Source organism: Aythya ferina, assembly GCF_964211825.1.
Source record: "Aythya ferina genome assembly, chromosome: Z".
Lineage (NCBI taxonomy): Eukaryota > Metazoa > Chordata > Aves > Anseriformes > Anatidae > Aythya > Aythya ferina.
In genome coordinates, this window is record NC_140299.1 from 50436819 (window position 1) to 50580997 (window position 144179).

Genomic DNA, 144179 nt, shown 5'->3' on the forward strand with positions numbered 1-144179 from the left:
CAAGATTATCAGGTCCAACCATTAGCCTCACCTAGAGTCCCATGATGAGACCATGTCCTTTGGGCCACAACCACTTATCACTTAAATACCTCGAGAGATGGGGATTGCACCTCATCCCTGGGCAGCCGTTGCAGTGCTGAAGCACTGCAGTGCTGAAGCACTGCAATGGCTTGCTCAGAGAAGCTGTGGATTCCCCTTCGCTGGAAGTGGTCAAGACCACAGTGGACGGAGGTTTGGGCCTCCTCAATTAACGGCAGGTGTTCGTGGCCATGACGGGGCATGGTGGGAGGGGTAGTGTGACTGGGTGGTCGTGAGGGACCCTTCCAACCCAACCAGCGGCAAACATGACCTGTGCCCCTGATCCTTCAACCAGTCGACCTGAAGTCCCTTTCGATTGCTCTTGGACTTCTCCTTGCTACGTTGTCATTCCAGCCTTAAAAATCCATTAGCGGGTAGTAGTCAGAGGGCTGCAGCAGGCGAGTGACTTTCCTGGCAATGTCTCTTACCCGAGCCCCAGGGGGGCAACAGACTTCTGGGTGGGTTGGGTCCAGGCGGCAAATCTCTGTCCCTTTCGGCAGGGAGTCCCCCATGGTGATAACCATTCCGTCTTTCTAGACAGGAGATGGAGTGATGCGGGGGGGAGGCTGCCTTGTCTTTGGCACCCCCTCCAACCGGGATGGGCTTTCATCTCCATCGTTGTTTTGACTGTCAAGTTCTATGAGCCTCATACCTGTTACAGAAGGGTGGTCGGGAAGGTGAGGTGGGCAGGGAGAGGGCTCACCTACCATGCCGAGCAGAACCCAGCTTCCGTTGCCCTCCTTGACCTAGGTCCCCTCCTACTGCCTGGCGCGATGGGGGAAGCTGTGTCTTTTGGGTAGTGGCTGCCTGGTGGGACGGGGGACTCCTTGTTTCTTGTGTGGCGGCTGGCTCCTGTGTCTGTCTCCGGGTGGCTGGAGGATGCTTCCAGCAGCCAGTTGCCCTCTCTGACTCCCTGATGCTCCTCAGCATCACATCCTCGCAAAGCTCTGCCACCAGGCTGAGCAATTCTTCAGCCTGGGCACACCTCCCACAGGCATACCCAGCGCTGCTGCTGTCAGACACTGACAGAAGACTCGGGCACAGCCTGCAGCCCAAGAGCGGGACGGCCGCGTGTTTCCCCGACACCTCCGTCTGGGTCGCCACGTCGCTAGCTGTGGCTGGAGAGGCCGCGAGAGCTGCGGAGGCCATGGCTTTCTGCGGGGTGGATACCATGGCTGGGCTCTTCCCACGCAGCGGACAAGCACGGATGGCAAAGACCGTTGCGACAGACCGTTAGCAAAGACCGCTAGATGGGGATCCCACCACTTCCCTGGGCAGCCCGTCCCGAGGCTGGAGAAGCCTCTCCAGGAAGAAACTCTTCCTAACAGGCAAGCCTGCTGCAGCTGGAGCTGCACCCTGCGCATTGCACGCTGGCTCCGCTTTGGCCACCAGCGGGTCCCTTGTGGGGGAGCCAGCTCCATCCCGCTTCTGGCAGAAGCCGTCCCTGCAGCTCCCCTTCATGGCCTTGCCACGTCAGCCCAACGCACTTCCCCGCTCAGCATTGCTCTGCCCAGTGCCGGTTGGTTGCTGAGGGGATCATTTGTTTCCTTTGTTTTGGAGGGGAAAAGTCTTTACAAGGGAAGGTAGTGACAGGAGAAGGGGTGACGCTTCTATACTTCAAGAGGGTAGACGTAGATCAGACTTGAGGCAGACGTTCTTTGCTCAGAGAGTGCTGAGGCACTGCAACGGCTTGCTCGGAGAAGCTGTGGATTCCCCTTTGCTGGAAGCAGTCAAGACCACAGTGGACGGAGGTTTGGGCCTCCTCAATTAACGGCAGGTGTTCGTGGCCATGACGGGGCATGGTGGGAGGGGTAGTGTGACTGGGTGGTCGCGAGGGACCCTTCCAACCCAAACCATTCTGCGATCCTGTGGTTCCAAGGTGGTGTCCAGCAGGACCCCAGCTCCTTCCCAGCAAAGCCCTTCTCCCCAGCTGGACAGCTCCCAGCGAGTGCTGCTTCCTGGGGCCGTTCTTGCTCAGCTGCAGGACTTTGCCCTTCACCTCGTTGAGCTTCTTGGGGTTCCTGCCTTGTCTGGACACCGGGCAGCTGCAGACGTGCAGGCCTGGAAATGGGCAGCATGCGTTTTTTGGGGGAGCAGCTCAGTAGTGCCTTGTTCGTGGGGAAAAATCACACCAACACCGACACCCCAGCTGGCCCTGTGAAGGCTGCATCGACGTATCCTTCTGCCACCTGTCTGAAGCCACTGGCCTTCAGGCCCAGCGGACACACGAGGAAGTGGTGGGAATATCAGGAGGCAAAGGGGGAGGAAGCAGCGAGGGTAGGGACAGAGACACCAGCTGTGTTGTCACAAATACTGAGACATTTTCTGCAGTTTTCATGGCTTTATTTGCTGTCTAAAAGCCTTAGACTGCTGTGAGCCTCCCTGTTCCCCCCGGTTGCCGGCAGTGCCCCATCTGCTGGCCCAGCCCCAGCTAGGCCAGCTCCTGGGGCACTGCGCTAGTGTCGCCGGCGGGGTGGCCTCTTTGTGGGTGGGGCAGAGTCCTGGGAAGTGGGGGCCCTCCTCTTTGCAGCTCGCCGGGGCCCCCTGCGTCTTTGGTCCCTGCCCTGGCCGGCAGTGGAGGGACCGGCCGCGGCCTCCTCTGGCTCCTCCGCTGGCGCTTGTTGGTTTCCAGGCGCAGGAACCGGGGTGGATGGACGGCGGCTGGGTCCCCGGCAGAGGGCAGCGGATGAGGTGCCAGGGAGCTCCTGTGCGTTGCTTCCCTCGGAGCTCTCTGGGCCGGCTGCTGGTGTCCCCAGCGATGCGGCGGCGTGGCTGGGGACTGCTGCAGGGCTGCCCTCCTGTCCTCCGGCAGCTGGGGAGGCCCCCAGGCCCAGGATGTTTCGGGCCTCCCCGCTGCAGCGCTGCACGGCAGCGGCAAGGAGCCGCTGCACGAAGCCGGCCGTCTGCCTTCCCAGGGAGGTCCTGAGCAGCAGGGCGAGGGCCCCCTCGTCCAGGCCAAAGAAGCGCAGCCCTGAGATGACGTTGCGCTGCGCTTCTGAGGCTGCCCTGCCGTCATCCCCGAGGAGCTGCCCCAGCTCGTGGCGCAGCCAGGGCAGCAGGGGCTGGAGCACAGCAGGGTAGACGCGGAAGAGGGACGCCCAGACGAAGGGGTGGAGGCCGCCCACAGAGGCTGTGGGCACTGGTCCTGCAGCCTCTGGTCGGGCAGCTGGCTGGGCAGGAGCTGCGTCTGCATCTGCCTGCTGGGCGCTGACCGGTGCCTCCGCAGGTGGTGGGATGACGAGCTCCTTGAAGCTGTTGTCCGCCCGCACCGAGTGCACGATGGAGCTCACCCTGCGCTTGCAGAGGGGGCACTCGGGCTTGCTCTCAGCCCACCGCTGGATGCAGGCGAAGCAGAAGCGGTGGAGGCACGGCAGCACGTAGCTGGGGTTCACCCAGCTGTCCAGACAGATGGGACAGCGGGTGTCCAGCTCCGTGGCCATGCTCTCCACCTGCTGAGGTGAGCTGGGGAGAAGTGGCGATGACGAGCCGCTCCCTCTCACCGGCGCTGCAGCAGCAGGAGTCACGCTGCAAAAGGCAGACAAGAGGCCATGGTCATGGGCTGAGCCGGGGGCGGCTGCAAGAGTTGTGCAGCTCCCTCCAGGAGGAAACCCTTCCAGCTGCCCAGGGCCCAGGGCGGGGAAGGTGTCCCCACCGCGCTCACCTCTGCTGCTCTGAGCGCTCGTCCCGGGTCTCCCGACGGCCCGAACGACGCAGGGCCGCGGAAGAAGCTCCGATGGCTCTGGGAAGGGCACTGAGAGCTACTGCAGCAACTCCCAGGGCACGACACCAGCACCAAGGCCAACCTCGCTCCTCACTCCAGACCTCACGGAACCGCTCAGCCGGAGTGCGGGCACTAGCCGGCGCGGTGGGACTCTGCGCCCGCATATGAGCAGCGAGGGCCACGCAGTCACAATGCGTCGCTCACGGCTCTCACAGGGCATCGCTCGGAGCCATCACAATGGGCCGTCCTGCCCCGCAGCGCTCGCTCTGGCAGGGCTCTGGCCCCGGCACCTGCGTCTGTGCCTAGCACAATGTCATTACCACTCTGCCCCACAAAGTGGTTGTCTTCTTCTGGGCATCAGTGTTCTCCACCAGTCTCTGCAGCCTTGGCCGTGTCTCCCCAGGGCACCATCAGCTCACCCTGACCACGGCAGACATCTCCAAGTCCATTCGACGGCAGTGTCCAGTCAATAAAACCTCACGCCTGCCTTTGAGGCAGCACCACACAGTCCCACAAGCTCTCCCCACCCTCCAGCTCTGCTGGCCAGTTCTCTGAGTTGCCCTGCTTCTTCCCACGCCAAGCCAAAGGCAGCCCTTGACTTGTTCTCAGTGTTTTTCTCCCTTCTTTTTTTCTGGGGTCATCTAGAACATCTAGAGCAGATGACCCCAGAGAGCGGTCAGCACTTGTCATCCTTTGGGGGTCCTGGGTGGGAGAGACATCAGCAAGCCAGAGGGGTTCAGGAGAGGCCACTGATGCGGTGGGGCTGGAGCACTTGCCCTGTGAGGAGGGTGCGTGGAGCTGGGGCTGGCTCAGCATGGACCAGAGGAGGCTTAGGGACACCTGACAGCACTGCCTGGTGCCTGGGAGAAGGGATGACAGGGATGGGGACAGGCTCTTCCCAGCGGTGCCTGGCAACAGGAGCAGAGAAAAGCAGCATCAGCTGGGACTGGGGAGGTTCAGGCTGGAGATCAGGAAATACCAAAAGTTCTGTGAGGCTCACAAAACACCTGAACGGTTTGTCCAGCAAGTTGTTGGCATCCCAGAGCTTGGAGGTTTTTGAAACCTGCGTGGGCCCAACCCAGGGCACAAGTGTCACAAGCCCGTGTAGGGAGGGACTCCTGTGGAAGTCCAGGAAGATACAGCATTGCCAGTGTGAAATCCAGCAAACATTTCCAAATATGCAAGAAATTCCAGAAATAACTGTTTCAGAGGGTCCATTGGCTGCAGAGCTTCACCCAGCTCAGCTTTTCCCCAGGTTCCTGCTGTGTGTCTGCAGGGTCCGATGTGGCTCTGCCATTGGGACCTGGCTCTCACTGGAGGACCCTCCAGCAACTCTTGGTGCTCCAAAGCAGCAGTGACTCCAAGGTGGAGTCCAGCAGGACCCCAGCTCCTTCCCTGCAAAGCCCTTCTCCCCAGCTGGACAGCTCCCAGCGAGTGCTGCTTCCTGGGGCCGTTCTTGCTCAGCTGCAGGACTTTGCCCTTCACCTCGTTGAAGATCTTCCCCGCTGTAGCTGGGAGGAAGAGCGGAGGCAGATCTGGGCCTGGACAAGTCCAGGCTGGTGATAGGGAAAACCAGAGAAGTCTTCTCAGGGTTATGAAGAACAGTCAGGAAGCCCTGTCAGGCTTAGGAGTGGGTTTTCTAGCAAGTTGGGGTCACCCCTGAGCATGGGGGTTTTCAAGAGCTGAGCAGACCCAGCCCAGAGCACAAAGGAGGCCACAAACCTGTGGAGGGACACACGGGGAAGTCCCGGGAGGGAAAGCGTCGCCCGTGTGAAATGGAGACAGGGTTCCCAAATGAGCTCACTGCAGCCCAGGCAAGGCACAGAGGCTCTACCGATGCAGAAGGCCCAGCTCCATGGGGCGCTCTCTCCTCAGGGCGCAGAGCCCCTGCGAGAGCACACGTCCCCTCTCTGTGGAGCTCCGAGCAGGGCTTTCAAGCCCTGTAGGAGCAGAGGGCCAGGTGCCATGGTGCTTGATTTAGGGAAAGGGCACCATAAAAGGCCCTGGTACCAGCAGTGGTGGGACATGACATGAGTGAGCGGAAAGAGGTCCAGCAGGAGCAAGCAACCCAGCTCAGAGGTGCTCAGCTCAGCACCAAGAAGCTGACTCATCTATAGCACCAGGCCCCACGGTGCTCAAGGAAGGGAAAAGGTCCCCTGCAAGAGTAGAGGGCTCAGCTCCTTCTGCTCTGGAGCAACAGGCACCCAGAGAGCTCAGCTCCAGGCCCCACGAGGGACAAATGGTGGCAAAGAGGCTGTGCAAGAGCAGCCAGAGCAGCCCCCCAGCGCTCTGCTGACGACAAAGAGGCTCTGCAAGAGCAGTGGGCAAGGACAGCTGACCCAAACTGCCAAAAGGGATATCCCATACCAAACTGGGATACCAATACAGACGATACCAAACTGGGTGGAGCTGTTGACTCCAGCGAGGGTGCTGAGGCCCTGAAGAGAGACCTAGACAGGTTGGAGAGCTGGGCAATCACCAACAATCTGAAGTTTAACAAGAACAAGTGCCCGATTCTGCACCTGGGAAGGGGCAGCCCTGGCTATATGTACTGCCTGGGGGTGAGATGCTGGAGATCAGCCCTGCGGAGAGTGATCGCGGGTTCTGGTCAGCGGCGAGCTGAACACGAGCCGGCAGTGTGCCTGGGCAGCCAGGAGGGCCATCCGTATCCTGGGGTGTATCAGGCACCCAGCCAGTCGAGGCGTAGTGGGTTTACGTGGCAAGGGTTTTGTAGCAGAGGGCTGCAGTGGTGCCCTCTGTGAGAAGAGCCCAGCAGCCGCCCTGTGTTAGATGAGGGCTGATTTCAGCCAGATCCAAAGGGACCCGCTGCTGCCCAGAGCCGAGCCAGTAAGCGATGTCTTTTGCACCTCTGTGAGAGCAGATTTAGGAAAACTGTGGAAAAAAATAAAAAATAAAAAAGGAAAAATAAAAAAGAATAAAAAAAAACACCACCACCAACAAACAACTGCTGTGCAACAGCAGCTGGGAGAGAAGAGTGAGAAATGAGAGAGCTATATCCCTGCAGCCCCCAGGTGAGTGCCGCAGGAGGGCAGGAGGTGCTGCAGGCAGGCAGCAGCAGTTCCCCTGCGGGCTGTGCAGGGAGAGGCCCCTGGTGGAGCAGGCTGTCCCCCTGCAGCCCATGGGTCCCACATGGAGCAGATCTCCACGCTGCAGCCCCCCCATGGGTGGAGGAGCCCCCGGTGGAGCAGGTGGATGTGGCCTGGAGGAGGCTGCGGCCCATGGAGAGCCCCCGCAGGAGCAGGCCCCGGGCCGGAGCTGCAGCCCGTGGAGAGGAGCCCCCGCAGGAGCAGGGGGTCTGGGGGGAGCTGCCGCCCACCCATGGGGACCTGTGCTGGGTGATCCAGATTCAGCTTGAGACTGGTCTCCGATGATGTTCCCCAGGGGTCAGTGTTGGGCCCATCCTCTTAGATATCTTTATTGATGATTTGGATGAGGGAATTGAGTGCTCCCTCAGAAAGTTTGCAGATGACAGCAAACTGGGGCAAAAGTGTTGATCAGACACACTGTCTGATTTTCTTTCGCATCCCTGTGTGAAACCAGGAGTTGGATTCAAAGATCTTTGCTGGTATCTTGCAATTTAGGATGTTCTATAATTCTGTGGATTTTAATTACATATAATATGTTTGAAATGAGGGGTAATTTCATTCAGCTCCATATTCTGATCAGATTCTGAATAGGGGTACAAATCATTTGGCACCATATCATTTAAGTGACTGTAATGTAGGGTTTCAAAGATATTTTTGTTGCATCAAATGAACCTTATACATGTATTCTGCATTTTTTAAATTAATTAACCAAAAAGAAAGTCAATTAGCGATTACAAAGAAAATGCTGATAAATCAGTGATGTTATATATGCTTTTGTGTGCAGAATGGATTTTCTTCTTTTAAAATAGAAATGACATTTTAAGGCCCTCTTTGGAGACTGTAGAGGTAGCTAAAAGAAGCGTATAAGGAGGAGAAGCAGTCAAAGTGGTGACTCACATACTCTATTCTTCAAACTAGTAACTCACTAATATGTTTTATTTTCGTTTTTGTTTGGTTCATTTTTGTTTTGCCCAGTGTGAAAAGCACAATAGTGCTGTGTCTTGTCATTTCAGGAGCTAATGTTGCAGCTCTTACCCATCCTCAGTCACAGTCAACAATGTCATAGACAAAAGGGGAAAAGAGTAGGAAGATACTAAGAGGCAGTAGAAAACGAAGTGCAGGTTTTCCTTTTTATTTTGAAGAAAATAATAAAGTGCTTTTCTAGACCACATCTGGTAATACCTTACTTTCCAAATTTTTTTTGCAACATACTTTTTTGTTATTCAAAGAATAAGTAGAAGCAGGTTTTAACCATAATGGTACACAGAAATTGTTTGCATTCTTCAGACAAATGTAGCAGAGCTTCTGCATTGCCATCCATTATTGCTGATTGTGTCACGGATTCATGACGGTAAGAATCTGATTGATGGAACACTCTTCGTCTTCATGTGCCATACAGAGCATACAGTAACCATGCTAGGTTCCATGGTGATAAAATAAACCAATGGCTAGAAAAAGCTCGTATCCAGTCTTTTCTTTGTCTTGCTGCTGTTTTCAAAGCGTTATCTTTTCCACTTCCCTATTTTAAAATTATGTTTATGTGGAACAAAATCCTACACACCATTACCACTGCCATGATAGGGATTTAGGGGAAGATTAAAGTGAATGGAAATCAAATTTTCCTTATATTATCTCTGATAATTATCTCTGAAGAGAAGGGATGAGCTGGAGGGTGTAGTGAGGTGGGACACTTGTTCAAAGGCAAGTAATCGGTTTGAAAAACTACTTTTCAACTGCTGCTGAGGTTATACTTTGGCTGATTGCAGTGTAAAGTCTCATCACAAATTTAAGGTGTTAATGAGGTAATTTAACCCATGCAAATATTATCAGATCCTGTCGTTTTTGGAAAACATGCACATATGTTTGAGGCATTTCATTTATTGTTGGCTATCCTGTTGAAGGCAGTCCACTCAGTGTTTTCGATGGTCTTGGGAGAACTAGAGAGTCTTTACTTTCTATTGGTGGTTAGAACCCTAGAAGTAATCTGTATAACCCACACAATCACTCACAAATCTGAGGCATGATCTTCAGTGTAGGTGTCACGGTAACTAACTACTACTTGTTTGCTTAAGGCGAAACATAATTGAACTAGTCCTTAAGAATCTTCTGTGGGATGTAACGCTTTCCTGTTAGTATCTAATGCTAAATCCCTCATCCTTGAGCAAACAGTGATAGCAATGAACAATTTCCCACACCACATACCTGTAGCCACTGCTTTTAGGTTCATATAGAGAGTCAAAGTTAAAAATCAAAAAGAACAGCATCTCATTTTACCCGATGTTTTTACATGGTTTGGTTTTTACTTTGGCTTTGGTCAGTCAAATGTTATTGTCCTACAAAAAAGGAAAATCACCTTGCTTTTGGCAGTTCAGTTCCACATCTTTTTCAAGGGCAAAGCTTTATGCATTCAAGAGACAGGTTTGAAAGAGTCACCCGCTTCAGAGAACTGATTCCTGCGTGATCTGACAGTAATAAAAGTTCAGCAGTTTAGAATCCCAAATCAGCCTTGCTATTCTGCAAAGCATCTCAGAAACTACTGGCTTTTTATAAGAGGGAAAATAAAATACATTACTTGTTGGTCCAGCAATGATAACATTATTTATATTTCCCATTCAATTTAATATTCATCGTAAGGAGCCTAAGGGGGAGGGGGAAGGAGAAATAAATTCAACCATTTCCCATCTTTCATTAGAAACTTTATTATGTTAACCTACAAGTATGTGAAGTGAAATAAATGGTAGTGAAGGGCAAAATGATGAACATCAGTCATCTTTGGAAAATAGATATATTTTAACAATGAAACAGGTTTTTGTTTTTGTTTTGTTACAGCTACGAAAAAAAAAAAAAAGGAAAAAAAAAAAAAAAAGAATCCAGACATACTTGATAGGTTTTCTTTAAAAATATATTACAATTCAGTCTTATCAAAGTGAAGTCTTGTGGGCTAAAAAAATGAAAATATAAGAGTTAGGTTCAGTGCTCTAGCACTAGTGTAAGTGTACCAAAAATGGAAAGATTTTCTATACAGTAATTAATAAACACACACACAATTGTTTTCAGTCATTTAAACTACTATATATGCAATCTTTAATATAAAGCATTTTTGTCAAAATTAGCTCTGTATTCTTCAGTCTGGATTATAGAGCTTCAGTGTAAGGATCACTATTTGGAAACATCTAATTAAAATATCCAGTTGTAGTCACAGTACTTTGAAAATTCAACGTATGTTAAATGATGCATTTTCTGCTTCTGAATTTTTATTCTAATTTCAGTATTAACTTGACTTTGCAGATTGTCTTAGCAGAAAGTACGATTACAACAAAATCTTCATTCTCCTCTAATCTGCACGTGCATTTACAATTAAAATTGATGGGAGTTCTCTGAGTAGATCAAGATAAGGACAAAATTTATGCATAACAGTGTGTTTAAAATATTAAAAATATTTGATAAAATAAAAAGCCCTTGGGGTTTATTATGCTTCTAAGTGACCAGAATTAATAAGCCTGTACTATTTAAACTTAAAGTTTATACTTACCACATGCTTTAAAATCAGCTATTCACTTTGTGCGGAATTTTGCACTTTATTAAACTGCTAAACAACTTGCTAGGGGATAGCTATCTCAATTTTTCAGTGCTATATTGCTCACTCTTATCATGTGAACATGCAGAAACAAGCATTTCTTTCCAATCCTATCTGTGGTGAAGCCAATTCTCTGTGTAGCTGGTGTTTGGTAAAACTATTGCATCAACTTACTCATTAAGTTCCCACCAGCATATGGAATGGATGTTCAAAAGCATTTTAGTTCTTTAAGAGCGGACTATGATCTGCAAAAAGGATTGTTACAGTCATGAGAGTTGAGTTTTGAATCTGTTAAATTGACAACAGATGTACTCCAGAGCTAGCCTCCCTAACAGCTGTGCAGGAGATGGAAGGATTGCAAACAGAAGTCCCAGGTGCTTTTTTCCTCTCAAATGAATGATATAAAGGTTCCATTCAAGAGGAATGTATTACCCCTACAGGCAACCCATTTTGTGAGTGTCTACCAACAACCATCCGCTGAAGTGAATTCACAAGTCATTTACTTGACCTAGATGTACTGCAAATACAGCTCAGACATATCTAGACATTGCTTACGCTGACTACACAGCAGGATTTTTACTCACAGAAAGGCTGGCTATGTATACATGGCTATGTATATACTTAGAACATAAACAATGGCAAAAGTATCAGAAATTCATTTGTTCTCACAAATATCTGGCTGAATATATCACTAGAGGAAGTTTTCAAACCAATTAAAAATCATGTATTGAGCTCTTCATTGCTTCATATTAAAAAAAGAACTGTTTCTGTGATGAGGATTTATTTATCTAGAGGTCTCCACATTTTATACAGAGTAAGAAAATAAATTTTTGTGAGCTTACAATTGCCAAATACAGCATTTTCTATTCACGGCTTCAGAGAAAGGTTTTATTTTAAAGTCTGTTTCACGCAGTACAAACACATGTATATACCATTAGCACTACACGTTCCTATATGCACACAAATTTGTTTTATGGAGGGATTAAATGGTGATTGGCTTTTAAAACCGGGTATTTAATTGCTATGCTGACAATGACCAAAGCTGATCAAGTTTATTCCAAGGAAGTGCAAAGGTCAGTGCTTACAACCAGCAAGAGCCAGGACCATTAAGGGGTGCTGCAAACAGGCATATGCTTTCCCCGAGGTTAAGCACACCTGCTACAAAGTCTCTGATGCAGAACTCTCATTTATCACCACTTCAATGACAACAAATAAAAGCACATGCTATTTCCATTTCAATCCAGGGGTTTGTTTTCAAAAACATTTCCAAAAGTGTGTGTTTGTTTGTTTTTCCATTTGATACCCTGTTGCATTTAGTATTTCAATGGCAACTGGTTATGATTTTCACAGGAGTGCATCTATTCCACCATGATAGATAATTCATTGTCTCAGGCTCTGCTGCACTCCAGGCTTAAAACTGTCACAGCGGTCCCTGTGCTGAGCTGGCACACATACCAGACTACTGACCTATCAGCTCCACTTCACATCATATAGTGAGTGTATCACAGGTCTCATGTGCCAAAATGTGACTCCAGTGCAGAAAAGAAGAGACTAGTAGGACTTTATGCTTCCCATTGTATGCCATAGTATGCAAGCACCTATATCCCTAAACTCCTCATAACAAGCTACAGAGTTGGTACTAGGGCAGGGTGAAGACTGCTGCGATTGTGTCACAAGCACATCAGCAGATGGCATCACCGTACAAGCAGCTGGAAGTAATATTGCAACAGCTGAGAATATCTTTTTTAGGTTTCTAAAGGTATCTTTTTCAGACCGTTTCAAACAGAGAAAAGATCCTTTTGGAAGGATGGTCTCCATCCATGTAGTCAACAGAATGAGCTACACTTCAAAGAGGCAGTCTGTTCTTTTTTTTTTTTTTTTTTTTTTTTTTTAATACTTTTTTTGCATTGTTATTATCCCCAACAAAAAAACCTTGATATTTTATTTTTCCAATGAATTCATTAGAATTCAAGTTAAACTATTATGTAATTGCTCACCACCTCTTATAGTATCACTATGACATTATCCTTACTTTAATCCTCTTCCTCCACCCAGAGGTCTCTTTAACCAGACAAAGTAAAGGCCAGTTGGCAAAAATGCAAAAAAAAAAAAAAAAAAAAAAGAAAAAAAAAAAAGAAAAAAAGACACACAGTAGAATATTTTTTGCAATTACAAGCTAGATCACTAGGAACACAGATGTACACCTTAAAAATTGAGACAGAAGTTAATGAAGAATGGGAGTACATGTGTCACGTTATTAGCAATGCAAAAGACCAGCTTAAGCATGTTTTTCCCTACATCAACTATAAAAAAGAAAAGGTGCCTTTAGCAAGTATGCACAGAGATTGCTTAGTTATTTCTAAGAAAAAAATCACAACATTTAACTGTTTTTACCCTATATTACAGTAATTATTACTACCTGTTTATAAAATGTAAACCTTTCATTGCAAGTCAGGTTTACATAATTCATCACCTTTTTCCACTCCTTACACACTCAGTCCATGCTGACAAAAATAATCTGATTTAATTTACATATTTTATGAAGTAATTACTGATATGTTGTGGATTATTAGTTGTGTATGGAAGAAATAGTGGTCAGAACTGCAGCATATGGAGTTGAAATGTAGCAAAAGATTTGTTGAGGACTGGTGCTGGGTTTGGAGTACCCAGAGATCTTGAGGCATCGTATAATATTGATGTATGCAATGCTTTTGTCATCTTCAAAACTATTCAAGCAAAGTATTCCCACCATCAGTAAGGGACAAAAAATGCCTGATGATGGAATTCCCAAACAATTGCAGCATTGTGCTTACTCACAACCCATCTGATCTTGTTTCTTAGTATGTCTTGACTAAAGATCAGAATGGAAGGTAAAATTTGGCAAGGCAGTTTTTCTTCTACATAACTAATCACCTGTATAAAGTGGCATTTGGCAAGTTGCACTGTCCTGGGAGTATTTTCTACTTTGAAACATGACAAATATCAAGTCCACATATAAAGTAGCTGAAGTGGGATCTGTTAGCAAAACTGCAAACTAAGATTTTTAAGCCAGTATATTACAGTATAAATGTGTTGTATACCTGTTTCTATAAAATTAACTGCCATGAAAAAAAAAAAAAAAGAACAATCAAGGTCTCCCAAGTGTGGCATTTGTCCATCCGTCACTTGTATACACAATACAAACTTCATGTAGAGATTCCTGTTTTATGTACAGCAATCGCCTGCTGGACAGATTAGGAGCCATAGGATGGTAAACTAGAGGAAGGAGCCATGCCACTTGTCCCCTTGAGAGTCCCACTGTGCTACACTTCAGCTTTTGGGGTCATTCACTGCCAACCTCCTTTGTAGAGGATGTGGGGCTGTCTCGAACTGGTAGCAAGTCATAGTGACATGGAATGTGGCTGTTTTTCGGAAGATCATAAGGATCCTGGCTGAAACGTCCACTGCTGCTGAATGCTCCCTGGACAACGCTCACTGTTGGTTCTGCAATAAAAGAGAGCACATATGTTCAGCACAAGAAATGGCAAAGAGAAAACACTGTATTTCGTTGCAGTTTGCATAACAAAATATTCTATCTGCTCCAAGGCAAAGATTCCTTGTCATGCTGAGTCCTGAAATGAAGGTGTGTTGGTGAGTTGATGCTAAGGCATTCGAGCTTTACACCAAATAGTGCCTCTAAGCTTGCATCGGGGCCCTACCATGAGTATATTTAATGACAAAACCAAGCGGATCAGCATACATGTATGTTCTCTCTATATGGACAAATAAAAAAAATAAAGATTAATTTTTTTAAAAATGGGGGATTTTAATCAAGATCTTATAAAAATCCTTAAAAAATACAACACAGATACTGATGGATTTCAGAAGAATAGCTAACTGGGAACAGTAATGGAAAATGGTGTCCTGTAATGTGTGACACACACATTATTCTGGTCTTGAGACCATTAGGGAAATAATATGCTACAAGACCCTAATGTTTTCTGTAACTACAGTAATGCAGCAACCGTATAGGACTCCTATCATTAAAATATCACTTCTGTGGGTGAAAATGCACTTTTCTGCTCAAGGAGAGGAAACAGACCTTTTCTATCCCTCCTATATACACTTGTTCCACCTGTGTTCAGTACTTAACAGATCTGAATTATATTGCAGTTAAAAACTGAGCATATCTTCTGCAGTTGTTTACAGAAAGACTTTCAAACTAAGGAAATCCAGAGGTAGCTGTGGATTATGGAACATAGAGCTCAAGGCATTTTTAAATGGTGCTCTTGTGAATTACACCACTTATCTGAAAATAATGAGTTTGTTTTTACAGTTTTTGAACAAAAAATAGAATTTGAAAGGATCATAATTTTTTTCAGTAGGTATTTTTTCATGTGTTTTCATTAAATTGATTCAAAGGAAAAGAATTTTGTGCTTCCTCTTATTAACCTTCAAAATCTCGAAGCAGAATTTCTACTTACCAACTTCATAAACATTCTTATTGGCTGAAGCAGAGCTGGCAATCTCAGCGTATGGGGAGTCCCTGCGAGCTGGTGACTTCATTTCAACATAGCCACATTCTGAACTCTTTGGTACAAGAGCTGGTGGGTCTTTTATAGTAGCGTATGGGTTTTCAGAGCTACTCAATGAGCAATTGCTTAAATTGTATTCTGAGTTCTTCACTAGATCTGAAAAAAGAAAAACATACTCTTTCAAGTACACGATGTAATTTGGATGTTGATACTAAACAGAGCAAAATGCATTTCCACTTTTACACAACTCTGAAATTACACAGACTTTCTTTAACCTTGAGTTTTAAAAGTCACTCATACATGGGTATTTATATTGAAACTAGTCATAACATTTCCAAATTGTTATACAGCAATTAACCCCTACTGGTCTGCTCTTTTAAGGGATTGATCTTGCCATCAGCAAAACATCCGAGTAACTTCACTTCTGATTAAGATAGAAGCTAGCATTAAATACAGACAATGTGTAGAATCAGATTTTTATACGGTCTTCAGAATACTTTTGCCTTTGCAAGTGCTGAACTAAGGACATGATTAAAATAAGTGATCTAACAGACTATTTCTGATAGCAACGGCAAGGTGGCTTCTAGAGATGGCCTATTTGGTGCAAAGTTTGAACATGCAGCCACACCAAAAGAGTTTCTCAGAAGTTTCTCTTAAGAGATTTTGCAGTGTCTGTGTTACTTTATTCTCTGTGTTGCTCTGTGGTATGTTGTATTATTTAAACTTCAGAGCTGTGACTTTCTCAACTGGTTCCTGAGTAAAGATTCAGCTTGAGAATGACTTTGGTAAGCCTGACAGTGGGTATGTGCTCATAAACTTGTGTCTCCTTTAAGATATGTTGCATTAAGATCCTTCTAGTCCAGCAAAACCAGGGAATCTCAAGTAGCAATATATAGCAAATTACTTCTCCAGCTTAAATTGTCCAGTATTATAAATAAGGTGACAAACCAGCTGTTCTTGTCAACATATTTAACTTATTTAGCTACACTTTTTTCATTGTTTGTATATCCAGACATTCCGATCACCCTTGCTATACCTCAGTCATAAAACAAAAACACAAGTATGGTCCAGCATCAAGTCTTATGAGTAAACTGGATAATTCAAAATATCACAATACCATAATTACCGTGAATGTCCCAAGCTTTTTATTCTTCTCTATGCATTCATACTTTGATAAACATTCCAAAGTCCTGCAGTGAGCATGTTGAAGCATTGCAGGCTTGTTTGTGATTATGTAGTCCTGCACTGTCCATGCCATTTGCAAGAGGAATTGGTTCTCTTTTAAAGCCTTTCATCTGAGGCAGCATGCATCCTTACCTAACTCACTAAGCTGAAATTCTTCTTCACCTGGCTAGAATAAGAGCCTTTTTGTGCCTTGTGCATTACAGAAACATTTGTTGTATGGGACACATAATGGACTTAGAAAGCCTTGAGGTTTTTTGTTTTTTTTGTTTGTGGTTCATTTTGTTTTTAAGAAACCTACCCTCACAAAACAAAACAAAAAAATACACAAACAAAAATTCATGCATTTATGGCATTGATTCAATTACACAGTAATTTAGTCCAAAATTATATTATATTCTCTTTGCAGAAATCAAATATAATTTATAAGAGTAAACTGAATATTGATGTCATTTCATCTAGATGCAAGAGAAAAAAACTCACCTTTCAGGGATTTTCCCAAATATCCCCTATCAAGTCCAAAAGCACCTGAGAAAAATAATATCAAAACCAGAGAAGTTTTAAAATCAAAGAAAACTGATTACATAACAGCTTCTATATTTTTCAAATTACTTTTGGGATTAATTTCTACCTTAGTGGAAGTATTCTCTCATAAGCCCTGTGAGACTGCCCAATATAGGGTTGCAAAAGCATTATTAGTATCTGCAAGCTTTCAGTAGCTCTCTGAACAAGAAAGGTGGGTAAGGTTATAAAGGAGTATGAAATTACCTGTTTGACCTCACACAAGTCACAGGCCATTACATTTTGCCCAGTTACTCTTGAATGAGCCTAATAACTGATGTTTGATTAACACATATCTTCTGTCTGGGTAAACTGTATCTACCAGAAAGGCATCCCATCTTGACCTGAAAACCTCAGAGTATGGAAGTTCACTACAGTTCTTGGTATTTTGCTTTCACAGTTAATCACTCCCACTGTGTTGTCCAAGGTCACTCTGTTACAGCTCTTTGACCTGAGGGAATGGCCTGAACTACTAGTGCCTACGTCTACAACTTTACAATTAGCTGTTAGGAACAAATTTATCTCAATATAAATCTCAGATTCAAGATGATGGGGATTAAAAAAAAAAAAAGATATATGTAACCTCTCATTTATTTAATATGAAATTGTAGTTTTGCCAAACAAAAACACTACTGTAAAACATTCATTGCATTATGACATTAATTAATATGAAAAACTTTTTATAAAAATGAGATCTTTTGCATATCACACCTCCATGGGGCATGAAATGGAGCATCAGATTGATTGACAGTCCCTCATAAGGAGTCACTTTTTCATCTGTATGGGTACTGCCTTAAAGGAAGTACAAACCCATAACCCTGAGCCTCACAGAATCTGACAAACCTGAAATTACAAACAAGGCTTACTAGTGTCACAGAAGAACCATTCTGATACCTTGACTGGAGAACATGTTCTACACAGAAAAAAAAATAATAAAAAAATCTGTTTTCTATTCCTTCTCAGCTACAATAAAAATAACATTGATTTTTTTCTTACCGAGCTCATTGAGGTAACCACCATGTTTCCAGTCAGCAGGCAGTGTTCCAGTGTAGTCCATCATGGTGCCTCGTTTTCCAGGTTCCACATTTTTAAGGTTCACAAACAGCTGATTGTTTTTTGCCTATTTCAAAGAAAGACAGATAATAGAAACTGAAACTGTTAGGGGATTGCTGCATGCCACTAGGAGATAGTCAGGGAAAGCAAAATAAATCCAATGAGAGGGAACACAGTAAAATAAATTGGCAGCTAATCTACACAGAAGAATCTAGATTTTTCAGCTTTACCTTTGCCAGGGTCAGCCTGTCCATGTTGTTGACATGAGGTGGGGTAGTGCACTGTGTTAGAGTGTGATAACTAGGGTTAGAGAAATAGTGACTGTTAGCATTTCCACCATTACTATGAGGGATGGTTTCTGAAAAGGAAAAGAAAAGAAAATGATCAACTTAAAATAACATGCAATTTCTTTCTTAATCTATGTTTTCCACAGTGCTACATTGATTTCAGAATCTAGTCTGGAGTTTCTTGAATAAAAATCTAGAAATCTTGCGTACTTCTAAATGAATAAGAGATACAGTGCAGTAACTGACTAGTTGCATCCCCACTTTTAGCAAAGAGCATTCTCAAGTGTTACTTAATGACTTGCCTTTCTGCTCTGATCCCTTGTTTCATTTTGCATCTGTAACCATGGCATTGTCCAAGTCATAGACACTTTCACCACAGAGTTCACAGCAACATTTTTTGGTGCTTAAACAGCACCACTGTCTTCGCTGGTATATCTTTCTCTGCTCTGACAAATGCTTCTGCTGGCTTCTTTAGCTGCCAGCTTCCTTAATAGCTGTGAGCAAAACAAAGGATTACCTGAATTTTCATGTACGCCTGCATCCCAACTCACATCCATGGATCAAAAACTCCTGTCCTGTTTCAGGAACATTGCTCCTTCCCCTGACCTGTTTCAAACTTGGACCACTCTGCCCCTCTACACAGACTTGCTGCAGCTAGTGTGAAATTCTGATTTCCTCAATCTACAGCAGTCTTTCTGTATACAAGCTATTGGCATTGAATTTGAAGTCTCAGCAGAAACTACATTTTGCCACACTTTCCAAGTCTGTTTAAAACTAGGCACAGAGGAATAGTGAGGTTCATATATCCCCTGGTTAACACAGAAAAATATTTAGGGGTGTAAAATGTTACTGAGTAAAGCAAGATATATGATCACTTGATCCTTTATGTTACAAGCATATACCAGCTTTTTTGTACTAAATGCACAGATGAAATGACTACGATACAGAACAAACTAAACTGTTACAGATGCTGAACCAGCATCCTTCTGAACCATGTTGAACTGTCTCTGGCAGCTGGAAGGTGACACAAGCCTGCCACTGCTCTGGTGTGCTGGTTTACTAGTAAGTAGTGGGGTCCCAGGGGCTGCTCTACTATAAAGTGCCATAGGAAACAGTGAATCTGACTCCTCGTTCCTAAAGACAGAAGAACCCTCACCGTCTCTTTCAAGGGAGGCTTGCAAAGCAGACTTGTAGATGCACTCTCTGGAGACAAATATGCTCCTGCTCAGAGCAGCCTTCACTAATGTAGAAAGGTGAAACACGCACATTCAACCCTGTTATATGAACCCTGTCAGAGCTCGACTGAAAACACAAAGTCAAGAGACAGAGGAAACAATCTGTTCTAAATCTCACTTACCTGAAATGGTGTAATCTGCATTGATGACTCTCATAGCAGGTGTATAGGTCACTGAGGGCATATTTGTTTCTTTCCCTTTCTGCTTTTGTCTGTAAATGATGAACAGCACTAGCAGGAAAAGTACAACCAAGACAAGAATGATAATGCCTGCTATAGCCCCTATCTGGTAAGAATCAGCAGGGATGGCAGTACTGGTACGGCTTAGACTGTTCAAGTTTCCCACTATAATTACACCAGCTGAAATACAAAAAGAAATGAAAATATATTACATAAATTATGAGGCTCACGTGTCAGGAGCAGAAGACAATATTTCACTTCTCAATCTTTCTTTCTGTTAATTTTAACTGTACTTCACAATGCCAAAATAGAACTATGTCAGAAACCAACATAAAAACAACCCTAGCCTGGAGGAAAGTCATTCATATTTTTCACAGAAAGAGGTGAAAAAGTAAGAAAAAAGAAAAGAAATTTTCTAGGCAAAAGTGCAAAGCAGATAAAGTGCACACTCTTATCAGCAGCTTTGGACAGTACAGCACTGTAAAACATTTCATTCAATCAGCACCTGAGTGCTTTGGTCCAATAAACTACTACTGAGGCATCTAATACTCACAAATATACAAAATATATACAATTTAGTAAAAGACAATTTAAACACGTATTAAACACACACAAAATTAATTTAATGGCTGATGCATAGATGACCTCAAATAGGTTGTCAAATAGGTTGACCTCAAATAGTTGAATAGGTTGACTAAGTTTTAGAGAAAGTAATTACAGTAATTTTCAGCATCTACAGTAATTCTGGCACCTTACCTTGATCACACCTGGCCCCCTTCCAGCCCGGGCTGCAGTAACACGTCCCTGTGATGTGGTCACAGGTCGAGTTGTTCAGACAGTCACATATCTGCCGGCATCCGTACCCATAGGTACCTTGAGGACATTCTGCACAGAATTAGATAAAATACGTGTAAATGAAAAGCAGACAGTTACCACTTCTGAAATGGGTACAGATCTGTATGTATTACAGACCTACAGCACTACACCAGCTACCATTTGCTGTCTAACCACGGATGTTTTCCCACATGGCCAGCAGATGGCGATATCTTATTAGTGGTAGAACTGAAAGATTTTATGAAGAGGAACGCTCTACCTACGTGTGTGTGTGCGTGTGAAAAATGGAAAAAGAAATAGATTAGAAAGGCAGAAGACAGCGAAGACTAGGCATGCCTGGTCTCACAGGTTACGCAGATCTAAGTGCTTGAAGAACCCTGTAATCATAGGAGTGATGCCCAGCATCTGGCTGGTGTCGTGTATGGCAGATGTGCTAATGTGGTGACAGGGCAAGAGACTAGGACCACAAGCCTAATATGCACCACCTACTTACATAAAAACTGATCCCAGACTGCTTATAGGATACTTTGATACCATAATGTGTACACTGAGAAACTACAAGGAGTAGAAAAATATTAAATTATGAAAAATAACTTAATTGGAACAGTTTTACATGCATTTGTCTCTCCCAGAATGATTTGTATACAATAAATAATTACCAATCAAAATGTATCCTACATCACATAATTCGCATGACAGAAAATTACCCTACACTGATAAAAATTATTTCTTTCATGTTGACACCTGTGTTACTGTGTGACTTGTTACATTGTTGTAGTACTGATAGTTTGAGGAAGGGTGGTATTTCTCTTTCTGAGACTCAAATTTCTGAACCTCAGGATTTTTAACTACATTATTTTGTCCTTTAAAAAAAAAAATCTAACACATCTTTTATGTATTCCTAGTTTACAATAATTTATGAGATAATATAACACAATAGGTGACAAAGAAACTTCTTTGCAATCTTGATAAATCCAGATGCGCGTGTAATTTCCTGCTTATATACCACCACCTTCTCTTGGTTACATTCCATAAAACAAGATTACAACCAATGAAGTCAATGTCTGTGCAAAAGATACTATTCCAAGATATATTTTGGCATCTTGAAATCTAAACTGGAATGCAAAGTCAATTCTTTAAAACTGAAGTTCCAATTCATAAATATCAGAACACTTAGTTTAATATTGTTGAACCATCATTACCAAATTATAGTATAAAATGTCAAATCTATAAACATCCTAACACAGCTAGATTTGCTAAAGTATTTGAAATAATATTTTGATATGATGACATCAGAAGAGGATCTTAAAAACTTCACCTTTTCCTAAGCATTATTCTCATTTTTAAGTAAAACATCCTGATATCATCAGAGTAGAATAAGAAAATTTAAATAACTAATAATGACATGTTGCAATGTATCATTTTACTGAAATAAACATATTCCCCCAAAATATTTCTATTTCATTGTAACTGTATTTTTCTTAGGAAAAAAAGTACTTTACTGTATTTTCAGTGGTTCTACCCCAGGTGCCCATTAGCCTTACCTACAAAACACCTCCTGCAGCTGGAGCTAGGCCCACTGCTGAGGGAATAAACTGTGTCTGTGGGGATAAAGTTCAGTACATGGTAACCTCCCCTCCCGTCTGTTAGAGTACTGCCAGGTGTGACATGCCATAGATAATATGAAACAACCCCCACATATCAAAAACAAAGACTTATGCGCAGTGCTGACGAAAAACACAAGTTTAAATCTTCAAAATAGCAATTAAGTTAAATTAGGGGTATGTGGGACCTTGTGTGGAATGGATTGCTTCACATTGCACTAATGCATGAATATTGAGAGCACCACTCACACTGTAATGCTTCACTAATAGAGTTCTGTCTTCACGAGCTTTCTGTCTTTATGAGCCTGATTATTCTTTTAATGTTGTACAACATTATACCACCACTGATGTCAGTGGTGCTATTCTTAATTTTCTGGGGTAAAGAATCACATGTAGGAAAATAAAATGACATTTATTATGCTTTTATAATCCATCTGAATTGTAAAGACACGTCACAAATTTTAATTTTATCCACTAGTAATGATGCGATACTACTTATCTATAGTTTTCTAACTAATAATTTTCATTGTGCTTTATGCTAATGATAATTACTCAGACTAATTTGTTACTTTTACGTGTCAGAGCTGTTGTTTTTTAAGCATTATGTCCAAAGCAGCTAGAATGTGGTACAAATGCCTCTGAAATGTAGCTACAAGGTGAAAGAAACAACCACCATCATTATCAGTCCTAATAACTAATTCTGGGGGCATTTATCTGTTTGGAAATAGCCTGGGTCTGACTCCTGAAGCTCTTGCACAGTTAAGATTCTCATTGAAGCCAGGAGGTTGCATCACAGCACTTGCCAAAATAACAGGAGCTTGGCTCAGGATTTGGTGTTAGTTATCAAGCATGGACAACTCCCATTCCTACTTACTCTGCTCACAGTGCTTCCCCATGAATCCTGTGCGGCAGGTACACTGCCCACTGATGTGGTCGCAATCAGCTCCATTCTGACATTGGCATATCAATGCACAATCCTTCCCATAAAACCCAAGGGGACATCCTGCAAAACAAGGAGCGAGAGGAAAAAAGGAGTGAAACAGGTGCTCTAGCAATAAATTCAAATATTCTGATTAAGTACGTCATTGAAAAGCCATTTCAATGTGGCACTGTATAAACACAACAGATTAAGACCTACCTCATTTTAAGGGATTTAGAATATTCATTAGGCAACAAGTACATAAAAATGAGATTGCAAATTTTGGGGACAGCAGATGATCATAAGAAGGCAGCAAGAAGGGCTCCTCAAAGATATATGTTTTAAGGAGAAAGAGGGTACTTTGTGAACCAGAGCAGTGATTCTGATTAGTGATGAATGAACCTTCGGACATATTTTCTACACAGCTGATGTCGAATCATAAAAGAATAAAAATAATAACATATTGAATCTCAGCTCCTCACAAAGATGCCATTTCAGTAGGAAGAAGATATATCACCGCAAAGAGATCATTATTCACCAGCAGGAAGCAAAATAACCATGATAGCTGACAGCTGAACCAAAACAGTGAGTGTTTTCCAGAGCTGCATCCATACGGCACTATAATGTATGTGTTACTTCCTGCCACTATGACATTGTTCAGTTGAAAAAGAGAGTTATGATTTTATGAAAACGTTATTTAAACATGGCATGCAAAACAGTCAGTAGTCTTATTTTTCATTAGTTTGAAGATAACGGATGTGCCCGGATTACAGAAAGTGTGGATACCTGTATTGATAAACCAAACCGAAGCCATTAATTTATAATTTGTAATAAAGATAAGAAAACAACTTGTCAGTATCTAATGTTTCTCTCTCGGACTTCGTATGAATTGTTGCCAAGCACATAATGTGTGCCACATACCTACACAGTTGCTGAACTTTTTGTATTTTTACTTGGATGAAAAGGTCTCAGGAAAAAATCAGTATTCATGTACTAATTACCTAAAATCCAAAACAAATGATAGAATAGCAATTTAGTGAATTTATGTTTCTAAGTTCCAAGTAAAATTGTTTCTACATAGAACTGTGAATTACAGCTACTGACCTACAGCTGCTGTTGCAGTTGCCCCCTGGATGTAACAGCTACAGGTCAGAGATGTAGTCTGACCATTTTGGAATGACAACAGGGACTACACCTCGGTAGATCACAGCCACAGCTAAGCCAGAAGCTATTCTCATGGCTTTTGTCAGCATTGTGTTATGTTATTATCTTGGTTGTTGGTTCTCCACTGCAACAGTATTTCTTAGGGAGGTTTTGGAGAGTGAAAGATTTACATGGTACCATCATCTTGCCTGGTACATATTTAATATTAACCATGCTATGGTCCGCAGCCATAACTGTACAGGTATAGTGGTAGCACCTGAATGCCAGTCATTTGTTCTGCATGTGCACATGACAGCTTTTTCCACTGGGATGTCTGCCTGTGGCCAAAGGTTATCTTCCTCTGAAGGAAGGCTAAAAAGGAGCACAAATGCAATGGCCAGCAAGCCTCCAGTGATTTTACAGGGCCTTCCCCTGCAACCGTAGAGGTTATGCCTTGTATCTTCTGGATGAGAAAGGTTTAGCAGCAGCAGAAGAAATTAACAAAGTGTGAAAATACTGAAGGCAAATTTTGTCACTGATTTGTAGGCATGTTAAGACTATGAATGGACAATAACAGTCACTTACGCTGTGTACAGTAAAGGCCAGTCCATCCTGGGGTACATTTGCACTCTCCATCGTAGGCACTGCAGTAAGCTCCATTATGGCAGTTGCACGTGTGGATGCAGTTTGGTCCCCAGTGAGAAGGTGGGCAAGCTGAAACAACCCAGAGCAAGTAATCAATCACAAATGACAAGTTCTTTGGTACTCATGAATGGAGAGCTGCTTACAAGCACATGAGAGGGCTGTTTGGTTTGGGGTTTGTTGTTTTTCTTTTAAACAAATATTTTGGGCTGCTCCATTTAGAGACAATAGCCACAGACTTTTATAAATTATGGATTCATTTTACTAAAGAAAAAAAGTGCTCAAAAAGACTTAATGTATGAAACCAGTGATACATACTCAATTCTTAGTAACTAGGACACTTTACACCAGCTTTCTTGTGGAGAACAGAGAAGTCTGAAATATATCTTGTAGCCTACACCTGAAGAACAATACTAAGATTACTCCCTGCATTTCCACTGTTAGATGCTACATACACTCTTAGATGCTACATTAAAGGTTGGACCTGGTGTTTAGGGACATGGTTTAGTGGGTAACATTGATTGAAATTTTTACATGCATGCGTTGGAGATTGTGTGGATTTTGGTACCTTATACTATTAGCTATGTGCTTCCTCTGAAAATTTTGCTTCATCTAGTTCTTTCTTGTCAATAGTAATTTGTATGGATCCAGTAAGGCATCTGGAGAATGCCTTATTTAGTAATTATTTAATAAAATAACTTGATCAAATGTAAGAAAACTAGGGCCCAGGCCTACTTTTTATGTCAGTAACAAAGTCTTCACTGATTAGCAGACCATGCACAAATCAAGTGAGGTAGAACAACACTAAGAATGTGCATCTGTGAAACTTCTTTATGAAAGGAAGAAAAAAAACAAAAGTACTTACAAAAAGTCATAGCGAAAGAGATTTCCTAATAAGATGTTAACAAGTTTAAGAACAATGAGCTTGTTCTCACAACCACAGTACAGACTTGCTACTTGAGAAAATCTTGGCTTTGTTCTGAGCCTTGCCTGTAGCTCTCTATGCAATGGTAGTTAAAAAACAAAACTGAACAAAACAAAACAAAAAGGCCACGAATATTCATAAAACTGTCCTGAGGATACAAATCATGGGATGCTTACAACATTTACTGTGAGGAGACTACATAATTGCACATGCTAGCAAATAACAGGTCATGTAGCCTCTGCACAATGCAAATTCACAAATCACAGAATGCTTCAGGTCGGAAGAGACCTTTGGAATCATTTGGTCCAATATTCCACTCCAAGGATCTCCAACAATAAAAATTTCACAACTTCTTCCAGAATGGAGACTTTGGAGCTTTGGAGAAATTTTTTTCTTGCACCCTGTTAGAGTTGCCCTTGATGTAATCTGTGAGCACTGTCTCTTGTCCTTTGGCAGCACACTTCTGAGACAAGCCTGATGCATATTCTCTAAAACTCCTCTTTAGGCAGAGGAAGACTGAAAATGGATTATCCAGTTGTATGCTCCAGCCCACTTACTAGAAAATTCATTGTGTTTATGATAGTGCAAATGAAATGCAGTAAACTTTAGGATCTCTTAATTAAATACCACGAAGTCCTCATTTCTGATTTATACAGTATTTCTTTACCAACAAGGAGAGAATTTATGTAGCTGAACCTTGATTGCTTCAAAAATAAAGGAAAAAAAGCTGATACTTACGCTGAGAGCAGTCACTACCAATCCAACCAGGGTAACACTGGCAGGATCTGTCGATAGGATTACATGTTCCATTATTGGTGCAGGTGCATATTCCAACGCAGTTCTTGCCAAATCTGCCACTGGGACATACTGAGAACAAGTTACCAGTGTTAGAATTCCTTTAGTAATCAGCACAAAATTGTGATTTCTTTATTTCAAGAATAAGAGATTTATATTTGGAACAAGAAAAGTATTTCTTAGTATAATATAGCAGCATGCATTACAAGTTCTGGTAAGCCCATTATACATACTCATTATAAAAATAATATATATAAGCATAAAGTGCTGTTTTGAAGAAAGGTATTTTTCATACCTAAGGATCAAGTGTTCAGAGAGCTTTAAACTGCTTAAGATTCTATATTTGTAAACTGCACATACCACAACAGAAATCACTTTTTGTTTTATACTTTCAGTAGACGGAATGAAAAACAGCGCTTGGTCTCTGCATCCCACAGAGTCTTTACTATAGCTTGTACCTTCATTACAGAGGGCTCCAGTAAATCCAGGTAAGCAGTCACATAATCCAGTAATATGGTGGCAGGGGCCACTGCTGTGTACACACTGTGGACATGTCTGGCTGCAGCGGTGTCCATAAAACCCAGGGGAACAAACTGGAATCAGAAAGAGCAAACTGCCATTGATTCCTGCACTTTATACACAGTTATGAACTGCTCTTTAGTGCAATTGTTTATAACTTCTAATTAGCTCTGCTTTCTAAATATGCAAGGGTTGTAATGGTCATCAATACTAATACAGATTAATGCTTTATACCTGTGTAAGATTTGCTCATCTTCCTATGGGGCTTTCTGTACTATAGTCAGTAACTACTTATCTGACATTATGTAACTTCTCAGGCGATATTTTACTTGTGTTATGTTTGATACGCATATATATTTCATATATTATGCATACTTGCCTATACTTTATAAGCCCTCTACAATGTGAATGTCCTTTAAAGTATATTGGAAGAAAAGTACCTTAAAAAACAGGGTTAGCTTTATCGGTAGATGAATACAGTCACCTTAAACCTTAACTTCTTCTGTTTCCTAACCTGGCAAACAAATTGCCAGCTCTTCACTCAGAAAAATGTACAAATGTTTTCAAGTCATGCATTCATCTAGATACTCATCGTAACTCATTACCTTGTGCAGACAACTACACACCACCTAACTTTTACAGAAGAGATGAAAAATACAAAATGCTCCACTTAATACTTATGCCAAAGGTACTCATTTCTTTGGGGGTTGGGAAGGAGGAGAGAGGAGTTGGAGTTTTGCATAAAATCTCTTTCTTTGTTGCTCTAATTCCTTTTATAAATTTTTCCTTGTAAATTAGAATATTATGTGATACAATCAAGAGAAATACATGTTGCACAGCAGCAATCAGCACTGACACAAACTCTGTTGGAATCTTTCGATATTTCAATTTCATTCAAGATTCAGTCTTTTGGTTATACGCTTAATACAAATTAGGTGGCCACATCTCTCTAAGAAACTAACTTTTCCAAGTGAAACCGTGCCAAAAGGTCTTCCTGTTTACTGAAAAGGCACTTTCTGATCGGGATCCAAATTATTCTTATGACCTTTGTCTTTCGGCCTCCAGACCATGCACCAGAGAGGGGCTCTGAGATGCACTAGCATGGAAGTCACTTGTCCTGATTTTAGGCATAGTTCCAAAACACAAGGGACATTTGTACATGTAGTGTTACATTTACTCTACCTTTGGATTATCTGATTAACTGCAAGTCCTTTAGAGATTAGATAGCGAGGATAATTACTGCACTTAGAAATGCTTAAGGAATACTAATGCTCCACTGATGTGGGATTTAGAAGTACCAGAGGCAATCACATTCTTCAGCTTGAAATCTTGCCCATTCCTGGACTGTTTGTCTTCCTCTGCCTTTTCGTCACTCTACCTTTTGGTAATCATTTCATGTCTCCTTCTTCCTTTTCTGCCACTTCTAGAGGACTGAGTACCATAGCCAGGGCTTTACTCCCCCTGCTTCTTGACCCTGTTCCTGGGAGAGCTATGAAAACACTGTTACCTTCCATTTGCAGAGGACTCACATTTCTCTGCCCTGAGCACCTTTCCCTCAGAGCTTCAACAATGTAAACTGAAGAAAGCTTCATTGCTGGAAAATGGTGATACATTTTCTTGGGTGTGTAGATATCTGTACATTATCTTATTTTTCCCTCCTTATTTCTGGTATGAATTGCCTCAGTTCATCTGTATCTCTCCTCTTGCAACGCTTAAAAGTTTACAAGGACAAGTTTTTTAAATGCAAGCATACACACCTATGCTATCCTGTACTTACTGTGAGGCCTGATCCTATTAGCCATTCTCTGATGCTTCATAATAAATGTTTTAAAAAAAAAAGCAATAGTTAAACTAATGATTCCTACCAGATTCAGTGGGACAGTGGGAAGCTAAGGATTTTAGTTTCTGAAAATCATGGATGTTTTATTTACCCGTCAAGATGTGTACTGAGAAATTCACATTTGTCAATAACATTTGGAAATGTTGGCCTTAGAGCAGAGTCCCCTACTCTATTTGTTTCTCAAAAAGTCATGTGCATAACAATGTCACTGCACACAATGTGAATAAAAGTAATGTTATACAACAAAGAGAAGAGCACTACTAGTTGGAAACATTTACTGAGTTCAGATAACACATTTCTGTGCACTCATACATTTTAACAATTAAAATGTCCGATCAAGGACTGTACTTGACAGCACAATTAACAAAGTACATGTATCTCATGTATTCCAGTTACAGGATGAAGAAGCAGAAGTTTTAAAGCAATTATTTTGTCCTTACTTCTTTGACAAGTGGTGCCTCGGTATCCTGGTGCACACTCACAGATTCCATCATCTGGAGAACAAGATGCCCCATTTTTGCAGTAACAGGACAGCGAGCAATTTGGACCCCACTGTCCCTCAGCACACACACTGTCACAGTGTATGCCTGCAACCACAAAGAAAAAACAAATGGTCAGCTCATAAATAGAAAGCACTGTTATGCATAGCTGTTTTAAACCTTTGGTTCCCAGAGGACTTTTTTTTAAAACACTACTAACAAAAAACTGCTTATGAAAACTTCACCAAAATCAGGAGAATAGAACGAGAAGAACGTAAACCTGTATCTCTGCTCCTGCCTTCCCCAGACCCCCAAACAATGAGTTTCTTTTATATTGCAGCTTGGTGAAATGTACTTAAGGGCTGATCCTGAGCTCCGTAACAGGAAAGCACTTCCGCAGCCAATTCACATGGAACATAAGAGCTCCATGGGATGCTAACTCTAGGCTTCCTTCCCACAAACACTTTAAGACTTACTACAAAGATGAATGCAAATTTCTCGGTATTACGAAGAGCTCCATCATTTTCCAGGACCGTTACACATATATATTATATTAAAAAAAAAAAAAAAAAAGTCTTTTATTCCTCTCACTTTCACCACTGGTATCAATAAAGAGAAATGAAAGTAGAAAGTAATTCAAATGTAGCAAAACAATGTTTTTTTGCTACCTCCATAATGACTGCTTTAAAACAGCAAACGCTTATTTTCAAATTTTCTGTTAGGAAATACTTGATGAAAAGGTATTGCAAGAACTTTTCCCCCTGACTGTAAAAATTCTTTAAGTCTGAGATAACTTTGTCTAATAATGGGGTGCAGGACACAGAATGATTTCTAATTAGTAGTGAGCTGATTACTGCTAAGCCTCATACCAAATGGAAAAATGTAGTGCACACAAAGAGTTTCAAAACACACCATGTGAGCATTCCAAAATGCTTAGCTGCAACAGTGTTAAGGATGCTGGTCAGTCAGTGTTTTGTCTAACCATTTCTAGCATAAAATTGATTAGAAGATCACCACAACCTGAACCCCTATACATGAGCCATAGCACAAACCACTAACTATCATCACCTAATTGCCTTTTTTTCCATTGCAGCACAGAAACGTGAAATATAACATTCCTGTTTCTTTTTCACACTATCTGCTTTTACAAAGTACGCTGCATGTTAAATGCCAGCAGGCATTTCCACTGTGGAACTCAGACCGCATTGTGTCTACAGTACTTTGCATTAACAATTAAGTATTATTGTAGCGCCTCTACTGAATGAAGCCCTTCGCTAAGGGAAAAGTGGACTGAATCCAACCACAAGTATGTCTTGCTTTGTAAGTATTTCCAGCAAAATATGCCACAGGTCCAGTGGCTGCCAGGATCCTAAAAAAGCAAAACAGTTTCACATGTGACAAGAAAAAATCTTTAACTTTGAAGAGCAAACCCCAGTGTTTGTAGCAACACTGAAAAATAATTACAGTGTTTATTCCTAGGCCAGGCACAGAGGTAATTCCCCAACCCCCACAGCATGTGCCGTGTAAAGCTGCCTATATCCAAAGACCAAGTCTCTAATTAAAGGAAAGGTGAAACTCCAGACACTCAAATTGTTTGTTTCTTTGCAAGAAAATCAACAGATTGAATAATCAAATATGTGGTTCAATAGACTGCACCAACTAATGCTGGCAGTAGAGAAAACACTTGATTTTTAGAAGCCAGATAATAACCATCAGCAGACAGTGTATGGGCCACCTAAAAGCCCAATTTGTACAAGATCATTTAGTTAATACTGACCTGAAAAGAATTTATTGCCAAGAATACAGCCAAACAAACAAAAAATGAAAGGTTTCTTCTACCATTACTTTCTTTTTTTTCTTTTTTTTTTTTTTTTTCATTTTTTGCCTGGACGGGCAATGTCATTCTCCTAGCTGCATCCACATTTGAGAGGCAGAGAGCATAAACTGGCTTCTCAGCAGTCTGGGACAACTTTTTTCCTAAAGTGCACTTGTGCATGAACCCAGATAGAAGAGAGCAGTTTGATTCAGAGAGATGATGATGCACATGAGCAGGATGAGATCACTGCATATTTTAGAAACAAGACCACTTATTTCAGACACTTCAGACTTCTCTGCTTGAGGTTCCCAAATCTGAAAACTTGGGTTTATGTCTGTGAAAGCACAAGCTGACACATGCAGGGGTTTTCAGTGCTGAGCCTGACACTCTGTTCACTTGAGTGTTATCTGTCATATCATACAGAGCTTCACTCAGTGAACCCTGCCAGAGAAAAGACATTTTTCACAGAGTCTTAATGGGTTTCAGTGGTGTTCAATATACAATGGTCACTGTTAACAAGTCAGTGGTTGCCAAGAGTTACCACAGTGCATTATCTGAGATTATGTAGACCAGTGACATACAATAACACCAGGCTCAATTATATCGTCTTGATCAGTGCACAGAGGATGCTTTATGACAGTGCAGTGTCAAAGGGTGATACTGGGCATACTGGGACAGAAGAGACAAGGGACCCCATGCTATACAGATCCACAGAACTTAAAAGAGCCAATGAGCACCATTAAAAATGAAAAAGGAGCAAGTTCCTCCAGCACACATCAGGGAAAATTATGCATCAGGGAAAATGAAATTTAGCTTTTGTTCCCCACTTTCACAACCTTTGAGGAGGTAGTCAGAATGCCATCCCTCTACTTCGAAAAGCAACAGTGCATCCTAGGTATCACTGAATAACAGTTGTGACAACATAATGTACTTGAAGAGTGCTGCGTATGGCATCTGTTTCACTATAAAAGGAATTTTATTAAATTCACTACTGATCATAAACAAAATCAATTACACTCCTGTGCCTGATAGTGCCAAGAATGAATGTAACAGGGCAGAAACAAAAATTGATTCAGGGATTTACTGCATCTCTGTCTAGAAAATTGTTGTAAGTCTCACTCACTCACTGGTATTTAGATGAGCCCAAAAGCCATTTAAAACTGGGAAACTGAGTTTAAAATTTTCACAGAATTAATTACGTACATTTTTGAGAAAGAATGTATTGGAAATATTAAAAGAGTTCAGAAAAAGAAAAGAAGAATTTTCCTGAGTCTGATGCTTTATATTTCCATAAAAAGAGCTATGCTTTAAGAGAAAATCTAGACATTAGAGAGGAGAAAATAACATTTTACTAGAAGTTGGAAGCAAGATTAGACTTACCTTTCACAATGGTATCAGCAAGCTTATGACTGATACAGTTTTAAGTGAATATTAACTTCTTATACAACAAAATTGGTTTTGATAAGTTTTCATGTTGATTTTGATAGTGATAAGGATATCTGTGAGGAAATGTTTTTGCCAGAGCAATGGACAAAGAGCTCTTTGATGGCCTTCACAAGTTGCTAGGCAATAGCTGAATGGTCATGATAAACTTCAGCTAAGCTGCTCTGAAGAAATGCTCATGCATTTTATGCCCAGGGCTTTATGCCAGGGGCCCCACATCTAAATCAGCATTCCCCCAGCATTTGTGATTGCATGAATGAAGAAAATAATTATTTAAGGATAGGAATGTTTCTGCCCTTGTTAGCAGAGTGTTTAAATACTCCCTATACTATATTCTGAATATGTCAAGACTCAGTGATCTGTCCAAGTCAGTTCAACATAGAGTTAATGGGTTTTAGCACTTGAACTGGAAAAATATACCAATTATTTCTTATGACCTTCCAAGTTAAAGTTATTATTGGACTAAGCATTACTTCCCAGTTTATTTTGTTTCCTTTAGTCTGATAAAAGTTATCCAAACATTAAAAAGTAAGGTTATTTTTATTTAATTATTGTTGATTATTTGAGAAAAACTGTTAAGCACTAGATCACTGCCATTAAAGGAGTCTGAGACTTCTGATGGGGGAAAACAGAGAATTTCTTCCTTATTTCTCTGTCAAATGGGTGAGAGCCAAAAGGAAGTAACAACACAGGAAAGTGATGGAACATTTCAGAGACGCTGTAGAAGTATCCTCATTGCCCTGAGGGGAAGAGAAGGCCTTGCTCCATAGCTGAAGATAGCCAGAAGACTAAATATAATTGTCTCTTTTAGGGGCTAGGGAAAGGATCAAAGATTTTTCTCCAAATGTTCTTACTGTGGCTTCTTCACTGGTGGCAGTAGAATAGTTTGTACCCAGGAGTTTTGATAGGAAGCCAGATACAAATGCTTCTTTACAAAACCAGTGCTGTATCAGCTTGAAAGCAAACATCAGTATCCGTAATTTTTAGTGGAACAATCACTTTTGAGATAAGCTTGGTGTCTTTCTGAAGGCTGTATTGTTGCTGCATACTGTTGTCTGACCCAGTGATGCTCTTCTTACCGTCTACCACAGGAAAATAACAGAAAAAAATACACTTCTCCTTTTCTTGCCTTCTTGACAGGTATAAAATAAGTGTACTTAATTTATTGATTTAACATTCTTCTTTTAAAATAGTACTATTTCTTTCACATGAAGACCTATTGCAAAGTATAGGCAACAGAGATGCAGACACAATAAAGTCCAGAGGTAGAGTATATGTCTAATACTGAATACTAAAATTTGGAAAGCAAACAGTTTATCATGACACTGCTTCACTTTGTGGTGCACCTATGTTCACAGCTATAGGAACTCCTGCTTCAGAAGCAGAGGCAAAATCAGCTGACATGAAGGAAAAACTACGTCTTGGAAGAGGCTGCCAGCTTGGGTGCATGAAGGCACAAACACTATGCACACTCTCAGCAGCATCTCATTTCTCAGTCTGAATGTGAGAAAGACCTATGACAGTATGCTTTGGTGTCTTTTTCTCCCATGTAGTGGAAAAAAAGAAAAATTGTGTAAGCACTAAAAGCTAAGGAGCATAGGAAAGGTCTAGTTGGTGCTTCCCTGTGGACCTGGTTATTTGCATCAGTGGGATGGGTGTCAGATGACGATCCTCTCTGTTATAATCCAGTAACAAATGTGCCTCTTGAAATAATGTCAGAAGCACATGGAAAGACACAGCACTTCCTCACAGCAACAACACATCTGGTGATGGACAATCTGACTAGCATCAGCAGGTGTCAGAGACAGCAGAAAGTCACCAATATCCTATAAACACTATGCGTGCTGGTAAAATATAGGCTGATATTTCTGCATCTGTCTTTTCCATAAACCAATGCTATTGTTTTGGTTCAGATAGCAGACTACTGGTGTTTCACAATCCCTGGCACCACACAACCTTTAAATTGATTTTAAAAATAACAAGTGTGGTTATTAGTATGACACGACATTTCTTTACAAACAGAAATGTCCAACAGAACTGTATCCAAGAAAACACAGCAGGAATTAATGTGTTACCACTGACACTCATGTTGCAGTGTAATACACAAACTGTCTAGAAGAAAACCTTTGTCTCTTTTACAATGCTTCTGTGAAAAATCTCAGTTTGCAGAAATATGAATTCTCTACTATTTCAGGAAATTTTAAATCTCTGTGTTTTGACAGCTTCTTGCAGGACAGCTAAAATGATGGGATGAAACTAACAGGTACTGTGGTGCTTGATGGATTATGGTTATTGAGATAGGTGGTAGAGGTTAACTTCTTTCACACAAGTTAACTTAAGGTTTTGGTAAAAACTACCAGGAGACTTTATTATCTACTGGAGGTTACATTTTCTGTGTCTTTCCTCTACTTCATGGCTCTGTATATTAACGCTTCTTACTCTTTTTCATTGTCTGACTATTGCACTCCTTCTAAATGAAGAGAAGTTATTTATAAATTCTAGTGAAAATGTCAAGGGATGAGAGTGTTTGGGGCAGACATCATGTTCAGTGTGGGCGGATGTTTCTCATTTGTACCATCATGTCATGTGGCTCCTGGAACGTGATGGAATGGTGAGATTGCCAGGAAAAAAACATCACCCTTAACTCTTGTTTTTCTCAGCAGAATTAAGTTGCTCTATAGTGAGCACTCAGTAAATCTCAGAGAGTAGGATCTCTAACAGGAGTCCTATAAATGAAGTGACTTGTTTAGGATGAAAAATCTGAGTAGGTAAAAGAAACTAAATTAAAATTAAAAGGTCAATAAAAAAAATAAAATTAATTATTTCTAGAGTTTTATAACAGCTATTGACACTGCAGTAGTCAGAAACAACTTACCATTTCATTCATAACTGGAATTTCCAGATAATACATCAAGCGTTTTCAAAAATAAAGAAAAGCTTCTTTAAGAAACTATGCCACATAGGACCTCATTGCTGACATAATGCTCAGCTGCAGCTCTGTCTTGAGACCAAAGGACAGGGTAGCATGTCAGCTAGGCTGCTCTGTGGTACATGACAACAGCACTTGTGCTTGCTTCAGAAGCAGGGAGCTCCCTCACTATCAGAGGGAGTACGCACCCTCCTGGGTCAGTGACCACCACCAGGGCAGTATATTTCCTCTTCCCCAGCACTGTGGCACAACTGTGTCATCCAGCAAGGGAAAAATCTTCCAACCCTGATTTATTTCTGCAAAGTTACATAAACTCTTCCCTCTGATGAAATTCCCTGGAGAACAGAGCAGTAGAAATCTGCCCTGTTCAGAAGGCTGAGAAAAATGTTGCATTTAAAGTAGCTTCTCAGAAGCTTTATATGATTCTGTTGGTATCAAAACATTTGTATTGTCTTGGATTCATCAATTTATTCTTGTTTAAAAAAAAAAAAAGAAAAAAAGAAAAAAAAAGAAAAGAAAAAGAAAAACCTTCATTTGGGTTAGATAAGAATTAGACTGATCCAAAATCATTTTCTCCCTTCCTTTGGGGGGATGAGGGGCGTGGGTGGGGAGTAAATAACACTAACAAATAGAAACTATTAAGTCTGACAGTTACTTTAACAAATCTAATAGAAAAAAATCTAACCTATTCTAATATAATTTGTTGCAGTTCAGTACTTTCGTGTATGTGTGTCTGTGTCTGCCTATGTGTGTGTTTGTGTGTGTGTGTGTAAAAAAATAAATTCTCCATCTGTTTCTTCATGTATTATGCATCCACACATGTATTCAAAAACTTTTCTTAATCCTGTGGACTAATGCTATCCTTGCAAAGTAACATTACAGTACAGCTATTTGAGAACCTGTTTCTAAGATCTTCTTTCCTTTTTTTAATTATTCTAAATATAAGTGTCTACACAAAGAACAGATTCCTCATGGGTACTGCTCTGACATGTGAAGTGTGGGAGTAGGATTTTTCCAGGCACTCAGTATAAAGCAAACTATCCCATTTATGTCATGTTGTGTGTCTAGACATCACCAACATGTTGAAACTAGTCTGATACACACGCTGTTGAGATGACATCATCCAGGGACAGATACTCAATTATATCTATAATCAAGCAAGAAGTCTTTTCCTAGTGAAATCTTATTGCTTTCTAAATATGAAATTGAAACAAGCTTTTACTAAAGGCAAAAATATTTTATCCTTTCCAACACCTGAGTTCAAGCACAGGCAAGATTTCTGCTGTGCCTGAAGTTCTTGTCACATACTTCATTAGCTATTCTGCACTGGTTGGAAATCTTTTGGATCTGTTATAAAAGTTGCCAGATTTTTATTATGGCCTTTCAAAACTACTTCTTTTAATCTGGCTTTATTCATTTACATACTTTTGGTGTCTGATGATTTCTCTCAGTATTAGAAAACTTGCTACATTTCTTTCAGACAGTACCTCTAAAGCTTGTGAACTTATATCTGTCTACACCAAGTTGCTCAAGATCACCAGCTGACCATGTAATTTTTAATGTGGGATATGTCTATTAACTTTTTTAAAAAAATCATACTTTAAACAGTTCAAAAAAATTTGAGGAAGTATGTTCAAACACACACATGCAATTCTGAGACTACCTGACAATGAGAGCATCAAAGGCTGTTAAAGTCATAACATGATTGCCTAAAAGACAAAGCAGCACCTTTAGAAATATTAATCAATGGAATAATAGTTCATATGTTTTTATCTTTTGTTTGTTTGTTTGTTTTGTTTACAATTCACTCAAACCACTTCTATTGTTTTTGCGTTATTGTAGTATTCATTTCCCAGAGGTATAAGTTCCTGACTGCAAGTCACAGTGTAGCTTGTGGGAAAAGAATAAATTCAATCAAATCCTACAACAGTTAGCTGAGTGCTGGAGAGGCTCTGGAAGCCTCTCTCTTTCACACTGAAAGGAGCAACAAGAGAGAGGTACAAGGAGAAAAGCCTCTTCAAAGGACTTGGCAGAATCTTACAAACAAATTGCACAAATAAGGAATGGGTAAGTACTAATCAACCTGAACTGCAGACACAGAGCACTAAGTAGCTTGAACACAATATTTGTGATCCATCTACAGAGCTAAAAAAGAAACATGTGAAACTCAAAGTGGGGAGGGGGAGGGGAAGAGGGGAGAAGGAGATCAGTAGTGATTGCTTCTGAGGACATTAGAAGCTCAAAGAAAATTTTTTGAGCAGAATAATTTGCTAAACTTGTACATTAGATAACTTGTTGCATGTTACTTGCTCATCTCCATCTAGTATGTCTGGAAGTGTCAGAGAAAGAACAATACCGTATTATATTCACAGAATCTGCATAGGACCACCCCAAAATCAGACCAGATGTCTAAGTGTGTTGTCCAAGCACTCTTTGAACTCCGTCAGCCTCGGTGCCGTGACTAGCGCCCTGGGCAGCCCGTGCCAGTGCCCGAGCACCCTCTGGGTGCAGAACCTTTCCCTAGCCCCCAGCCTGACCCTCCCCTGTCCCAGCTCCATGCCGTTCCCTCGGGTCCTGTCGCTGTCCCCAGAGAGCAGAGCTCAGCGCCTGCCCCTCCGCTCCCCTCGTGAGGGAGCTGCAGGCCGCCATGAGGCCTCCCCTCAGCCTGCTCTGCTCAGGGCTGGACAAACCAAGGGACCTCAGCTGCTCCTCATATATCTTGCCCTCCAAACCCTTCACCGTCTTTGCAGCCCTCCTTTGGACACTCTCTAATAGTTTTATGTCCTTTTTAGACTGTACTACCCCAAACTGCACACGGCATTTGAGGTAAGGACACACCAGCCCAGAGCAAAAAGGGACAATCCTTTCCCTCAACTAGCTATCAGCGCTATGCTTGAGGCAGTCCAGAGCACAGTTGGCCTTGCTGGCTATCACAGCACACTGATGACTTATATTCAACTTGCAGTCAAACACAATCACTTTCTGTGGGGCTGTTTTCCAGCCTCTTGTCCCCGACCTGTATGTATAGTCAGGGTTGCCCCTTCCCAGGTGCAGAATCTGTCACTCACTCTTGTTAAACTTCTTATTGTTGGTGATTGCCCTGCTCTCTAATTTGCCTAGATCTCTATTATACCTGAAAGCATAAAAAAAAAATAATCCTTTCTTAAAGCTGCAGAAACAAAACAGTGTGTTTTTCTTCCTGACTTCTCATCCTTAAATGGTATGAGTCCCTCCTTGAAATCAGACCCTTGCAACAGTACAGTATCACAGTGGGACACAAAGTCCTGAGCACTCAAACAGACAAACTTACAGTGTCAATTAGTCGTTACTGATGATGGAACAGCTTTTCTATCACTTAGAGCAGAGATCTATGTGAGAACTAAACCTCCTGAAGTGACTAATTATTTCATGACGTTTCACACTTCTGCATAGTTTCATCATGTTTTCAGAGATTCTGCTTTACACAAACAGGGTGACAACAGTGTGAAACATGAATCTGATAAATTACTAAATACATATATTTCCTAAAGCCACATAGACAATATTGGAGAAACCTAGTAAAAAAGAAAAAAAAAGTGCAACCTTTTACACGATAAAATATATATATACAGAGTTTTGTTTTTTTTTTTTTTTTTTCAAAAGTTTAAGAAACCCATATGGCAACACAGCTTCTGCATGACTTATGATCTTTATGGCTGCCTGATCAAAGTTCCTCAGTTTCTGGATATGATGCTTCTCTAACAAAACTGCCAGCAGAATCTTGATTATCTACAGTTGTTCCCCAATTTCATGAGGAGTCATATTGTGGAGGTGCCCAAGCTGTAAGATTTTGCCTTCTGTTTCCAGTTTTCTGTGGAACCCACACCCAACGAAGTTTCCGTGCCCATGCCTGTGAATCACAGGAAGGGACACAACAGCCACAGAACTGGCCCCTTCTTCTTCCAAGCCCACATATTCCTCCTCTACCCACAAAAAGCCAAGATTGAATACCATCATACTGGAAACTTTCATCATACTTTGCAACAGTCTCTTTTGTACCTGACCATCCTGGTAGACAGCGACAGTAACCGGTGGTAGGATGACAACCATCTGCATGGCTGCAATCACAGCGTTCAGCACAATCCATGCCATATGTGCCGTCCTGTGGCCAGGAAAAAAAATAAATTAAAAAAATGGAGAGATGACGAGAACTGAGAGTTAGAGGAGAACAAGTTCTGGTCAGTCCTGCCCCAGAAAGAAACCTCAGATCTCTGCTAAGTCTGTAATCAGCTTACTTAATATAAAACTCTTCTGGCTTTTGGAAAAGTTTAATGTTGTACATTTTCACTTTTTCATCCATGAGGAGAAGATAAAGAATTAATTAAATTCTCTTGACAAATCACAGACTGAGGGGTCTGGAAACTGTGATTCAGAAAATAGTAGCCTATGTTATCAGTGGTAGCAATGAAAGCTCTATTGTACTGTCCTTCTAACTTCCCTTACAGAGGAGTCCCTACTCTGGGACCCAGGGGTCCTAAAGAGGCAAGTATTTCAGTTTCCTTTCTGTCTCAGACCCTGACATCTCCATATCTGCCAAAAAAAAAAGGATGCCATGTAAAGCCATAATTTCTAAAACAGAGAAGCAAAATGTTATATTAAAATACATGTTCAGAGTGAAGTTTATTGCATAAACAATGCAAACTATACTACTTTCTTTCAATTAACAGTCTTTTCTTCTGCACTACAGTATATACTATGTTATACAATGGTATAAAGAGAAGTTATCTGCCTATGACACGGAACAAAAAATAAAATTACATTTTGGATGTGGAGCATTTTTGAACCCACAAAGAAGGTTATCAAGAGATTAATGTTACAAGCTGAATATCCTCCTCAGTGTGTTCAGCTGTGCCAAAAGAACATTGCCAATTTTCAGGGCACTATATGTGAATGTTTGAATATGACTTTCTCCTTCTTCAGTAGAAGGTTGCACACACTTCTAGGCAATAATTCCATACAAAATTACTCTAAGAACAAAATCTTTGCAAAAACCAATGAAGAATGATCCAAGGAAAAACACAATGTAATTTCACGTAATACTTCTCGGACTATCCACACCAAGGGAAAAAAAAAAAAAAAAAAAAAAGAAAAAAAAAGGAAAAAAGAAACATGCCACGTTTAACCAATCATTTACATTCAAGACTAAAAATTGGTCACAGTCACATTTAAAACTGGAATTAAACCTGTATCAAAATTCATCTGCTGTTCTTTGATGTTTGTGTCTACATTTCTCTTTATTCTCCCACTCGGGAATTTTGAGGTAGAATATGCACTATAGTGTGTAAATGTTTATGGACATTATTTGATGCAGAGAGAAATAAATCAGGGAAAAACAGACAGACTAAGACACTGAGTGTGGAAATGCTGAGTTATTTGAGACAGAAATTCTTTTGAGCATTATTTTGCTATATTTGGAACAGTGGAACAAATGGCATAAAAATACTTTTTGTTTTAATAAGTTACTTTTGGAAGTTATTGATCTTGGGTAATCTTCAAAATTGGACACTAAGCGATAAACAAAACAGCTTTAGAAACAAAAAAAATAGTCTTCTGATGGAGACTATGATGGAGATGCATTTGTTGGAAATACTGCATAAACACACAATGTAGACATTCTAATGAGCTTTCCAGAATATTTGTTTGCCACTTAACTTACTATATCAGAATCAGCATATGCTATACCACAACAGTTCAATAGATCAAATTTTTATTCAAAACAAAGGTGTGCCTTCCAGTCATATGCTGTAGTTCGGGTACTTTTATCATGTTACTGCTAAGCAGAGCTAATCCAAAATGACAGAAGCTGGAATATGACATAGGTGGAGAATTTATATGGTTCATGTAAATTCAAAGGACAGGAAAAGAAGAGCAGAGACAAAATAAAAAGTCTACCAGATTATTTGTTTAAAATCTCCCAGAAAATTGAACCTTGCCATTGGAAAAGATAGAATCTGGAAAGCCACATTTATCCGCAGAAAAAGAGGGTTTATAAGCTTTGGAAAAGTGGGCAGGCCACTAAGGAGGACTTTAAAGAAGTAGCGAGGCTGTGCAGGGACAAAATTAGGAAGGCCAAAGCTCATCTGGAGCTCAATCTGGCTACTGCCGTTAAAGATAACAAAAAACGTTTCTATAAATACATCAACACAAAAAGGAGGACTAAGGAGAATCTCCATCCTTTACTGGATGCGGGGGGAAACTTAGTTACAAGAGATGAGGAAAAGGCGGAGGTGCTCAATGCCTTCTTTGCCTCAGTCTTTAGCGGCAATACCGGATGTTCTCTGGATACTCAGTACCCTGAGCTGGTGGAAGGGGATGGGGAGCAGGATGTGGCCCTCATTATCCATGAAGAACTGGTTGGTGACCTGCTACGGCACTTAGATGTGCACAAGTCGATGGGGCCGGATGGGATCCACCCAAGGGTACTGAGGGAACTGGCAGAGGAGCTGGCCAAGCCACTGTCCATCATTTATCAACAGTCCTGGCTATCGGGGGAGGTCCCAATCGACTGGCGGCTAGCAAACGTGACGCCCATCTACAAGAAGGGCCGGAGGGCAGACCCGGGAAACTACAGGCCTGTCAGTTTGACCTCAGTGCCAGGAAAGCTCATGGAGCAGATCCTCCTGAGAGTCATCATGCAGCACTTGCAGGGGAAGCAGGCGATCAGGCCCAGTCAGCATGGCTTTATGAAAGGCAGGTCATGCCTGACGAACCTGATCTCCTTCTATGACAGAGTGACGCGCTGGGTGGATGAGGGAAAGGCTGTGGATGTGGTCTACCTTGACTTCAGCAAGGCTTTTGACACCGTCTCCCACAGCATTCTCCTCAAGAAACTGGCTGCTCTTGGCTTGGACTGGCGCACGCTTCGTTGGGTTAGAAACTGGCTGGATAGCCGGGCCCAAAGAGTCGTGGTGAATGGAGCCAAGTCCAGTTGGAGGCCAGTCACTAGTGGCGTTCCCCAGGGCTCGGTGCTGGGGCCGGTCCTCTTTAATATCTTCATCGATGATCTGGACGAGGGCATCGAGTGCACCCTCAGTAAGTTCGCAGATGACACCAAGTTAGGTGCGTGTGTCGATCTGCTTGAGGGTAGGAAAGCTCTGCAGGAGGATCTGGATAGGCTGCACCGATGGGCTGAGGTCAACTGCATGAAGTTTAACAAGGCCAAGTGCCGGGTCCTGCACCTGGGGCGCAATAACCCCAAGCAGAGCTACAGGCTGGGAGAGGAATGGTTGGAAAGCTGCCAGGCAGAGAAGGACCTGGGAGTGATGGTGGATAGTCGGCTGGATATGAGCCAGCAGTGTGCTCAGGTGGCCAAGAAGGCCAACGGCATCCTGGCTTGTATCAGGAACAGCGTGACCAGCAGGGCTAGGGAGGTGATCGTCCCCCTGTACTCGGCTCTGGTGAGGCCGCACCTCGAGTACTGTGTTCAGTTTTGGGCCCCTCGCTACAAGAAGGACATCGAGGTGCTTGAGCGGGTGCAGAGAAGGGCGACAAAGCTGGTGAGGGGCCTGGAGAACAAGTCCTACGAGGAGCTGGGCTTGTTCAGCCTGGAGAAGAGGAGGCTCAGGGGTGACCTTATTGCTCTTTTTAGGTACCTCAAGGGAGGCTGTAGCGAGGTGGGGGTTGGCCTGTTCTCCCACGTGCCTGGTGACAGGACGAGGGGGAATGGGCTTAAGTTGAGCCAGGGGAGTTTTAGGTTAGATGTTAGGAAGAACTTCTTCACTGAAAGGGTTGTGAGGCACTGGAACAGGCTGCCCAGGGAAGTGGTGGAGTCACCATCCCTGGAAGTCTTCAAAAGATGCTTAGATGTAGAGCTTAGGGATATGGTTTAGTGGAGGGCTGTTAGCGTTAGGTTGGAGGTTGGACTCGATGACCTTGAGGTCTCTTCCAACCTAGAAAATTCTGTGATTCTGTGATTCTGTGAAAATTTCTTTTTTCTTTTTTTCTTTTTTTTTGTTTATTCTATGAAATGTACTTACAACAAATGATTAGTAAAACAATATGCTTTTGCATTTTCCAATTTTTTGTATTTACAAATTAAATAGTTTTATGGCTTCTCTTGGCTACAGATTGCAATGTGGAACAAAACTGACTAGAAACTTGTCTTCATCTACACAGTGATTTCTAATTGTGCTGTTCTCAAAGTCTGGGAGATGACGGAAGTTTGAGTCCTGATACAAAGGTAAAGATCTATCATGGAATTGGGTGAAAAGAGTGCTTGCTCATGTCTGGTTGAGAAGACAGGAAAGTTTATCACAGGTATAAGATAATTTAATTTAAATTATGTTGTTAGATGTGGAATATGTTTTTGCTACATTTATCTCTCATCATTCTTCCTAGAAATAGTTTAACAGAAGCAGTTTGGATGGCATGTGATGCTGAAAAAGAATAAAAAATTTGGTACTGAGTGTTTCCACACATTCTGTGTGAGTTTGTGAAAAGTCTCAGGTTAAACATTCCAGTATGAAAGCAGAGGAAATGTTCATCTGTGCATCTTCATTGTACGTATTCATTTTTTGGGTGGCTATCTATTCTGTTTGCTTTAGTGTGCTGCATAGTAGGATTCTTCCAGATTTTTTGGTGTGTGTTTCTAATCTTGAACCCAGTAAAATATGGGCTAACAGGTACAGAGATCCTTAGGATTTATACACATAAAGTCAGGAGAATCACAGGAGTGTCCCCTTGCCCAGTATTCCACAGTGCAATATTGAGCACTTGGTATATTTAATAATATTTATTAAACTACCTGGCAAGGAAGTTCACACTTTTCTCCTCTCCAGCCTGGGGCACAGGTACAGGTTCCATCCAGAGCATTGCAAGCCCCTCCATTAAGACACTGGCAAGTCAAGTTACAGCCAAGTCCCCAGGTACCACTGGGACAATTGATTGAGCAGTCTACACCATGCCAACCTGCCAAGAATAAGAATTAAAGTGACAAATGAATCAGGTTTCCCTCCATTCCTCACTAAGGATATGTTTCCCTCCGTGTCCCACTTGGAATCTCTGAGATGCACAGCACCAGTAACATTAACTACAGGACGGTATTAGCTGTTTCAGCTGATTTGTCCGGATTTGAGTAAAGGAGTTGAAGGGCACCTTGTAACATCTGTGCACAGCATATACTTTGCAGATGGGTGCCAACATATGAGAGCTATTGATGGGAGATCTGAAAGGAAAACACAGACACCTTGAAATTTTGCTGAGAAGCACCAAACTATGTTGAAAGTTTTAAAGGATGGCCTGAAAAAAACAGGATTTTTTTCCTTACACTTAAGCTGCTGCTTTCATAACTCTTCCACCATCATTCAATAGACATTTCTGCAGCACAATTTTAACAGAAATCTTAGACTCTTCCCAACCTCCTGCCTCCCTTCCCTGCTACCAACCCCCTCCCCAAAAACAAACAAACAAACAAAAAACACACTATAGAGAAAGCATAAAAGCAAAGTGTAGTTTGGATTTCTTCAAGGATACATAGAAGACATTTTAGATGATTTCTATACTTCTCTCCAAATACAAAATAGATTGCAATGGAAAGTGTTTCTGAAATGCAGCATTCACTGCTGATTATGCCTGATAGCAATGCTTCACAGACTGTGCTCTGGAGAGAAAGAAATGTAAATAGGTTTTCAAAAATGTGATCATCTATTGGATATGACAGAAACCGAGTGAGCCAGTCATATGTTATCATCAGCAATGACAGAGGCCAAGTTGCTAATTTTGTACCTTGTTTACAGTAAGTGAAGGGAAAAATAATTCTGTGCTGAGCCTAATCAATAGACTATGCAAAACACATGTATTGAAATAAAGCTGCCTCATGGCCTAGATTAACTTCAGAGTTTAGGGGTCATTTCAGGAAAATGTTATACTGTAGTAGATAGAAAATTGAGATATTTTCTCTAAGTGTCTTTCAAGCTTTTTAAAGTTTCCTTCTACACTTCCTAAAAGAGCTTCCCATATCATAAGCACTATTAAAAATGGCAATACTATGAGATATAACATCAGGTTTGCAATCGTCTAAGGCAGAGAGGTTATATTTTCCAGCCACGTGCTGACCCATCCACACTAACCTGTTTTTCTCAGAGCTAGAGCTGCCTCATTCCTAACATAATGTCTGAACAGCAATGTGACTATTAGTTCAAAAAGCAGAGGCAGGATTTTCTTAAAGATGGAGTGAAGCAGGGAAGATATTCAGTTATATGCAACATTGAAAACTGGAAGGTATTCTGACTTCACTGAAATCAATGGGATTTTCATCACTGTCTCAGTGGTGTTATACCAACCTCCAAAATGCTGGGCACCTGAGATATTCCATATGTGGGAAATACCTCTAATTATTAGAGACAACATGGAAAGATACATTATGTTATTGCTTTTGACTTGGTGCTTTGATCCAACATCTTTTACATGACGAGTGTTGGGTTTCAGTTTAATAAATCCATTTCACCATTTGCTGTGCTTTTCCAGTGCAGTATGACTAAAATGCACAAGAAGATAGGATGATATATGGCTCAAGTAGCTTCTCTCCTCATAATGCAGCTACTCTGCAGACATGCAACAGAGTCAAATCTGCTCCACTGTCTCTGGACAGAAAACAGAAGAACATAAGCTGGAAACTCTGCACATTCACTGCAGGGCTGATTTAATTGTAACAATCCCCAGTAAGTTGGAACTAGTTGATCTTTAAGGTCACTTCCAACCTGAGCCATTCCATGAAAATTAGCAGCCTACGTTGTCTACGTTTACTCTAACATTTCTTCTCCACTCTCAACCTTTCTGGCATGGGATTTGCTTGGGGGCATTCAACAGCCTGCCCCCTCTCTTCTCAGCAGTTCAGCATCACAGCTAAGAGATGCTTGCCTATAAATCCTTCCTCACAGCAGAAACAAAACAAAACAAAAAAACAACAGGCTATCAATGTGTATTTCAAGAGGGGATCTCTAAGCGGAGTTTAGAATAATATTTTTGGTTAAACCTTGTCGATCTCTGGATCTTAGTATGTGAAAAGATCTCTGCAAAATGCACCTGAGGTTGTCAGGTATCCTTGTTCCTGCCAAAAGCATATGCTGCTGGGAGATGCAGGCAGGCACACATAATTTCTGGAGGAGGTACACTGACCATCAAAGTTACTGTTGGGAGGAGATATGTTCAGCAGAGGGGCTGAAAGGCCTGAGCCCACTCACAGTAATGCTGGTAGATGCAGAAAGTTTTGGAAGCAGGGAGCAGAAGCTAGCACTGTTGATGGTGTCCTGAAGCTAATACATGTAAGGGGGTTAGACAAAGATTTTTCAGAGAACTGCTGAGAAAAAACAGTATTCAAGAAGAAAAACTTGCCAGAAGGTATCCATGTCAGTGCTAAAATGGCAGGAAAGGAGACTGTGCTTCTATGGTTCTGAGATGGGTGAGGATAGCAGATAGAGATGGTATTCATCCAGATGGAGCAGAAATGGGGCTAAGTGTTTTGGTTAGGTAGGCTGACAACACAGAAATTGCATACCAGTACTCATTCTAGCAGCTCATAGCCCTGCCATGAGAGATAAGACACAGCTCATCTCTGAGTAAGTAAGTACCAGTAATTCACCCAGCCACAGTATCCATATCTTTCAGAATGAACACAAAGTACATATTATTCTCTCTGAGCAAATGTCAGGAGAAGCATAAAGTATTGAATATATGGCCTTCTAGGGTGTCTTCTATTAATCAAATGTCCTGCTTCCTCTCTACTTCAGACACTCAACTTGATTTTATGATTATAGAAAGTTAATCTGAAGACATACTTACCTGCTTTGCAGGTACAAGAACCATCTACTGGTGAACAGATGGCTTCGTTTTTACAGTTGCACACAGAAGAACAGTTCACTCCATATGTCCCCGGTAGACAAGGAGTACCACAGTCAGCACCCTGAATTATACAATAAACAGTTTAAAAACTCTTCCAGGAAGATCAAGCAATACAATTGTATCTTTAACAAGTGACTTAGACATGGGATTGACTGTCTGTGATCACTGACTCTGGTGCTACAACAGTCAGAAAACATGCAACTCATGACCGTTCCAGGTTGTCACAAAGTCATTTTAAATTTAGCAAAAGGGAGTCCTTCGAGCTGGGCTCTTCATGGCTTCTAGGTCTACATAAAGCCACTCATTTTCTATTAGTTGCTGCGAGAGCTCATCACACATGGTGAACAGCACATGGTGAGACCAATGCACAGTATTTTCAGTAATAAGGATGCCTTTTGCAAAACCAAAACACACTAAGGTAGTAGTTTAATGGAAAATAATATGGCTTGTAAAATATTTTTAAGAATTAATTTGGTTGAACTATTATTCCTCGAAGAACAGTCATACTGTAAAATGTTTTCTGTGTTAGACTATAAGCATCCAATGCACAAACAGCAAATGTGTAAAAGCTACTGAATCCTAAACTGTAAAAACAAATGTCTTTATATCTAGAGTTTCTCTGAATGGATCATGAGTTGTTGTGGTAGGATGTCTGAAAATTATACTTCCTTTTTTTACACCTCAGGAGCACCTCCTCATTAGTAGCGATGTCTTATAAAGCAATGAACTTTTCTTTGTTAAAATGGTTTCATTTCAGAACTGAGAGCTAATCATAAGGCCTTTCCAGGGCCTTATCCTATAACACAGCTAGTGGTACCCAAATACTCTTCTCTCTCCTTTCCTGTTGTAGAGACACTCTGGCATCTTGAACAATTTCACACTTAACTAAAGGCAGAGGAGTTGAAAATGGACTGTGAAAGTGAAATGTATTTACCTTAAATCCAGGGGCACAGGTGCATTTTCCAGTCACACTGTCACAGTCAGCACCATTTTGGCAGCTGCAAATCTGCTGACAAGACTCACCATAGAACCCCGGGGAACATGTCTCATTGCAGTAGAGTCCAGACCAGCCAGGCTTGCAGGAGCATTCCCCAGACATAGGGTGACAGCTGCCAGGAGGGGATGAAAGGATAAATAATTCAGAGCTAAACATGACACCAATATTTTTTTCCAGAGAACAAAATGCTGTTATAGATAGGTTGCATAAAGGATCTTGCATTCTATGCATAGAGATGGTTTTCCTCCACAAACCACAGAACAGAGAGGACATATAAATGCATGCTAACTAAGATAAAAAGAAGCAGCATTGTACAATAGGCAGACATTTTGGTAGAACATAGAAAGAAAAAAAGATAGATCATTTTTCCATGGCTTGCTGAAAATAAACGTGTCTTAAAAAATAGGTTTTACTATAAAATGCATAACAATAGTTACACATATTAATGTGATGAAAGCATTAAATTACACAAAATATATCACTAGGTTTCCATTGTAGGTAAAATGGGATCCTTTTCATAACTCCACCCACATTCATCCGTGTTTTGTCTGAGAAATACGATGCTTTACAAAAATAATATCACAGCATCTAATGCTAAAATAATAACACAACATCTGAGCAAGCATGCTCTTTTTTGTTAAACCTTTGGTTGAAAAGAGGACAGCTAGCAACTTCAGATATACCATCAGACCTGTGACCTTCTGGAGAGTATCTCCCCTGTGTTGGCCATACCTGGTAGGAGACCAGCTGTCCCTACCTGGAACAGCAGTTCCATTGAAGGGCCAGTCAGACAGCTGTTGCCTCATGACAAATGGACATCATCAGCTGTGGTAAGATGTATGTGCTGGAAAAGTGGACACAATGGGGTGCTCTGTGGCACTCTGGCAGACAAAGCACTTGCTTAATTCTCACCAAAGGAAAGTCTTAATATCCAAATCCAATATATTTACAATGGGAAGACTGTTTAAAGATATTTGTCTCCACTGATTGAAGTAAAGTTCCTTTAAATGTGCTGGAAAAAATGTGCCTTTGTCCAGACACATTAAATGATCCATGACAAGAGCCTGGTTCTGCAAGACATGCTGACATGTTGTGTGGGGGTGTATATTTTTCTAACCATCTGAAAGCTTGAAAAAACACCTACAACACTTTTAGGTGATATAACAAAAGTAATAATAATGTTATTTGAAAAAGTTGCATCACAACAAGGAAAAGCAGTATTGGTTGCAACTGCTCTTGGTCTCAAGGTATATTATTTCAAGCCAGGAATTTTCTGTTGACAAACGCAACCACCTGATAATGTAGTGATGATCACAGAAAGCACGAATCATAAAAGGTATGGGATGATATTATGCCTACGTAATTAATATGGCTCTGTATTAATGCCTACACTATAAAACTCCGATAATTTGGGGATTGTAAAGACATTAAAATCTATTTTTTTTTAAAGTATTAAGCTGGTTTACATGAAGTGAGAGGAAAAGTCTTTTCAACTAAATGATACATGCAGAATTGGTTTAAACTCATGGGATTCACAGTCAACAGTACTGGTTATTTATTCTAAGTACACTTACTATGGAATAAACTGAAACAGAACTATTATCATAGAAAATAAATGTGAGATTATGAAAACACACGATACAGCAGTAGAATCAGACTTGTACCCTAGTCATAACTCCTTCTTGTAGGCACCTAAGTGACATTTTGGATCCGATTGCCCTGTTTCTTACCAGCAGAGGAATACGGAAAGACTGTGCAATCCTGAACAAATAGTCATTAGAATATGAATTAGGATCTATTTAAATTTTAAAGTTAGTGGTACTGTCATTTTAAGACATAAACCCCAGCATTATTTGTTGTTGGCTTTTTTCCCTTCAGTAGAAGGGGAGACTACATGCATGAGCAAGCATTGGGTATGAAGCAGACAGAGGCATTGATATTCTGTGCCCCCCAGTGAGCGTTACTAAGGCATACTTGCACATATATTGATTGACACCAAAATTAGTATTCCATAATTTGTAATTAGATGTAGGAAGCTGGAGCACTTCTGAAGCTTTTTGATGGCTTCTCATGCAGTTAGCTTAATTGGCAATAAGATTTATATGTTAAGATAGGGAAATAAAGATACATTGAGAGATGCTGCCAGTACATTTGCTTTTATTCCTGGTCTTTTGTTCACACTTTCTGGAAATACAACCTTATTTTGTACACAGACAAAAAATATTTGTGGATAATTGATAATATACATTAGGAAGACTTAGATGAAGTTGATCATTTTCTAATGATTTATATACATTCTAAACTGCTACAACAACCTGATACACTGAAATTCTGTATCAATTTATGCAGTACAAAATTTCCATGAAAAGTTCTACATGTATGTACAAGCCCATCAGAAAAATGCAAAATCACAAGATTCCTGAATCTTGATTTTAAAAACACCCCTAGACTATCTGCGTTAAGCATGTATCACATCATAAAATTTCCCTCAACTGTATGTTTCTCAGAAAAGGCATAAGACAACAGAAATGCCATTAGGGCTCATGTCAAGAATAAACCCTAATTCCAGCCTGAACCGTAGGAAATTATTGGTAATCCAGAATGACCCCAGATTATACTACCTACAGTAGTATCTAAGGAGTAGTGGAAGATTACCAGAAAGAGCTTAAAAGAAGAGATCAAATTTAGCTTGTAGATCAAGCTGAAAGGAGTACTCATTCAGTAACACAGGTGTAATGTAAATCTTTGTAAAGCTTCTAGACAAATACACAACTACAGTCTGATCTCTTTACATTTTTCAAACAATCATTGGGTGTTACTTGAGCAAAGCCATGATGAAACCCAGCCTAGCCACGTTTTAGCCTAGAACGCTTCTGTAAAAAATGAAGTAGTCACGTTGACAAAAGCAGATCAGGAAGTCTTTTGTGCTCATTCCAGCAAACTAGATTATCATAAAGACAACTTTTAATAAGTCCCACATGCAGTGGGTGTGGGTGGCAGGCACACATGGGTCTGCTCATACCATCTCACAGCACTGCTCCTGTCAACGAAGAGCGTTTTATGTGGTCATAGTCTCAACCAGCTACCTCTCAATCTAGTTTTATTGTTGACTACCTAGTGAAAAGGTGAAAAATCAACAGTGTCACCTAGTCGCAGAGTTCAGAGGGAGGTCTGTGTCTGATTTGAGCTCTAGCTCAAATCCTTTCATCCACATGACAAGATGCAACAGAGAAGAACCATTTGTAAAAAAATTACTTGACACATGAGGGTTGTTATCCACTGCTGTCCTCTGGGCAACTCAAAAAGAACAAAATATCTCAAGTACATCTATCTCTAACCCTTTATGGAATGCTTCACTGCTGGTATACCCAAGAACAATGATGGGCATGCCTCTCATTCCCAGCAAGTGCTATAAACCAACAGCAGCAGTGAAATCAGTGTAGCTTGTCCTACCCAAAACGCGAATTGACTCAGGTTTTAAAAAAAAACAACAAAGTCTGATTGGCAAAGCTGTTCTGATGAATTTTCCTCAGTCAATGTACAGAAATAGAAATACATATTCTTTAATTATATCATGTATCTGTTCCTTTAAGCATTTGAAGAAAATGGCTAGTTACATTCTTGTATGGTTCGACTTACCTACATATATTTTACAGTTGTTTTTTTGTTTGTTTGTTTGTTTGTTTTTCCTGCTAAGCATTTTTTTAATTAACTTTTAGTTCATTTTCTGAGCATTTTCTTATACAAAAACATCAGCAATAACCTGGGGCTCAAGGCTGACTAACAGCTCCTCTTTGAGAACATCTAAACCAGTGGTCATACCCAGATGAACGGTCACATCAGAATACTAGATATACAGACACACAACGTTTATTCAAAGAAGGAAATATACCCCCTTTTAAGTAACCTGGAATTACTCATTGTTACACTGCTAAATGGTTAATGCCATGAAGATCCTTTGGCTACTACCAGCCTAAATATTACTTGTGGTAAGCAAGTAAGGGATGAGGCTATTCCCTGAATTATTTAGCAAGTTGTCTCCTGAATGACTGATATTTAGTCACAGATGAACCCCCTAAAAAGATTCTCAAAAGCATAAGGGAACATGTCTGCAAGGGAGCTTTCTCTTCCATTCTGTTCCTAAGATACCCTTTGATTTTTCTTATTCGGTGGTCTTAATCATTTCCTGACCTTAGGGGATGAAATGTATATGAAAAATACACTTGTAAAGTCAGGAAAATTTTTGTTTTCCTCACTTTTATTATGTCTTTGCAAATGTGCTTCCAAATCTAAAGTGCTGTTTTGATTTGTCATATGGAGGTAAAAATGTTCAAAAAAAGACCAACCAACCATATGCTATTGTTTACATGTGAACACTTGTGATCCGATTTGACCACAAGCTGTCTTGCAACAGTATAAATGAAGAAACAGCTGTGTTGAACATGAATCAGAAGTAATCCCCGTAATATCAGAAATACTATACACGTCATGCATTCCTGTCAAACAAAGCTTCTACAACAGTCTAGAGACAAATTTTCAGGAACGCAGCTAACCATAATTCATAACACAATAGTATTCAGTCTGCTAGCATAATTTGAGAGCTGGACAGGTCAGCATTATAGTTCCATTTATTCTTGAACGCATTGCCGAGAGAATAAATGGCTTGATTTTATGTTGAAAACTCAGTATTTTTTTTCAAAAGGCTTTTCAAGTAAATGGGATAAACAGAAGTGCAAGCACACAACTGTGAAAGAGTATGAATGGAAAGTAAATTCAGTTTGCTGTCACATGGTTCGCCAGCAAAAGATATGTTGAACAACTCAGGCAATCCACAAAGTAATTTTTCACAGAGGCCTAGCAGGTATTTCCACATAAGTGCTTGAGTGTTTTAACATTACTTTTACATTCTGACTAAAGGTTTTTGTTTCATCTGTGAGGAAAACTGCATCTTGTATACAAAGTACAGCACCATTCTATGCAACAGTCGATTTCTGCAAATTTCTTCCACAGCAGCTTTCAACAGCTGAACCTTACAGTATGCTCACAGAAGTTATGTAAGGTACTGTGATTATTAATACAGTCATGTATATAAACTCATGCACAACAACCAAAGTATTTCATCAAAACAATTGTGTTTTGTTATAAGAAAAGAATTGTTCTATAAATATGTTGGCTTGCTTCAACTGACATTCCTCCTTCACAGCTGAAAGACTGTCTCTGAATAGCTAGTCTATAGATTTTCATCATAATATGTCCAAACAGTGTGGAATCCACGAAGACATACAAAACCCAAAAATAGGACTCATTATCCCTGAATGAGGAGAGATGATAGAAGGTAAGCCAACTGGAAAACTATTTTCATTTGATTTCTAGGGATCAGATTTTAAGCTGTTTCTAGAAAAAAATATTTAAGTGAAACAAACAAAACAGTATTTCTGAAATCTAGAGTTACAATTGCTAGGATTTCAGATATTTTTATTAAAAGAACCTACTCCAATTCTTCTATACATATAGAGGAGGAGTAGGAAGAAAAATGGATTCTCTTCTTATGCTTTATCTCTTAATGTGATATCTCCATTGATTTCAATTCAGTTACTTCTCATTTATAATATGTGAGAATACTGGCTCCATATAGTGAACAATATAAAGATTTATTCATGTGATAAATATAGACAAAGGTCATACTTTGTCTTATTTCATGGATCATTGATTATTCAATGGAGGTTAATATTAAGATCAAATATAGTTGCAAACACCAACATGCAGAAGGTCTGGGTTGGTGTTTTCTTTCTTGACGTGGTTAGAGAATACTAAGCATTCTCAGAAATCTTCAGCTGTTTTTGTTTGCATGAAAGTATATCAGGAAACATTTCTACCTCAGAATATATATAATTTTTCCAGATTATATCCTGATTTCTACATCCTATCCAGAAAAAGAGAACACACTAAATGGTGTAAAGCCTACCTCCAGGTATTAGGCAAGTGGCAGGGACACTTTTTGTCACATTTGAGACCATAAACTCCGTCAGGGCAAAGCCTTGTTTCACAGCGCTCTCCAGTATATCCTGGTTCACAGAGACAAGCACCACTAATATGGTAGCATTTCCCACCATTCATACACTGGCAGGTCTCAGCACACCGTACTCCGTAAGTCCCCACCGGACACTCATCTTGGCATCTGTGAGAAAAACAAACAAAAATTAAGTTTACTTCCCATAAACTATAGTTTTGGGGGATTTAAGGGAGGTAGGATTTATGAGGAATTTCTAATACAGGTCTAAAACTCCTCATAAGTAGAGCAGGAATTTATATAACTTTATATTTTAAAGTGTCTGTCTCTCTGGCTTCCTTTACTGCTTAGTAAGTAAGACGTTAAAACATTGCTTCGGCAGATTTCTCTGGAAAAGTTCTCCCTTCTCTCCAGTAAAGGAGAAAACATGCATATGGAGAACACTGCATTTCTCATTCAAAAAACAGAACAAAAATGAATCCACTTAAATTAGACCTTAGGAATGAAATGGAATAAATTGTTAAGTATTTTGTTTCAAAAGTTGTCTACCTGTAACTTTTTTTTTTTCCCTTTCTTTTTAAGTGTTCTGGATTCTCCACTTAGTAATACTGTGAACAGCCAGCAGACATCTGTGCCCCTGCACTCAGGCTTGGAGGTTCCCTGACAACTGCTATCAGCTGACTGAAGAGAGTATTTTCTAATTATGTTTGCAAACGTGAAGTTTCCAGAATACCCTTATTTTCAGAATTTTACACTAAACATTTTTTTTTTTTTTTAAGTTGTATTTGTCCTTCGAAAATTCATAGAACAACATAGGAAAATCTTCAACATCCCCAAATTCTTTCTTTCATCTGACTTTACTTATGTTCATATGTTAGGAAAAAACCTGGGTTTAACCCATATGGAAGAGTAGTAATATTTTTTGTTTCTTGTTAAGCAGAATGTTTCCTAATAAAGACAGTTCTTCACCAAACCTTTCCCTTTCATTCACAGAGCTTTCAGAAGACAGATGTTTAGTATGTAAAACATTAAAGGAATACAACTTAGCTTAAAGAAATTTAACTTTATCAGACTGTATGTTTAGATGACCAGCCTGACTACTAAAAGACAATTTCCAATACCCCACTTCTATAACTTCCAAATCAATTACTAATGAGCTTCAAAAGTTCATTTGGTTTCAAAAGTTCATAAAGTTCATTTGGTGATTTTAAGAGACACGATGCAAGTTTATTTTTTTCAGCTTTAACTGTCAATAGTTCTACAGCATAACTAAAGTTTCCAGCAATAAGTACACTTAAAATATTTTATATGTGCCTCAGGGTAGACCTCTCAGCTAAACATGTTCATGCCTTGGTGTCAGGGACGACAACTTTTCATAGCTTGCATGACACAGAAAATGCGCCTTATTTATCAATATAAGCATCCTATAAATTATGAATTATGTTTACCATTCCACAGAAACAAAAACAATAAAACAGTTAAATATCAAAGCATCAGATCAGAACATGATGACACTGAAAGTCAGAGGTCTGCAGTCAATTTAGCACAGAATATCACACACAGAACATCTTGGATGCCTGTAAATTATATCAAGTTACTGATTACTTGATAATATGGCACACTGTTAATGCTTTTATCAGATTATAACCTGCTCATTTCCCCAGTCTTATAAAAGAATCTCCATGGTGGTGTCTTTCCATTTTTCTTATGAATTTTCTTATAGCATTTCTTTTTAAATTATTTTTTTCTTTTATGGTTGATTTCAGAAGAATTTCAAAGACTGGTATGATACAAGACACTGCACCATGTAACAATTTAGCAAAGCCCTCTGCCTGAGGTTTAATAGGAAGACCTGTTCAGTTCACACTTCTGCAGTATTTGCCTCAAATTGATATAAATACCTTGAAACTTCTGGACAACACTATCCCTGTTCTGAGTGGAGCCAGCAATAAAATACCTTTTACTTTAGAGCTGAAGCATTACACTAAAGTGGACAGTCCTGTCTAAATATTTCTTAATGTAGTTATACAAATAAAGGTGAGAATGAAATCTCTCCAAAAGACCATCAATGACACCAGGCAAATTAGACAAAATTTAACCTTTCTACTTCTTTTTAATTTCATCTTCTTCAGCCTCAGAAAGTTCTAGTTTAAGTTGCATGCCCCTGTGTTAATATGCCTGAGGAGTTCTCTGTTTCTTGCTATTAGACCAACTTCCAGGAGTCACTACCACACTGAAATCTCAGATAAACACCACTAAGTTACGAACAAAACTGAAAAATAGCTTAGAACCTTTAAATACTGTCCTTTTTTCTGCTGATGCATGCAGCCAATGCCCACACAATTCTTTTAGTACTTCCATCCCTTGCCAATCCATTGACGTGAAATAAGAACCAGCTGTCTACAACCTTGCTTCTGACCCATTCCTGCCCTTAGTGTATCTTGAAAAACAAAACAATTGCAAATACAGCCTGTTTTGCAGGAAAGAGGGAGTTCAGACTTGCAAAATGGATCAAAATACAGAAACCTGTAAGGCATTTCTGATTACAGTCAGATTTAAATTACAAGACATAAAATTTAACTACTTTAAGACACATCAGAGTGTGGTATGTGTATTCTCACATTGATACTCATTTGATTTCCCTGCTGAAATGTTTTTCTTTAAATGCATCTGCCACCTTCTGCACCGTTTCTTCACAGAAGCAAATTTAATTTTTGCAAGCTCTGGACTAATTGTGTCTCTTTTTCATGATTTTGTTTTCCCTTATGCCTGGCATGGCTCTCCCCATGTCCTGTGAACAGTTGCGTGGGAAGTGCATATGATTGTAATACCTACTATTGTTGGCAGAGATCCCCTGGACTGACCCCAGTGATTAAGCTACTGCTGACTTCAGCAAATGAGTTGTGTACTATTTAAAATATATGCAGAAAAGCACTTCTTTTATACCTTTTCAAATATGCCTTCACAAATGATGTCTTGCTATGTTTTCTTTTCTCTGACATCTACTAAAGATGTTTTATCAGCAAAGTCTGAAAATAATGAAGTTTCAGTACTTTGAATGGAATACTTTATGAGACAACTCTCCAGTGTGCTCATTTTGAAGAGGAGCTGGATGAGCTTTCCTTCCTATTACCACTGCCAAACATCTGCACAAAACCAAGAGCTTCCCACCTTACCCCACAGCCCAAACTGCATTATTCTGCACCGCACTCAAATGAAGACACACAGGATACTGGCAACTCATGTGACACAGTAGAAAAATTCTAAAACAGAGCAAATCTTCACAGAAGAGTAATCATGTAGGCTTTTTTAAATTGTGACCCACTGTCAGCTAAGCAACATGGCACACATTTCACAAAACTCTTAATCATATCATGGGCATTCTCATTCATCTTTCTAGCAGCTTCTTAAATTTCTCTGTTGTAGCAGACCCCTTGCAGTTTCAGCAGTCTCACCAAAAAAAACACTTTTACTTACCGTTCCCCTGTGTAACCTGGGCTGCAATGGCATTGGCCTGTCGCTGAGTCACAGGTCCCTCCGTTGTGGCACTGACACTCCTGGGAACAGTTTTTCCCATAACGACCCTCAGGACAAGGCTGACCACAAACCGTGCCCTGTGTATACAGAAAAAAATCTTAACATTAGGTTTGGAATTGCAGGTCAGATGGACAGTGAAGAAAGGTTTGTAATGAAGGAAGATCAAGATCGTGTCACTCATCTAGTGCTGATCTTGGAAATGCCAGACTCCTCTCCAGCTTTAAACACAGGGTACGCTTCAGGAATGTAGGAACGATCTTCTAGGATTTCCATTTTGCAGGCCAAAGCTCAGGGAAAACACTATCTCTAAGCAACAGTGAAAAAACTCAGACATCTAAGTCTAATTGATGTCAGTCTCTTCCCAATTTCTTTATCAGGAGTAGTATACCTCAAGACATCTAGAAATGCCCTCCAATGAATAGTGGCTTACAAATCTGTAATTGCTGTAATGCCCCAATTATACTAGTTTATGGTTTGTTTGTTTGTTTGTTTGTTTTTTCTGACAAAAGGAAAAGCTCCTTTAATTTCATTGAAAGCAGTATATTTTAAAAGCTTAGGTAGGATTTCTGCTTCTTTTCCACAGGTTTTGAATTTCTGCACTGCTAATTACATCACTGGAATTAACCGCACCTAGGTAGTGATAGGAGTATCAGACCTTAAGACTTTTAAGAAGCTAATTCAAGTGAAGCAGATTTACAAGCATCTCAGATGAAAAATACACAGGTATTTTAGCATACGTAAGACACTACAGAGCTTGTACCAGGCTTCTTCATTCCATCATTACATGAAAAGCAAAAAAGATTATGCTGACAAAATTGTTTCACAAAATTGAAAAATCTAAAACTAACAAGTTGTGCTTAAATAACTACAATGGAAAATTAGTCAATGAGATACATAAAAAATGAGTAATTTGTTAAGACACACTGGTATAAAATTTCCATCACTTCTTCATAGGTTATATTGTTTTTCATTAGCTGCATTGAGGATAATAGAGAATGTAAAGAATTTATGCAAATATTTTGAGTATTTGCATTTAAATTTATTTGCATAAATTTATCAGTAATTTCTGTTCTTCTATCATGAAGTGGAATAAAAAGCAAAAATTACCACAATCCAAGCTAGGGAGACAGTAAACAGTGCTACTCAAACACACAAAGAGACATCATCCACTTTCAGAAAAGCTCTCTAGTTGGTGAAAACCCACCACCACAAAAGTCCTCATGTACTGTGAGATAATTAAAAGAAAAACAAATGTGTTTTTTTATCCACCTATTTACCCACCCCACTATCTTAATGTGCTTTAAAAAGTTATTAATAAATACAATTAATAAATATTATCAGCAATTGTATTTTAAGAAAATAGTTGGGCTTTATTACTTCCAACTTTTTGGTCACCTTCCAACTCCTTTTTTTTCTAAATTAGAATTGGCATGGCAGCCTTGTGGTAAGGGGGCCTACAGATAAGCAAGGCATTTCATTTGTAGCTCAGAGGTAGATTCTTCTTTCCCTACCCACTGACAAGAGGGTAGGAAGTCTAAAGATAATGTCCAAGATCTGTTCTATTTCTGTCACCGCCATTTAACCATTTAACATGGTACTTTGGTGTTTTCTTGGAAATGTATGCATACCATACACTTGAGAACAGATAAAAAATCCACCACAACCAATGAATAAATTAAAAAAAAAAATAACCTCTCTCTAGGGAGGTACCTAGGAAGGTTATGATCTCCCTAAAGCACCAAACTATATCTAGAAATGAGCACCTTCTAGACAAAATTTAAAGGATATTGTCTCTTCATAGCGTGATTCATGTCCTTAGCATTCCGGAATCTTACACGGTTAAAAAGGCAGCACAGAACTGGAGGACTTTCAGTAACAGATGGTTTTGCAAGTATTTTATTCCAGTCCCTTGTGTTAAAGTACACTTCTTAGTACTCCTGGCTACAGGGAGACTGTGTTTGCTATACTAATTGGCTATCCATTCCTGATGCTGCCTGAAATCTACAAATATGGAAATTTTATGGGGTCGTGTTGATTTCAGAAAGTGTTTTTACCATCCATCCCGATGGGCAGGCGCACTCCCCGGTCACGTGGTGACAGATGCCTCCGTTCTGGCAGGGGCACCTCTCCTCACACTGTGGCCCATGCTTCCCAGGGGGACAGAGATCCTCGCAGCTGGGGAGTTGGTGCACAACAGACAACTGTTACTTCAGCACGTGCCCCAGTCCCCAGCCACCTCTTCATTTTTAATGCTATTGTTAAATTTTCTGGCCAAAAGTATGCAACAGAAAGCAGTCCAAAATAAAGAGAAGCAAACTGAATATAGCATCCATAAAAACAAAAACAAAAACTAACAAAACCTAGGGAACAGACATAGCAAACTAAGAATTATTTCTTCATAAAGATGTTTTTTTCTGCAGTGGTTGGTGTTCATTCACTTCTGCTGACAAACTCAATATATATTCTGCTAGGACAAAACCAAGTAAGTGTTTCAACGCAGTTTTCCAAACTTGTAGCCAAACAATCCTCATGGTTGTCATAAAGAAGCTCCTGCTGCTACTTTTTGTGGCTTTTACTTAGCAGTGCAGATCAAGACGACTTGAGGACGCAGTGAAATATGGTTTGCACAGCAGCCTCTCAGCCAGCCCTGCTTCTCTGTGTTACACAGCAGAATGAACAACAACTTAGTGGCAGAATTTATTCCAGACTTTATTTCTCCTGTTAGCACTATTTCAATCCTTAACCTTCCCCCAGGTTATAATATTCCCTCTGCTTACAAGGCACTAGTGTATCCAGGAGGACATCTGCACTCTCCAGTCACATGGTCACAGGTGGCTCCGTTTTGACACTGGCATTTTTGATGGCAGTCATTTCCATACGTCCCTTGGTCACAGCGCTCCTCGCAGCGCCAGCCCTTGAACCCCGAGGAACAGTGGCAGGCTCCTGTGATGGGGTTGCACAAGGCTCCGTTTTTGCACTGGCATCGGCTGCTGCAGTGAGGTCCCCAGTGGTCAGGGTCACATGCTGAAAGGGCAGAAGGAACAATTTATAGCACTTTTGTAAATAGCTTGTGGTAGAGCACTGAAGATACTATGAGTCAACCATAAAAATTAAAAAAAAAAAAAAAAAAAAAGTTATGTGGTGCTTCCTCAGCTCCTTAATAGAAATTAACTACTTGGTGTTAAAACATATGGATGTTACAGTTTTGGTTATCTAACGTGTCATCACAATCACTCAAGTGCATCTTTCCTTGTCTGCCCCAATGCAGCCCATTAAGCCCTATAAGCAAACCAGTCAGGATATTTCAGCATCAAAAGAAAAAACACATTGTTTATGAAGAAATTTTTCTTAAGAGAGAAACATAGGAATTCTGTAAATAGCCGGAAGATTAAGGTCACACAGAGTTCAACAGGAATGTGCTAATCATATGGTCAAATGACCTGGTTTTATTTTTATGTTCTGTTGATAACAGCAATGCAACAGAAAAGCCTCAATTGCAGCTACTGGAAGTCTGGGCTCTCCCCTTGGTGACTGACAAGCATTGTTCTCCCCATCTTCTCCTGGGGCAAAAACGCCAGGCAAAGAACAGGCACGTTTTCTGAGAGTAAGACGATGTAATTCAAGACACATCCTCAGGGTAGGAATTATTGAGCTATGGGAGCTGTTCACTTAGGCTACACAAATAAAAAGGGATTAAGGTCTTTTAAAGAATCTTTTCCTTAAGATTTTTTTTTTCCCCAGCAAAGGTCACAAGAATGCACATGCTTAATGGAGATACTGGGAGCATCTAGACGCAAGAAAATGCAGAGCAACCTAAAGCATTATAAGCACCCAGCATTACTTTTCAAACTGACAGAGTGACTGCCCATCTGATTACTGCCATAGTTTCTCCATTTACCTATTTGAAGATGCTTATTTTCTGTTCTTATTTTCTGTTCTGAACTATACACACAACACATGGCTATCTGTGCCACACAGCATGTCACAAGATGCCTTTACCCTTGATAATTCACGTTCATTCACAACTTGTATAAACTTATTTTAAATGTCTGCATGGAGCAGAACATGTAATCTGCTTAATCAGTCCTCAAACTGTCCTCAGCAAACTAGATATTTGGAGATATATTTATATGTAAGGCAGTGGGACTGAGACAGTTGCATGTCTCTGATCCCTATACTTATTTTATTTATTTTTTTTACTTAACACATTAGTCTGGATTCAGATAACAGTCATCCTTCTGTTCCCAAGCAAAATAGATAATTTAAATTTCAGTTATTCCTCATGGAATAATAATTAAAACAAAAAAGAAGGTCCTGAGATGTCTGATAAACAGAAGAATTCAGACTGACCAAGCATGGCTCTTCCAGTGCAGAGCTCATTCAAGGATGAAACTGGCCTGAACCCACCCTAGATATAAAGACATGACAGACAGTGTTTGGTTGAAAAATTCCAGCTTGTGGTCTTCCACGAACAGCTGGAAATGGTGGAGCCCAACACATAGCTGTTTGTAGAACTAGCACAATGAGTCTCAGAGCCATACAGACCAAAACCATCCACCACGCATCTACCATTGCATCAGACACCCAGGCATGGAGATTGCCTTGCTAGAGATTGCCTCACTTGTGAAGCAGAGGATCCTCGTAGCCCCCTTGCTCTTTTTACAGCCCCATCCCCAGTCTGCCTCCCTGAACGCATCCTGCTGACACCTGCAGATTTACTGATGTTCGAGGTGAACGTGCTGTGTCTGTGAACTTGAACCTCTCTAGACTATTTTACTGCAAGAGCATGTACTGCACAGTACATAATAATTTATTAGTTTCCTGACGTGATCTTCACATTATGCTTGCAGGAAATCATTAAAATAAAAAGCATGGTATGGCTGCTAATAGGATTTCCAGTCTCATGACCATTCTCCTGGCAATGGCCAGGTGGGTAACAAATATTGACTATGTAATTTTTCACTACATCACAACAGTGAAGCATCCCACCAGGATCATGATGGCCATACCATAGCATGGCTGCACAACAGTCCATTATGCAAGTTCTGTCACCAGTGTAGTACCTAACTGTGAGTTATGGGCAGAGCCATGGAGAAATTTGCAGGATTAATGGGAAAAAGCAGTATTTTTGAATGAGACAGATAAATCATGTATTTTACCTCTATGTCCATTGACTGCTAATCAATAATGGTCCCCATAGGAAATTAAAGTGATTTGTCAGAAACTGATACACAGTTTACTATTAAAACAGAAAAGGGCAAAGGGTAGAAATGTTTTCTGTGGTGAGTTCTGTTTATTTTTAATTGCTTTTTGGAAGCTAAATTTACCAGCTACAATACCAGACTATTTCTGCTGCTTCCTATTATTCAGAAACTGAGAAAGCTGGACTGGAAGTTGCACAGCTGCTAATCTGGTGGAATGGATAGTGTTTGTGCTAATGACTATTGTCAGGTTACAGACTGTCAGCTGGAGTTTAATCAGAATAGCTGCTCCACTGTCCTGACTGCACCAAGGTCACAGATGCGCATATGCTAACACTACATGCACACACGCACCAAAGTGCCAGCTCCTGGCTTCTGAACAGAGCTGAGGTTGTACATCATCTGTCAGCAGAGGGTATGCATGAAATAGAAGCAAAGCAGAGAGAGAGGAGTCCTCTGTTCGGAATGGTCTCAACATAAAGACAATGCATCTTAGCCCCACTGACTCCTGAAAACAGTCTCAATACTGCAGAAATGCAAGACCCAATCTGTAAACCAGGGTTAATTTTCTGTATTTCTCATATACAGCTTGCCTGATACTGCTGTTTCATGCAGAGCACCATTCTTAGAAAGGTCACTCTCCTTCCCCTTTTCACATATGTTGCATTCACCCCCTTTTTTTCTGATTTAAACAGACAAGATAGTTAGCTGTAATGCTCACTACCAGTTTTTGTAGGAGATTCTCAGGATCCTCACTACCTTCATCTTACACCGCTGGGAAAAAAAGCATCAAAGGAAATGTTTAACAACACTGTGGTATTGATGCCACACCTTGCTGCTGTTTTTACACATTCTGTTCATCTGGGAGCATCTTTTTAGTCTCCATGGTGCATGCAGTGCACGTCATACAGTGCTACAAATACCATACAAAGAACTTTTCCTTCAAAAGGATGCTCAGTGAAAGTGAAAGTATGCCTTTGGCAATAGGGACAAAAACCCTCATGTAAAATAAGCAAGAATGGTTTGAAAATATAAGATAATAGTCTGCAGACATAAAAAAAATGCTCTCTGAAACTGAGTGCCAAATTATGATTTTAGGAACAAGGAGAAGCTCACAGATTCAAGTAAAAAAAAAAAATCTTTCATGGAAAAAAAAAATAAATCTGTGACGCAAATTGCTATAATTCTTCGGCATTTTGTAGCATCTTTGAAAAACTGAAGTTGTGTATTTCCTATAACTTTAACACACATATTTACTATACAAGGTGAGATATGTTTTTATGCAAATGGTTTCTGTGAGCGGCTGGTGACTTGCAAATTTCAGTTCAGGGAGCCCTGATATTTTATATCACAGAATATTGGTTTATATAATAATTAGAAGCATATCTGAAGAATTTGATGACTTATTTCTGTTCCTTCTAAACAAAGATGTTTTTAACAAAATGTGGTTGCATATTTGTCTTTTTTTTTTCTGTCCTTTTTTTCTCTTTTTTTTTTAATTTGATTTCATTTCATTTTTAGTTGATTTCATTGAAAGGCAAAAAAAATAAATAAAAAAAAAATGAATGAGCAAGTATTCTCAACAAACCCACCTTGATCACCTACAATTCTATACTTCTGTAAAGAATGGCCCATAATGAGAACAAAATAAGGCTATCAAATCAAGTCAAAGAACATTTCAGAAGAAAATTCTCTTTAGAAACTCTGACTTACAACTACATTTTAAGTATGCTATAGCTCCCTTTATAACATCACATTCAAGTCAATGTTTTGTTTGTTTTGAAATCTGACTTCCTTCTCCTTTTGTCTTTCTTTTAGGCTAATGGGGAGGTAAAAGGAAAAAAAAATCACAGCAAAACTTTACTTTTCTTACCATTGCTTTTTGCAGCTGTCTTACATGTAGCACCAAGATTTTATTTTGGTTTATATATCTTCCCTTTTGTACAGCAAAATGCTGTTGTGTGGTTTTGGCAAAACAGAGGAGACCCTTACTGCATAGCTATCATATTGTTATGGTCTTTTAAAACAACTTAAAATAATATCCCCTTCCACAAGTGGCAGAAATACATTAAACCACTCTCTCACTGCAAACACATTGTCAAGTACAAATTTAAAATAAACAGTGGCAAATATGCAGAATTCCTATCTTTCTGTCTCCAAAACATCAGCAAAATTTCTTCATGTATGTTCAAGGAATCACAGCCTTTTCTAAATGAAAGTTACTTTTCCTTGCTTCAGTATGGAAAACAAACTGAAGCTGCCTGTAATATCTGTGGCTGTCCTTTCCTCATTTCTAGGCTGCCATATCAAGGACATGTCTAAATCTTTGCTCTTCCCTTTGCGTCCCTCCATTGACTCTCAGATATCTATTAACTTGTCCTTACTTCGTGGCCTCTGTGGTCTATCCCTCATTTATCATTTATCATTCAGTATACAAATATCAACCACCACATTTACACTGTCCATGACATTAGCCCCTTTGTTACATTTTCAGACCATTGTTTTTCTTGCTTCTCAAGTTTCCTCTACTACTTGGCACAACTCACCACAACCCCAAACTATAAAACTGTCATGTTGCTCTTCTCCATGCCCCTACCTTGTAACTCTTCCTTCCCATGAAGTCCACAAAAAGTAGACGTTAAGCAGCAAGTACATTGAAATCAGTATCTGCTATGGTCATTTGTCAGTGTTGCTTCCTTCCTCATCTCCTATGTTTTGAGCTTTGTGTTAATGTCTTTTCCTTCAATGATGGGTTCTCTAGGACAGAAGCAATGTTCTATTCTGCATTTTTTCTTGCAGAAAGAATTTAAGACTACTTTATAATAATAAGTACAGGGTACTGCAGGGACAGAAAAGATGTCTACAAGGACTCCAGGAACCACCACCATCTACAACTAGGAGTATATCAACTGTAACATATCCTGTTTAAAAAGTATTCCAGTCTTTTGAAGCAGAGGATATAAATAAGAAAAGAGTAACATTTCTAGGAGTGTCCACAGGTGACTTGCATTACTTGTGTTGGTTGGCAAGAGCTGGCAATGTGCAGTTGCATCCCAGAAAGCCACCTGTATTCTGGCTGCACCAAAAGCAGTGTGGCCAGCAGGGCTGGGGAGGTGATTGTTCCCCTCTACTCTTGTGAGATCCCACCTGGAGTGCTGCATTCTGCTCTGGGGCCCCAAGCACAAAAAGGACATCGATGTATTAGAACAAGTCTAGATGAGGGCCATGAGGATGATCAACGGTCTGGAGCACCTCTCCTACAAAGACAGTCTGGAGGAGTTGGGGTTGTTCAGCCTGGAGAAGAGAAGGTTCCAGGGACATCTTGTAGTGGCCTTCCAGTACCTAAAAGGGTGGTAGGGGGACTACAGAAAAGCTGAGGAGGGACTTTTTGTCAGGAAGTAAAGTGATAGGACAAGGGGGAATGGCGTTAAACTAAAAGAGGGAGAATTAAATTAGACATTAGGTAGAACTTACTTACTCTGAGGGTGGTGAGGCACTGTCACAGAGAAGCTGTGGATGCCCACCCCTAGAAGTGTTTAAGGCCAGGTTGGATGGGGCATTGGACAACCTGATCTAGAGGAAGGGGTCCTTGCCCATGGCTGGGGGGGAGGGCATGAATTAGATGGTCTTTGAAGTCCCTTCCAACCCAAACTGTTCTATAATTCTGATTATCAGGGAATAACAGCTACTAACAGCTAAGAATTGACGATGTTAATGAAGCAGACTAACACTGAGAAAACTTTGATGTATCTAAACATCAGTTTTTGATTTATGACAATCTGGCTGTCAAAAACCACTCAAAAGCTACTCATAGTTTTGAATTTGGAATAGCTTCTTTTTCCTCAACTACAGAAGTGAAAAAATGCTTGTCTTAACCTAAATACATGTTAATAGAACTAATATCTCAGATATCCAGTATTAAGTAGAATCTGATGGATCTCAGTAAGAAATTCAGAACAAAACAAAATGACTTTTTATGAAGGCTATTTTTCCATGGTGAAATAGCCACTCAGCTCATCTACCCTTCTGAGGACCTCAATAAATAAATGCACGCATACTTCCCCTTTCTCAATTAACAACAGATGCCCCATCTGACTTCCAATTGTCAACAGGAAAAAGGAAATTCAGTTCTAATTCATGTATTGCATACATGAACATAGTGTTCACTCTTTTCCCCAATTATGGGAATTTCCTCTATTCCTATAATTACAATATGAAGGTTTGCAAAGGCATGGCATATACCATACTCCAGATTAAAATCTTGTCAGAAAATTACATCAATAACCTTCACAGAAAACAAGGTTTTCACATACATAACAGCAGTCAGATCATATTTTATGTTAATACATTATGTAACTTTGATCTATACAAAACTAAATGTGATAACACTTTATGGATCCTCAATAACTCTTTGCTGATATGAACAGGAAAAGTCTTAGCCATGCAGATGTTACTCAATTTCTGAGCATGTTTGTGTTTAGAACAACATCTGTTGATTCACTAAGCAAAAGCCATGACAAAAATATAAAAGTTGTCACCAATCTAAATCCAGATCAACCTTACTGGGAAGTTTACAGAGCATTAAAACTATTCTCTGATACTACGGTTTGGTTAGCAGTGGATCTGAACTGATAGCATTTGTTTCCCTCGGAACATTCCTGCAGGATAATTAATCTCCCAAGTGGAATTAAAACCAAATAAAATTCAAGTCCTGCTGATTCTGAAATCTATAAATTACCAAGTATGTTCAAAAATTGACAAGATGCAATAAGCCCCTAGTGCCAAAAACCTGTATGTCAGCACAGACTGCAAGACAGTAAACATGGAACATGACAAACAAAAATTTCAGAGATGAGTCTAAAAGGCCAGAAAACAAAGCTGGCTATTCTGAATACAAGAATAAAAATATCCTCTAGAAAAGTTTCAAAGTCTGATTTAACAAAAAAAATGAGATTATTCTCCATGTATTTTTGGATATGCTGTTCTAGACACCTCAGGATTTTATGAAAATACATGCACATACATATCAGAATATAAATCTTTTCCTGCAGAGAATCACTTATAATAATTATAAAATATCACTGACTTTTAGTAAAAGACTTAGTATGTCAACAACCTAGACACAGAAATGCACAGTGTTTTTTTTGTTTGTTTGTTTTTGTTTTTCAGAACATGCTTTCTATTAAAATCTGAATTTCCTTTGAATCTTTTGTTTCTATCTGATTTCATTTGTTATATTGAAGGCTTTTACCCTGTGGCATATTTTTCATTCTTTCTTTTTGTTTTGTGCAAAAGAAAGGATTTTGATTCAAAATGCTAAGCTTTAATTTAATTTAGGGATTTTATTTTATTACTTTGTAAAAGCCTTTTGATCCGTGAAGTGGAAGAACAATGAAAATGTGTTTTTCAGATACTATAAAAGACTAGAACTATATGCCTTTCACATGCCATAAATTTCAGAAGACTCTTTAAAGTGCTTTGGACATCAGAACACAAGTCTGGATAATGGCTAGGGAAAACACATACAGATGGCTCTTGATGTTCAATTTACTTGGTACTGAGATAAAATGTGTTAAAAATAATCACTATTATAAGAAAAGTTACAAAAGATTGAATTGTATAAAATATATTGTTGTCCATGATTCCAATATTCCACAGATCTCCAAGTAGGGCCATAAATTAGCTTTTTCCTTTCCTTTCCTTTCCTTTCCTTTCCTTTCCTTTCCTTTCCTTTCCTTTCCTTTCCTTTCCTTTCCTTTCCTTTCCTTTCCTTTCCTTTCCTTTCCTTTCCTTTCCTTTCCTTTCCTTTCCTTTCCTTTCCTTTCCTTTCCTTTCCTTTCCTTTCCTTTCCTTTCCTTTCCTTTCCTTTCCTTTCCTTTCCTTTCCTTTCCTTTCCTTTCCTTTCCTTTCCTTTCCTTTCCTTTCCTTTCCCCCAATTAATTGGGAAATTCCATCTTAACTGTTAAGTTAGTAAAAAATGTTATAATTATCCTTCACATGTTTGAAACCTGCTAAATGAGCCAGTGACCAAATATATAAAACAGACCGAAAAGAAACCAACTCTAAAAATATTTCTGCATTGCTACTGGCAAAAAATAAATATAAAAAAAACAGGTTATCCAACAAATCAGCTCAGGTAAACACCACAAATACACTGAGTTTAAAAAATTGGTCAAAGACAAAATGAAAGACTTCTCTGATCCAGTTTTTTTTTTTTTTTTTTTTTTTTTTTTTTTTTACAAATGAGTAAAATGATTGCCACTTACTTCGGTGTCTTTTTTCAGTAAATCTCAGTTTAAGTAAATTCTGTAACTGATAACTCAGCTTTGTAGAATATACATTTTTGTTTATGATTTCACTTCAAGACTGAAATGGTAATCCATCAGAAAAAAATGAAGCATCCTATAAATCCTAAAACTTCACAACTCACTTGCTTTATAGAAATGATCTTACACATGATAATAATATAGTTTTAAATGCATTGTTGTACTCCAGAAAAGCACAGCTTCTGTGTAGCCCTGGGAATTTTGATATGACCTACTGTGATCCCACTGCAGTGACTTCACTGACAATGAACATGATGGCTACTTCCATTAATATCTGTTTTCCCTGTTAGCACCTGTCCTGACTTGCTGGTGGGTCGGTTTCTCATCCCAGAAATACTAGCCTTGTTAGAGGAGAAAATAAATTGTTCAGCTGGCAAAACTGCTATGTCAGTTATGGAATTATAGAAGTCCTACCTAAGAGAAGTAAAAACTATAAGAAGGATATGCATAATAGGAAAAGTTTGAATTTAAGACTGTTTATATTATTCTGTCACTTTTGCTAACATAATGCATTTATATGTGGCCATTCTGAAGTTGAGGGGCAGGAGGGAGGTTCTAAATTACTTGAATGAGCTAATTCTCTACATTTTCCATAAAAATAAATGGCTCCATATCAGGACACTCTGCAGTTTTACTAGTGTGTTTAGTAGTTACTAAGTTCTGTGAATTAATCCTCTGTAGTACTAGCATGTGATTAAAACCAGAACTCATTCCTACTGCCTGTTGAATGGCTTAGAAAAATTAAGGAAGAACTAGGCTCTCTATCTCGCAAGCTCTCAGTTCAAATGTTTTTGAGAAACAAAACAGAAAGCAATGCCTTAGCATTCAAGGCTCACAAGTTGTGTTGTCACATATGAGATGCTCCTAGGCACCTTGATTAGCACCTAGAATTTGGGGGCTGTTTTATTTGGGGTGTAATGTTGTCTGCAGAAAATATTCACACATCCACCTCCTCAGGGTTAATGGATATTACAAGCTCCACTGAGAAACTGGCAGTGTCTGCAGCTCACGTGAGTGTCTCACACAAGCTATGCCAAGGGATCCAGTTTCTGCCATACTCTGCATCTGCCAAGTGCCATGAAGAAAGCAGCAAGATTTTCATGGAATTTGTAAACTTTATAAACATCCACAAGAGTAAATGAAATCTGACAGTAGCAGGGCTACTGTACCTTTCCTTAACAGGTGCATTTAAGGGTACAAAGATGTTTTTCTGAGCTGACAGCTTTAAACACTCAACTTGAAATACTAAAGAAAAAAACAAAGCTGTTCTTTTCTCATGGTTTATAGAACTCTGGAGTCAAACTGCTTAATGCCATAAAGCTACTTGTTCTACCTCCATGCCTTCAGACTATAGTCACAATATTATTCTATTAATTACCAACAGAATTAAATTACAAATGAAAATCCAATAATTCAAACAAATCTGAGGTTACACAACAGAACAGAAAGTGCATATTCGTGTTTCCATAGACAGTCTTAGCATAGTTGTCATAAACCAAAACGGAATATATATCATTCCCTTTCTGCCTTACTACTGAAGCTAGCTGGGGATTGTGAAGGCTATATTCCTTGCAGACATGCCAGTGAAATATCGATTTTGGCCTTTTGCCTCTGCTCCAGCTTATTCAGAAATTGTCCTATTGATTTTGAAGGAATTATTTGTGGACTACTGGGCATAAGAAGAAAAACAAAGTGAACGTCATGATTGCTCTACTGGGGATCCACATTAGGTTGCATATGTATCTAACTTGCACACACATTCAAAACTGATGATGAGGTCTGTATATTATGTATTACAGCAAAATACTGTTCCAATATTGAGAAAAGAAAATGGGCAGAAAATATAATCTATAAATGGAAAACAGAGTCTGATCTGCTCTACACGTCTGGACAGCCAGCTATCATTACACTTAGCAACTTTTACAGAAGACTTCTATATACAGCCCATAGTCAAAAATGCTCTTATAACAAATAACAACGCAACCTGACACACACAGTTTAAAAATCTGATACAAACAATAATCTAGTTTAGCAATCTAGTTTAGCAGGGAAAGATTGGGGTTGGTTGGTTGATGTTTCTTTTCAATAAAATTTATTTGTTCATATTTTTCACCTATAAGCATATCTATCTGTGTCCCTTTCTGAGTTTTGTCCTTCTCCCCAGGACCTATCAACTTACACTCCTGAAGTTCAAAAACACTTCAAAGTGGTGCTGAGAGTGTGCTGTTTGTGCTGATTGACTCACTTCAAGGTACTTCAAGGCATTCAACATGTCTTCTGTCCACTCATTTGTCATTAATCTGTATACCGTGCTCAGTCAATAAATCTTTATTAGAATAACTTATTTTGTATGACTTTTATCGTTCTGCTAGGATGGAAGTATTCTGTAAATGAGTGACATCCCAATTCAAGTTGTTGATTTAAAAATTTTTTTTTTTTTTAGATAGATGTATGTTAGCATCATCTCCTTCATCAATTCCCACTGAAATTCACTGCAAGCAAATACTACCTAATAGGCTGCAATACCTTTAACTGGAGGGAAAAAAAAAAAAAAAAGAGAGAGAAAAAAAGAAAAAAAGCCTGAAGGAAAAAAAAACAAACAACAACATTTCACAGAGGAAACATTCTCCAAGGAGATACAATTTAATTAGTCAAATTCATAAAACATGATCCATATTCTACACACAGCAGAAAACATCCACTCATACATTTTTTTGGGGTAGGATATAAGGTTTTCAGATCGGCAGAGGATGTGAAGGACAGGAGAGCTATGGGTTAGGTTAGAAATAAGCACTGAATGAGGACAGCCTCAGAGACATTGACAGAGTATTCTACTTAAATCTTTATCCTTCTTTCCCCCGAACTGAAAGAAGCTGCTGACCTAAGCTATTGGGATGTAAAGGTTGCCACAAAAGGAAATGAGAGTCCACCAAAAAGTTTAGTCCCTGACAAGTTTATTAGACCATAGCATGTGATGGTGTGCAAAGATAGGAGGAAATGTAATTACCCAGCTTTTATTGTACAATACACCAGTTTAGTCCATGCAATTACTATCACTTTTAGAGAGAATATTACAGTGTTCGGGAAGCACTTGTCTGCAATTACCACCACTGTAATTCAGAACCCACTGTAATACAGAGGCCACAGCATATGGTTTAAAAAATTGTTTTAAACAAAGTGGGTAAATAGAACTGAGAGACAACAAATAAAGCATAGGGTGTGATTTGGCAGATGGACAGATGATGCAACAGGTCTAGCAGTGTTGTTCTGATACTTGCAAATGAAATTCCTTTGTAAGGAGAATAATCAATCCCAATAGAGAAAGGATCATATTTTGGAAGAAAATCTTTAGTTCTGAAGTTTTATGAAAATTTTTGTGCTTAGGTAGAAAACAGTTGCTTCCAAGGTATCTGTGTCCATGAAAATGAACAGAGTTCCAAATCTGAGAGTTTGCCTAGGATCTCCCACTTTGAGAATAGTCTCTCCCCTTCAGTCAGACTATCTTATTTAGTCATCAGTAACCACTACTGTACTGGCATGTCTTTTAACCATTGTTCCTGCTTCATTATTTAATTGAGTAATCAAGTGTTTATATGATGCACATTAATACAGTATGGCAATTTACGTGTATTTTGCTTTAATTAGTATCTTGTTGTATCAACAGAAATGATTGCAAAAATAAAGCTCTCTCTTCATTGTATCCCATTGTGCCTTTCTGTTACTAACACTAATCAAGTCAGGGATCAGGCAGAAAATACAGTTAAAAGCAAAATTTGAAAATCTCCTACACCAAGCGCCAGGGCAATCAACAATAAAAGCCAGTGCCAGAGATTCAACTTATCTTTCCAAGACTACTGTCTGCTCTACAATTTGATGTGATCTGCATTGTAGCTCTCAGACACATGGACAAGTACATCACACATGGTTAGCAACAAATAGCGGCATTAACACTCAAAAGGACAATCTAGTGAAAGCAACATCTTACTTAAATTTGTCTGCATGGAATGGGACAAATTCCAAGCCAAATCTCCCAGTAACACATGAACAAAACTATCCCCCTCCTCAGCCTACCCCACTTCTAGGGCCACACTAGCAATCTGAAACAAATTTCTGCAGTTCCAGTTAGCTCTAATGTCATGCAGAAGCCTTCCGAGGATCACAAAACTCTCAAGAGATCACGCTGTTCAAAAGTGCTTGAACAAAGGCTCTTTCAGTTTTGGCCTGTTGTGTATTCACACCAGAAAGTATTTTTGCTATTGAGACTGCCATGACAAGCAGTAAAAGGCAGTGAACTGAGGAAGAAGCATAGGAAAATAGCCGCACATGTATTCAGAATGAATTATACCAAACAGGTAAGGGAAATGGATTCTACAAAATCCTGTGAGAGGAAGGATTATTTCCAAAGAGAGATTTAGAGATTCCTCTCTCATCAAAATTGCCCTTTCAATTAGTTTCAAACTTGGAAATTTCAATAAATAAAAGTATTTCCTCATTCTAGGTTGTATAGTGATACACGTTTCTTTTGTACATTTGATTAGTTACAGAGGAGCTCAATTCATAAGGCTTTCAAAAAGAAAGATAACATTTCTTGACAATTTCCTTTTACAATTCAGCACACTAGATTAAGATCAGCATTACCATAACACTGCAATGCCAACTCTTTCCATTTTATGCCTTAAGCAAAATTTGCTGCTTCTTTAGAGCTGTTTATGAGAAGAAGCGCTTGTAAGTATATACAAAGACTATACACCAAACATAATAATTTTAAAATAGTAAGTTCTTTTTCATGTAATTTATTAATTCTCTCTCATATTTCAGAAAATAAGCAACACATGATCAGTTCCAGATGGAGAGTCACTAAAGTATCTTACTAAAAAAAAAAAAAATCCATATTTTTATTAAGTGAAAAAAATGAGGGTGAAAATATAACCAAAATTATTTTTGTCCTATTGATTATCTATGTTTTTCACAGTTATTATTTTTTACAGGAATCCCATACTAAGTAAACCGGTAGCATAATAGCTATGCAAAACATAAGCTCTGTTTTATGAATTATATTTTTATATGGTCTGTTAAATTTAAATTATGAACATATCTTTTATTTTTGACTAAAAAAAAATAATGCATTTCTTTCAAGTGGACAGTCACTAGCAGTGACCTACTTTGAACTTGACTGTAATGAAGTACATGATTTAGTGTTAGACTAAACATAATATCTCCAAAGACTTTATGAAAGGGAATAGAAAGACTGAATAAATAACTTGTTATAATGAGCAAAAATACAGAATTACTCTGAGAAACTCTATGTTGGGTAAAGGCAAAAAATAATTTGTGCAGACCATGAATTGTTTACCTTTGACAGATGAAGACAAAGTACACAAAATGCCACTCCTACTATGGAGGGGTTTCTGCCCTCTGTCAAGACTCATTGTCTTATGACAGCCTCGTTCCTCGACTGCAGCACCTGGTTTCACATTCAGAGGGTCTAGAAAATTGCAATGCCTAAAAATGTTGTTAATTGCTATTACTTTAGTACTTCATTACATGGTTTTGCTATGTTCTTGTATGAAGTGTGTGATGGCCTCCACCTTCATAATTTCCCTATTAAGTATGACCACCAGCTGGCTGATGTGTGACTAAAGCCATATATCAACCGGGACACCATAGCAAGGTGTCCCAGACTCATCCTATATATGTCCTCGATACTCCTTTCTTGCTTCCCTTCTCTTCTGCACACACTCTTATGGCAAAGGGGAAGGAGAAGACAGTTGGAGAAAGATGACTGAAGTGAGAAAAAAATGTAAAGAGAATGAGCAAACAGGGAGGAAGTATTGATGCAAGAGAAGAACACAGCTGGTTAAAAAAAAAAAAAAAAAAAAAAAAAAAAAAGGAAGATAGGGTTGTCTGGAAGATTTACTTATAGCTTTTGTAGATGACCTTGCACCATCATTCTTCACAGAGCAAGAAAATAATGGAAAAAAAAACAAAAAAAAAAAAAAGATTTTACTGCTCAAATACAACTTTGTTTACTTACTCCAGATACTAAGATCTGTACTTTTTGGAATGTTTCTGAGCACAAAATAGTTCAAGACATTTTGTGCTGCTACAAGGTAACACTGTCTTCAAGTAAATGAAGAAAAAAATCAGAACAGACACAGAACCTCACAACTCAAAACAAATGCCTTGACCAGGAGACCAAGCACAGGATCAGTGATAATCCACCCAAAATAGAGGACAACACATTGGAAAAAGCCCAAGACAGGCAGAAGCAGGTGAAAACTCACCACTGGAGCAGTTGGGTCCTCCCCAGCCAGGCTCACACTGACAGGTGTTTGGAGCAATACAGCGACCATGGACACATTTGTCAGCGCAGTGAGCTGTCAGAGAAGGAAATAAGAATAAAAATTAATTACAGCTCTTAACACTTGGAAAGATATTCAAAACTTACTCTCATTCCAGATGTTTCATGCCTCAAATACCGTTTAAAAGTAAAATAAATATTAGCACATTAATATTTGATGGCTGCTCTTCAAAATAAGTTATCTGACTTCTGTCTCTTCCATTTTGCCTTATTCTGAAGGATCCAACTAATCCAGGTTGGTGCTTCTCAAATAATTCTGCATTTAACAAAGAGAAAATTGTCCACATTCAATGGAAAAACAGTCATAGTGTAATTTAGCTTAGAGAGCTGCCTGGATATGGTCGTGGGCAGCCTGCTCTTGGTGGCCCTGCTTGAGCAAGGGTGAAACCCTTTACCCTAAGAAAGGGAAAACTGCAAGCCAAAAACATGTGGTTCTCTTGAAACAGCATGGACAAAATATGATTCGCAACACGTCAGGACTTTAATATTGCTTTTTCTGAATAGTTGCATAGTTCAAATAAAGCACAACAATACACTGATGACACTTAAGGTAAGGCACAAGGTACAAACCCTATGAATCACTGCAACTTTTTAATAAGTGATAATCAGAGCTGCTTAAAAGTTTTCATTATTATTTTTTGTTATGATTTGCAAGAATGTATGTGTGTGGTTCTGCAGATAAGGCTTATTTTGAAATAAGTCTTATTTGACACCTCATTTTGACACAAAGAAAACTTGAATTAGCTTCTGTATGCTGCACACCAACATAATTGACTCATAATACAAAAGGAAGAACTGGCAACCAGCAACTTTTTTGGCATTATATTCATAAGGAAATGCCCTCAGCTTTCCAAAATATATACACTGGAATCATTTCCATCCAGTTCAAACAACAATAAAACTTAAAAAATGTGCACAGGATGAGAATTTTCTTTGAACCTACATTTCCAGAAAAAATAAAAATTAAAAAATGACAGGAATATGATCAGTGTACCAATTAATACAAGGTGAACAATGGGGAAAGACAAAGTTGGTGTATACAAGAATTTTAATGAGACTTCACACAAATCATTTCTGTGCTGAACAGATTGAAAGTGCTATACAATAATTGGAGCAAATACTTGTAAAATGTCCTGTGATAGTTTTTCTAATTAAACATGATGAAGCAGGATAGTCATATTTATATTTTGTGTGGTCACAAAGAAAGAGAGCCACAAAGAGATCAACAGTATATATTACTTAAATCATTGGTTATCTGGGATCCCAGACACTAATTACATATTACAGCCTTTAGGTTTCCTTTGCAACTTTTATGTTTAATAAGCTACTTTTCAGATGTGCATTAAAATGACCTTCAACAGGGAGAATATGTATTTTTAAATGTCAAAAGATAAAAAACATTAATGTGTATTAATACTCCCAAAGCTATTTCATTCTATCTATTACGGAAATAATGACTAAATAATACATCCCACAACTCCATTAGTTTTACATCTAGATATGAATTACTTACATCTTTGAATATTCTTGCATAATAAGTGGTGACATGGGCACTGAAGCTCTCCCTAAACCAAGTGTGTGAAAAATCTTCCCAGTGAACCATAAAACAACATGAGATAGCAGTGCACATACATGCTATGTGTGCATGCTTGAATAACTTACTGAATACCAACATACATTACCCAAAATCATTACCACTGTATACATTTTTTGACAGCCAAACCTCTGCTAACTTCAGCAATTAAACAACATGGGATAAGGGCCAATGAAAGACCTCTTAAAATGTAAATATTATTGTTTCCAAATAAACATAATAAAGATCGCTTAAAATTGTGTGTATATATATATACATATATATACATATATACATGTGTGTATATATACATATATGGCATACAAATTTCTTTCTCTGAGAAGGGTGACATGAAATTCTTTACTTTGAAGAAGTTAAAGGCCAAGAATATTTCAAAAATGTTCAAGATTTATAAAAAATAACTATCCAGTATTCCTTTATTTCTTTTTTAAGTTACTTAATGCCCCAAAATATATCTGATCAATAAGCAATTTCCTTCTATATTCTAGATATACCTATTTTGTAACCAAAAGAAATTACTCTCCAGACACTAACTGGGCTAACTGATTCTTATTAACTGAATTGTAGTTAACATTCCTAAGAGACAGCATATATACCAAGATTATTTCACTGAACATTGGGACAAGAGAACCACAATTTACTACATGACCTAAAAAGTGTGCAAGGCTTTTCAGCTTTCAGGCTGAAAAGACCTGAAGTACATCTGGAACAGAGAGACTTTTCTTGTACACAAGATGTAAGAAAATATTTATGGGCAAAAACAGATGAAAAATTTAATGTGAAATCTCTTTGATAATGAGCAGTGTAAAGAAGCACCAATAATTCACTGACAGCAGTAAATTGCATAAGTCATATCTTATTCTTTTGCAAAGGAAAATCAATCAACATATGAAAAGCAATGAGAGCTTAAACTTGCATACTTGCTTTTTTATCTATTTTCCATTTTCTTCTGTTTCTTATTGTTTCTTTCAAAATCTTCCCTAAAATTTTGCCTTTTCCTACTTACATGTCTGTATTTCAGCAGGTCACATCTTTTTCATTTTCTTAAACACAGAAGGTAGATTTGCTTTTTCTGACTACAGAGTATCATCAGCCAACCTGAAGTATCTACAAAACACCTGCTGCTGTGCACACGTGCAGGAAGGGGCTGCCCAGTTCCCCAGACACAAGTGTATCTTCGTCTCTGTTCCTAACACCAGGCACTGGTGTTTCTGCACCCAGCCAAATGATAATGCCCTGTTGAGAAAACTCAGCAATGTGAATTAACATGAAAAGACACGTATAACCTGTGCAGATCGTTGACACAACTAGTACAGCAAGCTGAAAGCTGTGTGAAGCAAGGGCTTCGCAAAAGTGCTCACAGACATGCTGCAGCACTATAGCTTCATACTAAGGGGGATTAAGCCAGTCGTGCCAGAAGCGTAGCACATGTAATGCAATCTTAGATCAAGTTGTCATTTTCACATGCTGATTACGTGGCTCATACTGATACCAATGAAGGGAGGGAGAGAGTGCTCCAACTCAGGAGAAGATTACAATTCAAATACCTACTTAAATGCTGATGGGTTCCACCATACCACCTGCGGTGGAAATGCAGATTGCTCCTCCGCTGTGATGCCTACTTAAAGTATCACAGCTGAGTGGAGTAACTCCAGTGCCTCATGCCACTTCCACTTCTGAACTAGAGCATGTATGAAGAGTGGAATATGATAAGACTTGAAATTTCTGAATGGCATTTTATGAATCCGCTCTCTGTGATTAAGAAAGTGATATGAAGTTATTTAATGATAAATCGCCATAGACAACATCTAGACAGCTGTGCATTACATTATCTGATGTTAAAAGAAGATACAGAAGAATTTCCAGTTATAAAATGTGAAAAGGCTATTTTTATCTTTAATGGAAGTTCATGAAAGCATTTTTATGATCATATTATCTGTCATTTATTTCCTTTGAAAAGCCAGGCGTAAATCAACTAACTCAAACAAAAGCTTGAGATATTTTGTCTGTAATTATTTATGTATGTAAATGACCAAGAGAATCCACTATGGTTCCCAATTTAAACTTTCAGCTTTAAAACAAATGAGTCACAACATCAGATAAGCAGCTACCTGAAGACATACTTGATTTCATGAAATTTCATACCTGAAATCTCATTAAATAAATCTCATATTTCTGATCTCAATTCTGATCAACTGCACTGAGAATTTATATTAGAAGGAAAAAAGTGATACCTGAACAAGGTCTGTTTTGGGGTTGTAAGTAAATCTCCATATTATTTCTTTCACATAAATCACTTCCAACAAAAGAAGTCATACCACATGCATGACTGCATGCTCTGTGTTTGTCATTTGTGCTAATACCACTGTATCCTGATTTGGATTCCTAGAGTCTTCAGAAAGAGTAATTTGAAGAGATATATCTCTTTTCAAGAAAAAAAAAAAAATAAGCTTCTTTATCTGTTAAAGTCCTCAACATTTTGAGAATGAAAATTGAATGCATAAACCAAGTTAGATTGGAAATGTAAAAGAACTCTTCCACATATTGTACAAGATTTAACTTCACCTTCCTTGAAATTAATTAAAATATAGTCCCTCAGCATTTTCTGTGAAAAATGAAACACACATAACTACTTTTAAACTACATTATAAATGTGTTCTTTCAAATAAATTCTTCAATTCCATACTATATGCTAGAACGTATCCTTTGGTTAAACCTTTTTTTTTTTTTTTTCTTCTGTGCTTAACATCTGTTTTTTATTAAGGTGAGGGAAATTCAGTTACTCGGTAAAATAGCTTCATAATTCTACCTATATTCTTCCTATTCTCCATTTTCTTTCTCAAGGAAATTCAACAGGCTTAATCCTGCTATGTTGTCAGAAACTGTAAATTAATGTTCACGCTACCAATATGCTACAAGGATGAATCTACTTTATGTGCGTTAATCTACAGCAAAGCTACCAGAAGACATCTTAAAGCCTGAATTCTTTTGCTTCAGAAACATGATAAAATTGAATGGATTTTGTAAACTTAATAAATAATAATAATAATACACTATTAATAAAAAGGTGTCTCAGCATGTAGCCCAGACTAGCATCCATATTCCAAATTAAAATAAATAAATAAATAAATAAATGAGAGCTGCAATATTCACAATGCACTTCCTTAACTAAATAAGAGACGAGTCAGAATTATGCAATCCATGTAAATACCTCTACTTTAACAGACAGTGTCATGATATTTTTCTACTGATACTGCTAACAATATCTGATTCTGATATAGTCTCTGCCACCAGTGTTACTTGCCTGTTTCTTGGCTAAAATGTGAAAGAGTTTGGATTTTTTTGAGCAATCATATGTGTATTTATATTGTTGATTTTTCACTTTGTGGCACCATACATAGGCTTATCAATGGCATTAGTTAAAAGGTGATACTAAAACTCTGAATCTGGGTTTGAACAGTTTACATTACAACAGTAATTTGTTGTTTAGAGAAGAACAAACAAAATACAAATTATTGTTTAAGTGATAAAAAGGTCTGTTTGTGTATTTTCCACACATGAGTTTACTTACTGAATCCAAAAACAAAACACAAATGTAATTTTTACTGAAAAGTGAAATCTTAACAGAAGTGTCACCTACTGAATCACCTGAAACTGAAAGATTTTAGAAACAACTACGAAGTTAGAGTCACAATTCCACAGAAAACTTATATCCTAAGACAAATTCAAATTCATATGTTCAGAATGAACTTGGAAAAAATCAAAAACATATATGTAAACCACTTAAATTTCAGCCCATGCTTTTCTCTTGCTGTTGGTCATTCTTTTCTTTGTGAATACTACATTTAGAGACTTCAGCAATGTGAGGCACCCACATTCTTGCTATAATTCTATACAGTGACAAGTAATTCTCTTCCCACAATAGTGCAGTAGCAATACCATTAGTAAGTGCTACCACTAGGACAATAGGCACTGGTGAGTATTCATGCTGTAAATTCCTAATTAGTATTTTAAAAAGGAAGTCACAAGATTTCACTTCATCACTAAATGCACTGAAGTGTTGAGTCATACCAAAATCATCTGCCAGTAGAATTTTCTAATTGAGCTTTTTAAACTGAGAAGTCAAGCAAAGGAACAAACAAAACATCAAACGAAAAACATCACTGTCCTTGGGGGTGCTTAGGGAAAGGTTGGATGTAGTGCTTAGGAACATGGTCTAGTGGGTGATATTGGTGGCAGGGGGATGGTTGGACCAGATGATCTTGGAGGTCTTTTGACCTAATGATTCTATGATTCTATGATCATTCTCATTTATATAATAACCAAATATAGACAAAAATTGGTTCTTATAAGTCTAATAAATACGTTTAAAAAAAAAAAAAAAAAGATAAAAAAAATGCTGATCTGATCTTAGATTGATTCTCTTTTAAAGTAGGGTGTTTTTTTTCAGTATCATTTTGACCTTGCTTTGTCTTGTGCAGAAAATACATTTTAAATCAAAGATCTTACTGCTTTATTTTCAAATTCCAGTGAGTGCCATAAAACAAAAAAAGTAAATGAGGATTTCATGATGTTTTGACATTCACGGCGTACAATTTTCCAATATACAACTAAATCCGATCAGTCACTTTCAGTATGCACTTCACAAAACACAGAACTGTGCCTCTGAACAAATCTAGGCACTGTTTCACATTTATATTGAATAAATAATGTTAATGTATGTATTGATGCTAATTTTTCAGACTCTGTTTACCAGAGACCAAAGATGCATCCACTGTACTGACTTCTCCTAACATGGTTTGCAAAATCCAGCAGCAATGGCAAATCTCTTGTTATCTGTTATTTTGCAGAGCATTTTGCTGGAGCAGCTCCTCCAAACTTTGAAAACTATGCTTCACCACTGTCTTTGAAGCAGTAAGGGAGGCGATAAATCTATGAAATCATCTCTGTTTCTCCCACTCTCAGATGAGAAAAAGCACCAGGTAAAGAGTGCTGTAGATGGTTAGGCAGGAGGTGTGTGGTGACAGACACAAGGTGACCTGGGCCAAGGCCTGCCCGGCCCCAGGATGGCAGGAGCCCACCCGCAGGCTGCGCTGTGCAGGCCCTGGGGGCCAGGCCTGGGCTGGGGGGACATGAGGCTGATCTACACACACAAGCAGCCCACAGGTCTGACGGGGCAGCGTACACGCTGCAGCTCTCCCAGTATGTAGGGCTTGTCACATTTTTCCCTTGGCTGGGCTTGCCAAGCACAGGCCTGCTCAGCAACTGGGCGGCAAGCTGGGACCAGCCCCCACAATCCAGAGGCTCCAGCCCCTCACTGGGCTGCTCTTAAAGACACCCACAAATGACATTACTGACAAAAGACTGGCTCTGATAAACCCAGTTTTTCAAGGAGATTAAAAGTTTAAGACAAATTCAGTGTCCTGACTTCTGGAAAATTTACAGCTACAGTCCATGCTGTGTACATGTGTATCCACAGAGGAAAATAATGTTAAATACTACTGAATTAATTTTATTTTTAGCTGTACACATTTACACAACTTTGAGGACACACTGCCTTTCACATGTGCTCACCTATTATAAGCTCCTCTCTATCACTCTTGCCAGTGGAAGCCCCTAGCTGTCCAGTCTGCTGTACAGCTTTGAACAAGTTTCCAGCTGACCTGTGTTCAGCCACTCACATACACTCTCAAAGCTATGGATTAACACACCCTCTATTTTAATTCCTCCTTTCTGCTGTGATCTTGAATGAATATTAGTTTAAGAATCAGACCTTTCTAGGTTCTTCACAAGGCTTTGCAAGAGGGAGAAAGAGAGCCAAGCCAGGGTTACTGCCAGTCTGGACAGAGTTCTTCAAATTCTAGATTTAGGAAGCTTTGGAGACAGCAGCATGTGCCCTACAACAGGGTGGTGCTGCTGCCTTCAAACAGTTGTTACAGACCTTCATACCTTCAAGAGTTGCTCAGGGATCAACCTGGGCCCATGCTGAGGCCTTGCATTTCCCTACTGGTTTTGTTGGTGTTTGTTTTTTGTGTTGAAAAATGCTCTGACACTTGTGCTGTCTGAGATGTAATGTGCCATGTAATCATTAGTGAGAATCACATCAAGGTTGGTTACTTAGACTTCTGAGATCCAATTATCCTGTCATTTCCATATGCACAACACCAATTGACTTCAACAAGATCTGCATGTGCACCACTGATGAATAACTGAGCCCCCAGTAATGCAGCTCCCACAAATCACCCCCAAAAGGGAGCCAAACCAGCCCTGCAATGAATGTACGGAATTTCAAAGCAAAAAGAAGCTAGACTTACGGACACACATTTCCCTGCTTTCATAAAATCCAGGGCAGCACTGGGATTTACGTCTGTACATCGTTTTTTCACCATGTCTGTAGGCAGTACGGTAACTGATTCTAAAGAAAAAAATGAATGGTTGATGCATATATTTAATGGTTTAGAAACTAAATCATTTATATGCTTACATATTTTTTAAAATCTTCAGATAGCAGTAAAGATATCTCAGAAATATCAGAGATAACAGAGATATCTCGGAGAATTCTCCAGAAAGAGACCTTTATTTATCTGTTGATGTATTTAATAGTCTTGTGGGTTCCACAACAAACGTTATTTCCATGGTTGGACAGACAGCAGTAAAGTTAAGGATTCTGGCTGCTTAACCAAATCACAAACTAGAGTATCATTGCCTTCACCATTAGCATCCCCAATGGAGACTAAAGTGTGGCAAAACAAATCCATTTCCCTGATCACTACTGGTGTCAGTTTCCAAGGAGAGACTACTTGGGGTTTATCCTTACAAGGGTGAGTCTGGTTTCTGGGACAGTGTTGATTAAGACAAGAGAAGTGCTAGTTAAGACACTTGAAGATGTCTTGAATATCTCTAAGGATATGGTTGCCCTGGACATGATCCTGGGCAACCTGCTCTAGGTGGCTCTGCTTGAGCATAGGGGTTGAACCAGATAACCTCCAGATGTGCCTTCCAACCTTCTTTTTACTTCCTTTTCAAGTAACACACATTTTCCCCAGAACATAAGGTTCAAAGCAGCAAAGTGTCTCATGAAGTTTTTGAACAAGTGCACCTGGTAGGATCTGGAGAATTGCACTTCATGCACTGCATGCTTTTTTCCTAACCTGTTCTTTTTCTGTCAGCCCTCAGTAGGGTGATATACCCTGACATGCTAATTACAGATATGTGACTTTGCTTGGATCAGACATTTTTCAGTTGACTCAGACAATCAGTGCTACACAAATAAGTCACTATAAATGAAATATCCTATATGCCATGCTTGATTTTAGCAGACACAAGGTCTCTACACATATCTACAATATCAGCAGTTTGACAATTTAGCAATTATACATCACCTGTGTCGTGTGCACTTAAACCAGTTTAGGATGTCAGTACAGCTGGTGTAGTAAATTTGATCAAAAGGATGTGGATATGACTCTTGCACTGTGACTGAATAACTGGGGAAAAAGAGAGAGAGAGAGTGAACAGATTACTGAGCAAGTCCTTTACAATACAGTGATTTTATTAAGTCTTTAACAAAGTCCTAGTAAGTAGCTGTAGTTAGAACAGATAACAAGGCACATAACAAGAACAGATAACAAGGCACACCTTTTAGGCATATCCTGTAACTTCTGGATGTACACACAGTCATAGCACACTTAGCAATAGACAGTCATGGCTTTGACAAATACTTCTTTGCTTTCTAAGGTGAGGAGTCTGCTAAAAAGGTGCTCCATAAGCCCTCACAAACAAAGTTGTTCAGTCAATTTCAGCCTAATGCTGTCTGTTACAAAAGATCTATTATAGTCTGCTATTGTTTTTAACTACTATCTAAACGCTACTAGTTGTTAATTTCCTCTTTAAAAAGGGAGGCATAAAATATGTATTAAAATTCATGAGGAAATGCTTAAAATAAAGGTATAAAAAATAACAAAATATTCATATGCAACAAAACAGCAAGTGCAAGTTTAGGCTAAATATGAACCAGCTAACTTTATAAAATAGAATATATGGATTGAAAGGGTTTTTATCCACTGAGGGAAGAAAAACATACATGTAGAAAGCAATCATGTCTCTGTGTAATACATTTGATGAAATGGCACTACTAGACATTTAAAGAAAAGTAATTACATTTAAATTCTAAAAGCAATTGTTGTCTCGAATGAGCAGCTAACTGAAGCAGCAAGGCAATGAGATGTGTGGCACATTTTCTCCTGCTTTACAAACATCACTGGAGAGCTGAAGAACTAGTTAAGAGACAAGATTATATTTATTCTTTTGTCATACAAAACAGAAAAATCTCACAGGATTTTCTGAAAAAAATATATATATTTTTAAAAACTGTAGCTGTATCCGTAATAAAACATCTTCATCGGTAGTGGAAAGGTCTGTCAATGTACTTACATATACAGGTGGGTGTTAATATAGAAGTACACCCACATAATAATTACTGAAAACAGATAGGACAACTGTACCATCCAACAGCCTGTTGAGCAATCAGAAGTTATAAAATACTTAAATGTGTACTTTTTCTTGTTTTCTGGCTAATTTTGAACAGAGATTTTTATTTACTTATTTATTTTATTTATTTATATTTTGGTCAGAAGTACTATACTGAAGACCTATTACTTCTGCCTGTCAAATTATGAATATAGTGAAAATCCAGAGCCTCCAGAGCTGTCAGTGGGGCCAGAGGAACACAGCCCTGCTGCAGAAGGGAAAAATATTGAATCACCCTAGAAAACTCTCGCACAGACTGTTTGTGCTGGCAGTCCGACAGTCCTTGGTTGCGTAAGGGGGTTAGAAAATATGGGAACGTGTGGTCCGTTCCTGCTGTAGTGCTGGTTCCTGGGAATAGTCAAAACACTTGCTGAGTGCACAGCCCGTCTGGCTTTTACTCACACTTTGACCCCCTCAGCACCTACTACAGGGTAAAAGCCACAGTCTCCTCCTCCTAGTGTCATCACCTACACTTAGAGAAAACATGTCCAGATCTACTTACTCGTCGCTGCCCAGCACTTGCTCCCTGTTTTCCCTATGCCCATATAGAGGCAAGCATCCCTAATCTCTCCAGCTGTCAGAGCGAGCCCGACAAAACGTCTGCGCTTGTTGTTGGACACGATGCTCAGCCCATCCGCTCTTGCTGTGATCGCAGTTCATTTGTAAAGAATGTTTCATGACAGGGCGGGGTAGGTTTATTTAAAGGATATAGTGCTGCCAGTGACAGCAGCAGCAATGAACTGGGATCTGTTGGTTTTACTCATTCGTAGCTATGTTCCCCTGCTGCCTGCTCTGAGACACAGCACAGATCTTTCAGTTCATTCAACAAACTGGAAACACTCAATGAGTGTATTTTCTCTTCTGTAGACTTTAATTACTTTGTTTTAAAATACATTATGTTCTATATATATATATATATTTTTTTTTTTTCCATGTTGCTTTCACTATGCTGCTTCTTCCCTCAAAAAAACACTTACATGGATAAAAACAGTTAACAAATGATACACAACATGGAGTAGTATCAGGCTTGTTGTGTTTTTCCTAACCATGGGTATCTAGTCTTGTGCCTGAATATTGTAACCAGGTATTTAGTATGGTAATTACTTCATATACACAATTTCGTATATGCCAAATTGCATACCAAGAATCTGCTCTGACCTTTGCTGCACATAAGCTAAAATAAATGGCTGGGGGAAGTCCTTAAGTACATTTTTTGATATACAGACCATAGAAATTTAAATACAAGTTTCAAATTCCTCTACAAAGATTTAGCCCAAACAATTGCAAATATATGTACAGTGGCTCAGCAGCATTTCCAGAAACTAAACATAAAAAACAATTTACCTCCAATGGAGGAAATACTTATGGTCTCAAATGAACAGTTAGACTGTCTCAGGGGTTAGCTGATCAGTCATGGGCTTAATTAAATAATAATAATGAGACATTCAGGCTGGTTTCACTACTATAATCTTTGCTCAAGAAAACTACAACAAATGCTTGTGGTTCAACCTCTCCTACCCACTGTGAGCAATCCACTTGCAATTAACCTGAAATTGGGTGAACAATTGGACTAACTAAACTGATGAATTTATAGCTGCATGTTATAAATTTCTGAACCTCATCAAAAAAAAAAAAAAAAAAAATCTTAATTTAGATTCCAGTAATGTTGAAAAAGAAAGAATCAGCATAATCAAATTTGGCCAAACTCCAATATGGCTAATTATATTTTGCATATGTAAAAGCTCCTTTTCACTTAAATTGAAAAAAGCTATTTTTGATTTCTTTCTTGTCCCTAGACAGTTCTGTAATATTACTGGTGCCACTGTTGTGTTTTTCCTAACCACTACTGCAAAGATGGCTGCACTTTAACCCACTGTGAAATAGTCTTTTAGTTATGCATGAACATACCTTGCCCACATGGTTATGCAAATTTTATTCCCAGATCATTATTTAACTGAAAGTTATAAATCAATTAAAATGTAATAAGCAAAACAAACCAAAACTTTTACAATCAGAATTTGTGTCAAGTCTTACATAAAAGAAATTATTACCTTTCCCAGTGGCTACACACATTTGGATCTTCAAGGTTCAAAGATAAAGTTATCCCCACCCAATGGTACAGGAATATGACAGGAAAGCCAAAAAAGGAGTTAAGAACCATCTTTTCAAAAAGGTGACCTGTAAGAAAATATTTATATATATATATATATATATATATATATAAAATACATTAATTATTACATAAACAATAAAGGAGCCAAAACCATTGACTCATTTTATTAGGCTATGCATAAAATCAAAGGTTTAGTGATATATATGAATAGGTACTTCAAGAAACACATGAAGCATGCCTAGTGGCAGCAAATACATGCCCATTCTGGTAGAAGAAGACAAATAGAGTAATTAATGCAAGTAGCAGGGCAGCCAGCAAGTCCTACCGCATTGCAGGCGGCCAGGGTCAGTCTGTTTAGAGATGGCTCATACATACCAGGTAACAGAGCTGCAGTTTTAAAACAGATTGGCACTTGCTCAAGACCACAAGCGTAGAAACACCTCTGCTCAAGGTTTTGCTGATAACATGCCACCAGAAAGCCTAAAGACCACTTAACCAAAATGCTACACCATTAGCATTTTGGTTAAGTGCATAGCAGCACCAACTTCTTAAAAACCCCAGATAAAGCCCCACCTCAAGCAGCTTTAATCCACGTAGCACCATCTGTGAAAAGCTCACCCCCAAATCACACAGTGACTGCACATCCCTAGAGATGCCAGAGCACTGAGTATACTTGGGCCACCAAGGGGGTGATGCTCGGGAAAGGCTGTACTCCGACACCGGGGCAGTGCCTCAAACCCAGGTGCCTCTCTGGGGAGACGCAGCAGCGTAATGCAGAGAGATGGATGTCAGAGGAGCAAAAAGCAGTGTTATAGGATTCTGTGATGGGTGCGTGTGTGTCTGTGTGCTATTCTTTTACGCAAATGTATACGTGAAATTATATATATATGCATGAATGCTCCTCAGTTCTTCAAGATGTTAAACATCATTATTAGTAGCTACAATGTCAGCTCAGGACTTGCTAAAAATGGCACAGTGCCTTTTACTAACTAATAATTCCCATGCAAGCAAATTAATCAGTCAGGGGAAGGGTTTAAATGACTTTGCTTTAAATTGTTAACAGACAGTCTCACATTTTATTCTCTAGCGTTACTGCTCTTTTAAGTTGAATTCCCAGTATAGTTTGCATAAATATCCCCTTCTATGCCAGTTGTACAATTCCCAAACAGAAAAAGCTTTCTGCTCATAAAAAAGTTACTATTATAACATAAAAATCTAAAAGATTATCACAGTACTTTGACTGGGTCTATCTTAGTTTTCAAGCAAGTGATTTCATTTGCATACCAAAACACTTTTAATCTAACCTACCATTAGTTCAAAATTGCCAGAATGAAAGCTGGCAGAAGGTAACCTGTAATGATTCAAACGTCCCTTTCTGGGAAACATTTGACCTCTTATCTTCATTTTCACACAAATTTTAATACTGGTTTCTGATATCACACCAAAAATTGAGATAATTGAGTGTAATCCATAGGATAATAAAAAAAATAACTTCTAATTTTATCTTCTAAATATTTTTTAACAAAAATAACATATTTTTAACAAAATAAAATAACTAGGAAAAGAAATGTCTTACTCTAAATATTGCAGTACAGAATAGAGTAAAACACACCAATAATTAAGACAAAAAAAAAAAAGTCCACTTATCCATGAAAATAAAGAGATGTAATAGTCTTACTTTACAAGCACTTATTCAGAAGTCAACATAAAAAGCTCACCAAAAAAAAATGAAAATATTATATTTAAGATATCTGAGGACACAGAGATGATCCCATTTTGCTAAATCCCTCTTGAAAAACCATGGCTGCTGAAGGACATTTCATGGTCTATAACTGTTTCTGTGCACAAACACCGCATAGCAGTGTCGTCAATGTGGAGCAGTTTAAGATGGAATAAAAGCAGCTATATTTTCAGTTAATAATTTCAACGAAGTGGTGATTTCCCTCATTAGAAATATGCACTTTGATTATGCAGACTATAAACTGTATTTTCTTTTTTTCTTCTTCTCAACTTCAGTAACTTTCCTTTTGGATACATTTAACAAAATTTAAAATTAAAAAAATAATAATTTGCATGAACCCCCTAGTGTAAAACTTGATTGCATTCCCAATCTTTTGCTTAATTATTAAGGAAAATCAAAACAGAAAATCAGTACCACTGATTAGCATTGCTAAAGTGTTTATATTAGCAATAAAAAATGCAGATGACTGATTTAACTCTTGCTGTCTGCAGTTGGCACTGAGATACCCTGTTCAGAGATTCACTTTTCTTCTTGCTTATTGCTTAAATCATCTCACCCAATACAACATCAGTGTCTTCACTGTCTAAATACTTACATGTATACATAGTACCTGTGGTTTCAGTACTAAAAGTGCTCATGCTGCAGAATGCTTTCTCTATGTAAATCAATGATTAGTTCAAGTATGAGGGAAATAGTAATTCAGGCTAAAACAGAAAGCTCCTCCAACCTAGTACAGCATATATTTATAATTCACATCCCCAAGCCATAAACACTTTCTACAAGTCATCCAGCCCTCTCCTGTGAGAAGCACTGTTGACCTCAATGAAGAACAACTTCAAAGAGGCAAATGGTTGTTCCCAAACACTCTCTAATATCCAGCAACATGTTTGCATATACAAAAAAAAATGACACTTTTGAAACTGTATTTAAACAATTAAACAATTTAAACAATTTGTTTAAAGAATTTAAACAAAAAGCAAAATTATAGAACCGCTGGCTAAGACGATATGGCAATGACCAAGTCATAGGGAAACTAGCAAAATTCATATTCCAGTCATTTGGATTGTTAACCAGCATGTGCAACTCTCTCAATCTATGACTTCAACATCTAACTGAACACACAATTAATTTAACTGAGCCTAAGGTGTTTTACTGCCAGGTCTTTCTAGTGTTGTACTCTATAGTGTACTATTAGTACAGTGCACAACAGAACACATATATCTAAACAGAGCACTAAAATCTTACTGCCCCTTGACATTGTATCGGAGGAAAAAACTTTAGTTGACAAAGCTGCAGCTTTACTCCCATTTGAGCAGGATCTTTAAGGCAAGGCCTGTGCAATATGAGGTCATGGTCTGTTTAGCTCTGAGATGTCTCTGTCTCCACAAACTTTAATACAGGTCCGTGGTTTTTAAACTCTAATAGGAGAACAGCCCAGCTGCATGAAACATCTGCAGGTTACCCCCATGCATTTCTCTATTCCTATTAAATCAATTTAGCTAGTGATATCTCTATTATATCAAATGAAGATATTAATAGTAATCAAAAATAGTCATAGTAACAAATTTTTCTGATCATCCCAAGGCATATTAAAATTACCATCAAGTTCATTTTTAAGATGGTATAACAGGTGTACAGTTATCCCAAAAATATACTCCTACAAATTACAGGTATTCACCTAAAATATGTTTGATGAATTATATTCATCCCACTAGTAAGCAGATGGCAAAGCCTGTATGTGTACTGCATAAACACAGACAGTTAAACCATGCTACACATGATCTGAGATTTGTAGGCACCTTCTCTGTGACTGCTGCCAGTTCTGTACACTTTTTTTTTCCCCGTACAGTCCAAAATCAAAACTAGAAAAAGAATAAACAAATAAAAAATAAAACCAAACATTTCTCCTCCATCTACTGAAAACGAGGTCATGATTTCAAATGAGTTTCTCCACCTACCCCAAGCAGAGCTACAAGCAGAACACAGAGCACACAGTTCTCCCTTATGTTGGTCTGCACAAAAGGTAAAAAAAAAAAAAATAGGTGGAACTGGGGGTGAAGAGGGAAACAAAGCAATGCAAAACATGAAAGTGAAGGTTGCTCAAGGCTGTGAACAAATATTTTATGGTCAGCAAAATCAAGCACTGCTAGTGAATTAAGCAGGATTAGCACTGCATGAGCAATAGAGAATACGATGATACAGTTGCTAACATGACATAATGGACCCAAGAGCAAGGGAAATGCTGACGTAGCTTTCTCATTACTGTTGCAAAAGCGTTTTTACTACTCCAACATAAAAAATGCATCAAGAACATACAATATAATTAGAGGAAGAACTTCCAGATAGTAAGAGCTTTTCATACTCTGTGATGGTGTATCCAAGGTTTTACAACACTCATTTCCATCTTTCTGCAGTGATACAGCAGAAGTATGTCAAATAATGTTATCTGGGCTGTAATCCAATGGGTTGTTTTTAATTATGCTAACATTGAATTATCCTACATATACAGCAAATACTATTTAAAAAAAAATCTTCATTCTGTCCACTCCCAGACTGAATCTGTAAACTTCACACTCATTAGTGGAGACTCTGTTGCTAGTACCTCTGCCTTCACCACCTCCATACCATGACTAAGCCAGAGACCCAAAATAGGCTTAATGACTGCTAGTACCCACTAGAAATTACAGCTCCAGGTAAGAAAAGACTTTTTGTAAAGATTTTGTGGTAAGTTCTTTGGTTCTTCACTTCCTATTTAGTGTTTTCCATAGCATTATACTATTGTCACTCTTGAGGTTCAGCTGCTCTATCAGAGACACCCACACACACCCACAAACAAACAAACGAACAAAAGTGACTTCTTGTATTGATTACATTTGAAAAATAATAGATGAAAAATAGGAGGTGATTTTTCTTTGGTTGTCAGTTAGATGTGGTGTCACATGAAACTTCACCCATAAAACAAATATGAACCAACCTTAATGGCAGCATTATCACACAGAGCCTAGACTGGCTGGAGAAAAAATAAAATAAAAATAAAAATAAAAATAAAATAAAATAAAATAAAATAAAATAAAATAAAATAAAATAAAATAAAATAAAATAAAATAAAATAAAATAAAATAAAATAAAATAAAATAAAATAAAATAAAATAAAATAAAATAAAATAAAAACCACAACAAATGTAAATAAAGCAACTGTCTTTTCTTGAGTGCTCAAAATATGTCACTCCAAAGGCATCATCCCCAGTTAGGGGAGTGCAGAAGAGACCAAACTGTAACTCATCTGGCAAGGCTGAACAGAACATGTATGGAACATGCTTGACAGAACATGTGTGGAACCTGGAGCTAAGTGATAACCTGATAGGGCCCTAAACTGCAGGACTCTTTCACACCTTGATGATCAGAGATGACAAGAGGCCCTTTCTTGGTGCAGCTTAATCAAGTTAACTCTGTTAACGTGTGCTTCTTAACTTTTAAGCAGTAATGCACATCCAAATGTCTACTGACTGACAGGCCACTTCAGCCACATGCTTAATGACAACCTGACCTTGCTTGCTGAATATGCTAGATGTGTGACTAGCCATGACATGTAGTAACCCAGACACCAAGCAAGTTGTCCCCACAAGAGAGGATGTTGATTTCCTGATTCCACATCCTACAAGACCAGAGTTACTTAGTCCCTCCAGCCTTTCACTCCTTACACATTTATTCTTCCAATGGCTTTTTCATACCAGCAGTGTCTAGGGGGATGGTAGCCATTTACACTAGTTAACACAAGTTTAACACCAGTTAACACAGCAACCCAGCAATGTCCCAGACACCCTTTCTCAGTTGTTAGTAGGTCTTGCATGAAGACACGCATATCCTTAAGAGTCTCAAGAACAGCTATATCTCAGACAGAGTCTCAAACTTAAAAACTAGCGTCTTTAATATTCAAAGTGAAAAAAATGAAAACTTTCAAGAGTCCAAAGCTCTTTAAAACAGACCATGAAAATTTAATGGAAAAAAACATGAAGTTAGGCTGATATCTGTAAAATAACCAAATTAAAGGCTGAGTGTGCTGGAAAAATTCTCCTTTATGGGGACAGATGTTTTGCTATTTTTTTCAAGGGTAACATTATGAAGAAAAACAAATAATGAATCACTGTTTTTTAATTCAGTTACTTTTTATTATTATTTTTTGGTCTCCTTTTAATTATAAAAGTTCCTAAAAAAAATGAGGCTTACGTAATCCTACTAATTGTGTATATGTATTGGCCCCAATGGTTCCAATAAATTCCAAATCTGTTGGTCATTTCAAGTGAAGTTAATGGAGGGAAAGAAGTCTTGATTCACCAGGTTCCAGAGAATCCACTGACAACCCATGTCTGCAGATGACCAGGAATTATTTGCCCATAAGTCACAGAAATGCCTGATTTGGAAGCTATAGCATCAGGATCCTTTAACAATATCATTTCATAGCCTGCATGTCTGAACTGCTTCTTCTAAATAAATAAATAAAAACAAAATAAAAAGAAGACTAATATGTGATTTTATATTAAATAACAGAGAGAACTTGTTAATTTGTGTTTTGGAGCACCTTCTACTTAAGCGTGAAAATCTTCAGGTGGGAATCTGGAGAGGCTGGCTAGTGTCACATTGTATATTGCTCCAGACTTCAATTACAAGGACGTTTCTATTTCCAGAATGAAATAGAGTAACAATGCATGTTGGAAGAATCAGAAACCTTTAACCCTCAGCAAACTTTCAGCTTTACACCAGCTGTGCCACCCAGTGCTGCAGCACGGTCCAGACAGCTGGAAACCCTGCAGCACTGCTGCCCAGCATCACACTGCAGTACAGATACAAAACACAGCACTGTTCCATCACTGTCATGATACTGGTAGCTTGTCCTGAGCACTTGGGGCTTCCCTGCAAGTCACTGAGCAGTATTCTTCACAATATACAACCTCACTGTAAACAACTAAATGGGCGTTTCCCTAGGATCTTCAGGCCTCCTGAAAAATAAGACTCTCTTTGGTTCACCAGACTCACTTACTGCCATGCAACACGCTGACTGCACAGTGAGAACTTCCACAGGCGTTAAGGTGCCAGGGATGATACATCCATTCATCAGTCCCCTTCTCCTCCCTCAGATCAGTATTAAAAGGAAAAGTAAAGAAAGTTCAGTGGAAATCAAGTTTGCATGGGGCAAGGAGGCATGGTAAAGAACAAATGCCAGCATGCCAGATCCTTTGCAGATGGACTCATTATTATTCCTCTGGGGCAGGCTGCCAAACATCACAAGCATGGGGTCATTTCACTGTAGCTGTCATTGTGCTCAGAGCACTATTCGCATTAAAAGTTGTGTTGTTTTTTTTTTTCCTTCTCTTTTTCTGGGAAGATAACAAGTACAGGTCTTTAACATGCAAGCTTGTGATCATTAAGGTTAGTCATAGCACATGGAACTGTGTGAATGGCACATTGAACATGTTTAAAGATAATTCACACAGGAAGCTGAAAGGATGAATTGTTAACAAATAAATCTTTTGGCTAAATGTGCTGTCCACCTATTTTCTACTCAGATGAAAAGTTACCAAATAAAGACCATTAAAGCTGTCTAGAATCCAAGCCAAAGTATCTGAAAAGCACACTTTCAGAAGATGAAATGTCAGCTAGAGCATAAATCCTGATATAACTTCTTTTAAACAAGAAACATGAAGTGAACCATATAAAACTATGTCAAGTAAGTGTACTTACTATCTTAGTATCTATTTCTGCTCTGGGTATCCCTGGAGAATGACTTATTTAGTTCTCATACAAAAAGTAAACAAAACAAAACCAAACAAAAAAAGAAGGAAATTCCTCAATATGTTTAATGTTCCTTCATCCCAAGCCAAATAATGTAACAAGAGTAACTGATGGACAGAGAAGCTACATGTGAAATGAGGAAGTACAAACAAATGGAAATTAGTTCTGGGAAGAATTTATAATTAGCCAGTTTTGTAAACACAGATCACTGAAAATCTTAACAGGTTGTGTCTGTATGTTGATGGCAGCATTGCCTCAGGGTCACTGCAACCTGCAGCTTTCACCAGTGGAGAACCTTGGTCTCTCTCTTCCACACAAAGTGAAGTGCATACAGGAGCCTGTCTTGCCTGATCTTTCTCTCAGGTTTTGTGTAGCTGTTCAGAGGTTACCATTTCCAAGCAGACCACCTGAACACAAGCAAGCTGCTACACCTGTTTGTTGCCTGCACCCTCCAGCCAGACCTTTGAGGTCCTCCTCCTCTCCTTCCAGCCCCTCTCACAGCATCTGAAGGCCCCATGTCTGGCCAGCTGCTCCTGGGGAAGCCACCAACCACCTTTTGGAAGAAAGCAGTGGCAGGACATAGGAACATGCAGGAGCTGGGATTTGGCTGGTGCTCTCCCCCGGCTGGGACGATGCCACCAGTGCAGGGGGCTGCAGTGATAGGGGGACAGGCACCAGGCGTGAGTCTGCAGGGCTGGCAGGCACGGGACTGTTCAGAGATGCACCAACAGCTTTCAGTCCGTACACAGATGGCACCCATCAGCCCTGGGCATCCTTCCCAGTGTGGCTGTTGACAGATAACAGAAAGCAAATAACATACATTTTAAGAAAGGCTATACACTACAGGAGTTGATCTAGAAGCTATATCCAAACAGACAGACTTTTCCCCTCCCTTTTTCCTTTTTAATCGAATAATGCACTCCTTCCTGGACTATCAGTCTGTATATTAATCCCAGTGCTGTTTCAATAGTACAGGTGAAGGCTGAAGCACTAAGGTCTATCCAGATTATCCAGATGCATTTGTTTAGGACTAATTATTTCTAAATTTAGATCACTGAATTTTTAGCATAGTCCCTTTACCAGATAACATGACCAGACATCTGTTTTTTTTTTGTTTTTTTTTTTTTTTTTTTTTTTTTTCCCCTAAGGATATTGAATTCATGGATGCAACTGTGAAAACTTTGTGGTTGCTGACAAGTTGCCTGGCACAATCCTGTGGTCGCCTTAATACACCAATTCCCTGGTTCCACTTATGCGGAAATTTTAATTCATGGTTTTACCCTCTCTTGACTGTAGCTTTTGTGAACTTTCTTTTCCTTTTATCTCAAGTACCAGCCTTCCAGACATTGTATCCAACTTTTTGCCAGTGCATAAAGGAGCACAACCACAAGACTTTGAGCTTCCTATGCATTTTAGGATCCATTTCAAATGTGTTCATCTTCATGTAACAGTCTTTTGCTTTCTTGTTTCAGCTCTCTTCAAAGACCTCCTCTGTTGTTTGTTTTTTTTCCTTCCCCCATTACATACACATTCTCTTTTTCCACATACATTGCCCTCCTACGTTAGATTCTTCTCCTTTCCTGACATAGCCTCTGTTATCACTGACAAAAATCTTCAGTCTGCACTTCCCCACACTTGCAACAGCCTTTCACTGGCATTTTCACTGAAATATTTCATAATGTTTCATTATGAACAACACAGGTATAAACACCCTCATTTGTTTATATTTCTACTTGCTAACAACTAGCTGTAATTTGTGAATAAATTTGTTGGTAATACTGTGTCAGTACACTTATATTTTTAAATCATCCAAGGAAATGTCATTTACATATGACACTTTAGCAAACAAAATTGTTATTTCAGTTAACTCATGTTTTCGTGATTTAGACTGAGCATTTCATTTCTGGAAATTCTTATCGCATAACTTTGTTACAGTCTTCAAGTTTCAAAGGAAAAAAAATAATTCTGATGCCAACTCATTTTAACAGTCTATGTAGCTTCTCAACATTTTAATGCAATACTCACCAACTTTTGTTTTTAATCTCCAGCAATCTATTTCAAAACATATATGACCTGAACAAGAGTCCCCTCCCCACAACAAAGTAAACCCAAAACATTCTGATAAAAGAACAAGGAACTTTGTGAAAATAACTTCCTTCACATTTCATTCATTCATTTCTTTCACATTTTGGCTTTTAAAAAAGTTAGAATGGATACTACAATGGGAAAGTACTCCTCCATTCTTTCCTCAAAGGGGAAAATGGAAGACCATAATGCAAGACCAAATGAGCCTGAATAATTCTATTTAGCAAGCCCACAGTTAAAGGAGTAAACCCTACTCCCTTAAAGTCAAAGGCAATTCTTCCCTGAACAGCTTTCAGTGAGCCTAGGAGATAACCTGCTGAGGCTAACCTACAGAGTGAACAACATGTTGAGACCATGGTTACCACAGTGAAGTGGCTTAATAACAGTGGGAGCTCCTTTTAGTGCATCTTTTGGATTTGTTACTAAATGGAATAAATGGAACAAGATATAGACTAACATGCAAGATCAGGCCAACTTTCCCATCTTGTCATTTCACTTCTCACTTATTTTCCTTCACCACAGCTACTTAACTACATCTGAAGGCCCTAAGAGATGCTGCCAAGTGATCACATCATGTCCATTTATAGTGGTTCGTCACTCTACCTCATTGCCTCTGCTCCCAGGAGAGCATGGGCAAGACTTTGTTTTACTCTTAACTGTATGCCCTTCGTAAAGCTTATGAACATCTGCAGTTCTGAAAACAATGCTTGCATGTGTAAGCCTTCTCTCTAAATAATCCCTGACCTTTACTTTAGACTAACTTGTTTGATTTGTACTGCTCCTTGACATTACTGGGTAACGACCTGGATTGGTCATATTGCTCCATCTGTAGCCTGTAATATCTGCAGATATATAAATAACCAAGGGGTTAAGGAACAGCTGATCATTTAAGACACCTAAACCCAACATTTCATTATTTAAAAAAAAAAATAAAATAAAAATCAAACTTAAAAATATATTTATGATTGTGTAATTTTAGTACTTAGGGTTCCTATTTGTCAACAGAGAGGAAAAGATAGCCCTGGAGAGAAGTTCAGCTTGGCCTATGGGGTCTAGAGGTTTTCTCTCTTCCACGTTTGCATGCATGAACACCTGCACACATCCACACACACTGGTGCATATATATAGATGCAGGTAAATGCACACCGACATATACAGATTCACTGTACTACTTGCTAACTAGATGCAGCTGCAAGGCAAGGTGCTGTGCATTAGGGAATAAATACTACTTCTAAAGAAATAAAGCTGCTACCCAACACTAGTGACTGGTAGTAATAAAGCATGTTATTTCCAACAATAACAAAGTAAACAACTGTGCATTTTATGCATAAAAATATTTTGATAATATGAAAGTAATTTCATATCAAAGTTCCCAATCATGATTTGTATCATTTTCAGTTTTCTCTTACCTCAATTTTGAATACACTCCAAATTATTACATTCTTAAATTCATTTATTTTAATGATGAACCAGAATCTCCTTTAAAAAGAGTTCCTGGTTCATCATTAAAAGAAACTAATGAAGGCAATTGCCTTAGAAGCTCTAACAATCAAAAGAAGACCTTTCTGGTTTTAATTAATATTTCTTTCAAGATAAATTTTCCTATTAAAATATGTTAATTCACTTTGGTTCCAGGTTATCTGAAACCTTCCTAAAAATGATGTCTGCTGCTAATTCCAGCTGAAAGCAGTGTAATTTGAAGCTAGAAGAATCAAGACTGCATTTTTATTAACTTGAGCACAAGGTCTTAAATCCCTCAAATTGTTATCCTTTAGGACACATGTTGCATTCTTTAAATCTGTACCTCTTTGCAGTATGGGTTGTAAAAGGACAGCAGTAGCATGAGCACATATCAGTCATTACAAAAACGGCCTATTGATAGCATTGTCTGACAAAGCACCTTTAGTAACAAGGCACTCTATTCAGAGATCTAATTTTTGCAGACATTTGTATGCCAAACTCAAAGAATCTCTATGATGGTGGGTTTAATGAGGTACTTTGTCATTCTCTGTAATAAAAATTAAAAGACAGACAGAATTCTTCAGCTTAATTGCCACATCTGTTATTAGGCACTTCACTGTGATTGACTGGAGTGTATGTGTCAGAGACCATGCCAGAAAACAGGCAAACTTTGTAAGCAGAGTTATAACTTATAGCTCAACTGGTATTAACAGCATCTCTGTTACAACTTCTGCTGCTACTCAGTTAAAGTTACAGGAACATTGGCCTTGATTCAGACATTCATCAGAAGAAAAAAAAAAAAAGAAAAAAAAAGTGCTTTTTTAAAAGCATTTGCAACATTCAGAAGGAAATGCAATGGCCATTTGAATGTGTGAAAGTGTCATCTCTCATTAATTAATGAGCAATATAAGCAATCCGTAGAACCAACCAGGACAAAATTTAACATTGAGTAGTACAACTGCTGTTTTAGTTTGATAGCAGATGAGCAACCAGCTGAGAGGACAGTGAAAAACAGCACAGAATTTGCAGAGGGATTGCACAGTCACAGTCAGGGAGCTTCTAGAAAGAAAAAAAAAAAAAAAAAAAAAACATGGACACTCTCCTCTGATTGGTGTGGAAATTTGGGATGAAACCTGAATTAAGTCATGAAACTTCTTATTCCCTCTGAAATACAGAGCAGCCCAACAGCTCAAAGCTGCCAACATTTGCCAGGTCACTTGGCTGACTGCAGCAGTGATGCCCCAGGCATCTTAACTGGGCACTTCATGCAGGGGTAGCAAACCTAACTGCAGTTACACAGGTAGGGTAAAAGCCCATGTTAGTGGGAGCAATCAAAGCAGCCGCCCTGAGGAACTGCCTGATGCTAGGAGGAAGCACATCCCTCCTCCTGCCCATGGCAATATGCTGGATGATGCTGACAGCTGACTTCTTATAACTGAAGACTCAGTTTCATGGTAATGACACCTATGACAACTCCACACCTAGGCTGGTGTATGACCACTGTTACAGTGTTTTTACTACCAGCTGATACTCTTTTGTCTCTAAAATCCAAATGATTCACATCTACTAGTCCTGACATAGCAAAATGACTCAGCTTACTCAGGCATTCTCCCTCAACTAACTGCTCTTTTCCAATTTCACACAGCCTTTTTACTAAATGCACAGAAATGTATGTTGCTATTGTTACCAAGGAAGATGGACAGGCCAGCTGCTATATTGCTTAAAATTGCTTCTTTTCATCCAGTTCATCCAGTAAGGAGCAAGGGATTATTTGACCTTCCTTACTGATTTTCTGCTCTGTGCTAGCAAGTCAGAAGAGAGGTAGGAATGCGTAGAAGAGCAACAAAAACTCTACCAATATCCGTTGCATCCTCTCCTGAAAGGCACCAGGATGTCCTTATGTTGAAAGCCAAAAAAAAACCACTGTCTACCATGGGCTGGGACAAAAGACAGTCACTTCATCCAACCCAATCTATCAGCTGCCTCATGAACTAATCCATGAATAAACCTTTCTTCTCTTTGGAGGGCAGACTGGGACACTCCAATTCACTCCCTCCATGACAATAAGTGAACATTTTTTGGAAAGTCTTCCTCACTGGCTGAGATGAGCCAGGGCAGATGCTCTCTGCTACTGTCTGAAGGTCTTTGTTGTGCTCTCAGGAGTCCAAGGCTGCTCCAGACTACAAGGAGTTCCAGCAAGTTCCTGTGTAGTTCTCTACCTTGCAGGTCTTTTTCTTCTTATGTGCCTTTTGCAAATACCTGATCTCCCTTATTCTCTTTAATTTAGGCTTCACTTACTTAAGCAAAATTACTTTTAAGTGTATGTCATGAAATAATCTTGCATATTGTATTTTTATCAGCATAACTCCCTTCGAGTTCTACATTTTTTCCAACACTGTAAGGCTTTTTGTTCTCTAGGCTACTATCAAGAAACACACTGTGTATACAAAGTATTTAAACTTCTGTCTAGATGTTTTATTTAATTTCATAAAAGGCATCAACAGTAGAGCAGAAAATAGAACTTAGGTCTCCTAGTCCCTGTTTTCAGGCAACCCTAAGGACTCAATACCTCCAGTATATTATTTTGCCACATTGTGCATACCATGTCTGTAGCATCATTATTAGAACCTGAAAAGACAGGTTTGGGGCTACTGGGCATTCACAAATGAATCACTGCACAGAGAATCATGACTGAGACAATTTTTAACAGATTTGGTTTGTCTCAGAAGAGGCCAGTAATGTCCCCTTATCTATTCACTTTTGCATTTCTGTGTTTTTCCCAATGGTGTTCTTGTTGTAAACTGCAATGAAGAAAAACACACATACATGCCTAAGAGAAAACCTTCATGTACTGAAACTTTGGTATTTCCCTGGAGACAGGCAATACAGAAGAAAGCAGGGTAATTTTTGGAAGTGTGGTAAGAGACTCCCACAGGAGAGGAAAAGGAAGCTTCAAGTATGTCCTCACATGCAGCCTCCACAGATGTTTCTGAATTCCACTAAACATATTTGGAGTGACTGCAGTGGATTTCTACTTCATTCCAACAGCTTCCTACCAAATAACAAGAAGCAGAAAGCTAGGAATTTTTTACATTTCTCATTGCCAGGAGAAAAGCATTTCCTCCCTGCATCCCAATACTACTTTAGCAAACCAAACCAAACCAAACAAAAATCTATTTTCTGAAGTTGATTCACTGTCAAAATAGAAATCAACTTGTAAAAGGGTGGGGTGTGCATAGAAAGCTTGACAGTTTTCAAAGACTGAAAAAAGAAAAAAAAAAATCTGTATTTTAGTGGTGCAGACAAGGACTGCAAATTTGGACTTTTTTCCAAATCACTGCATCCTTGGAGGTTCACTTCACAACTTCTGGCTGTTGTTATTCGTACATAATGCAAATTGGCATAAACTAGCATTGAGCAAGAAAGAGTTGAGCACATCTTGAAAGTGCATTAAAGTTACAGAACAACAATACCATTTCAGAGATATGACCAAGTCTCCTGGCTCTCTGAAATAGGTTATGGAGATGGAAAAATCAACTGACAGCAGCAGGGATACTTACAGTGAGGAATTATATTCCTCGCTGTGCTTTTGTTTTGGTTTTCAACAGCTACTCACCCAACCTGCTTACTCAATAATTAAAATTTGATTATTTTGTGAATTCATGGTAGCTTGCCCAGAACTACTGAAATTCACTTCTGTTCAGTGCCATCTTCTGTCTTAAAGTGGTGATGCCCCGTTGTATACCTGCACAGCAATACTTACAACACCTAGCTCTGCATCCAAAGTGACTCTGAAGCACACAGGGCACTAATGATGTTATGCGTCCTCAGCAGAGTCCATCCCAGAGTTGGCAATGCAGCTCTTCTATAAAAGAAAAAAATAATAATCTGGTAAAAGAGATAAATTGTTCAGGGTGTGGACGCAGAGCTGGGATTTCTGAATGCTCACATGCCTGATAGCACGTTACCCAGGTAAAGTGTGAAGGTGCTGCATTCATACTCCTCACCTCATCTACTGATTTCACTTGAGCTTTAACTGGTTTACTCGATGCCAGTGGGAACACCAGGCCATCGGCCTCTGTTCTCTTATGTCTTTTATTTTAGAAGAAATTAAAATAGGTAAAATTTAAAATACATATATTTGCAGACAGCATAAATCTTCATGACATGTACTCCTCAATTTAAAATACACACTTCAATCTCACTGGCAGATACCCGTCAGAAACAGTTGTTATTTACAATATCAGTCTGGGGAAAAAAAAAAAAAAGAAAAAAAAAGAAAAAAAAAAAAAAAAAAAGATTAAAGGATCAAGTTACTCTTCACTTCTAAACAAGCCTGGCCACAGCTGTACACCAGCTTCTGAGCAACTGCTCCGCAAGCACACAACAGGGCTTCTGTCCTCCCGCAGGGTTTGCTCGGGTGACCCACCCGCATGTGGCGCAGGCCTGGGTAGCACCATGGCGGGGCAGGCCAGGCTGTGAGGTGCAGGGGCCACGGAGCCCTCGATGCTGGGGTGTAGTGCCCAGACGACCTCCATGCCGCCCATGGCAGGGGATGCGTGGGCACAGGGGACTGAATCAATTTTTCTCGGATTTTTCTCAATTGCAGAGGCAATCAGGGAGGGCTGACAGTTCACAACAAGGCCCCACAGGCCAGGCGTGACTGATAGGTACAGCGCCCATGCAGGCCACCAGTGCCCAGCTCTGTGGAGAAGATCAGCATGCTCCAGAGGGGGTGGGTTTTGGCTTCCAGTTCTTCTGCTTGTAAACAAGACTTTGAGAAACTGCAGTTTTCAATATTTTTTCTTTTTTTTACACTATGCCAGGAAGGCAATCCCAGGTACAAAGCAGTGGCAGCACCAGACTGGCCAAGGGCTTTGCTATGTCAGGAGAATAAACTATTTTTCAATTGGCACGTAAAACAATCATTTGGTTAACCAGAACCTGCTATGACAATGATAATAACTAAGTACATTATAATAATTATTATAATGTGTGTTACTTGGTCATCTCTAAAGAAACTGATAATGCACTCTTATCTACTTTTTTATTTCTTTATTTTTCCCTTTGTCATTTTTTATTTTTCTATATTGGTATTATTGTTGTAAACCATGATAAAAAAAAAGCACACATATATCAGAGGGCGGGCGCACCTCTCCTACAAAGACAGGCTGAGAAAGCTGGGATTGCTCAGCGTGGAGAAGAGAGTGACTCTGGGGTGACCTCATTGCTGCCTTTCAATACTTAAAAGGGTCTTATAAAAGAGGTGGAGAGCAACTTTTTTTCTCAGGCAGACAATGACAGGACAAGGGGAAAAAGGTTTTAGACTAAAAGAGGGAGATTTAGATTAGATGCTAGGAGGAAATTCTTCACTCAGAGTGTGGTGAGGCACTTGAAGAGGTTGCCCAGAGAAGCTGCGGATGCCTTATCCCTGGAAGTGTTCAAAGTGAGGTTGGATGGGACCCTGGGCACCCTGGTCTAGTGGGTGGCACAAGAGAACATGCCAGGGAATTGGAATTAGGTGAGCTTTAAGGTCCCTTCCAGCTCAAGCTGTTTGATGATTCTACGATATATGCCTAAGAGAAAACTTTGATGTACTAAAACTTTGGTTTATTTATATATTTTACATATTAGTATTTATTAAGAAAAAAACATATATATAATAAAAGTATAATAATAGTCACCAAGCATAGTATTTTGCATACTTTCAATGCATCAGAAAATTCCAAAAGATTGGGGGAATCTGACAGCATCAGGCAGGACTGTGGGATCTTATGTCATGAAAGACAGTGACACCAAACTGTATGAAATAAGCGAGAAACATACAGTGCCATCTCAGCATTATGCCCTACCTCTAATTTTTAAAATACATACTCAAATGTCCTGCTTTTGTGGCCTCAGAAACAAACACAGTACAGACAGATGTGATCTTAACAGAAAAACATACTTTGGACATGAGTTCATTTGTACAAATCCAAATGTTGGTATTTGAAAACAATTTCCTCTCACTGAGAATAATGGCCACATGAGAAAATGGATTTCAAATTTGAAGAGTCTTCTTGCTTTGCTGTTTTTAGGAACAGGACAATTTCCTGTTTCATATGATGTGCACTTTAAAGACATTAGAAATGACATTATAATTGAAGAGATTCTTATGCACACAAAAAAAAAAAAAAAGAAAAAAAAGAAAAATTATATGGATAATTAAAATCCACTGCAGTAAAAAGGCTGTGCTGTGGCCTACAAACATCCTTTAGTGGCAGCACATACAGAGGTCACAAGCATCATTTCCATGGCACTTGCAGGAGAAAAGGGAAACCCAGCTCCTACACAGGCTGTCATCCTCCTAACACAGTTTAAAAATATGGAGAAGTACCAAATCCTTTTCTTGAGTACTGTTTGGGGAGAAAAAACACACACCTCCTTTCCTCCCGCCACCAAAAACAAACAAACAAAACAAAACAAAAACAAACAAATGAAAAACCAAACAGCCTATTAGCCTATTTAGCCCTGCTTTACTATTGGGAAGCCTTTATTCATCTGACTCACTAACCATTCATCCCAGCAGGTTTCTTTATCAATGGGATGAATTTCTTGGATGCCAGCTAGGCTGTATCACAGAATCATAAAATCATTTAGGTTGGAAAAGATCTCTAATATATCTGGTCCAATTTTTAAGCTGGCACCGGCAAGTTCACTATTTAACCATGTCCTTAAGCACTATATCTATATGTTTTTTAAAGACCTTCAGGGATGGTGACTCAACTTCCCTAGGCAGCCTGTTCCAATACTTCACAACCTGTTCAGTGAAGTATTTTAATAATATCCAACCTAAACCTCCCCTGGTGCAACTTGAAGCTATTTCCTCTTGTCTTATCACCCACCTGGTGCTTGGAAGATGAGATCAATCCCCGCCTAACTATAGCCTCCTTTAAAGTAATTGTATCCTCACTATATATTTTTTTCTATTACAAAAACTTACTAAAATACATAACTTAAGTATCGAAGAAGCTGGTCAGGAGTCTAACTATGCTCGTCTTGATCCCCAAAACCAACACCTCCTGGTATTTTCCCAACAAAACTCTTCAGTGTCCTTCATGTGTACTAAAGGCACAAGAAAGAAGCAACAAGCACCAAAAAAATGTCCAGGGGTCAGGTCAAAATTAGATGGGATTTTTATTGACATACAAAATTCAGATAAAGTCATTAAGGTCTCCACTTTTGACCTTCAACCACATGCAACTTGTCATTAAAAATAATCTGTGCTGAGTACATATACAGCCTGCAAGAACACCTGACAGTGATGTTTTTGGTGTGTGGGAAGTGAGGGTGGCAAAAGGCTGGATGAAGCAGGGCAGAGCTCAGACCTTTGTTGGTGCAAGTGCAAGAAACAAAAATCAGCTCTCCAGGCACTTATTAACATACAGATATCAATATACCATGCTTTTTGATTTATAATTTGTACCCCAAACACAAAATACAGCCTAACACTCTCCAGCTTACTTCTGCTGACACAGAACTCTTAATACAAGCATAAGTAATTTTGGTGAGAGCCTCTCCCAAAAGTATAGACAAAAACCCTCCACTAAAAAGCCTTATGACAGAGGACTGAATAAATAGGAAGATGAATTATTTAATACAACTCCGTTAGTAGTTACAAAAAAAAAAAAAAACAAAAAAAAAAAACTTTCTCTTTCTCTGAGCACTTCAAAAGCTTTTCTAATGTAAAATATTCACTAGAAAAGTGTAAACAGAGTAAGAATTATGTGTCAGTGTAAAAAAAACACAACCACAGAATACAGAAATATTTTTTATTCTGAATTCTATATTCAAAATTATAATAGTCACAAATGAAAAACACATATTTGAACTTTTCAGGAAATTAAAGGTACTGACCTCATAGCGCTCTGTTTTTATACTAGTACTAATATACCAACAAATAGGCAAAGACCACTGTAAATCACATTTCCCTTTAGCTGAGGGCTTAGGGGCAAGTTGAATAGTCTTCCATCAGAATTCAAACAAAAAAGGTAATGCATGGCAGTATGTGAGGAATGAGGCCAAGGCACCTCTGCCAGGCATGATCCCCAGCAGATCTGGCCAGCATTGGGTGCAACTGCATGTGTGCTGGAGAAGACAATCCAGCCCTCAGGGCTGCAAAGGCAAAACAGTTGGTATTATACAAATACATTTCTAATTGAAGAGCTTTCCACTCCAGCTGCTGTATCCTATTTTTTAAGTACATTTACAATGTCTGATGCAAGTATGCTGCCTCTGGGGCCAAGATTGCTGCAGTTCACAAGTTATTAAAGACATTTCTTCATATATCAACTTGAACCCTTTCAAGAGGGATTTTAAGTCACCAAAGAACTGCTTCCCACAAACACACATGACCATTATTTGTGTATAAGTTCTAGTAACCATAACATGTATGTGTTGACAGACCAGTGTGGTTCTAAGTTTTGTAAACACTCTAGGGGAAATTATAACTCGATTATGCATGCTTAAAAGTGCACTGTATAGAAGCACAGGGCAAAAGGAACTGAAAGATCTGCATGGTCTCTTGACATACTCTTTCTGATTTCCACCATGTCTGTTCTCAGTTCTACATTACATTTTTATTTATTTATTTATTGCTGATTTCTGACAGCAACTTCCAAAAACAATACACAAACCAGTTATGTTATTTTGTAGTACCGTTTAACTAGACCTTGGCACACCTACATGTGTACACATGGACACATACATGTCTTTTCCTTCTTTTTAACATGCAACTGCTTCTAGCATATTCACATTCTCAGGGCTACCAAGCTTAGTTTGACTATTGGCTTTCGGAGGATCTGATGCCAGCCAGCCATGCATAATGGCCTCTTTGTCTGGCTGTCACATGAACAGTGTTGTGTTACAATTATTGTCACTCCAGGCTTAAACTGCAAGGCATGCTTTCACACAAAACGTTCACTTTGGGGGCTCTTTTTGGCAGAACCCTGTGATGAAGACTCTTTCGCTCCTGCAGTTAATCAGTTTAGCAATTCTGAAACTTTAAACATAAGGATTCAAAAGCTGTCATCCAAATCAACTGATTCCAAAACTTCTCTATGTAAAGAAAGGGGCAAGTAATGTAAAATAACTATCAGCTAAATCATTATGCATGAATCAAAATCAAACTCAAGAGCTTAATACAAAAAACAGACAGCTATGGTACAAAAGGTCTGAATAAGGCCAACACTGAGTGAAAACAGAAAAAAATTCAATCTAGTTCACCTTTGCAGTATGTGATGTAACCAGTATACCACCATGTTAGTGGGATCCCCCTGAAATCCAGCTTAGGAGAAGACAAGCACCGCATCACAGCTGCGAATTCCTCTGCTTTGTTCCACCAGCTAACAACCTCATTGTTCCTGTCTGGGTCTATAATGCAAGGCAGATGCACCCTGCAGCCCTGATCTTTAGATATGAATTATGACCACGTCTTAACTGCATGTCACAACGAGACTGCAGCATATGGCTTCCTCGAGCACACGCTGGTTCCTCATGTGAAGCCCCCACACATGGTCTGAGCTGAAGCTGGGGAGCTCTGGGAGAGCTCCCAAAACCTGGGATAGCACTGCGGCAGAGCTGTGGTGTGACTGCCGAGCTCAGTCAGTGGACAGCATCACCAGACACACTGCAGACTATGGCTGAAGATCTCATCATGGCTTTACATCATGGCTCTTTTGGTAGTCAAGTATTTTGTTCCAAATAACAGCCTGAGACAGCTTTGACTTGAAATTTTCCCTTTCTCCACCTTGAATATTTTTCTCTTGTACCTTAGAAAAATGCTTGCAAGATAAAATTTATATCAAAATATTTCTACAAGATAAATATGAGTAACTTAGCAGGTGAAAATATTATTACTTGTTATGTTAATCCTTTAAATTTACTGAGCACCCAATCAGACTCTGTTACAAAAAATGTCCTGAAAAGTAGATAAACAAGATTTTAGTGTAAGAGAAACTTCAAAAGATGCTGTGCACATGCTGAACTCATTGAGACTCTAAACAGATGTCTTTGTTTTCATTAATACAAAGTCTTCTCACAAGGCTAAGACTGAAATATATTAAGAACTACATCCTCATGTCTTCACCGTCTCTTTGAAACATTTTGCACTGCATATATTTGTCTCATACTGTTGCTTATGGGATATAGTACTACTCACTTTGAAGAGGGCTTATGGGATCTAACCCTGAAGGAGTGTAGCAAAACTTACAGCATAGTGCTTGCAATGTTTGCAAAACTTTAAAAAACAATGGCTTCTTTCCAAAAGACATGGGAGTGTGCATAAAACAACAAACTACCAGCTTGTTTATTTGTTTCCTGCCCAGTTCATTTTTCTTTCCTTTATAGTCCCTTAAAGCAACATAACTGCTGCTAAACCCAGGTTTCATATTCTATCCTACTACTGCTCACAGATGTGTCAGTCACCCTAAGCACACATTATTGCTCTCTTGTTCATGTTTCTTTCTTTAGGTTCATCAACCAGCCCTCCATGCTCTCAGCATCCTCTGCTATTGTTTCAAGCATTCCCTCCTGGACCAGCACTGCCCCTGAAAGACACCACCAGGACAGGTCAGGATCCCCCATCTTCATGTCTGGACACCTTCACTGACACCACAAAGCCCTGCTGGTTTTCTCTAGACCAGGCTGACAACTCTGCCTTCTGCATCTCCATAAGCTCATGACTCCTCTGAGCCAACACACAGTCTCAAGCTATTTCACTTACTGCCTCTTGGGACATCAAATGAAATTCTTTACCACTAAAGCTGGAGTGATCTCCTCTCTTCTGAAAACCTTCTCGGTATCTGTGGGACACCATCCTTTTAGCCATTCAGGCCAGTGTCTGATGAATCATCTTTGATATAGTTCTCTCTCTAAATATTCCTATGTTTTGAATTCAATTTTCCTGGATGTTTCCTGCAAATGTCCAAATTATAACTTTCTATCCACACACAAAGCTCTTGTGCAGTCTGACACCTTTCTGACCATTGCAGCTTTTTTTTTTTTTTTTTGTGAATTGGAAATCTGATCAATACTTTTTCATATACCTTCAGAAGACTGCTACAAAGAATATTTCCCCATTTCTATGTGACAACATGTCAGCTATTTCACTGAAACACTTCCTGAATTGCTTCCTGTTTTCATAACTCGTGCCTTTCATGGCCTCTTCCCATACCCATCATTTCTTGTATCCAACAAGATGCTGACCCCTTTTTTGGAAGGGCCATGGCACCAGCCCTCACTGGCAATATACTAGTTCTGCAGGGAAACAGTTTTGTGCCATCTTCTGTTTAAAGACACCCACTTAGGAGGAACTGTTAGTACCTGAAAAAACTTACATTAACCTCTTCAAATATTTTCATGATTTTTCTAGACAATACTATGACTGTGGCTTGACAGCTGTTTTTATGATTTCATTGTCCTTTTTTTTTTTTTCCTATTGTCTTTTGTCTTAGATTTTAGACTATAAAAGGCAAGATCATTTTTGGTTTTGTTTTTGTGCTGTTATACAGCTCCTGTTACTAGAGCTGCACAACCTACAGCTGTTAGCAGTGCTAGTATTTCTACTTTAAATATAAGATACTTTTATAGTAAGTCTTTGTATTCCAGTAACTTTGCAAATGTTAACTTGCATCTCTTCAACAAAAATAATTTGGTAGCAGTGTTAGGAGCAGTGTTCTTTTACAGCCGCAGGAAAAAAAAATCAACATCTTTTCTGAGGTCACACAGCAAGTCAATGTCAAAGTTAAAGTTATGCTTTCTGATTACCAATCTATATTCTTTCATTGTCTTGCATATTGAAAAGACTCAGAATTAGTGCCTCATTGCTGACTGTGGGCTAATTTCTCTGACAATCAGATACAAAACACAGATAAAACACTAAGAGCTGGCTGTCTACATTTTAGTATAAACCTAATGTGTACATCCAAAGGAATGAACCACAAATCCTTACACAAGCAAAACATCAATTAAAATCCAGACAGTTTGAATGGGTTAATTAACAAGAATGCTGACACAATCAATAAAGCTATTTTAGTAAAGCCAATCCTTGCCCAGAATACTCCTCCTGCTTTTCTGACAGATGGCTTTAGATCATACATTACTCTTTTCATAAGAAAAACATTTGGAATATCCAGAAACAGAATCTAATCATAGATATCATTGCATTATTTTTTCATCTAAGTTCATGATATATTGATTCTAGTGCATGTTTCAAATCTTTGAAGGGAAATATGAGTACCAATTACTCTGAAACCAACCTCTTAATATTAAAAATCAGAACCAAATTGTATTGCTGACAGCCAGTTGGTAACATAACTACCATATAGTGAAATCTAGTGCCACTGGCATCGTTCATCAAGCAAGACACCACCTAACGGGAATATGGGTGTAAGAACCTTGACTGTAATTCCACTGCTCTATTCCACCCCACACCTAAGAAAAGGTTCACTGTGGATTTTTATTGCTGTATTCTGTGTTCTTTAAAAAAACAAACTATATCACATCCATGTTACAGCATTCTCCACAGAAGAATTAACCTACTCTAATTATGACTAAAATTGTATCACATGTGAAGAGAATCTTTTTTTTTTTTTTTCCCCTCAAAAGCCACTTACTTTCCCTAATGAGAAGAAGTGAAAGTGCCTAGACAACAAAAAGGTATGTAGAGACATAGTGCAAAACTCCTGCCAAGTAATCTGAATATAAATTTAAGGGACACTTACCAGCTGCAGTCAAAAGCCCACTCCAAACTCTGTTAGATGTTAATCAAACTTAAGTATGTTAATGCGTGGTTCCTGTGCTCTTTGCACAGCTGAGCTAACTGCTTTTGCTAAAGTGCCTTTGCTTCCCTGGGTCTACACCCCCATTTAGTAGAACATCCTTTTGTGGAAAACATTGTTATGAAAGCCACCAATGGACCACTCACAAGGCCAAAACTGTCACCCCTGGGCTCCTTCCTCCTCCACCTTCTGCCCTCCCTGGATACCTGCCACACAAGTCCAGGCTTCTAATCATGTTTGAAGTGTAGGCATTAGCTATGCGTATTTCAGCTACAGCAGCTAAACAGTCATGGTATACAAAGGGGGTGAAAAATCACATAACAGAGGCAAAGGCAGCACAGTTTGTGTCTACTGGTGCTGCCTATGGAGGGTTGAAACACGTACAGTGTCCTGCCCTGGAGAACAGTGCAAGTATGATTGGCAATTTCCAGGAAAATTAAATAGACACAGCCAGCTCACTTCCCATAGGTCACTGAGCAGCCAGCAGTTGTGATTTTTTTTTTTTTTTTTCCCCAAAATATGGATTTGCACCAGTGAGGAAGAAATAGAAAATTCACTGCCAGTCCTGGGAGCTGCTCAGCTTCCACCAGAGATTCCTTTAAATCTATAACACTAACAAATTCAGCATCCAAAGAACTCAAATGCAAAGTCGTACTGTCTCCAAAGCATTATTAACAATCAGTGTTAGCATGATGCAACTGATCTACCTCTTGTGGGAGTGATCTGCATTTAAATTTGATTGTATGACAACGGCACATGGTGATTGCAGTTTCCTTTGTAAGAAGTGAAATACTACATTTTACTAGATTAGGTCTGATGTTCTGAAGCTGTGCAGCCACATGAGTTGTATGAACAACTAGGAACTTGTATCTAAATTACACTGTTTGTCCAGCCTATTGAAAAATCCAGACCACACCTGCTCATCTAGCATTTCTGACTCAAGATCAGGGAATCACAGAATATCCTGAGCTGGAAGGGACCTGTAAGGGTCCTCAACTCCAGGTCCTGTGGCAATGGAGATGGAAGACAAAAACAGGCTTCCTAACACCATTTTACTTGGAGGTCCACAGAGTAGCAACTGATAATTTGCCCACCCATTCAGTTTTTTCCTAAATTCTTTCTCTGGAGTTGCATACTCCCTCCTCCCCACACACACACTTACACACTTCAAGAAGAACACACATGACTAATTATGTCTGCTTTCCTCCCATTATTGTGTTATTGGGCACAAATGCCATTTAGTGGTGTTGACAGGGAAACTGATGCCTGAAGCCAGCTTTCAGTTTCAGTCTCACGACAGACACGCGGGTCAGTCAAAGCATCTAAGAGTTTTCCACACGGGTCTGTAGTTTATCTTCTTGGGAAAGAAATGTCACTCTCCAGACTTTTTTTTTTTTTTTTTTTTTTTTTTTTTTTTTCCCAAGCTGGTGGGTAAAATAATTTTTTCCTACATATAGTCATTATATTAATCTGCTGCTGCCAAATCGCAGTTACAAACCTGAGAAAGTACAACATCAGACACCTTCAGTACTGATGGCATATTCCAAGTTGAGGTTTTAAACTCTGTCTAATCAGAAGTTGGGTACCCAAGCAAAACTTCAGAGTTCATTTAGGGATACTGAAATTGCACATCTGCTTTGACTACATGAAAACACTCAGAGATTGGCAGCAACACTTAAGTAATTCATAAGATTACAAATAAAACGACATTCCCAGCTCATTCTAGGAAAAGCAGCTATTTTGGGGTGTTTCGTTTTCCCTAACTGATTTGTACCTACATTTCCAATTTGAGCCTCCTTCTTGGCTGAAACAAAAAATAGGAAATATTTACACTTCTATGACTGCAGCCAAAACAAAATATGTACGGGATGCCACACAAGTGCGAATTTTTCTAGGCAGCCTGTGCAGGAAGACGTCTGCTGGAACGAAGTCAAGCTATTAGGCAGATGTGCATTTCCATGTGCAGGTCATGCTTATTTACATACGCACACAAACATCCCTCTCCCTCACTGTACGCCCTACTTTCAGTCTCTGTTCAGGACTGCCGAAAGCTTTCCAAGACAGCGATGGTGACCTTTGAAAAACAAAATAAAACCGCTCAAACCAGCGCGCCCGAAGCCGGCGGAGGGGGTGAGCTTCTAGCTGCCTCCTACCCCGCAGCGTGGGCTCGGGGGGCAGCAGCGACACCCCCAGACCCGCAGCCCCGCCAACGAGAGCCGGACCCCCCAAAAAAATCAGCGACGCGGAGCGGGATGCGCGCGGGGCTGCTGCCAGCTGCCCCGCAAGGACGGGGGGACACCGGTGGTCACCGCAGGATCCCTCAGGACCCCTCAGCCCCCCTCCACACCCCTCCGCACCCCTCCGTCCCGCAGACCGCCCCGTGCCCACCTGCCCCGTCCGACCGGGCTCGGGCTGCCGCCGCCGCGTCCCCGCCGCCGCTGCGCCGGGCGAGGGGCGGTCGGTGTGAGCAGCGGGGCCGGCGGGGCGCTGCCCCTCCTTCCCTCCCTCCTCTCCCTCCCTTCTCTTTCTCCCTCCCTCCTCTCCTTCCCTCCGCCCGCCCCAAACGCCGGCCCAGCCCGGCCCGCCCCCCCCCAGCCCCACCGCCCCGGCGGAAAGACGGACGGACGGACAGAGGGACAGGCGAGCACTCAGCCGCTGCAGGGCTGCACCACCTCCCCAAATAATCCCCGTGCAGTCCCTTTCGTGCGGCGTGAAAATTACCCGGGGAGGCTGTTTGGTAAAAGCTGGGTGGATTTTAGTGCTCGAGGGGCGAAGCCCTGCCCGGACAGACAGACGTCCCGTGCCCCCCGCCTCGGCACCGCTCGGGTGGGGAAGGACATCACGGCTTTTCCGCTGCCGTGTGCCCGCGCGAAATTAAGTGGGGAGAGGATTTGGGTTGTTTCCCACACGTTTCAGGCGAATCGGACGTGGAAGGAAAATGTTTCGCCAAGCTAAGCAAGCACTGCCTCGCAGAAGAGCCCCAGAAGGACGGACAAACGCAATCCTATCCCCTAAAACTCCTCTTAGCACACCTTCTGCAGCGTTGGTTGATACGCTTTAAATATAAAAAAGCAACCATAAATACCCGGGATAGTATGTAATCTGCCAAATTGGCTGTTGCAAGGAGAAGCCCTTTGCTCAGGGCAAACTGAGCGCTGTTTCTTCCCGGGGATGGAGGTCCGGGCTCTGCTGTTCCCGCACGGGGAAGCTGTGCCAAGGCAGCATCACCGGCTTCCCGGCAGAGCGGGTGGGTTTCGGCCCGAGGACCTCTGCCGGGTGCTGTGGGGAGCAGTGACACCTGCCGGGACGGGTCGCCTCCGCCCTCCCTCGGGCACAGCGCGGAGCTGCAGCGGCTCCGCGGGCACCTGGAGACCCGGCAGGTGAAGGCCTGCGGGTCTGATTCCACCTCAGCTCTCAGGAATCAAAATCAAAAAAGAAAAAAAAAAAAAAAAAAAAAAGAGAAGGAAAATCGATGAGCCGAACGCTCTTGTTACGTGCACTCCTATTCCCTGTGTCTGATCCCGTTAGAGCTAAGTGCAGTTTTCACAGGATCTCAGAATGGTTTGAAGGGTTGAAGATCATCTAACGCCAACCCACCTGCCATGGGAAGGGGCATTCCCCACTAGAAGGTGTTCAGATCTCAAGTCTAAGTGATTTAAAAATAATAATAATAACATTAAGATGGCAAATAATAAAATAATAATAATAATAAAAAAAAAGTTTATTTCCAGGTTGAACCAGATTAAAAATCCTGATTAGACTTTTTAAGACTATCCAGAACTAAGTGGGATTTCTCTGCAAAAGGAGCTTTTCTACCCAAGTGAAAAAGATTACTATTCTCTTTTCCGAGGTTGTTGCTTAAATTTAGCTTCATTGCCCTTCATGGGAGAATGTATCAGTTTGTTCATTCTCAATATGTGTGCCTTAATACTTATTAGTGTTTTAAAACACAACAGTCATTCCAAATAATGGTAAATTCATAATTTAGTTGCAAATCACTGCTCCTCCAGTTTTGGTGTCTGAAAGGGATATTCTTAAATATTCATTTTCAGATCCTAGTCAACACATCAAAAAAAAGTTATGTTAGTGCTGTGCTACTCCTTGGCATCTCTCACAAGTTGAAGGACATTTTCTCTGTTTCTCTTAATCTCAACTGTTACATATGCATATGCACATGAAATAGTGGGAATAGTGCTTTATATTCCTCATCCCCTTTTGCAGTGAGAACCACATTCTTTTGTGAATTGTATCATTTTCTTAAAGGGAAGTTGCAGAAAGAACTGTGCTGTAAGAATATGGCCCTAAGTGCCCATTTGAAGACAACTTCCTCTTTAGCACAGTTGTCATGGAAATGCACATACCAAGTTGAAAATGAACAAACTTAGCAACAAGTGATACAGAGATCTTCTACTGGAAAACTGCATCTCCTTTGAGAAGTTCCTCTCTCTTTCTCTCTTTCTCTCTCTCTCTCTCTCTCTTTCTCTTTGTATGGCTTCCAACGGAAATCTTCAGATAGTCCACATCTTACTATTAGGTTAAGAATCAGTGTCCATTTTAGAGGTCTGTGACACATACAAATCAGGGACAGAGACAGCATTATTTGCTTTAGAAGCTAGTTCCTACTTCTCAGTCTTAAAGTCTACACTGTTTTATGGTTATTTGGAGTATTATTCTCAGTAACTGCAAGTGTAGAACAATATTGTGTTTTCATTTCAACCATCTTAATCTGACCTCCTTAATCAGACAAAGTTTGTAACACTGTTCAGGAAACATGCTCAAACTCATTTGACAGTTCACGGGTTACTCTAAAAATTACGAACCTGCAGAAGATCAAACATTATAAGAAAATACAGCCATCACAGAAAGTTAAACATCAGGTTAAGCTAGTCATCATTGCAAAGGGCAATTCAACTTGGCTGTGATAAGACACTGCTCTTGGGATGTGGTGAATTGGCCTCTAAAGGTGTTTGTCTATCACTGCTGACTAAACACAACCTAGATTGGATGTTTATCTTTCAGTGATAGGTGGTGTGAGATGAAAGCCACTCAATGCTGCATGCTCAGGGATGTTCTAGGCAGTGCATCCAGATTGCCAGCCAGAAGCTCATGGTGAGCTACAGTCTTTCTCTGTAGAAACAATGAAGATGTAATTCCTGTTCTGAATTGTAGGAGAAAGCTGTATATCTTGAATACGGCTGGATGATAAAAATGCCTGACTTGTTAATGAGAGCTAAACAGTATTAATAATTCTGAGGATTAAAGGACAAAAAATGAGACTTCTCATGTCTACGCTCTCCCGCTATCAGTAAAGCCCTTCAATTCAACCAACAAGTCTTAGTTTCAAAACATTCCAAGTGGAGTGTCCATATGTGGTCTGCCTTAATTTCTGTGTAAGTGTGATTATTTCTCCACAGATGTGCCTCTTCACAATAGCCATTGCCACTCTTTGACTGCCCAGAAAAAGTAAATTGTATGATGGTGTCTGTGATTCTTTTTTTTTTTTCTTTTTTTTTTTTTTCTTTTTTTCTTTTTTTCAGTATGAAAAACTTTTAAATTATTTTGTGGAACTTCTGGATTCTAGATAGCAATTAGAAATCACAGGGGGATCATCTTTGGTCATACCAATATCTCAAAGCCTTTGAGCACACTCATAATGTAACACAACACTCCAAAGTGACACTGGGTAAGTAGTAAAGCAGCAACAGGAGGAGTACAGATACAGAAGAGAAAAGGTGCTGAACAATGTGTACTGAGAAAAAGAATTACAGAGGTATAAAATATGCATGTATAAGTACAGCACAAGAAGTGTTATCTACAAATACACCTACCCAATATTTTCTAGACTGGGACCACTTCTATTTATCACCAATAATTTATCAAGCAAAATTATCTGATCTGAAAATAATTACACCTGAAAATAAATAATTTGACTGACTCAACAGCAACACAGCAACATGTTTCATTAGAACACAAAACCTGCAATCACAGTCCAGATTGTGTCTATAATTTCACACTGTCATGATTTCAAGGTGAGGTATTCTTTCTCAGAAAATGAGGTACAAAGAAGAGAAATGGTGTGACTCCCAGTCCAAAGTGGTTTTCTCATCCCATAACCTCTTCAATGGCCCAGGAAAGCAGAGTAATGCTGCTGCATTCTCTGAGTGGTTCTTTATTCTCTTTTTTTTTTTTTTTTTTTTTTTTGGTGTGTGTGTGTGTGTGTGTGTGTGTGATAGGGGAAGTGTTACTTTGTTAGAAACTGTAAAAACAGGCAAGAGAAAAAGTTAAAGAAGGGAGTCACTGAGATCAGTCTGTCTCCTCTTATTTGTGCTTTGGCTTTCAGAAGTAAAAGTTGAAATGATCATCAGCTGGCCATAAACTTGAATGTAAAAGGCTCTGGGGAATGGTGATGGGAAAACAAGAGAACAAAAGTAAGGAAAGACAGGAAATGAGTGTGGAAACGTAGAAAGATAGCAAGGATAAAAAGGCAAAGCAATAAGTAGACCAAGGAAGGAGAAAGGAGTAAGAAAAAATATACAGAAGAGAACATGCAAGAATGTTTTTTGAATTGTCATGGTCTTTAAATCCATGCTGCATTACAAGAAAAACAATATTTTTTTTTACAATTTCTCATCATTTTACAGCATTGTACTGTATTGTGCAGTATTGTGGGCCTATTTCTGGGCACGAGTAGCAGAGGTAATCCTTCTGTGACATGTGACATTGAGATAGAATGGAACAATTTAAAAATCAATGACTATTTTTTAACATAATATTCTAGTCAACAATTATTTCTTTTAACAAAGATCTCCATTTCTTTTTGTTGTAGACTTGGGGATGCATCATTACAGGTTTTCAAATGAATCTGTAAGATAAAAAATGTCAAAAACTTAAGTGTAATAATAGAACCATCTGCTATATGAAGACACAGGAAAAAAAAAAAAAAAAAAAAAGACATTCATTGTTGGAATTCGTAAGTTTTCACTGTGTAAGAAATAATAAACATTCTATGTTTACCTTCAAAACCAGATTTTATTCATTTTACATTGATCACCTTGGCTACACCCAAGGACGCTGTCAGGTAAAAAAAAATAAATATATGTACTACTGCCAACAGACAACTACTTAACATTCCAAGCCCAACAAAATAGGTACAGCAGACGCAAGCAGTCTTGTACAATAATCCCATCAAAACAAAATAAACTGAAATAAGATATAACTTACAGTATTGGCTTTTCAGAGGTGTTTTCTATATACAGAAAAATTATCTTTACATTGCAATGATCTTCCTTAGAAAAATAATACTGTTTCCATGCTTGTGATATTTAAAAGAATGTAATAGGAAAATCCAGGACTGCTTATCCTACTGCCAATAAAATGACAAACAGAAGTAACTTAAGTAGAGTTCTTAAAAATATTTCTTCACTCTTTTATAACACTACTTATCAAAAAACTCTCAGCTTCTTGCAAGCATTAATTCAGAGAATTTTGAGATCCTTATCTCACATACACTAGTAAACAGAGACTCAGCCTGGCTGACTGATAGAGCTTAAAACAGACCACATAAGAATCATAGAATTGTAGAATATCTTGGGTTGGAAGGGACCTCAAAGACCATCTAACTCCAACCCCCCTTCCATAGGCAGGAATGCCACATACTAGACCAGGTTGGCCAAAGCCCTATCCAACCTGGCCTTGAATACCTCAGGGATGGGGCATCCACAGCTTCTCTGGGCAACCTGTGCCAATGCCTCACCACCCCCTGAGTGAAGAATTTCCTCCTAGTGTCTAGTCGAAATCTTCCTTCTTTTAGTTTAAGACCATTCCCCCTTGTCCTATCATTATCTACACAAGTAAACAGTCCATCTCCATCTTTTTTATAAGATCTCTTTAAGTATTTAAAGGCTGCAATGAGGTCACCCCAAAGCCTTCTCTTCTCCAGGCTGAACATCCCCACCTCTCTCAGCCTTTCTTCATAGGAGAGGTGCTCCAGTCCCTCTGATCATCTTTGTAGTCCTCCTTTGGACTCGCTCTATCAGACCAGTGTCCTTCTTATGCTGGGGCCCCCAAACATGTCCACAGCACTCCAGGTGGGGCCTCACAAGAACAGAGCAGAAGGGGACAATCACTTCCCTTGACCATCTGGTCACACCTATTTTGATACAGCTCAGGATGCAGTTGGCCTTCTGGGCTGCAAGCACGCACTGCTGGCTCATGTTGAGCATTTCATCCACCAGAACCTCCAAGTCCTTCTCCACAGGGCTGCTCTCAATGAGTTCTTCTCCCAGTCTGTGCTCTTGTCTGGCATTGCCATGATCCATGTGCAGCATCTTGCACTTGGCCTTGTTGAACCTCATGCAGTTCACATGGGCCCACTTCTCCAGCCTGTCCAGGTCCTTTTCAATGGCATCTCTTCGTTCTTTGTTGTCAACCACACCATTCAGCTTGGCGTCTTTTGCAAATTTGCTGAGGGTGTGCTCAATCCCATCGTCTATGTCATTGATGAAGATGCTGAAAAGCAACAGCCCCAAGACAGACTGCTGAAGGACACTGCTTTTTACCTGTCTCCACCTGGACATGGAACATTTGACTGATAGAGCTCTCTGGGTTTGGCCATCAAGTCAATTCCTTATCCCCCAAATAGTCCACTCTTCAATTCCATATCTCTCCAATTTGGAGATCAGAATGTCATGTGGCACTGTGTTGAAGACCTTACAGAAGTCCAGGTAGATGACATCAATCACTCTTCCCTTGTTGACTGATGCAGTGACTCTGTCGTAGAAGGCCACCAGATTGGTCAGGCATGATTTATCCTTGGTGAAGCCATGCTGGCTGTTCTGTATTCTTCCTTGTCTTGCATGTGCCTTAACATTGCCTCCAGGAAGCTTTGTTCCATTATCTTGCCAGGCACAGAGCTGAGTCTCACCAGTCTGTAGTTCCCCTTGTTTTGTTTTCTACTGTTTTTAAAAATGAGAGTGATGTTTCCCTTTTTCCAGTTACCAGGAACTTCATCTGACTGCCCAGGCCTTTCAAATAGGATGGAGAGAGGCTTGGCAACTACATCAGCCAATTCCCTTGGGACCCTGGGATTCATGTCATCAGACATGTTCTCTGTCTTCATTTGTCAGAAGCACTACACTCTCCCTAGTCTTTCTTTTGTGGCCATAGTACCTGTAGAAACCCTTTTTGTTATTCTTTGCATCTTTCTCCAAGTTTATTTCTGTCAGTGCCTCGGCTTTCCTGATCCCATCCCTGCACATCAAGACTGCATTTTTATATTCTTCCCAGGGCACAATGGCCTTGTTTCCACCATCTGTGACTTTATTTCTTTTGCACAAGTTTGACCAGCAGATCCTTATTCAACTATGCCAGTTTTCACCTCCCTGCTTTATTTATTAAGTATGGGAATAGAGATCTCTTACACTACAAAGAAAATATCCTTAAAGAGTTGCCAGATCTGATCAGGTCCTCTGTCCCTAAGTACTGTGTCCCATGGGATCTCTTCCACTAATTCTTTGAACAGCTAGAATTTGGCTTTTCTGAAGTACAGGGTCCTGATTTTGCTCTTAGCCAGGTCCACATCCCTTGAGATCACAAACGCAAACAGGGTGTGGTCATTGCAGTTTAGGCTTCCTCCTATCTTAACATCTTTAATGAGTGTGAATGCCTTGAATCCTTATTCCCTATTTGCCAATACGATATGAGACTTCTACACTGCTACAAATATACTTCCCCACACACAGCCCCACACCACCACCAAAACTTGGAATTAGTGGAGTAGTGGTGTTTTTTTTTTTTTTTTTTTTTTTTTTTTTTTTTTTTTTTTTTTTTTTTTCTCTGAAACCTCAGAATGAAATGAAATCATTGCCTGGTGTGCTTCTCAGTAAAGCTCAGATTTTACTCACTGGTAAAAAGAGCAGCTGTAACAGCATCTTCAGGCTTACTGACAGAAATGGAGGTACATTCTCTTTAAAAAACACTCCAGCAAACTAAAACAATGCATTTTATTTTTTAAAATAAGATTTTGCTTTGTAACTTTCCAGTAAGCAGAACTGGTAATGCCCAAGTGGGGTACTATACTCCAATCAGAGGTGACACCAGTCAAGGAGACTGCCCCCTCCCTCCCCTTCCCCATGGAATGCTCTGCATAAGTGTGCCCCCATATCTTCTCACTGTCTCTCTGCTATTGATCTCCTGGAAGAAGACAAATGGGCAGTTCAGATCACACAATACGACCCAAACGTTCTGCTAGTTTACAACAGCTCAGAGTAGTGAACTGAGGCTGGTAGCAGAAACCAGAAAGGGGTTTCCTCATGCTGTTCGAGAATATGGTCAAGCTTAGCGTAGACAACAAGCAAAGATATATATTTCAACATGATATTGCATTTATATCCTCTAAGTGGTACGCAGTGATAAAAAAAATAATCTGAACAGGTCATCTAACAGCTAAGCATCACCTCAGTTAACGATGCTACAGGTATTCTTTTATCTTTAGCAAAAAAATATTTAATGTTTCTGTTTCTTTTGTTTGTCTCAGACCAAACTCACATATTTCCACTTAAAAATCTAAACAGCATATTTAAAGAATACCCATGTACAATGAACTTTCTCTTTTCTAAATGATAATACTGTTCCAAAGCATTCACATTAGTGAAGTACACTTCTGTTGCAGGGCAACAGAGCTACAATCTACTTCAAAAGAGTTCTGTAGCAATGCTTATACTTGTACGAAAACTATTTATAATACAAGGTTGGGGTGGGAGGGGATGGGGCAGAGAGGGAAGGGAGCAGGAGGAAGGAAGGAGAGTTGCCAAAACTTCAGGCTGATTGGTTATCTAGTCCTTGAAATCTTTTTAATGCAGAAATATGAGTTCAGTTTAATTCAAGTTCAGTATTCCCACATAAGATGTTAAAAGATATGTATTCGTTTTCAGAAGAGGAGCATCTTTTAATTTCACTCATTTTTTATGTTTCTGTGCTAGACTGTAGACCAATTTCTGATGTGTGGAACAGTCAATGCAATAGAAGGAAGCTATTTCCAGCATATGCAACCAAGCTAGTAATATCCCTTGCAGCAATAAAGCCATGAATAGCACAAAATCACTGGCATAATCAATCAGATATACTTTACCACATGTTTATACCCATCGTTGGAAGTAAACCTATTGTCTCCTTCATTTAATAACTAGTGTTTCTTGTAGAATTACAGAAATCACAAAGGTCCAAAAGTTCAGTACAGTTTTCTTTAAGGTCAAGTGCATTGATAAGACCTTCTTTGAACTTCTTCTTCTCTAGGGTAAGTAGTCTCTGCTGTATCAGCCTTTCCTTACAGGAGAAACACTCCAGTGCCTTCATCACCTTGGTGGCCTTATCTTGGACTCTTTCCAGTTTGGTCAAGTCTTTCTTTTATTGGGAGGTCCAGAACTGAAAACAATACTCCAGGTGTGGCCTCAATTCTGAACAGAAGGATCACCTCTCTTGATCTACTGGTGATACTTTTCCTCATACAGCTAAAAATACCATTAGCGTTCTTAGCAGCAAGAGCACATTGCTGCTTCATGAACAACTTTGTGTCTAGCAGGACCTCCAGGTCATTTTCTGCCAAGTTGATTTTCATGTGGGTGACTCCCAGCATCACCTTGTAACTGGGGCTGCACCTCACCACACGCAGGACTGAAAATCATAGAATCATTAAGGTAGGAAAAGACATCCAAGATCATTTGGTACAACCATGCCCCTGCCACCAATATTGCCCAATAAATCATGTCTCTGTACCACATCCACTCTTCCTTAAACACCTGCAGGGACAGTGACTCCACCACTTTCCCGGGTAACACCAACCAAGGCCTGAATACAATACAGGAAAAGAAGTGTCTCCTAATTTCTATTGAGAAAATACCCTGGCCATTCCCTCTAGTCCTATCACTAGTTATCTGTGACAAAAGGCTGAACCCCAGCTCTCCACAACTTCATTTCAGGAGGTTGTAAGGTTGTAGAGAGCAGTGAGGTCTCCCCTGAGCCTCCTCTTCTCCAGACTAAACAACCACAATTCCCTCAGCTGCTCCTCACAGGACTTGTGCTCTAGGTCCGCCACCAGCTTCGTAGCCCTTCTCTGGACATGCTCCAGGCAGGGCCTTGATGTCTTTCTTCCGCTGAAGGGCACGGAACTGAATACAGTGCTCGAGGTGCACCCTCACCTGAGCAGAGCACAAGGGGACAATCGCCTCCCTGCTCCAGCTGGCTGCATGATTCCTGATACAAGCCAGGATGACGTTGGCCTCCTTGGCAACCTGGGCACGCTGCCAGCTCATGCTCAGGTGAGGGTCGATCAACATCCCCAGGTCCTTTTCCTCTGCACAGCTTTCCAGCCACTCTGCCCCAAGCTTGTAGTGGTGCATAGCCTTGTTGTGGCTGAAGTGCACGACCCGGAAGATGAAGAAGTGCTGCTGCCTGCCAGGACCACCGCCTGCCCTCCTGCTGCACTGTCCTGGAGGGCTGCTTCTTACTCCTCACCCTACCACGTGCTGGTGTGCAGTAGATTTTTGTTTGTTTGTTGGTTTTTGTTTGTTGGTTTGTTTCTTCCTTTACTTCAACCTGCTCTCACAGAGGTGCAAAAGACATTGCTTACTGGCTCGGCTCTGGGCAGCAGCGGGTCCCTTTGGATCTGGCTGAAATCGGCCCTCATCTAACACGGGGCGGCTGCTGGGCTCTTCTCACAGAGGGCACCACGGCAGCCCTCTGCTACAAAACCCTTGCCACGTAAACCCACTACGCCTCGACTGGCTGGGTGCCTGATACACCCCAGGATACGGATGGCCCTCCTGGCTGCCCAGGCACACTGCCGGCTCGTGTTCAGCTCGCCGCTGACCAGAACCCGCGATCACTCTCCGCAGGGCTGATCTCCAGCATCTCACCCCCAGGCAGTACATATAGCCAGGGCTGCCCCTTCCCAGGTGCAGAATCGGGCACTTGTTCTTGTTAAACTTCAGATTGTTGGTGATTGCCCAGCTCTCCAACCTGTCTAGGTCTCTCTTCAGGGCCTCAGCACCCTCGCTGGAGTCAACAGCTCCACCCAGTTTGGTATCGTCTGTATTGGTATCCCAGTTTGGTATGGGATATCCCTTTTGGCAGTTTGGGTCAGCTGTCCTTGCCCACTGCTCTTGCAGAGCCTCTTTGTCGTCAGCAGAGCGCTGGGGGGCTGCTCTGGCTGCTCTTGCACAGCCTCTTTGCCACCATTTGTCCCTCGTGGGGCCTGGAGCTGAGCTCTCTGGGTGCCTGTTGCTCCAGAGCAGAAGGAGCTGAGCCCTCTACTCTTGCAGGGGACCTTTTCCCTTCCTTGAGCACCGTGGGGCCTGGTGCTATAGATGAGTCAGCTTCTTGGTGCTGAGCTGAGCACCTCTGAGCTGGGTTGCTTGCTCCTGCTGGACCTCTTTCCGCTCACTCATGTCCCACCACTGCTGGTACCAGGGCCTTTTATGGTGCCCTTTCCCTAAATCAAGCACCATGGCACCTGGCCCTCTGCTCCTACAGGGCTTGAAAGCCCTGCTCGGAGCTCCACAGAGAGGGGACGTGTGCTCTCGCAGGGGCTCTGCGCCCTGAGGAGAGAGCACCCCATGGAGCTGGGCCTTCTGCATCGGTAGAGCCTCTGTGCCTTGCCTGGGCTGCAGTGAGCTCATTTGGGAACCCTGTCTCCATTTCACACGGGCGACGCTTTCCCTCCCGGGACTTCCCCGTGTGTCCCTCCACAGGTTTGTGGCCTCCTTTGTGCTCTGGGCTGGGTCTGCTCAGCTCTTGAAAACCCCCATGCTCAGGGGTGACCCCAACTTGCTAGAAAACCCACTCCTAAGCCTGACAGGGCTTCCTGACTGTTCCTCATAACCCTGAGAAGACTTCTCTGGTTTTCCCTATCACCAGCCTGGACTTGTCCAGGCCCAGATCTGCCTCCGCTCTTCCTCCCAGCTACAGCGGGGAAGATCTTCAACGAGGTGAAGGGCAAAGTCCTGCAGCTGAGCAAGAACGGCCCCAGGAAGCAGCACTCGCTGGGAGCTGTCCAGCTGGGGAGAAGGGCTTTGCAGGGAAGGAGCTGGGGTCCTGCTGGACTCCACCTTGGAGTCACTGCTGCTTTGGAGCACCAAGAGTTGCTGGAGGGTCCTCCAGTGAGAGCCAGGTCCCAATGGCAGAGCCACATCGGACCCTGCAGACACACAGCAGGAACCTGGGGAAAAGCTGAGCTGGGTGAAGCTCTGCAGCCAATGGACCCTCTGAAACAGTTATTTCTGGAATTTCTTGCATATTTGGAAATGTTTGCTGGATTTCACACTGGCAATGCTGTATCTTCCTGGACTTCCACAGGAGTCCCTCCCTACACGGGCTTGTGACACTTGTGCCCTGGGTTGGGCCCACGCAGGTTTCAAAAACCTCCAAGCTCTGGGATGCCAACAACTTGCTGGACAAACCGTTCAGGTGTTTTGTGAGCCTCACAGAACTTTTGGTATTTCCTGATCTCCAGCCTGAACCTCCCCAGTCCCAGCTGATGCTGCTTTTCTCTGCTCCTGTTGCCAGGCACCGCTGGGAAGAGCCTGTCCCCATCCCTGTCATCCCTTCTCCCAGGCACCAGGCAGTGCTGTCAGGTGTCCCTAAGCCTCCTCTGGTCCATGCTGAGCCAGCCCCAGCTCCACGCACCCTCCTCACAGGGCAAGTGCTCCAGCCCCACCGCATCAGTGGCCTCTCCTGAACCCCTCTGGCTTGCTGATGTCTCTCCCACCCAGGACCCCCAAAGGATGACAAGTGCTGACCGCTCTCTGGGGTCATCTGCTCTAGATGTTCTAGATGACCCCAGAAAAAAAGAAGGGAGAAAAACACTGAGAACAAGTCAAGGGCTGCCTTTGGCTTGGCGTGGGAAGAAGCAGGGCAACTCAGAGAACTGGCCAGCAGAGCTGGAGGGTGGGGAGAGCTTGTGGGACTGTGTGGTGCTGCCTCAAAGGCAGGCGTGAGGTTTTATTGACTGGACACTGCCGTCGAATGGACTTGGAGATGTCTGCCGTGGTCAGGGTGAGCTGATGGTGCCCTGGGGAGACACGGCCAAGGCTGCAGAGACTGGTGGAGAACACTGATGCCCAGAAGAAGACAACCACTTTGTGGGGCAGAGTGGTAATGACATTGTGCTAGGCACAGACGCAGGTGCCGGGGCCAGAGCCCTGCCAGAGCGAGCGCTGCGGGGCAGGACGGCCCATTGTGATGGCTCTGAGCGATGCCCTGTGAGAGCCGTGAGCGACGCATTGTGACTGCGTGGCCCTCGCTGCTCATATGCGGGCGCAGAGTCCCACCGCGCCGGCTAGTGCCCGCACTCCGGCTGAGCGGTTCCGTGAGGTCTGGAGTGAGGAGCGAGGTTGGCCTTGGTGCTGGTGTCGTGCCCTGGGAGTTGCTGCAGTAGCTCTCAGTGCCCTTCCCAGAGCCATCGGAGCTTCTTCCGCGGCCCTGCGTCGTTCGGGCCGTCGGGAGACCCGGGACGAGCGCTCAGAGCAGCAGAGGTGAGCGCGGTGGGGACACCTTCCCCGCCCTGGGCCCTGGGCAGCTGGAAGGGTTTCCTCCTGGAGGGAGCTGCACAACTCTTGCAGCCGCCCCCGGCTCAGCCCATGACCATGGCCTCTTGTCTGCCTTTTGCAGCGTGACTCCTGCTGCTGCAGCGCCGGTGAGAGGGAGCGGCTCGTCATCGCCACTTCTCCCCAGCTCACCTCAGCAGGTGGAGAGCATGGCCACGGAGCTGGACACCCGCTGTCCCATCTGTCTGGACAGCTGGGTGAACCCCAGCTACGTGCTGCCGTGCCTCCACCGCTTCTGCTTCGCCTGCATCCAGCGGTGGGCTGAGAGCAAGCCCGAGTGCCCCCTCTGCAAGCGCAGGGTGAGCTCCATCGTGCACTCGGTGCGGGCGGACAACAGCTTCAAGGAGCTCGTCATCCCACCACCTGCGGAGGCACCGGTCAGTGCCCAGCAGGCAGATGCAGACGCAGCTCCTGCCCAGCCAGCTGCCCGACCAGAGGCTGCAGGACCAGTGCCCACAGCCTCTGTGGGCGGCCTCCACCCCTTCGTCTGGGCGTCCCTCTTCCGCGTCTACCCTGCTGTGCTCCAGCCCCTGCTGCCCTGGCTGCGCCACGAGCTGGGGCAGCTCCTCGGGGATGGCGGCAGGGCAGCCTCAGAAGCGCAGCGCAACGTCATCTCAGGGCTGCGCTTCTTTGGCCTGGACGAGGGGGCCCTCGCCCTGCTGCTCAGGACCTCCCTGGGAAGGCAGACGGCCGGCTTCGTGCAGCGGCTCCTTGCCGCTGCCGTGCAGCGCTGCAGCGGGGAGGCCCGAAACATCCTGGGCCTGGGGGCCTCCCCAGCTGCCGGAGGACAGGAGGGCAGCCCTGCAGCAGTCCCCAGCCACGCCGCCGCATCGCTGGGGACACCAGCAGCCGGCCCAGAGAGCTCCGAGGGAAGCAATGCACAGGAGCTCCCTGGCACCTCATCCGCTGCCCTCCGCCGGGGACCCAGCCGCCGTCCATCCACCCCGGTTCCTGCGCCTGGAAACCAACAAGCGCCAGCGGAGGAGCCAGAGGAGGCCGCGGCCGGTCCCTCCAGTGCCGGCCAGGGCAGGGACCAAAGACGCAGGGGGCCCCGGCGAGCTGCAAAGAGGAGGGCCCCCACTTCCCAGGACTCTGCCCCACCCGCAAAGAGGCCACCCCGCCGGCGACACTAGCGCAGTGCCCCAGGAGCTGGCCTAGCTGGGGCTGGGCCAGCAGATGGGGCACTGCCGGCAACCGGGGGAGAACAGGGAGGCTCACAGCAGTCTAAGGCTTTTAGACAGCAAATAAAGCCATGAAAACTGCAGAAAATGTCTCAGTATTTGTGACAACACAGCTGGTGTCTCTGTCCCTACCCTCGCTGCTTCCTCCCCCTTTGCCTCCTGATATTCCCACCACTTCCTCGTGTGTCCGCTGGGCCTGAAGGCCAATGGCTTCAGACAGGTGGCAGAAGGATACGTCGATGCAGCCCTTCACAGGGCCAGCTGGGGTGTCGGTGTTGGTGTGATTTTTCCCCACGAACAAGGCACTACTGAGCTGCTCCCCCCAAAAACGCATGCTGCCCATTTCCAGGCCTGCACGTCTGCAGCTGCCCGCTGCCCAGACAAGGCAGGAACCCCAAGAAGCTCAACGAGGTGAAGGGCAAAGTCCTGCAGCTGAGCAAGAACGGCCCCAGGAAGCAGCACTCGCTGGGAGCTGTCCAGCTGGGGAGAAGGGCTTTGCTGGGAAGGAGCTGGGGTCCTGCTGGACACCACCTTGGAACCACAGGATCGCAGAATGGTTTGGGTTGGAAGGGTCCCTCGCGACCACCCAGTCACACTACCCCTCCCACCATGCCCCGTCATGGCCACGAACACCTGCCGTTAATTGAGGAGGCCCAAACCTCCGTCCAATGTGGTCTTGACTGCTTCCAGCAAAGGGGAATCCACAGCTTCTCCGAGCAAGCCGTTGCAGTGCCTCAGCACTCTCTGAGCAAAGAACGTCTGCCTCAAGTCTGATCTACGTCTACCCTCTTGAAGTATAGAAGCGTCACCCCTTCTCCTGTCACTACCTTCCCTTGTAAAGACTTTTCCCCTCCAAAACAAAGGAAACAAATGATCCCCTCAGCAACCAACCGGCACTGGGCAGAGCAATGCTGAGCGGGGAAGTGCGTTGGGCTGACGTGGCAAGGCCATGAAGGGGAGCTGCAGGGACGGCTTCTGCCAGAAGCGGGATGGAGCTGGCTCCCCCACAAGGGACCCGCTGGTGGCCAAAGCGGAGCCAGCGTGCAATGCGCAGGGTGCAGCTCCAGCTGCAGCAGGCTTGCCTGTTAGGAAGAGTTTCTTCCTGGAGAGGCTTCTCCAGCCTCGGGACGGGCTGCCCAGGGAAGTGGTGGGATCCCCATCTAGCGGTCTTTGCTAACGGTCTGTCGCAACGGTCTTTGCCATCCGTGCTTGTCCGCTGCGTGGGAAGAGCCCAGCCATGGTATCCACCCCGCAGAAAGCCATGGCCTCCGCAGCTCTCGCGGCCTCTCCAGCCACAGCTAGCGACGTGGCGACCCAGACGGAGGTGTCGGGGAAACACGCGGCCGTCCCGCTCTTGGGCTGCAGGCTGTGCCCGAGTCTTCTGTCAGTGTCTGACAGCAGCAGCGCTGGGTATGCCTGTGGGAGGTGTGCCCAGGCTGAAGAATTGCTCAGCCTGGTGGCAGAGCTTTGCGAGGATGTGATGCTGAGGAGCATCAGGGAGTCAGAGAGGGCAACTGGCTGCTGGAAGCATCCTCCAGCCACCCGGAGACAGACACAGGAGCCAGCCGCCACACAAGAAACAAGGAGTCCCCCGTCCCACCAGGCAGCCACTACCCAAAAGACACAGCTTCCCCCATCGCGCCAGGCAGTAGGAGGGGACCTAGGTCAAGGAGGGCAACGGAAGCTGGGTTCTGCTCGGCATGGTAGGTGAGCCCTCTCCCTGCCCACCTCACCTTCCCGACCACCCTTCTGTAACAGGTATGAGGCTCATAGAACTTGACAGTCAAAACAACGATGGAGATGAAAGCCCATCCCGGTTGGAGGGGGTGCCAAAGACAAGGCAGCCTCCCCCCCGCATCACTCCATCTCCTGTCTAGAAAGACGGAATGGTTATCACCATGGGGGACTCCCTGCCGAAAGGGACAGAGATTTGCCGCCTGGACCCAACCCACCCAGAAGTCTGTTGCCCCCCTGGGGCTCGGGTAAGAGACATTGCCAGGAAAGTCACTCGCCTGCTGCAGCCCTCTGACTACTACCCGCTAATGGATTTTTAAGGCTGGAATGACAACGTAGCAAGGAGAAGTCCAAGAGCAATCGAAAGGGACTTCAGGTCGACTGGTTGAAGGATCAGGGGCACAGGTCATGTTTGCCGCTGGTTGGGTTGGAAGGGTCCCTCACGACCACCCAGTCACACTACCCCTCCCACCATGCCCCGTCATGGCCACGAACACCTGCCGTTAATTGAGGAGGCCCAAACCTCCGTCCACTGTGGTCTTGACCACTTCCAGCGAAGGGGAATCCACAGCTTCTCTGAGCAAGCCATTGCAGTGCTTCAGCACTGCAGTGCTTCAGCACTGCAACGGCTGCCCAGGGATGAGGTGCAATCCCCATCTCTCGAGGTATTTAAGTGATAAGTGGTTGTGGCCCAAAGGACATGGTCTCATCATGGGACTCTAGGTGAGGCTAATGGTTGGACCTGATAATCTTGTGCGTCTTTTCCAACCTGGAAGATTATATGCTTCTACAACAGTGCATGCAGGCAGGGCGTTGAAAGAAGGGCACTCACTGCTCTTTTTCAACAGTGCCCCAGGAGCTGGCGATGCCGGGGCTGAGATGGCATGTGTGGCACATGCTGTCAGGCATTTGGGACCAGAAGGCTCACAGCAGTCACAACACGCCCACAGACAATGACTCCACCACCTCCCTGAGCAACCCATTCCAATGCCTTACTACTCTACAGGAGAAGAACTCTCTCTCAATTGCCATCCTGAAACTCCCAAGCCATTCTCTCCAGTCCTATCACTAGTTATCTGTGAGAAGAGGCTGACCCCCAGATCCCCACACCTTCCTTTCAGGTAGCTGTAGAGAGCGGTGAGGTCTCCCCTGAGCCTCCTCTTCTCCAGACTAAACAACCCCAGTTCCCTCAGCCGCTCCTCACAGGACTTGTGCTCCAGGTCCGTCACCAGCTTTGTAGCCCTTCTCTGGACATGCTCCAGGGCCTTGATGTCTTTCTTTTGGACATTTCATGTGTCCAAAACTGAACACAGTACTTGAAGTGATGCCTCACCATAGCAGAGTACAGGGGGACAGTCACCTACTCTCTAGGCTACACTATTCCTGATACAAGCCAGGATGCCATTGGCCTTCTTGGCCACCTGGGCATACTGACAGCTCATGTTCAGGTGAGTGTCAATCAACACCCCCAGATCCTTTTCCTCTGCACAGCTTTCCAGCCACTCTGTCCTTCAGATTGTCAATGTTCCTCTGGATAACAACACGACAATCTGGTCAGTCAGCCGCTCTCTGTAGTTTCATGTGGTGTGCAAGTTTTCTGAAGGTGCGTTCTACCACATTTTCCAGATTATTGACACAGATGTTAAAGAGGAGTGGAACCATTATTGACCCCTTGGGTACCCTACTCATTGCTGGTCTCCAGCTAGAGTTTGACCACAACCCTCTGGATCCAGCCATTCAGTCACTTTTTGATCCACCTCACTTTTGGCTCATCCAGCCCTTACTTCAACAGCTTCTCTATTAGGATCCTTGTTTCCCCTCTCTCCCCATTACAAGTAACTTTTGAAAAACATAGCCCAAAATCTCTGATTACACTAGATGCTGACTGGCTGTCACTTCAAATTCTTCAAGGTTGCTAGTAAGGTCTTCAAATTTCATTTCTGGAAAAATACTTCAGGCCCAGCATACAATCTTCTGTACCAACAAATGCAGGTATTCTGTCTGTAACATTACATATAAACAAAAATGAATGTATATGACAGTCTATACCAAGAAACAATTCCAATCTAGCAAAGACATTTTCATGAACATGATGACAATAGATGAGGCTCTGCTCTCTGTACTCACTCACATACTCTAGAAGAAGTGTCTGTAGCCAAAAGAGCCATGGCAATTTTATTTATTCAGTGTCTAGTATAAAACTATAACTTATCCTATTCCAACATTAGATTCTACATATATGAATGAGGAATACGTGGTTTGAGGTGACAGGAATAAGCTCGGTAATTTTTGAGATCACTTGTGTCTCAAGTAATTTTGTATATAGCCTATCAAGTTGGTGTTGACAAACTAACATTGAGACAACACAGTAGGGAAAAAATACACACAAATAAAGAGCATTGTTTGAAGTTAGTTATTTTTTTTTTTTAAGTAACATATTTAAACATTTAATTTTGTTGCATTACATAAAGGCAAAAGATTTTCCTATGTCAACAGCCTTTCCGTCATCCGCTAGGCAGGTGACCCGGTCAGAGAAGGAGATGGGGTTGGTCAGGCAGGACTTGACTTTCATGATGTCGCGCTGACTGCGCCTGATTCTGCGCTTGTTTTGCACATGCTGTGCGATTGCCTTCAAGATGACCTGTTCCACCTCCTTTCCTGGCACCCAGGTCAGGCTGACAGGCCTGTAGTTCCCCGGGTCCTCCTTCCGACCCTTCCTAGAGATGGGCATCATGTTAGCAAGCCTCAGGTCATCTGGGACTTCTGCGGATGACCACGACCGCTGAGAGATGCTGGAAAGCGGCTCAGCAATCACATCCACTGGTTCCCTCAGCACCCTCGTGTGGATCCCACCTGGCCCCATGAGACACTGACAGTCCAGGGGGAGCTGCAGGTCTCCCCCTGAGAGCTGGACTGTTTCCCCCTGAACTGTGAAGGGTTTCTTCTGCTCGTCATCCCAGACTTCCAGGTCGGGAGGCTGAGTACGCCAAGGATAAGTGGTCTGGCTAGGAAAGACAGATGTAAAGAAGGCATTCAGAACCTCAGCCTTTTCCTTATGCTCAGTACTCGTCTTCCCCCCTGAGTCCAATAGAGGACGGAGATTCTCCTTGGCCCTCCTCATACTGTAAATATATCGGGAAAAACCTTCTTTGTTATCCTTTACCATAGTGGCCAGATTAAACTCATGTTTGACTGTAGCCTTTCTGATTCTCTCTTTGCATGTGCTAGCAAACTGCTTGTACTCTCCCCGAGTTGCCTGTCCCTTCTTCCACTGGATACAGACTCTCTTTCTCCCGGAGACTCAGCAAAAGTTCCCTGTTCAGCCACACCAGTCTTCTTCCCTGCCAGATTATCAGAAGGATTGAGATGAGGCAGCGTGGAGATGTGCTCCATGTGGCACCCATGGGCTGCAGGGGGACAGCCTGCTCCTCCAGGGGCCTCTCTCTGCACAGGCCTTACGGAAAGTGCTGCTGCCTGCCTGGAGCACCACCTGCCCCGCTGCTGCACTGTCCTGGAGGGCTGCTTCTCACTCCTCACCCTACCACGTGCTGGTGTGCAGTAGATTTTTGTTTGTTTGTTGGTTTTTGTTTGTTGGTTTGTTTCTTCCTTTACTTCAACCTGCTCTCACAGAGGTGCAAAAGACATCGCTTACTGGCTCGGCTCTGGGCAGCAGCGGGTCCCTTTGGATCTGGCTGAAATCGGCCCTCATCTAACACGGGGCGGCTGCTGGGCTCTTCTCACAGAGGGCACCACGGCAGCCCTCTGCTACAAAACCCTTGCCACGTAAACCCCCTACGCCTCGACTGGCTGGGTGCCTGATACACCCCAGGATACGGATGGCCCTCCTGGCTGCCCAGGCACACTGCCGGCTCGTGTTCAGCTCGCCGCTGACCAGAACCCGCGATCACTCTCCGCAGGGCTGATCTCCAGCATCTCACCCCCAGGCAGTACATATAGCCAGGGCTGCCCCTTCCCAGGTGCAGAATCGGGCACTTGTTCTTGTTAAACTTCAGATTGTTGGTGATTGCCCAGCTCTCCAACCTGTCTAGGTCTCTCTTCAGGGCCTCAGCACCCTCGCTGGAGTCAACAGCTCCACCCAGTTTGGTATCGTCTGTATTGGTATCCCAGTTTGGTATGGGATATCCCTTTTGGCAGTTTGGGTCAGCTGTCCTTGCCCACTGCTCTTGCAGAGCCTCTTTGTCGTCAGCAGAGCGCTGGGGGGCTGCTCTGGCTGCTCTTGCACAGCCTCTTTGCCACCATTTGTCCCTCGTGGGGCCTGGAGCTGAGCTCTCTGGGTGCCTGTTGCTCCAGAGCAGAAGGAGCTGAGCCCTCTACTCTTGCAGGGGACCTTTTCCCTTCCTTGAGCACCGTGGGGCCTGGTGCTATAGATGAGTCAGCTTCTTGGTGCTGAGCTGAGCACCTCTGAGCTGGGTTGCTTGCTCCTGCTGGACCTCTTTCCGCTCACTCATGTCCCACCACTGCTGGTACCAGGGCCTTTTATGGTGCCCTTTCCCTAAATCAAGCACCATGGCACCTGGCCCTCTGCTCCTACAGGGCTTGAAAGCCCTGCTCGGAGCTCCACAGAGAGGGGACGTGTGCTCTCGCAGGGGCTCTGCGCCCTGAGGAGAGAGCACCCCATGGAGCTGGGCCTTCTGCATCGGTAGAGCCTCTGTGCCTTGCCTGGGCTGCAGTGAGCTCATTTGGGAACCCTGTCTCCATTTCACACGGGCGACGCTTTCCCTCCCGGGACTTCCCCGTGTGTCCCTCCACAGGTTTGTGGCCTCCTTTGTGCTCTGGGCTGGGTCTGCTCAGCTCTTGAAAACCCCCATGCTCAGGGGTGACCCCAACTTGCTAGAAAACCCACTCCTAAGCCTGACAGGGCTTCCTGACTGTTCTTCATAACCCTGAGAAGACTTCTCTGGTTTTCCCTATCACCAGCCTGGACTTGTCCAGGCCCAGATCTGCCTCCGCTCTTCCTCCCAGCTACAGCGGGGAAGATCTTCAACGAGGTGAAGGGCAAAGTCCTGCAGCTGAGCAAGAACGGCCCCAGGAAGCAGCACTCGCTGGGAGCTGTCCAGCTGGGGAGAAGGGCTTTGCAGGGAAGGAGCTGGGGTCCTGCTGGACTCCACCTTGGAGTCACTGCTGCTTTGGAGCACCAAGAGTTGCTGGAGGGTCCTCCAGTGAGAGCCAGGTCCCAATGGCAGAGCCACATCGGACCCTGCAGACACACAGCAGGAACCTGGGGAAAAGCTGAGCTGGGTGAAGCTCTGCAGCCAATGGACCCTCTGAAACAGTTATTTCTGGAATTTCTTGCATATTTGGAAATGTTTGCTGGATTTCACACTGGCAATGCTGTATCTTCCTGGACTTCCACAGGAGTCCCTCCCTACACGGGCTTGTGACACTTGTGCCCTGGGTTGGGCCCACGCAGGTTTCAAAAACCTCCAAGCTCTGGGATGCCAACAACTTGCTGGACAAACCGTTCAGGTGTTTTGTGAGCCTCACAGAACTTTTGGTATTTCCTGATCTCCAGCCTGAACCTCCCCAGTCCCAGCTGATGCTGCTTTTCTCTGCTCCTGTTGCCAGGCACCGCTGGGAAGAGCCTGTCCCCATCCCTGTCATCCCTTCTCCCAGGCACCAGGCAGTGCTGTCAGGTGTCCCTAAGCCTCCTCTGGTCCATGCTGAGCCAGCCCCAGCTCCACGCACCCTCCTCACAGGGCAAGTGCTCCAGCCCCACCGCATCAGTGGCCTCTCCTGAACCCCTCTGGCTTGCTGATGTCTCTCCCACCCAGGACCCCCAAAGGATGACAAGTGCTGACCGCTCTCTGGGGTCATCTGCTCTAGATGTTCTAGATGACCCCAGAAAAAAAGAAGGGAGAAAAACACTGAGAACAAGTCAAGGGCTGCCTTTGGCTTGGCGTGGGAAGAAGCAGGGCAACTCAGAGAACTGGCCAGCAGAGCTGGAGGGTGGGGAGAGCTTGTGGGACTGTGTGGTGCTGCCTCAAAGGCAGGCGTGAGGTTTTATTGACTGGACACTGCCGTCGAATGGACTTGGAGATGTCTGCCGTGGTCAGGGTGAGCTGATGGTGCCCTGGGGAGACACGGCCAAGGCTGCAGAGACTGGTGGAGAACACTGATGCCCAGAAGAAGACAACCACTTTGTGGGGCAGAGTGGTAATGACATTGTGCTAGGCACAGACGCAGGTGCCGGGGCCAGAGCCCTGCCAGAGCGAGCGCTGCGGGGCAGGACGGCCCATTGTGATGGCTCCGAGCGATGCCCTGTGAGAGCCGTGAGCGACGCATTGTGACTGCGTGGCCCTCGCTGCTCATATGCGGGCGCAGAGTCCCACCGCGCCGGCTAGTGCCCGCACTCCGGCTGAGCGGTTCCGTGAGGTCTGGAGTGAGGAGCGAGGTTGGCCTTGGTGCTGGTGTCGTGCCCTGGGAGTTGCTGCAGTAGCTCTCAGTGCCCTTCCCAGAGCCATCGGAGCTTCTTCCGCGGCCCTGCGTCGTTCGGGCCGTCGGGAGACCCGGGACGAGTGCTCAGAGCAGCAGAGGTGAGCGCGGTGGGGACACCTTCCCCGCCCTGGGCCCTGGGCAGCTGGAAGGGTTTCCTCCTGGAGGGAGCTGCACAACTCTTGCAGCCGCCCCCGGCTCAGCCCATGACCATGGCCTCTTGTCTGCCTTTTGCAGCGTGACTCCTGCTGCTGCAGCGCCGGTGAGAGGGAGCGGCTCGTCATCGCCACTTCTCCCCAGCTCACCTCAGCAGGTGGAGAGCATGGCCACGGAGCTGGACACCCGCTGTCCCATCTGTCTGGACAGCTGGGTGAACCCCAGCTACGTGCTGCCGTGCCTCCACCGCTTCTGCTTCGCCTGCATCCAGCGGTGGGCTGAGAGCAAGCCCGAGTGCCCCCTCTGCAAGCGCAGGGTGAGCTCCATCGTGCACTCGGTGCGGGCGGACAACAGCTTCAAGGAGCTCGTCATCCCACCACCTGCGGAGGCACCGGTCAGCGCCCAGCAGGCAGATGCAGACGCAGCTCCTGCCCAGCCAGCTGCCCGACCAGAGGCTGCAGGACCAGTGCCCACAGCCTCTGTGGGCGGCCTCCACCCCTTCGTCTGGGCGTCCCTCTTCCGCGTCTACCCTGCTGTGCTCCAGCCCCTGCTGCCCTGGCTGCGCCACGAGCTGGGGCAGCTCCTCGGGGATGGCGGCAGGGCAGCCTCAGAAGCGCAGCGCAACGTCATCTCAGGGCTGCGCTTCTTTGGCCTGGACGAGGGGGCCCTCGCCCTGCTGCTCAGGACCTCCCTGGGAAGGCAGACGGCCGGCTTCGTGCAGCGGCTCCTTGCCGCTGCCGTGCAGCGCTGCAGCGGGGAGGCCCGAAACATCCTGGGCCTGGGGGCCTCCCCAGCTGCCGGAGGACAGGAGGGCAGCCCTGCAGCAGTCCCCAGCCACGCCGCCGCATCACTGGGGACACCAGCAGCCGGCCCAGAGAGCTCCGAGGGAAGCAACGCACAGGAGCTCCCTGGCACCTCATCCGCTGCCCTCTGCCGGGGACCCAGCCGCCGTCCATCCACCCCGGTTCCTGCGCCTGGAAACCAACAAGCGCCAGCGGAGGAGCCAGAGGAGGCCGCGGCCGGTCCCTCCAGTGCCGGCCAGGGCAGGGACCAAAGACGCAGGGGGCCCCGGCGAGCTGCAAAGAGGAGGGCCCCCACTTCCCAGGACTCTGCCCCACCCGCAAAGAGGCCACCCCGCCGGCGACACTAGCGCAGTGCCCCAGGAGCTGGCCTAGCTGGGGCTGGGCCAGCAGATGGGGCACTGCCGGCAACCGGGGGAGAACAGGGAGGCTCACAGCAGTCTAAGGCTTTTAGACAGCAAATAAAGCCATGAAAACTGCAGAAAATGTCTCAGTATTTGTGACAACACAGCTGGTGTCTCTGTCCCTACCCTCGCTGCTTCCTCCCCCTTTGCCTCCTGATATTCCCACCACTTCCTCGTGTGTCCGCTGGGCCTGAAGGCCAATGGCTTCAGACAGGTGGCAGAAGGATACGTCGATGCAGCCCTTCACAGGGCCAGCTGGGGTGTCGGTGTTGGTGTGATTTTTCCCCACGAACAAGGCACTACTGAGCTGCTCCCCCCAAAAACGCATGCTGCCCATTTCCAGGCCTGCACGTCTGCAGCTGCCCGCTGCCCAGACAAGGCAGGAACCCCAAGAAGCTCAACGAGGTGAAGGGCAAAGTCCTGCAGCTGAGCAAGAACGGCCCCAGGAAGCAGCACTCGCTGGGAGCTGTCCAGCTGGGGAGAAGGGCTTTGCTGGGAAGGAGCTGGGGTCCTGCTGGACACCACCTTGGAACCACAGGATCGCAGAATGGTTTGGGTTGGAAGGGTCCCTCGCGACCACCCAGTCACACTACCCCTCCCACCATGCCCCGTCATGGCCACGAACACCTGCCGTTAATTGAGGAGGCCCAAACCTCCGTCCAATGTGGTCTTGACTGCTTCCAGCAAAGGGGAATCCACAGCTTCTCCGAGCAAGCCGTTGCAGTGCCTCAGCACTCTCTGAGCAAAGAACGTCTGCCTCAAGTCTGATCTACGTCTACCCTCTTGAAGTATAGAAGCGTCACCCCTTCTCCTGTCACTACCTTCCCTTGTAAAGACTTTTCCCCTCCAAAACAAAGGAAACAAATGATCCCCTCAGCAACCAACCGGCACTGGGCAGAGCAATGCTGAGCGGGGAAGTGCGTTGGGCTGACGTGGCAAGGCCATGAAGGGGAGCTGCAGGGACGGCTTCTGCCAGAAGCGGGATGGAGCTGGCTCCCCCACAAGGGACCCGCTGGTGGCCAAAGCGGAGCCAGCGTGCAATGCGCAGGGTGCAGCTCCAGCTGCAGCAGGCTTGCCTGTTAGGAAGAGTTTCTTCCTGGAGAGGCTTCTCCAGCCTCGGGACGGGCTGCCCAGGGAAGTGGTGGGATCCCCATCTAGCGGTCTTTGCTAACGGTCTGTCGCAACGGTCTTTGCCATCCGTGCTTGTCCGCTGCGTGGGAAGAGCCCAGCCATGGTATCCACCCCGCAGAAAGCCATGGCCTCCGCAGCTCTCGCGGCCTCTCCAGCCACAGCTAGCGACGTGGCGACCCAGACGGAGGTGTCGGGGAAACACGCGGCCGTCCCGCTCTTGGGCTGCAGGCTGTGCCCGAGTCTTCTGTCAGTGTCTGACAGCAGCAGCGCTGGGTATGCCTGTGGGAGGTGTGCCCAGGCTGAAGAATTGCTCAGCCTGGTGGCAGAGCTTTGCGAGGATGTGATGCTGAGGAGCATCAGGGAGTCAGAGAGGGCAACTGGCTGCTGGAAGCATCCTCCAGCCACCCGGAGACAGACACAGGAGCCAGCCGCCACACAAGAAACAAGGAGTCCCCCGTCCCACCAGGCAGCCACTACCCAAAAGACACAGCTTCCCCCATCGCGCCAGGCAGTAGGAGGGGACCTAGGTCAAGGAGGGCAACGGAAGCTGGGTTCTGCTCGGCATGGTAGGTGAGCCCTCTCCCTGCCCACCTCACCTTCCCGACCACCCTTCTGTAACAGGTATGAGGCTCATAGAACTTGACAGTCAAAACAACGATGGAGATGAAAGCCCATCCCGGTTGGAGGGGGTGCCAAAGACAAGGCAGCCTCCCCCCCGCATCACTCCATCTCCTGTCTAGAAAGACGGAATGGTTATCACCATGGGGGACTCCCTGCCGAAAGGGACAGAGATTTGCCGCCTGGACCCAACCCACCCAGAAGTCTGTTGCCCCCCTGGGGCTCGGGTAAGAGACATTGCCAGGAAAGTCACTCGCCTGCTGCAGCCCTCTGACTACTACCCGCTAATGGATTTTTAAGGCTGGAATGACAACGTAGCAAGGAGAAGTCCAAGAGCAATCGAAAGGGACTTCAGGTCGACTGGTTGAAGGATCAGGGGCACAGGTCATGTTTGCCGCTGGTTGGGTTGGAAGGGTCCCTCACGACCACCCAGTCACACTACCCCTCCCACCATGCCCCGTCATGGCCACGAACACCTGCCGTTAATTGAGGAGGCCCAAACCTCCGTCCACTGTGGTCTTGACCACTTCCAGCGAAGGGGAATCCACAGCTTCTCTGAGCAAGCCATTGCAGTGCTTCAGCACTGCAGTGCTTCAGCACTGCAACGGCTGCCCAGGGATGAGGTGCAATCCCCATCTCTCGAGGTATTTAAGTGATAAGTGGTTGTGGCCCAAAGGACATGGTCTCATCATGGGACTCTAGGTGAGGCTAATGGTTGGACCTGATAATCTTGTGCGTCTTTTCCAACCTGGAAGATTATATGCTTCTACAACAGTGCATGCAGGCAGGGCGTTGAAAGAAGGGCACTCACTGCTCTTTTTCAACAGTGCCCCAGGAGCTGGCGATGCCGGGGCTGAGATGGCATGTGTGGCACATGCTGTCAGGCATTTGGGACCAGAAGGCTCACAGCAGTCACAACACGCCCACAGACAATGACTCCACCACCTCCCTGAGCAACCCATTCCAATGCCTTACTACTCTACAGGAGAAGAACTCTCTCTCAATTGCCATCCTGAAACTCCCAAGCCATTCTCTCCAGTCCTATCACTAGTTATCTGTGAGAAGAGGCTGACCCCCAGATCCCCACACCTTCCTTTCAGGTAGCTGTAGAGAGCGGTGAGGTCTCCCCTGAGCCTCCTCTTCTCCAGACTAAACAACCCCAGTTCCCTCAGCCGCTCCTCACAGGACTTGTGCTCCAGGTCCGTCACCAGCTTTGTAGCCCTTCTCTGGACATGCTCCAGGGCCTTGATGTCTTTCTTTTGGACATTTCATGTGTCCAAAACTGAACACAGTACTTGAAGTGATGCCTCACCATAGCAGAGTACAGGGGGACAGTCACCTACTCTCTAGGCTACACTATTCCTGATACAAGCCAGGATGCCATTGGCCTTCTTGGCCACCTGGGCATACTGACAGCTCATGTTCAGGTGAGTGTCAATCAACACCCCCAGATCCTTTTCCTCTGCACAGCTTTCCAGCCACTCTGTCCTTCAGATTGTCAATGTTCCTCTGGATAACAACACGACAATCTGGTCAGTCAGCCGCTCTCTGTAGTTTCATGTGGTGTGCAAGTTTTCTGAAGGTGCGTTCTACCACATTTTCCAGATTATTGACACAGATGTTAAAGAGGAGTGGAACCATTATTGACCCCTTGGGTACCCTACTCATTGCTGGTCTCCAGCTAGAGTTTGACCACAACCCTCTGGATCCAGCCATTCAGTCACTTTTTGATCCACCTCACTTTTGGCTCATCCAGCCCTTACTTCAACAGCTTCTCTATTAGGATCCTTGTTTCCCCTCTCTCCCCATTACAAGTAACTTTTGAAAAACATAGCCCAAAATCTCTGATTACACTAGATGCTGACTGGCTGTCACTTCAAATTCTTCAAGGTTGCTAGTAAGGTCTTCAAATTTCATTTCTGGAAAAATACTTCAGGCCCAGCATACAATCTTCTGTACCAACAAATGCAGGTATTCTGTCTGTAACATTACATATAAACAAAAATGAATGTATATGACAGTCTATACCAAGAAACAATTCCAATCTAGCAAAGACATTTTCATGAACATGATGACAATAGATGAGGCTCTGCTCTCTGTACTCACTCACATACTCTAGAAGAAGTGTCTGTAGCCAAAAGAGCCATGGCAATTTTATTTATTCAGTGTCTAGTATAAAACTATAACTTATCCTATTCCAACATTAGATTCTACATATATGAATGAGGAATACGTGGTTTGAGGTGACAGGAATAAGCTCGGTAATTTTTGAGATCACTTGTGTCTCAAGTAATTTTGTATATAGCCTATCAAGTTGGTGTTGACAAACTAACATTGAGACAACACAGTAGGGAAAAAATACACACAAATAAAGAGCATTGTTTGAAGTTAGTTATTTTTTTTTTTTAAGTAACATATTTAAACATTTAATTTTGTTGCATTACATAAAGGCAAAAGATTTTCCTATGTCAACAGCCTTTCCGTCATCCGCTAGGCAGGTGACCCGGTCAGAGAAGGAGATGGGGTTGGTCAGGCAGGACTTGACTTTCATGATGTCGCGCTGACTGCGCCTGATTCTGCGCTTGTTTTGCACATGCTGTGCGATTGCCTTCAAGATGACCTGTTCCACCTCCTTTCCTGGCACCCAGGTCAGGCTGACAGGCCTGTAGTTCCCCGGGTCCTCCTTCCGACCCTTCCTAGAGATGGGCATCATGTTAGCAAGCCTCAGGTCATCTGGGACTTCTGCGGATGACCACGACCGCTGAGAGATGCTGGAAAGCGGCTCAGCAATCACATCCACTGGTTCCCTCAGCACCCTCGTGTGGATCCCACCTGGCCCCATGAGACACTGACAGTCCAGGGGGAGCTGCAGGTCTCCCCCTGAGAGCTGGACTGTTTCCCCCTGAACTGTGAAGGGTTTCTTCTGCTCGTCATCCCAGACTTCCAGGTCGGGAGGCTGAGTACGCCAAGGATAAGTGGTCTGGCTAGGAAAGACAGATGTAAAGAAGGCATTCAGAACCTCAGCCTTTTCCTTATGCTCAGTACTCGTCTTCCCCCCTGAGTCCAATAGAGGACGGAGATTCTCCTTGGCCCTCCTCATACTGTAAATATATCGGGAAAAACCTTCTTTGTTATCCTTTACCATAGTGGCCAGATTAAACTCATGTTTGACTGTAGCCTTTCTGATTCTCTCTTTGCATGTGCTAGCAAACTGCTTGTACTCTCCCCGAGTTGCCTGTCCCTTCTTCCACTGGATACAGACTCTCTTTCTCCCGGAGACTCAGCAAAAGTTCCCTGTTCAGCCACACCAGTCTTCTTCCCTGCCAGATTATCAGAAGGATTGAGATGAGGCAGCGTGGAGATGTGCTCCATGTGGCACCCATGGGCTGCAGGGGGACAGCCTGCTCCTCCAGGGGCCTCTCTCTGCACAGGCCTTACGGAAAGTGCTGCTGCCTGCCTGGAGCACCACCTGCCCCGCTGCTGCACTGTCCTGGAGGGCTGCTTCTCACTCCTCACCCTACCACGTGCTGGTGTGCAGTAGATTTTTGTTTGTTTGTTGGTTTTTGTTTGTTGGTTTGTTTCTTCCTTTACTTCAACCTGCTCTCACAGAGGTGCAAAAGACATCGCTTACTGGCTCGGCTCTGGGCAGCAGCGGGTCCCTTTGGATCTGGCTGAAATCGGCCCTCATCTAACACGGGGCGGCTGCTGGGCTCTTCTCACAGAGGGCACCACGGCAGCCCTCTGCTACAAAACCCTTGCCACGTAAACCCACTACGCCTCGACTGGCTGGGTGCCTGATACACCCCAGGATACGGATGGCCCTCCTGGCTGCCCAGGCACACTGCCGGCTCGTGTTCAGCTCGCCGCTGACCAGAACCCGCGATCACTCTCCGCAGGGCTGATCTCCAGCATCTCACCCCCAGGCAGTACATATAGCCAGGGCTGCCCCTTCCCAGGTGCAGAATCGGGCACTTGTTCTTGTTAAACTTCAGATTGTTGGTGATTGCCCAGCTCTCCAACCTGTCTAGGTCTCTCTTCAGGGCCTCAGCACCCTCGCTGGAGTCAACAGCTCCACCCAGTTTGGTATCGTCTGTATTGGTATCCCAGTTTGGTATGGGATATCCCTTTTGGCAGTTTGGGTCAGCTGTCCTTGCCCACTGCTCTTGCAGAGCCTCTTTGTCGTCAGCAGAGCGCTGGGGGGCTGCTCTGGCTGCTCTTGCACAGCCTCTTTGCCACCATTTGTCCCTCGTGGGGCCTGGAGCTGAGCTCTCTGGGTGCCTGTTG

At 42.0% G+C, this 144179-nt stretch overlaps 1 protein-coding gene across 1 annotated transcript; it reads right to left on the reverse strand.

The window, feature by feature from the left end:
• Positions 1-11247: 11247 nt before the first annotated feature.
• Positions 11248-114293, reverse strand: MEGF10 (multiple EGF like domains 10). Its single transcript, XM_084505324.1, has 26 exons — positions 114208-114293; positions 102765-102866; positions 87863-87989; positions 84668-84769; positions 83600-83700; positions 75615-75707; positions 60581-60827; positions 59858-59978; positions 57744-57880; positions 54222-54434; positions 48194-48368; positions 47200-47320; positions 44165-44328; positions 39421-39523; positions 29156-29302; positions 26815-26949; positions 26300-26428; positions 24580-24708; positions 22807-22935; positions 20251-20379; positions 19438-19674; positions 18024-18151; positions 17737-17860; positions 16663-16707; positions 14947-15153; positions 11248-13966 (listed from the first exon to the last, which is right to left on the reverse strand). Exons 3-26 carry the CDS (start codon positions 87970-87972, stop codon positions 13806-13808), a joined length of 3387 nt encoding a protein of 1128 aa, XP_084361450.1. The 5' UTR covers positions 87973-87989; positions 102765-102866; positions 114208-114293; the 3' UTR covers positions 11248-13805.
• Positions 114294-144179: the final 29886 nt, after the last annotated feature.

Bases quoted from the DNA above. Each gene is read 5' to 3' on its own strand.
- MEGF10 (XM_084505324.1), bottom strand. From the start codon at position 87,972: ATGGTTCTTAACTCCTTTTTTGGCTTTCCTGTCATATTCCTGTACCAT. The intron at 60,828-75,614 runs GTGAGTTTTCAC...CTGCCCTTTCAG, and splicing joins AGGACCCAACTGCTCCAGTG to CATGTGACCCTGACCACTGG. The intron at 15,154-16,662 runs GTGAGTTTTTTT...TTCTTTTTTCAG, and splicing joins TTTGGGAAAATCCCTGAAAG to ATCTAGTGAAGAACTCAGAA.